This window comes from Prenolepis imparis, unplaced genomic scaffold (assembly GCF_030444845.1).
Source record: "Prenolepis imparis isolate NDT839.2.m4 unplaced genomic scaffold, iyPreImpa1.0 SCAF_3, whole genome shotgun sequence".
NCBI lineage: Eukaryota > Metazoa > Arthropoda > Insecta > Hymenoptera > Formicidae > Prenolepis > Prenolepis imparis.
The window spans coordinates 16,373,567-16,517,745 of record NW_028141161.1 but is presented as its reverse complement, the minus strand read 5'-3'; the positions used below and the strand labels follow the sequence as shown (position 1 = coordinate 16,517,745).

The window sequence follows — 144,179 nt, the reverse complement described above, 5'->3', positions numbered from 1 at the left end:
GTCCCGTCATTGTTTATTAGACTTTCTAAATGTCAGTCCCCACCCCTTTCCCTCCTCTCCCTCCCTTCCTTACAATCGATCGTGACGCGTTAGGAAACGAGCTCGGCTCTTCAGTAGGATGACGATAAATTTTTCCGAATAAAAAGGACAGCGAGATCTCCCAGTAGAGAGCCACTATGTAGCATTCGCCTTCCGACTATCGATGGACGTTCGTGGAAGGAAGGACCGTTACTCTCAATGGACCAATGGCCTCTGTGTTTCTCGCCTTCCCATTAAACGCGCGCGGTCGCATCGTTTCCCTATTCATAGAATAAATTCGACGAAACGCGAGACGAGAGAAAATCTATCCGACTTCCTCCGTGAAAATATCCGAGACATCGAAACGTGTCGCTCGCGTTGCGAAAATAGCTGGACCAAAGGAATTCTCTCGCGAATCGCTCGGCTTCATCGAATTTCAGCGCAAATGCGAGTCGATATTTTTAAAGGGGCGAGCGAAACTTCTTCATTTCGACGCTCATGATCGGATTACGACTTCTTTAAGCATGGAAATTAGCTCGAAGTAAAGCGGCGAGAATGAAATCAAAGAGCGCCGTCGTCTTTCCTAAGTAGCCTGGAATTTGAACGGAAAGTTTCTGAATTCTTCTCTTTTTCTCTATTTTTAGATCCCAATTACTGATACATCTCGATGTGATAAACTCGATAAGTTTCTAGTATATTTTTCATTAAGGAATTATAAAAGAATAATGGAGAAAAAAGAAATATCATTTCGAAAATCAAAAAACTCTGTGATTCTCCCTCTCTCTGATATTAAACGTTAAGTTAAGAACTTGAAACGAAATTTTAATCAATTCCAAGTAAGCTACAGGGTCAAAAGGACGCTTAATTAATTCCAGCGACGTTTCCCCACATCTTTCATCGAAAGTCGTCGCGGTCGAGGGCACTAAGATAGAATATATAATACAGCGAGCAGAGAGAGAAAGAGAGAAAAAGAACGCGCATACAGCGTATCTTCGATCCTTTATGCGAGTTTTGACCCTCGCCGCCAGCATCTAGCATCAAAGCATCTTTTCGCTCTCCGGATCCACACTCGCCCTCCCACCGCTGGCTTGTTCAAATACTTCCAGCTAATTCCGTTTGCTTGTATATTAATAACCCGCCCCGCTATCAGCATTAAAGGCCACCGCGTACTTATCGTGGGATATTTATGCCGACCGGGGAATGATTAAAATGACGTAAGAGCATCCACAAAATATGCCACGATTGCGCGTAATTATTTTTTTTTTCTACGTGTAATTAAAATATAGAGGATATATAGCTTTTAACCCCTTCCTCCGTCTCTCCTTCTCTCCCACTGTGCTTAATTAAGAATTACGAAATAATCTGAGAATTTATTGAACGATGCATTTAATTAAGATCGAGTGCGTTTAATTCGAAATATTTTCACCATCTTCTCTTCGCTCGCAAAAATATCACCTCTCTGTTTATTAATATAGTGGATTTCGGATAAATGATGTTCGGCTAATTAGACCTGCGTCTTCCCCCAGATAAATTATTCACTCTCGATGATAAATTTCCCGTCACGTATGATCGAAGCTAATGGCGTGCACGAGAAGGCGCGCTAATCCCTGTCCGAGAAAACTGATTAGGTCGTGTTGCGAGAGCGAGCCGTGAAAATACTCTCGTTTTTATCGATCTTGCTTTCGGGCAGCTCGGCTTCCTTCTACAAGGGTCGGCCTGGGAAAACGGATCAACCTGAACTAGCCTAATTAAGAGGATTCTCCACAACTTTAGCTCAGGTGTACTTTAACGCAATCTTCATAAGACGCTTGAATTTCTCAATCCGAATCTGTTCGACGTCAGGCAATGAAACAATTTTTGTTGAGGTTCGATCGAAACGCGCGAAAGATGGAAAATTGCAAACGAATATTTTTGCCAAGATTAAATATACGAAATTTATGTTGTCGGTAAAAACAATGGGGAAAAATATGATATTCGGTTTGAAACATCATATCTCGTATATTCTGACGCATCAACATCCAACGCTAAATGTGACGGTTGTCTGCGCTTGAGTTTTATTTGTCCAATATGAGGAAGACGTTCACAGTGTCAATAGGCGATCACACAGAATTGTACGGACAGTAACACTTAAGGTTAAAAGTACGGCGGGAATACGGACCTTTGGCTTTCGGGAGGAACTTTAAAGGCTCGTAGGTGTAACTAATATCGCGGCCGTTTTTACGAGGAGCACGTGCGCTCGAGTCTACGAAAGAGGGATAGAGACAAGGAAAAAAAAAAGAGAGGGAGAACGCGTATTTGGACGTAGCACTTTCAACGGACGAGACTGAAACGGGAGGTGCAAAGTGAACTCGAGTGCTTCACGGAGGACAAGGCGTGCAGCGAGAACGCTCTTTTTCGGGCTATTCCAGAAAAAAAAATTAGACTCCCGTGTATGGCTCGTCGGCGCATCCATCCCTCTTCGGTTTGGAGGGAAGCGCGTTGAACGTTTAGCACCCAGAAAAATCAACAGCAGCCTCAAAGAACCTTTTCAAACAGAGCGTTACGCTGGCCGATTAGCGCCGCGACACTAACGATCGACTCTTCGAGAAAAAAGAACACGAAAAAAAAAGGAGGACGAGCAATGTGCGCAATGCGTGTTGTTTCATAATAGAGGTAAAACATTTTTAATAATTTTTAATAAATAAAAAAAAATATTTTATAGTAACTATCATTATAGCTAATATGAAAGATTTTTAAAATCTTGGTAATAATCGAGAATTTCTTACATCTTCTCTTTTCAAAAGAGACTACTTCTTCTGTTATATTTATAATGCGTGTGACTGGATATAAATACTAGTAATGCATTAAATAAAAATAAATGTTAGGAGGAAAAAATATAATAAAAATAACAATGAGTTTCGAGAGATCCGACGAGTTGCCAGAAAAATCGAAGCCGCCAGTTATCGTCACGATCGAGTCGAGGCTTCGAACGCGAGATATGCGACCGACACCCACGTGGGGTCAAGGAGGAGGATATCCCCTTTGCGCGAAACTGCACTCTCGGTGCCTACGATGTTTAAATAAACACCGCATGTCTCTTTTTCTCTCTCTCTCTCCTCCCCCCATTTCTCTCCCTCTTCGACCGGCATCTCTGTCGAGCCGGCGTGGCCGTATCACTAATTTGTCCGTTCAAACAAAAAGCAATTTGTTATCCGGTCGGACTGACTCACGGACCGAACGGTGTATATGCGGTTCGCTCGAGAAGCGCGCAGGAGGAACGGGGGGAGGTGAAAAGGGGGCGGGAGGTGCCGGGAGGAAAGAATCGGCAGAGAGAGGAAAAGAGAAGGAATGTAGAAGATGAAAGAGAGAGAAAGAGAGAAGTGGAGGCTGATTTAAACCTGTCTGGAGGCCCGCTGCGCGCTTAACAACTGAAAAACAAACATGGCGCCGAGAGAACGCATCGAGCAGCGGGGGCCCATGTATGCGCGCACCGAGACTATAAAGTGCTTTTGGTACCCCCGGAACCCGGCCGGTTGAATCCTCAAAGATTTCTTCTCCGCGAGAAAAAAAGGCAACCGAGAGAAGAAAATATCGGGAAGTCCTGGAATTTTTTTCCCCGACTAGGCCGCTCCTTCCCTTTGTTGCGATCGCCGGAGAAAAGAGAGACAGAGCCTCGAGGGCCATTCTTGAATAGCGAACGCAACCACTTTACGCGAGGAAATATTAATTTATGAGACATTTTTAATATTTTTCTTGGGCATCGCGAAAAAGGATGCCGCGCGCGCGAGCGAGCGAGCGAAATTCCTGCGTCGACGGGAATTTTCCCGTCTTGCTGTCGGCATGTCGAATATTTCTGAGAAAATTCGCGATATTTAAGAAATTGTTTCGTCCTTACGTCGAGGAAGGGCGCGAAGCCGGATTTACTTTTGAATTCTTAATATTTTCATCGTTTGAAGGATCGAGGATATCTGAAGGAAATAGTTTCTCCCTTCGTATCGAAAAATTTTTCGCTAACTATAGGAAGAGGTTTGGTCCCTCTTCTATCCATTAATAAGCAATAAAAAATTCAGTGTACTTACGCCAGGAGTGCTAGCTTGAGGCCCGAACGGGTATCTCGTCCAGTCCAGTTTCTCCTCTGTCGTCGTGTCCAAGAGAACAACTGCAATGAAAAATAAAACGCAATTTGATTAAGCGATCATCGCACACAATATCTTGTAATATATCTATCGTAATAATAGTATTTTTTTTTTCTTGGATAAAAATTAATTTATTTAATTTTATAAAAAATAATTTTTTAAAGAGAGTATTCCTTATATTTTTATCTGCATTTATAACACTTGATCCTAACTGCATTGTCATGCAATTGCAACACATCTCTCGCAAATATAATTATACACATCATAATATTATACAACACTATATGACGCAAATTAAAACGTTTAGACTAGTTCAACCTTGTCTGAGCCAATCTTAATAAAAACAAGTGCGGGCGGAAGTCATTGTGAGGAAGTCGATTTGTCAAAGGGGGATGGGAGCGAGCTACCTCTCAAAATGGCGGATCGTCGAGAGCGCATTGCGAGGGGTGAAAAAAATATCGGGAGGCGAATATATGGCGAGAGGGAGACAGAAAGGTAGGCAGAGAGGGCCGGGAAAAAGAAACGAAAAGATCTCGTTGCGTATCGGGTGCATACACGTTAGGGGACCAGGTTGCGCGCCGTGTCCTGCATCGCGTCATGGTAGAGATAGAGGTGGTGACTGTGATGGTGGTAGTAGTCGTATCGATCGGGTCTGGGCTGCTACCAACCCTCGACTCTCCTCTCTCTGCCTCTTCGTTTCGTCGATCCGTTCCTGTTCTTCTCGCCTCTCTTCTACGCGCTCAGCGCATTCCTCTCTTCTTCGTCCTCATTCGTCTTTCTTCTTTTCGCCTCGCGTTCTTTGTATCTCTTGCGCCTCTTCCCTCTTCAGCTTTGGCACTCGTCCGTCCTTTCTTCCTGCATCCTCCTTATCATGCCGTTACAATGCTTCTTTTTTTCCTCTCCCTCTCTCTTTCTCGTTGTTTCGTTACTCTCTTCGTTCTCATCCATTTCGCGATATTCGCCCGAATATCGAGCCGAGCTGGCCGCGCTGCCACCCCCAACAACTAGCGTCCTCATGAACCCTATACCTCTGGTCCTTGAATTCCTAGGCCAAACTGCTGTGACGTGCAACACGCCCACCTATCCATCCGTCTCCGACACACACCGGATGGAATCTTATAGGTGAAAACTGTGCGCTGTAAAATATATCCGATCTTTTTATCCGCTATCCTTCCCCCTTCCCGTGGTTCTATCTCCTCACCACTCATCGATCTCCCGTCCCGCCATCGATCGTTTCGACAGAGGCACTTGCGCGAACTGTGATTATTTCGCTGCATCCAAACCGATGCAGAGTGGGATGTGAGCGACAGGTATAAAAAAAATGTTGTATCAAAAAAACATTGTAGCAATATATTTAAAAATATTGTAATTTCGAGATTTAATGTGAGACAAAGTTCCGAAACATGCAAAATACAGATTTAAATTTTTAGGCAACCTTAATCCAAGTTGCAAAATAGAACATCTCTTTTGTCGGAAGTGTTGTCGCGACAATTTTTATTCTTCATCTAAATGAAGAGAGAGAAGTGTGTTTTCTGAATAAAGAGATAAGTTTGTCTCCAAAATCTCTTCATTAAAAAAAGTCAGTCTGCAAAAAGGCTTTACGGGATATGTACATTTTGGAATGCGAGTATTTGATAAGGACGAGGCATCAGTATCGCGAAGGGATACTCCATTTTAAGCCGTGGGATCAGTTGCCCTCCAAGCCATTTCATTGTGAAGAGTGGATCTCATAGTGGAGTTTGCAAGGCAAGCGTGCCGGTCTAATTCGAGTGCTCTCGTGAAGAACTTCGGATATATAGATACGCGCCTCCGCAACCGAAATTCACGGAGTAAGATCTGCGCGAGAGAGTTCTCTCTCTCTCTCTCTCTTCCTCCTTTCACCATCTCGCTCTTCTATCACTCCTAATAAACTTCGCGGAAAGCCTTAACGGATTGACCTCAGGATTATTCCGCCGACGCCGAGAGATGAGATTTACTCTCTAGCCGAATATCCGACCGGCTCAATCCGCGACTTGATAATCGCGTTTCTTCGAATTTGCATTTTAAACAACGCTATTTATACTTTCGTCGTGAGATATTTATCTCCCGCGGGCCGGATGTACAAAGAGATATAAAGTGAATTATGGGATGACAAACAAACACTTTCCTCCGGGTCGATTTGATATTCCGAAGCGTCGCGAACGAACTTGAGCCACGTAAGAAAGAGTCGTGTCCCTAGAAACTATATGTATCGAGTTTACTCCGAGAGTAGCTATCTATATGTGCACAATACATAGCTATCAGACCCGCTGTACCAGTTGTGTGCAGGGTAATTCCGGGATAATAGATAACTATAGTTTCTCTACTATAGATGACCGCGGAAAGAGACTAAAGCACTAAAGTACTCACTCAGTAATAATTTCGATGAATACGGTTACGGAACCAATTTCAATTCATTGCTACGACGTTTTAGTAACTATTCAACCGTATCGTTAAAACGGCTATTAAAGGAACCGCAAGTGAGCTGACTATTTTCCCTGTAAATGGTTGTAAAAGACTTGTATCTCCTCGCATACTTTTTTTTTATCCACGATCAATTTTAACGGATAATTTGGAGTCAACCTTCTTTTACCAAAAATTTAATAAAAAGACATAAGATGATGACATGTTAAAGGCAAGTATGAACCGTCAAACATATATACATATCATATATGCTTAACAATTCGTACTTGTCTTTAACATGTCATTATCTTATATCTTTTTATTAAATTTTTATATGCATTATATTTATATATATACATATTACATATATACGTGAATATTATATATATTATATATTATATATAATATATATTCGTGTTATAATATATAATACAATACCTCTCGTATATATTATTTGATTGCAGAGATGTCTAGTTTCTAGATCTTTACTAAGCTGCGCGTGTATGTCTCATGGTCAGCCGAAAGTTGATAACTAACTGAATAAACTAACAAAGTCGTCTTACGCATCCGCCGTGCGTACATACATTCTACTCCAGCGGTCGGCGACCTCGTACGATTGAGTCGTCATAAACAAACAATGTTTATGTTTCTTGAGTCTCCGTTAATAGACATGTGCGCGTTCATGTTTTCATCGCGAGAATAAAAATCACTTTATTTACATCATTTTTCAATCATAAGAAAATGCGCGTGGCTCAGCATTTTTGTATCTTGCGTGAATCGGATAATCTTTCTTTTGTTGCCTTTTACAGAAAGTGTGTCTCTATGAGATAATATTACACACATATATAAGACATATTTTTTGCATATTTTACATCTATATCTAATCGATGTATGTCGATTCGTTCTAGTTTTGACAGCATTTAAATTTTTCGAAGGAAAACAAGCAACTTTTTGAAGCTTAAAAAAATCGTGTTCTATCTTCTTGTATCTTAGAAAAACTTTGTTTAAATTTATTAAAGAGCATATAAATATACATATAATAAAATATAAGAAAAATAATATCAAAATATAAGAAGAATAATTTTTAGAGAATTTCTCAATCATGTTTCAGCCATGATAACATCTGTCTTTAATGTGTCATATTTTTCTTTCAATTATGTGACTCACATTTTAATTTGTCTTGATTTATATACTTTAGATCTTATCCTGCGAGGGTTCATTTTAGGACTCGCATAAATTTTTTAAGACTTTCTTCTGTTAATACTGCTACATCGTAAAATGAACGTATCACAAGTCCGTGATATTACGAGGGGAAAAAAATAATCGCGTAACGGTACGGTTGAAGGATTTCCGTGCCGATCGGCCGCATCATCTACGATGCAATCATCGACGGGAAAAGAGAAAGTGCAGTTGGTACAGGAGACGACTGGTGCAGCCGCTACGCATCGTGCGTGCGCGACACGTGCATTATGCGCCTCGGAGTTGGTCGGACACGTGTCACGTGACGCGAACCATTCGCGGCGTGTGTCGTCGTGGAATGTCAGGGGAGAGGCGCGAGAACACGAGAGAAGGGAACGAGAAATAAAAAATTACGTTCGACGAACGGATGCGTTTCTCTCTCGCGGCTCGGATCGACCGTAACCGAGGGAAATGCGATTACGCGTGTTCGGTAAAAGTTTGCGGCTAAACGAACGGGAAGAGAAAATGATGTCGCGCGATGCCGATCTCGTGGCCAATGCCAGCGATATAACTCTTATTTTGCAGGATATTTTGTGGTTACTGTAATGATATCATGTCAATTTAACGTAATGGAATCGTTAAGTATAGTGTACGTGTATCGAATGTGTGCGTTATATTAGAAAAATATAGGCAACACTAGAGAGAGGAGACTGAGAAAGTAATCAATAAATATATGATTAATCGCTCATATCCGTTTCTCGAAGAAATATTGTAATTGTGAATTATTAAAATTCGACTGATTCTACAGGCTTTCTTTAAGGTTGCTTCTTTTTGAGGGGAAAATAAATAATAATCGTGTTTGACAGTAGCTACGACGGTCGAGATTCAAAGTGAAAGAGCACGTACGGATTTTTGGTTGACAAAACAAGTTCCTTCTGAAAGAGCGTCGTCCCTTTTCGTCCAAATTCAACGTAATCGTGTATCGACAGCGACAAGCAGACAAGACAATCATACACGACTCGAGACAACTTTACCAGTCGCGGGAGGAAGGAAGAGGAAGAGAAGGGCAAACGCGGGAGGTGAAAGGACACGGCGCGGAGTCTGTCTCGAATTACTATTCCCGCGTGTGTTCACCGACGAGCGGAAACGACTTAACGGGCAGGTCGGTGAAAACGACGATACATCCTTCCCCTCTCTCTCTCTCTCTTTCTTTCTCTCCATTCCATCTTGCTCTTGCGAATATTCTGATTCGCCCATGTTGCATAGGGTGTCTCAGAAAGCATTTACAAAGATTCTGCATCAATATTGAGATCTTTTTCTTGGGGAAAATCTTATTAGATGCTGTATCTTCTTCACATTTTACATCTTTGATGTGAAATATATTGATATTTTTTATCGAATAAGCATTTGGAACAAAGTAAAGCATAAATTTTTATATATCCACATTTCTCTATATTTTATTTTTATTTATTCCTTATTTTTCAATATTAAATAATATAAAATAATTCTTTAATTAAGCAAAATTTTTAGTAGGCGTTTAAAACTATTTTGGGGCAGCCTGTATGCACGTTGGTGAACCATGCACGGGTTTTTCTCTGCGTATGCGTGCTGCTCTGTGGGTGTGTGTGTTTGTGTGTGCGTAACCGGTGTACAACGTGGTCCCGCGAGAGGTACCGAATTTAAATTTCAAATTTGGAGCGTGTCGCAGGGTGTGACGGTATGCATAGTGTTGCCCGCCGGCTCTAACTCACTCCACCGATGATGCGTCTTCGTCCCGGTTCCCCTTGCCCTTTCCCTGTGCCTATGCGAGGTCCCCTTCCCTTTTTCCCAAGTCCACCCGATACATATCCAACAGTTCCTTTTATTCCTTCCATTTATCTATCTATTTCGATTTTTCATATTATTCAAACAAGAGAGGAATTCGATTTTATCGATCGGCGAAAGACGTTTCCGTTTACGCACGTTCAAATAAAGTACTGCATAGGATGTTCTATTCTATATCGCAATATTTTAATATTCATGTTTCTGAATCGATTTTGTTTCAAGGAAAATTTGCATTTTGTTTTAAGAAAAATTTGTCATCCATGGAACAAGTCGATTTGTCATATTTACTAAAAGTGGATGGAAACAGATGTCACAGATACAAATCTATCGTTGAATAATGTACTTCGATTAGGTATGATTGTGCAGTAATTAGTATCGGTGCCAAAACGTTCGCACATATAATCTATGACAGTAGAATCGACATAATTGAAGTGTAACATAAGGTATAAAAATAATAATTTTTTAAATATTCAAAAAAGTATGTCGAATCACTGAACTTTTTATTCACGATTGCACTTACGAAACTCGTATCAAGATTCAAGATTCGAAAATTATGTATTAGAGAAATATATCGAAATTATATCCGACACGCGGTGTTCTGGATTAGACGATCGCGTCGGCAGTTAACGAGCAAAGAGAATCGAGATCGACCTCCTCTCTTGTTTCCAAAGTCCGAATCTTCAGGGATCTGTCGATCCTGAGTGATTGACTCGGTCACCGATGTCGATTGGTCAGCTTATCTCCCCGTGACTTCCAATCGAGCTTGCGTAAGGCGACACCGTTCTATCTTTCTCTCCTTCTGTCCGTCAACTGTCGATCGATGCACAATGCATACCTTTAATCAGAGGAACGACCCGCGTGCACGTTCTCTCTATGATAGAAGAAATCGAATGCTTTCTCGTGACGATAAATCAATAGCCGAGGTCGCGCAAGAGGAAGTAGATGGATGAGTGACGTAACGAGCCTGTTCTTACCGTACGATCTTCGTATAAGGAAAGGGGGACACATGGGGGGAAGGGAAGAAGAGGAGGTCGAACCTCTCGCGCGCGCTGTATGTCCAAAGAGACGGTATACGATTGAATCGCGAGCGTGAGAGAACCTGTTGTCCGTCACGAGGACGATTAAGATTACGATTTCGTCTTCCGTACGCACGCGTGCACGCACAAGAGATCAACGGGCCCGATCTTACTCGATATAATATCGTTACCGTTCCGCGATTATCATTCACCGAATCCCACCCGCGGTGTCGACTACCGCTAATGCCCGACTCTTACAAGCGGCAACAAAGTTCCACATGCGCAGCTTCCAAGTTAAAAGGATCTTTCTCTCTTTATCTCTCTCTCTCTCTTTCTGAGAGACAAGAGGGACTACCACCGGTTTCATCAAGATCGGACACATAAATGCGAACAAGCGACGTTGCGTTCGCCGTCCTTCGCGTTTCCCATCCCATGTGCTTGCGCATCGAGAAAGTATAGTCCAGATTTTAATACCGTTATCCAGATTTCATCTTTATCCCGGCCGATTTGCATTTCATACGTCGGAGCGTCGAGCGAGCGAGGTCGTTTCATATCTCGCCTGCATCTTCGTTCTAAGATTCTTCGGATTTTAAGAAATATCCCGTTGACCATCTCAGCCCATTCGATTCTATCGTTCGTTCGGCTTCTCATGATTGTAATAATGATTTTAATACTGTCCCCCCCCCCCCAAATGTATTAAATATAATAATACGTAGTAGATAAATAAATCTAAGATGTAAGCTTCTAAATAAAATTAAAATAGAAACTCTCTTTCTCTTTCTATTATAATTAAATAATTAAAATTCCTACTAATCATCCGTATTCGAATCTCTGTATCTTCTGTTAGGATCGCAAGATTAGACAAGTATTACGGGGTGTCGCGTGGACGCTGACGTGTTGAATTGCAAATCGGAATCGCACGCGATCGATCGGCGAACCGGAAATGTCTGGTCTTTGCGACTTTGTTGCGGTCTCGCAATCTTCCACCGTCTCGAGAAGCTCACGTGAGGAATGAAGAGCGCATGTGCGCTCATCTAATCGCCGGCACATGCGCTAGCTCGGTCTCTTCAGAGACGAACGCGAGAATGAAGCGGATGAACGAAGGAACGAACGAGGATGAGGACGATAGTAAAAGAAAGGAAACGAAAGGAGAAGGAAAGAGAGAGAAAGACGCCAAAAAGAGAGACCACCTACGTCTTACGACGCGCGCCCAGCGGATATTCCAAGCGACGTTGTGTGTACGTTAGTTCCTCCACTTTATTTCGGCTTTAAAAATGCCGCTACGAGGCCCGTCGTGACACGAGTGTCGCGAGGCCAGTCTTTTTCCCGCGACTTATTCTCTCTCTTTCTCTTTCTTCCTCTCTCTTTCTCTCTCTTCTCTCCGGTTCCAACGAGCGACGCCTCCGTGCCTTTGCTTTAACAGCCTTCCAATTTGTCAAGATCCCTGTTTGTCCCTCTCTCTCTTTTTTATATATCCTTCTCGTTTATATATCCTTTCTTTGTCTCCCTTTCGCTTCATTCTCGATCGCCGCCCGCTGCCGTCCGTCCGCGTGCATCCCCTCTCCGGCATTGATGTAGCCTATCGCACCTCGAACCATTTGCCAGGGTGTCATTGACCCATACGCGCTCTGGAGTATGCCCCAATGGGGCATCCGGAGGTTTACTGTCGAATTCGCATTGTGTGCGAAAGAGATTGCGATTAGGAATACAATCAACGTTTGTACATATAGCTTGATGTGAATGTTATGAAAGCGAAATAGCAGCTTTCTCTTCGAGTAGATTAAAGTTGATTGATTCTAGAATCTAATTATTTTAAAATTTACTTCGATAGATTTATGTCATCTTTATCTGTCAAATTATTGATAATGGGAGATAATTGACATTTTCTGCAATTTCTTGAAACTTTAGTAATAAATTATATATGCTTTTCTAAAATTAAATCTTATTCACAAATGTGCAGAAGTAAAAAAAAAAATATTTACGTGTTTCGTAAACTGCGTTTTCAAATTGATAAACGATCGAAATGCATCCGCCATCGACGCGACGTGTATCAGACGTTTCGATTTCTATCTGAGAATTTATTTCTCAGTTTCTCCCGTCCGCGTCAAGACTTCGTCACCCTTTCCTAATCTTTCCGATCGTGGAAGTGGATCTCCGAATTCGTAGGCGGAATTATTACCCTCCTCGAATGATAGAAGAGTGAAGGGGAGGGTGATGCGGAGAGAGTAAAAGGAAAGATTCCCCGGGAGGATGAAAAAATATGAGGTGCTCGGTAACTTAACCCCCGGCTTCTCCCGCTGGCTCTGCGGGGTCCCGAAGACCCCGGCTCACAAACGTGGGTCTGACTGGGCGGCATAAGAAAGAGGTGGCGGGAAAGCAAAGGGGAGAGAGTACAAACGCGATGGGATGGGATGGTAGACGCGGTTCTGAACTCACGGCCTACGCCGTGGATGGACCAGCGTCGTCGCATGGGTGGAATTACCATTTACATAACGTTATTATGTTTGCGCATAATGTATGTACACATGTTAAATCAATTATTTAGAGAATATATATCTCTTTCTCTGTCTTTTCTCGATATCGCGGGAAACCAAGCGTTCCTTCAAAGAGGGAGATAGAGGAGGAAAAAAGAGAGAGAGGAAGTCAGCGAGAAAGCAATATAGAGTCCCTCTTTTTCTTTCTCTTCGTTTCTTCCTGTATCTTCCAACTTCCTCTTTCCACTCCTGCCAGCGGCGCCCTTTGCATATGGATCTTGAATTTCAATTGTGCTTTTCAAGTGCGGTCTCCATTCTTTTGTTTCTCGTCGGCTGCCCCGGCACTTCCCAAACTCACCCTCCTCCACGTTCTCTCTTTCCAGTGATTTCTCTCTCTTTCTCTCTTCAAGTTCGTCTTTCTTGTTCACCACTTTTTTTCGGCGCTTCTGGCACGAAAAAGAAAGAGGAAGAAAAGAAGTAAAGAATTTATTAATATACTTTAGGATGAATCATCTAACTAAAACCGTGTGAGTGACGTATGTGGCAGAGAAACAGTTTCTTATCATATTTAAGTAGATAGAGAGAAATGTATATTGTAATGCAAGATACAAAAGATACATATTGTTAATAGAATAAAGAAGTCGATTACAATGCGACAATATTCTCTCTCTCTCAATAAATGACTTTCTAAGCTTTTTGGCAAATTAGCTATGCGTTTATATCAAATAAATATAAAAATGAATGAGACCAACAAATGAGAAAGGAAGAAAGAGACTCAGGAGCCAAGATACATCAATCATTCGTATGTTGGGATAGGGCCAATTCACCGACATATGTATTTATTTGTTTTCAGGCATCGCGATTTGATTGAATCTGAATAAATAAAACCCACCATCCTTTCCTCCCCCATCCGTTCATAAATTTTCCCAGCAGTATTAATGGCGAACGATGCAATATTGCGGTGTGAAACGAGCTTTAATTTATCTTATACACCCTTCGCTCGAGTGTGTATGTCTGTAGAAGAGAGAGAAAGAGGAAAAGAGAACGGTTTCTGTATTAGCATGTAAATCACCGAGTGAGGCTTTTTGGAATAGAAATCTTCCATCCGAGACGCGACAGCGATAATCGAATTCTCTAATCTAAAACAACGAGGAGACGTGTAAGCGGGGATTCGGTAACTACGAGAGACGTAGTCTCTCTCCCTTTGCTCTTCGTTTTGCCTCGATTTGCTCGAGCATTTCTTCGCCTCTCCGCCGAACCTCTTTTTTTTTCATTTTTTCGGTCTTAAGCCACGTATTACTATGTAAATTGCTATCAGACTGCGATAATCAAATTAATCGTCCCAAACGATCGTCGGACAAAGCGAACTGATCGGTGATCGTCGTTCGACCTCTTTGTTTTTCTCTCTTTCGCGCGTTTGCGTCATCACGGGAGAAAAATAAATTCTCTTGACAACGTTGCTCAGATTTTGTCGATCCTGATCGTTTCTCGTCGATTCGGTCTCTTCCGTGTTTGCATCAGTCCGGTTTCTCAAACGATCGAATCTCACATCACTATGTAAATTACCGCGCGATTTCTACAAGGAGGTAAATCCTTATGCTGTGATCGCGATAATTAAATTAATCGGTCCAAAGCGGACCCGCCGAAAAATTGTCCTCTGTTAAAAAAAAAAGAGAGAAGGAGAGAGGGAGAGAAAAAGAGAGGCAGCGGAACTGACTCCGAAAGATTCGAGCGATTATATTTCTCGTTATTCTTTTTAATTGGCCTCGCCGACGCGACCGACAAAAAGAGGATAAATATCTCGTTAGAATCGAGTGGGCTATCGTCCGTCTCTCCTATACGTTTTATTATTTTTTTTCTATCGCGCCGGTCGGCCGTCGATTCGCCGAAGCGATCAGCGAGAATCATCGGAAAATTGCCGCTGCCCGGCGCCGCGTCGCGACGCTCTGCCTTTATTGGAGATTTATGCGGGTCAGTAATCCCGCATATATCGATAATCCCTACATGCAAACGAGACGCGATCGACACATACACATATACACATCCGTATATATATATTATAATATATTTTTTATATATATTCGGCTCTTATATATATATAATCAACAAGGAAAAGCCGAGGAAAAGACGATCCTTGATCTGCGCCTAGATGGAATATATTGTATATGTATATATAAAAGGCAGAAAGGAAAGTATCGTGTGAAAGGCATCGTGCGGGGAACCTGGAGCACAGCCTGTATATTTTCCTCAACGCGATTTGTCAGCCACCTGTCCGATCGGCAGTTTCTACGGCTCGATAATTTCCACATACCGAGAATATTAGACATCGAGGCGTCCTGTGGCTGCTACCACACAGGATGTGTGTATGTGTATGCGAATATATGCGCGCACGAATATATATAGTCGGTGCTTGATCGCGACGTGCCACGATTTTGCACGTGTCTTGCACGCGTGCATAAGAGCGCGCAATCTCTCTCCCTTGCTTGGTATATGTATATACATACAGCAAGCGCGATTTATCTCAAGAAGGAGGAAGACGGAGAAGGAGACTGGTTAATGCGTTCCGAGAATCTATTATCAGACTCCTAATATTATAATTATTTTATTAGCGATTCGCTCATTATGCTCCCTTTTTACGGACGAGCAGCAGTGATTACATTTATTTTTCGTCGCTTTTTTTTCTCCTTTGATCCCTTTTTGTCCTCACCCCCTACATTGCTGCTCTTCCGCGTAATGACTACCATAAAAGTATCTGCTTTGTTGAGAACGTATCCTTGGAATTCGGATGACGAAAGCTCGCCTCTATATATGTTCGATTAATCATATACCTATTCCATAAAAAGGAAAAGTTGTTTTATAAATTATTTTAATAATACGTGTCGTCTCTCATGATATACTGAATATAACTAAAGGCTTGAAAAAATGAGAGACGAAATTATAACTTTTAGATGTAAAATTGCGTGTAAAAGAATCTCGCGCGACAAATAATGCAAAATACCGCAATTTTTGCTAATAATATAGGAATTTTATTAATCGTTAAAAAAAAACAAATTTAAATGGACGAAGATACCGGTAATTCGTAGAAATAATTATATTAAATAGAATCGTGGCCCCAACCATTCACGCAAAAATAATTTCCTAAAAAACGTGATATTGATCAGCGCGCGAAAACCGGCCGGTTTGTTCGAGAAGTCGTTAATCAGCACGATGAGGGCGATGAGAGGGTTCATTAGCAAAGCGTTCGCTCTCGCGGCCAAAGGAGATATTTGCGGTTTCTCTCTTTTTCTCTCTCTTTCTCTGGTTCTTCTCTTTCTCTCGGTCGACCGCCGTTTCCCAGGAATCTTTCAATTCTTGTCTACAGGATGGGGTTGTATCCTTGCGTGCGTTGTTAAGACCGAGATTTTATGACATGATTCAAAATAACGAGGAACCTTAGTCAGTCACGCGCATAAGTTATCTCGTTTCGTTTCTCGCCCGAATCGACCAGTCGAGTTCTGTTTCGATAGTGACCTCGGTGGTCCATGGAGATGGAGATGGCGAACCATCATGTCAGAATGCGCCTAAACCTCGGGTCATTCGAAATGTCCTGATTCCCGATAACGTCGTTGGCTCGACTGTTAAAGAGAGTCCTTGCAATACCGTGGTCGAAAATAAATAAACGGGTTGATAAACGTCGCGTTCCGGAATTCTGTAGTGTAATACAGATTTAAGATCTCGCGGAAAATATCGATTTAATATAACGACATGTTTTTATGCGACATGATATAAGCTGAGAAAGCCATTTTGAGCTCAAGTTTGAACGCTTAGATTAGACTTATGGTCGGATTAGCGAATTTAAAATATGACCGCGCGTTAAAATTTCGAAACCTCGGCGTTTCGCAGACTTGCGAGTATTTACGCACGTGCGGACGCATTAAATTCATCGCTAACGTGTACTACCATTAAACGCGACATTAAATGCTTCGTTCGCGTTAGAGGCCGAGCCCCGTGTGAATGCAACAACGGCTCGCCTCCTAACTGCTGTCTTAGAAATGCACTTACGCGCACACCTGATCGTGTTCCGCATGAATACACGACGTCAAACTCGTTCCGATATACACGTGAGACCTTCGTGCGTACCTGATCCGTGCGGCCGTTCCACTTATTCGCCGAATCCGAACCTTATCTAGTTATATATCGCGTTAACGTAACCGTCGCACCTGATGGCGCAAATTAAAATTTATCGCGAGAGAACTCGAGAATTGCCTTACTTTCTCGAAACGGAAAATTGAAGCATCTATACGCTCTAGTTCGCGACGTAAGTTGAGACTTATCCCGTTGGGAAAGCATCTCGAATTATTTAAGATTGTGCTAACTGACTGAAGTCACAAGTCTTCCCTACACGTGTCGTACATGTTCATTCTCGAGTACCGCTGCCTTTGAAACGAAAAATGTCGGCCTTACATCACGAAATATCTTATTTACGGTGTCGTTATAACGGCGTTGGTCGCACACGAGAGGAGCAAAAGATAGCGGAGAGATAGACGCGGTCGCGAGAGGAAATAGAAGAGAGATCCAGGCGGCAGCGGTGAGAAATCTCTCGTTTCTTTTTCCGACTCTTCCTTTTTTCGCAGGTGCTGCTGCTGCTGCTGCTGCCGCCGCTGCCGCTGCTGGATGACGGAGGGAAGTCACAAATTTTTTCATTAATATGCAGCGAGACACTCCTAACTCCCTGCTGCTCGGAAAAGGTAATGTAGTAGCGGGGGCAAAAAGGGAGAAAATGCGGAGCCCGCCCGGTGTGCACGTGCAACACTCGTCGACTCGTGTGTGTCTGGGCGCGTGTTAGCCGCACGCGCGCGTGGGTGTAAGAGAGAAATAATGGTCTGCTAGGAAATGTAACCGGCCGACGGCTCACGCCCTCGTCGCGACGCCTCGAGAGACTTTATGGAGGGATAAAGGGAGGAGGGGAAGGTTCTCCGGACGGCGGAGAGAAGAAACACGAAAGAGCTAGACGGCGGGCGCGCATGGGGGTGTAAAAACCGAGGGAGAGAAAACGTATATAAAGTGCCGGGAGAGAGTACACGTCGATATACGCCACTTTCGAGAAGCAATTCGCCTCGTTTCATCCCCACATATTGTTTCCCTGCCCAAGAAATTGCTATCTGCCCTTCGTTTCGTAATAAAATTATTCAAAATATCGTTCTCCCATGGGATTACTTTGCTCCTGCGGAAGTAACTTTGTTGCCATACGAGGAGAAATTTCGCGTATACATACATGAAATGTACGACGTATTTTTTAATTAAAAAAGAGTTTTTTAATATAATATTCGTCTGCAATATATTTCATTCGTCTACAAATTTATAACAAAGTATTGTCGGAAACGACAGATCGGACAGATTGGCAATGCATTTAGCAAACAATTATAAACAAATTGAATGTTTATGACAGTTTACGCAAGAGAACCGAGAGTTTGACACTCGTGGCCTACAGCATCGCGCGGCTCCAACTCACGGAAATTATACCGGTTTGAATACCTGGCTGAAATGGGGGAAACACGTAACACCGGGGCTAACACGAGTCGTTCCTCGTTGGCGTACTTCGGGCCCCCGCTATTCGAGGCGTTTTACTCTGGGCGGCATGCCTAACTTCTCTATATATCTCTATGCTTGTCTCCTCCTCTCTTCTTGACCGACGTCCTTCTTCTCCCTTCCTACCTCTCACTCTCCGCCGCCGTCTCACTCGAGAGATTTTTCTCGGCGATTAAAATTTATGCCCACTCGCGTACCCGGTGCGTGCATATCGCGTTTCGTCTCGCGCAATGCTCGTTTTGCGCTAGGTTACGCACACGTTCAAAGCGCGCGTTTATAGACACATACACATAGACACGTGTACCGAGATATGATCCCCGTCTTTCTCTGGCGTTTTTCCCACCTCGCCCTGAGTTTGACAAGTTTATTTGTCTCTGCGGGCCGCGATCGAGTCGGAAAATCTACCAAGAGGAAACGCGCGCGCGCGACAAAAGGACCACCGATGACCGGTTTCCTTTCAGCGGAAGTGAAATTGCACTGGTCCCGCTGCGGAAAGCTTGGCCTGCTATTTATAAAAATAAGAACGGCATTAAAAAAAGAAAAAACAAGAGAGGAATGAACGGCGGAGAGGCGCGGTTTCGTCCAATCATCTGACGAAACAAAAAGCTTCGGGATAAAAAATACTGATTTTTATTCTGGCAGGTTATACCGAGGCGACCCTTTGTGACTCGTGTGCCACAGCTTGGGCAGATATTGCACGTCGCCGATGATATTGAATATTTAAATCGCATTGATATTCCGCGAGGGCGCGGGAGGGTGCGCGACAACGTCGAGTTAAAAATATAAAGTTTTTTTTCGGGCGCGCCAGAACCCGATTTGAAAGATCGACCGACGCGGCGATGTGATAACCGGAATCAGTATCCCCCGTCCATCGGTATCAATAGAGTCAACATCTTTCCAAGATATAAGTTAAACGCGGTATCGGAGACGTTGATAGGTTCCCGATAACGACGCCCGATAGCTCGAATATATTAACTCGTCGAACGTCATTCTCATTCTCAATTGATGCCGAAATCGAACAGGTGATTTGCAGTAAAATTCGTTATCGCGCATCTCCCAGTCCTTTCGAACACCTTATACGAGATCCTTTAATATTTTTATTTACGGCGAGAACGTTCCTCGATATCTTTAGTGATACTAAATACAAGATAACGCGTATCTCCCCCCCCCCAATGTTGCATAATGGAAGAGAAGAAGAGTGCATAATACTCGTAAGACGATCATTTTTGTGCATCTTCGCCGCGATGTGCATCAATGCATCAAGAGAATTCCTCCACCGTGAATTCCTCTTCCTCTCGCCCTCTTGTTTTTCTCTTTCTCATTTCAATCGCAATGCCATAACGTTCTATCGGATTCGGTCAATGAAAGTAGTCTACATTCGTCGTGTGATCTTTTCCTCGCGTATGGGGAAGCGTACATAGGCCACATAAGCCCTATCTTCGCGTACACTCATACACATAAGGAGAGCCAGGCCGCGTAGTCTTTCTCTCTCCCTCAGCTTCCCCCTTCATTTCTCAGACGATAGAGGACAAGTCCTACTCCGTCCTTGTCGGACCGATAGGATGCTGCCAGGCTTCCTTCGCGTACAGTCGGGGCCCGGGATCAGAGTAGTAGGTTGTACAGGTATGCACTTGGTGGAAGGGGGGAGGGTTGGCCGGGGGCATTCCTGCGGCGTTGCCGCGTCTCTTACTCACCGTGCCCTGAGAGAGAAAGGAAGAGAGAAGAGAGAGGAAGGCAGCAGCCGAAGAGAGAAAGGAAGAGACAAGGAGCCGAAGGAGGAAGGAATAAAAGCGACGAGCTGGGCTCTCGCACGACCACGAGCACAGCTCGAACGAGTCTTTCTGCCTTTTCGCGGAGGCAATCGAGTTTGCTCGGCAAGAGAGCACTGCTTCTCGCGAGACCCGTTCCCGGTTACCTCGCTCCCGATATCCTGATGTCGCTCCCGCGTCGAGCAATCGCTAACTTCTTCCTCACTGCTCTGGTCCAAGACGGCCAAGGGAACTCGCTCCCGTCAACAGACGCTAGAGACATTCGAGAGAGTTTCGGAAATTCTCTCTTCCTTTCTATCATTCTCTCTCTCGCGCGCGTGACGCGATGAGGGACAGGACGAAGGATCGCTCGTAGAGAACGGGATTAGCTAAAATTTAATCAACGTCTCAGGCCACTCGAAGACAGCTGTACATCGAGTGGGCGGTATCGATTAATGCGTTTACGGTAAACGGATCAACGGGGAAGTTAGCGAGGGACGCAATTATAGGAGCGACTGGACTTCTTCGCCTGCGCGCTATCGCAATTTCGATTCGTTCGTCCATTTCTGATTTCGCGTTCCCGGCTCCCGACTAATGTCTGCTAACGTACAACGGAATCGAATGAAAGGAAGTTTCGAGCCTTGGGTGGGGTTTCACCGGGGCTCTCTCTCTCTCTCTCTCTCTCTCTGGGCGATCTCGCATCGTCGGAGAGCAGAACGAACGATGGACTTCGCTTCTGGACGGTAAATGAGTTCGGAGCGCGAGTGGACGGTGGTAGCGAACGCGCTTCATGGGCCTTACTTCGAGAAAGTAATTGAATCTCGACCGCCACGTTACACAGGATTCGGTTCGTTTAAAACTCTCGAAAGAGTTCTCGTTTCGCGATCGGAAGGACGAAAAGTCGAGGCTAAACCATGTATAATAGATCAATTTCTTTTCTGTTATGCTATTGAATTCAAGAAATGCCAATGTAAAGAAAGTATTTCCATCGTTTCGATTATTTGAATGTAAACACGTTGAAATCATATTCAGAATATTGAGAAAATAAATATACTATCTATTTCTCTTTGTGTCAAAAAAGATAAAGAGACGCTGACCTAGAGCGAGGATTCATATCGCGGGGGAGAGATCGGAGGATGCGCGCATCCACGATTCCGGTAGTTTAGGAATTCAATTTCGCGAGACGTCACGCGCCGATGAAGAATTTTAAGTCTAGGTATTTCGCGAGCCAAACTCTCTCTCTTTCTCGAAGCGACCGATGCTCTCAAAGCACCGGAGCGGTGCTCGTACCTGTAAATTTGAAAGTTCGGGAACTAAAGTAATGGACGCGCATCTTAGGGATCACGAGCGCGATCGAAGGATAAAGTTCGCAAATGTTAGCGACGACGGCAACGACGACGGAAAGGAGAGAAGGGACGGGGAAGGGGAGGAAAAGAAGCGAGCTTCGCACAGATATCGCGGGGGCAAGGATAACGAGGAGCTCGCGTTTCGTGCGAGTCGAGGGAAACAAAGTTAGCCGCCTCCATCGGCAGACACGGTCCACTGGGAACGGATCCTTGGCAAGTTCCATTAAACGCGTTACGTATCGGTGAGGGGGGGGGGGGAGAAGAACTCTCGAGGGGCCACCGGAGAAACTTGCCGCGGGTACTCCACAGTGGCCGCGATCGCAGGATGTAACCCGGAAATCTCGAAACCGAGTCAGCCCCAAAATTCGCCAGAAGCAAGGAGAGCACGTGGATTAGCCACGATTTCATTATTATCTAATCGATTATGTAAAGCGCGCAGTGCAGATACCTCTGCATGCTAGAGAAGATACATATATCTTGTGGAAAATATATAATAATTTATAAAAATATATGCTTTATACATTATAAATTATGTTTCTTTTTTTCCACAAGACTAAAGTATATAATAAATATTTAGTAAAGAAAAATTAATGTAGAAATTAAAATCTCATTACTGCGTACACATGCATATTGATAGTTTCTCGTCCGAAATATATAAGAATTTGTGCATTTTATTTTTCATAAAATCGCTCAAAAATCGCATCGTATAAAATAAGGCGGGATACACCGCGAGTTTGCTGGCCGAATTCGTGGAGGCGTCTCTACGTCTTGGGCAGCCGGCGCGCCGACCGTCCCCAAAAAGCGCGACGAAACGATCCCCTTTTAATCCCCGAACGCTAACTACCAGCACCTCGGACGATCTCGCAATTCCGAAGATTGGTCCGCATTACGAAATTATCGTTATTCCCCTCTACGAAAGGGGGGAATAAGAGAGGGCGCGCCATCGAAGGTGCCCGGAGGCGCCAGGCTTTTTTTCGGTTAAAATATGGAAAACGGTCCAAGTAGCCCGCGTGGATGATCTTCAGAAACGCATAATGGGACTGGAAGGCCAATCTTGGCTCCGTTAAATCACGTTCGCAACGATCGGGACGAGGGCAGTGCGCACAGAAGAATTCTTTATCCGAGCAAACAACATCCATCGCCTCGAGACACTGACTCGACGCTCGCAAAAAAAAAAAAAAAAAAAAAAAACAAGGGGAGAAGAAAAAAGAAAATTAAAAGTTCACTGTCGTGAATCTCGATGCGACGAGAAATTATATCGCGATTAAGAGTGGACATGAGACAAAGCGTGCACTTAATGTAAATGGGTCTGAAATTTTTCTTCTCGTAAATATATATACATATATATTTGACCTTTCGACTATACTTATTAAAGTAAAATGTGTTCGAGGTAGTTTAGATTGAGAAAAAAACTACCGAGTAAAATATTTTGCTAATTTATAATGATAGCTCTTTCATAATCCGTATTAAAGCTACAATGTATAAAGAGTCGCGGCTGTATATTTATCCAGATACGATATTAGAAGGAATGCTGAATAAGAGTTTTGAGGACTTTTGTTTCGTGAGAAAAAGAGAGGAACGGATTATATATAAAATAATAGCCTAATGTGAGTTAAAGTAGACGAGAGAGAGAGAGAGAAACTCGTAGTCGCCACGTGATCGGCCGCCAGGATATTCGTGTGAGTAAGTATAGCGGTGCGTACGTAATTAGTGTCGTGGCAATTTGGTTATTTTCTCTCTCTCTTTCCTTCGTATTCAGCATCTCCGCGCAATAAATCACGCGGCCGCCGCGCCGCAAAATTACGACCGGAGCGTCAGGAAACGTCGACTTGATGCGAACTAACGTGTCCCTTACGTTCGCTTCTCCGTTAGTCGAAAGAAGAACCGTACCAATGTCTCGGATAGGGATAAAAGAGATATTGCGCGTATTAGTGTATCGCAAATTACTATTCGTATCAATATTTGTCTTCGCGATAATATATATGTCACGTTATTTTCCATTATATCGTATTCCGAAAAAAATGTTTTTATTTTCTTTCGCGTAATTGGAAATACCTTGTGTTACATTATTCTTCTTAATAAATTGCGACAATTAACGCGAGCCAAAAATATTTTAATTTTTAAAACGAAAGCAATCGCGTCGGACAATGCGGAGCTAATTAAGTCATCAAGTCCACGATTCCGATTGACGATAAAACGGTTATCGTAAAAGACTCGGTTTTCTTCGTTGAGACAATCGACAGATCGGTCGATCACGCGGCGGCGGTAAGCACCTTCGATTCTAGCTAACCCGATACATCTGGCTAAGTATATATCCGAGAGTGGCAATTGGCGCGATATATCGCGACCCGAGGTGTCGCCGTGGACTATCATCTCGGCTTGATTAGCCCTACGTAAGTACGTAGACAGAAGAAGGTAAAAGAAGGTAAGGTAAAAGAAGGTAGAGAACTGAACGGACGAGAGCGCTTACCTTGATCCGCCTGGGTCCCTCGCGGGCAGATTAGCAGCAGCAGCAACGGTAGAAGGTGGGCAGCGGAAGCAGCAACGGCGGCGCAGGTGGCTAGAAGGCCTGCTACGCCCGCCATATTGAAGGGGGCCATTCTTATCGTCGTGTGGGCCCCACACTGCCGCAGTGGACAGCCGCCGGTCCTCTCACGATCAGCGCGAGGATGCAGCGTCGTCACTCTCGCCTCCTCATGCCTCTTCTTCTACGCTTGGCTTCGCGCCTCGCGTCGTCGTCTTGCGCGTCACGACCACCACCTCCGGTCGCCACCGTCGAATTCCTCCACCCTCTTTGTCACCCACCACCTCCGCCTTCTTCACCGGCCACAGCTTTCCTCGCCCGCTTATGCTCCAGTTTATCGTTATTTCCGCGGCTGCCGCTTTTCTCTATTTTCAGAATTCCTCTTCCGGCGCACTCGCGATCACACGTTCGTTAATATACGTTCTTGACTCCGTAATGACTTTGAAGCAATGTTATGAATTCGACGATGCACGTAATAACTAGTATCGAGCCGAACACGCATCTACTCGTCGCTTCGCTTCATCCATAACACGTGTTTTTCTTTTTAATATGGCCAGCGGAAATTAATTCTTTCCGTTTACTTTACATGGTGATACAGTTGTATGATAGACTTTTCAATCTCACACTTTGCCAAGTTTGATTCTTCGATGTGGATTGAAGTCTCTAATCGCTGACAAACGAAGAGAGGTGGCTGTTGAATCTGAAAAAAATAAAAATGAATCGTATTAATTAAAATCTGGAACCAATTGTGTTCTGCTTTGTTGTGCTATCACATTTTCCTTTATCAAAATTTCTATATATATATATAAATATATACAACAACATAGTTTTTATCGCTCGCATGAATGAAAAGGCAGAATTATATTTATTTGTTTTTTTTACCTCTTCTGATAACTTGTCGCAAAAACACGATATCATTTTCATAATTCTCATTAAAATATAAGTTTTAATTATACAGAGTTCGTTGATTTATGCGGAAATATTTTTGTCTTTTTAATAAATTAACATTATTTATATAATAAATAATCATCACATTTCCTGATTGCTAATAAGAATATAAAAAAGTAAGAAGAAAACATCGTAAGACATTCTTTCTTTCTACATGTGTTGTTCCTTTAAAAATGTTTAGTATCTGATTCAGGTTTGGCAATGGTCAGAAAAATATGCCACATATGAAAGAAAGAAAGTAAAGGCCGCAAACGACATATAGCTCGAGTTCAAGGTCAACTTGCATTGTATTGGCGAAGGGTTCCGGCAATACCGGAATTCGTTACTGTCCAATGGTCAATTACCATGTGTGAAAAAGAAAACAGTAGTAACAACGACAGGATGCGAGAATGGCGAGAATAAAAAAAAATAGGAAAAGGGGCGAAAACTCCAAACACAAAACTTTAGGGTTCATCACGATAGTGGAAGGGTGTCGGGATAAGGTGGAACGGGAGGGAGGGTAAGAGGTTTCAGGATCAATACCATGCGTTTATCCGTCTCCTTCTCGCCTCCACCATCTTCGACTTCTGTTCTTCTCGTGCTCGTAGAGAACGCGACATGGCAGGGAGAGAGAAAGAGATAAAGAGAGAAACAGAAAACGAGAGAAAGAGAGAGTAAAGTATCGACCGTCCCTTTTCGGCACACTGTCTTTCGTTTTCTCTGGTAGGCTCTAAGGTCTGACTCGCTATTCTTCGATGAAACGAGAGGAACAAGACAGAAGAGAGGAAAGACAGAGGGTGCCGCGTGTGCGAGAAAGCGCGGGCGCGAGAATCGAAGTAGGAACGAAATTCTAAAGTGCCGAAATGCAAAGAGGCGGAAAAGAGCAAGAGTGTCGGAGAGAACGAGAGAGCGAAAGAAAGCGATGAAAGGAGAGAGAGAAAAAGGGAAAGAAAAAATCAGAACGAGCGAGAGAGGCGGTAGGCACTCTTTAGAAGTTCTTCTAAAGCGGGCAAAGACCTTCTCTCGCTTCTTCCCCTTCTCTCCGATTCTAGCCAGGTCAGCCAAGATGCATCCGCGAAATTGCAGACTTCAGTAAAACGCCGCCGCTGCCGCTCAGTTGCGACTGAGTTCAGCGCGCCAGGTAGCGCCTCCTAGCTCGGCTACCAACCGCTTGTGGTATCATTCGTTCTGTACTGTTGCTCGACGAGTGGTCTCGTCAAAAATCTAAGATGTCCTCCTTTTCCTCCGACGCACTTCTCTTCGGGCCTCCTCCATCGTCCTTTCCGTTTCATCCCTTCCCACTTCAAAACGACTTCCTCTTCGGAACGGGCTAGAAATCCGTGGTACTTTCTTTCATCCGATCTGCTTTTTTACTTTTTTGATAAGACCCGCTAAAGAAATTGCCGAAAACAGCTTTGCTCGTCTCAAGTGAGAGCATGAGAAAGAGAGAGAGAGATAAAAAGATTGAAGTAGTGATGGAGGACGAGAAAGAGGATGGCTGCTCGGTAGGCGGGTATCTAGAGTACCTTTGAGAAGAGCCACTATTTTCCATTTTTTTCCCTTGTCCAATCCCCGCGTCTCCATGCCGGTTACTTTTTACTTCCTCCGAAAAGCAGACGTAAACACGACGAGGATCGTTTCTCCCGCTAGCAGGTCCACTCGGTAGGTGGTTGGCCACCTTCTTCAACGAGCAAAGGCCTCTAGCGTCTCTTTCTCTCTCTTTCTCTTTCTCTTCCGGGCCAGACCTCTTTCCGCGTATAATATCCGCCACCCAGGTAGGTAGGTACGCCAAATTGCAGATTTCGGGAGGCGGAGGAGGCCGCCCGACTCTCGAGTGGCTCGTGAAAATTTTAAGCCCTGCCTCTGTGCGATGCCGCGTCTCTTCCAACGAGTTTCGCGTCAAGCCGCGAAACTCGCCCGTCACAGGGTGGTGCAACCGAAAGATTGAGAGAGAGAGAGAGAGAGAGTCTCTGATACATACATATACTGTGTACAATGCCTCTCTTCGGCTTTCGGGGATATCTTCGAGTGCACTTGCCTCCTTTCAAGGTGAAAAGCTTTCCTCCCTTTCTCCTTCGCGCTTCCATCCATCCGCCGCAAACCCTCCGACTACTCTTCCCGCACAACTCTGCGAAAAACTTTCGCCGCAGCCAGGTTTCTATCCAGATTAAGACGTTCCCTGGCACTCTTTTACGGAACTTATCCCGAAGAAGTTTGTTATCCGAAAGGAAGTCTCTATCTCCGAAACATGATGGATGACAGTTTGATTGTCACGCTGTACTCGAAGATAAAAATATCCAATCACGCACGTAACGGAAGCTCGTCGTTCAATTTATAGTGATTGATCTTAAAACGTGTTCTACGCATTCGATAGTGGTTCTTTTAATCCGTTTATTTTAATGTAGTAAGACATTACATTCTTTTACGGTAGGAAATTTTTTTACTTTTATCAGTAATCTTTTCGCGTACATATTAAGTATGATAAAATTGATATGCCGGAACAATCTTAATTTCAATTAACGGAATAAGTTAAAGTTTGCTCTCATTTTTTACGAAACGAATTTTTTATAATTTTTTATCTTTTATGCAACATCTTTTCGCCGTCTACAGAAAGCATCGGAATAATTTCGCCGAGCCACGTGCAGAGTTCTCGCTCATCTCCTTTTCTTGTTCTTCTTCGTCGCTACTCAGGCGGGCTCTCGCTTTCGTTCGATTCTTCTTGTTTCCAGCGTTTCGTCAGACTTTCCTCGTGCCGACTCCCGTGACCGCCCCGGGACAAATTCTATTTCCGGTTGAATTTAAGACCCTCCGGAATACACGGATTTATTTCACCGAGGCATGCCGCGTGCGGACGGGAAGAGATAGAGAAGAAGGAGAAACACGGGCGGAAGGAGCGGCGCACGGTTTCACTCCGGATCCGAGGAGACTCGTAAACGTAACAAAGAAAAAGACTCGGGAGAAGCAGCGCAGAGACATGAACGAAGAGCAGGACGACGAGCGGAGGAAACGTGTGCGAAGGGGGCGTAGGAGAGAAAAGAGAGGGGGTTCCTCGAAATTATTATACCTTGAACGATTGCCACTCTCCGGAGGCGATCCGGGCGCTATTATTTTTCCAAAACTACGTCTTTCTACCCGATCTTACTTTTTTTTACGCTCTTTTTCCGTCTCACCTTTTACGATAGTAACGATCGTCCGGTTAACGAGTGACGGATAGACGCAAGAAGCGAGACAACTTCCATTCTTGATAAATGAGAGAACATCGTCGTTAAGGCGGCCATCGCGTGATCAGGTCCACTTTTTTAAATCTTCGTCCACGATCTTTTTATTCGAGATTTTATTGCGCGATATGTTTGTAGCGATAAGAATTTTAAAACAACGCTTTGAAACCTTATTACGCCATCTCCTTTTCTTTTCTATCTTTCTTTGAGTTTCTCGTTTGCTTAGTTTGATTAACTCCGCTATTTATTTTCGTTTCTCTAACTCGAGCCGTCTATCTTCTCGATTTCAGGATCGTGCGTTTACGCTGATGAGAATAAGGAGAGAGAGAAAAAAAAAAGATTTTTCTTTCAACACACATCACCGTCGACACTCAACTATCACGTCGCGCATTAAATATGCAATTAAAAACACAAAGTACTGATAAGATTTAATTGCCATGTTTGCTACAATTTTGTCAATTGTATATTATTCGTCAATTTATAAAATTAGTGATTATATCGTACGAATTAAGTACTGCGTAAATCGCGGCGAGTATCGATTTGCAAACGCGAACGTATCTCAAGATTGTCGATACATAAAACCGCGAGAATTTCGCAATTGGCTCGGTCGTTTCTGCTAGGTGAAAGTGAACCATGCGAGCTCCCGTAATGCTGCATCGAGCAAGTCTGAGATCCGATCGAGAGACGCAACGCGTATCGATTTTCTCGTCCATGTTTAATTAAGATTTCGTGCAACCTGAGCGCATCGCGTTGTATCGCCGTGTTGCTGTAATCGAGGTCCTATTGTATTCGAACCGATCCTCGTTGGAAGATCCAATCGGACACCGGATATATTATGGGAAAAATGTTTGATCCCTCGCGCGCGCGCGATAATGCATTCGTTTAAGAGACAAAACATCCGGTTCCGTCCGTTATGAATGCGCACGTGAAAGCTGTCCGCGTTGAAGAGATTTAAATACAAAGATGGTACGCGCACTTGCGCGTGTGTGTGCGCTGAACATTCGCATGATCCATAAATAGCCTTCGTGATCGAGGCTCGGAGAGATTATCTAAACGAACCATCCGCGTAAAGGAAACTGACATTTACACGAGCGCCTGAAATATAAGAAATAAGACTCGCCCCATTCATTAGCATTCCGCTATAATCAACATCGGCATTTCTGATTACATACGTTTTTATGCTTTCTCGTTACTTAGCTTAGACCGCTTCCTTGCAACACACATGGATATCTTTCAAAGATAAATTTATGAGAAATCGTAATGCGTATAGAATAATAAAAAGAATATATGTATGTATATATATATATATATAAAATAAATAATGAAAATAAACTTTTCTTGTAAAAGCTTCAATATCCTCAAGATTAAGGAAAGGCTCAATTGAAGCTTATTTGATAAATGTGATACGTGCGAGCGTAATACGAAACCAAAGAACGCTATTCTCGAGCGATATATAGTGAAACTTAGAGAGACAAATATGAGTCGTTCGGGCGGAACTAAAAGTAACGAGAAAAAAGCAGTAGGTTTTTCTTATCGTGCGTCGTCCAGCATGCAACTGGACAGCCGATGATAAAGCTAATGGCCTCCGCGGAGTTCATCAGTGATCAGTCACGCGATCCTCACCTCCATTCCTTTTCCGCTCACGGCAAAAGAATCTGCTTCAACGGAGTCGAGCGAATCTTTATCGCGTTTTCACCAGAGGGGATAATCGAGGAATAAAGGAAAACGGAGGAAAAGAGAGAGAGAAGAAGAAGAAGAAGAAACGGAAAGGAGGACAGAATCTCTCTGGGACTGCCGCCAGGTGATAGCTTAATCCACGTTTCCCCCCGTTTATCCGTGACGTGTCGTGACAAACGTTCTGTACGCTGTTCGCATACGTCAAAATAGTTCAACCATTAGCGGTCTCTTCGGCTTTTCTCGAGCCCTTCGCACGGCGGAATAGAATCCCTTTCTCCCACCCTTTATCTACGTCAGAAAGAAGAAAGAAGAAGAAAGAAGAAGAACATACGCACCCGGATAACGACAGAGTGTGCTTACGCGCGTCGTAATTTATACGTCTCTAATCTGGACGATAAGCTCATCGTCGCGGCTTCGCGTCTCCGGATTGCGTTAAGTATCGTGAAATGATACACGCACGGAAACGAGATCCTTCGAGACGCGCACACGCGTATCTTTCCGTATCGACGCGCGAGTGCGTGTGCGCGATGATATACTCGCGGTCTTTTCGGGCAATGGGCTCTCTCATGAGACCGCTAGCTCTCTCGCGTGCCTCATAATTTTACTCAAGGGGCTCCAACAGTTCTATATTTCACGAGGGCTCGAACGAAACTCCGAGAGTCGTTGTTCGTCGCTGGCGTTTCTTCTTCCGTTGCTACTTTCGTGGGCACGCACTATGTCTAGGGCCATATGGCTTTCGTTTCTTCTCCCTCTCTCTCTATCTCGCTCCCTTTAATTCTCGCACTGTCCTTTTGTCGGGGTATCTCTCCGCCCCCGTTTCCCTTCTCTCTTCCTACGCCCTTCACTGTTGGATTGTCTCTTTCCGCTATATTTAGTTTTATGCTAGCTCGGCGCGCGAGGTATAGTTCATCATTCCCCAGAGACATTACACAGACGTGTTTCTTTTTTATTTTATGAAAGAGATTTTCTGGATACATTATCAACTAGGCGGATAACTACAATGATATATACTTGACAGAAATAGGCAGATAAATACGACGTGGATCGGGCAAAGGGAAATTTGTTTCCTTCATTTTTTTTCTTTCCGCACGCATAAAATTTTAACAAATTCTCAGCGTGTTTGAACGGCTCTTTCCGAGAAATCGATACACGGTCTCTCATCGCGTTCGCTACTTTTTAATAATTAGGGGCATTAATACCCCAAGTTAAATTATAACTGACTACAAGCGGCAGAGAGAGGTCGGAGGAGGAAAACTTGTATCTTCGGCCGTCGTCGTTGTCGGCGAAACGACGCGTACTTACTTTATCCAATAAATAACAGGCGCGGAAGGCGAAGTTCTCGACTGGAAAGTTTGAAGCTTCTCATGGGCTAAAACGCTTTTGTCAGTCGCCGTCGCGACGCTAAAAGAGAGAGGGAGAGAGAGAGAAAGAGATTCAAGTTCTCTCTCCCCCGGAATAAAATTATTCCTCAAAGGACTACATCTCTGTTTTGTACCCTAGGGGCATTATTAGGCCTTCCTCCCCTTCTTTCCGTCTGGCAGAGACTAGAACGCGAGAGTTATACGCGAATCCTAGAAATTATCGCTTCCTTCTCGAAGACGACACAATTTGCCGTTCCGCTTCCTCCTCCGCGTTTTCCTTTATCCGGATGATTTACTGAGCGACGAAAGAAAAAAAGGAAGGAGAAAAGGATGTTTGCCACGGAAAAAAAGACCATGTATATTCTCTAGCGCGTAATTCGTAGCGTACACTTCCGGCTTATCCGAAGTTTTTTCTCTCCTTTTCTCTCCCTCCGCGTTCGCCTCCCTCTCATCTTCCGCCCGAATCTCTCCCGCACTCGTACAATTCTCCCCGCATTTTTGCGCAGATCGGACCATGTCCCGACATCAGGATAGCATCGTCCTGTGACATATGGAGGGTCCCTGAACGCCCTGTTTTCCCCGCGCGATCCCTCGAGGCTTCTCTCGGGATGTTTCTCCTAACTGACCGAGCAGATACTTCACCCTCCTGTCTCTATTGCGTATACGACCTCGCGCTCCTGCGAGAAATATTTTCATTCACATCTCGTCTCCGTTTACTTTCCCCCTCCCTAAGACGCGCACCGTCGGTCACGACTGTGGTTTCGCTCGTATTCTGACCCAGGATTTATATACGCCCTTCGATTCTATAGGGACGATCTATCCGACGAAATTCCAGTTTACTTCTTTAGTATCATGACAAATAAAGCAGATATCTCTCGTGTTTAATAAAACAAGTTTTTGTTTATTCCGCAAAAACAGAAACTGAAATATTGTATTACGTTATCTTTTTTTTCTTTTTTGCAAATAACACATTTCGATGATAAAAATGCAGATGTTTGTAGAAGATTATTTTACAAAAAAAGAAATTCCGGATTTATAGAAATTTTAAATCTAAATGGCATTCCCAGACATAAAAATAAAAATTGCGCTGAAACGCATATTCATCATAGGTGTCACTAACTTTGTTTTATTATGCATATAATAAGAGTAAATGTAATAATTAAAATAATATCAAATACACATATCATGAAATTGCTTGTCGAGATAAATTCTATTTTCTACACTGTAAAAGAATATGTAAAATTACATAAACAATAAATGTAAAATATATAACTATAATAAATAATAGAAATATTATACATTTTTATTATTTATTATATACGTAATTGTATACTTATTTTTCATGTAATTCTGTAATTTTTTTTACAGAAGTATAAACTTCTTATTATATATACTTGCAAAAACGAATAAACTTTAAACGTTAGCATTTATATACTCGTACATAGTTCTATTTTCCCAAATGTATGTCGCAACTAAAAAATATAAAGAAAAGTCAAATCGTTATGTCATAACTGATATTCGTGTAGTTGTTTTCACCGATGTCATCGAGTCGAAACGTTACTTCGAATCCGTAAACAACCAGTCGCGAGCGAAAAACAACCGCAGTGTTGGTTTATTTTTTCTAATTAAGCGGCGAAACACCAACGGGATCACGTCGGGAATAACATTCGTGCAATGCGATCGAGAAAGAGAGAGAGATTTGGGAATACAAGGAGGGGTTCCAGACGCCCAGGCTGGCGTGGAGCTCGTCCCAGAGGAAACGAAGGCAGCATGGGGTTTCCGTCCGCAACCCCACACGCGGTGCCACGGATGATCCTCAATGGGGGAATAGTTCCATTAACGAGTAACCGTTCGTTAGACATGCACTCGATCGTAATGACCCCGGCGAGGTTCGCCCGCAATTTTAGGCTATAGTGCGACAGTGTCCTCTTAGTACCAGTTTATGTGGGAACACTTTAAAATATAGAGACATATATATAATCCCGAAAGAGATCCCCATATATCGATGAAATAAAGTTAATAAAAGAAAGAAATCTTATTTTTCGCAAATTATTATAGAGCTAATAAATGTAGAAATGTAAATACAAATTTAATGAATTAATAAATGCTCGTAAGAGATATTTTAATGGCGTTATTTAATGATAAAGATGTAATCTTTATTGGAATGATCAAAGCAGTTATATCGATCGCTATAGGTACTTTTTAATTAACCGTAAAATCTGTACATTTCAGCACTTTTAATTAATATCGACAGATTATATAGGAAATTGTGAGAGGAGGAAGAGATAAAGTTTTTCATTCATTCGGAGTCAATTTCTCGCTCTCTTTGATACGTAAGATAGGAAACTATAAGCGACTCGCGGTTAAGCATTAGAGATTCGTATCTCTGTTAAGAAACGGAAATGGAAACGGTCAACGAGAGGTCCCGGAGGAAATTGGTCGCGAGTAAATTTTCCTTCGTCTTTCCTCAATTTCGTTTCTCTTTCGTGCCGATCCGATGCCTGGGCACTCGCGACATTCCCCGACATTCACTCGTTCCGTTCTGTAAATGCTCCCCGTGTCTATTTTTCTCGTTAACCGCGACCTCGGCGGTACCGAGGCGCTTCCGGCGTCGCCGCGCGACAAATAACAGTGATTAACGACCTCGATTACTGGTACAATCAGAACGCCGCGGAGAGTGCAGGGCCAACGATGACGAAGAAAGGGGACCCGGTGCAAAAAGGAATCGGTGAAAAATGCCGAAGGAATGTTATCCAGCTCCGGTGTCCGACAGGCTGTCCTCGTGAGAGACACACACGCACGCACATACATACATACATACATACATACACATAGCATGCATGTCGAAATCGCGAGACGGCAGATATCTGGCCGGTCGAGGAGATTGTGAGAATATCGCCTGGACTTAATCGCCCAAGGACAAAGGCACGACGCGCGTGAATAGATGATTAATTTTCCGTGAATGAGAAAGGAACATGTATATATATTTATCCGAGTATATCGCGTCTGTAAAACGAATCTCTCGGCGGTCTTCCGGACAGTTTTCAATTAAATCCACCGTGCGGTGTCCCTATAGGAAAACTTTCACCCGACGATAGATAAAACTCTATTCCGAGTAGGATCGCTCGTCGATCAAGAGACGGAAATAAACTTTCACTCGTCGGCTTCTGCGAGAGATGTCACGAGCACGGTATACATTCCAAGTGATGCATTTCGTATCACGCGATATTTATGTAATCGAAATTCTCGTCCGAATGTTATGACGTCAAGCATTATTTTCTGTATGACCCAGATTCTCTGTTACCCGCGCGAATCTATTGTTTCCACCAGACAACTTTACATGTCCGAAGAATTGCGGCTCATTGTATGTATATCTAATTGTAAGCGATAGAACTGTGTAATCGGATAATTAACTGCGTACGATATTGATTGGTATCTATTGAGAAAATATATTATCTGGTTAACTAAACGAATTATCGCCTGTTAGAAACGCCATCATGATAATTATATCCTAAAAGTGTCAGTGTTATAGATCAATCCAGAAAAAGAAAAAGAGAGAAACTAGATATACGCCTAATATTACAATCCTTCCATCAACTCGAGGGGGCTGTCCCTGAAGAAAGAATAAGCACATTTCCTATCCTCGTCCAGTCAAAGTGCTCTTCCTCGCTCCGTACCTTTTTGTACGAGCGTCGCTTAAGACGCCACCTGCTACGTTCGCGGCCGCTTAGTTTATATTTAGTTTCCCGAGTTTGGAAAACTCTTAATGGATTCTTAATGACCCTGAAGGGCCGCGGCATGCGCGCGGCGAAACGAGCGAGGTAAGTCAGCCGGGCAGAAGTCAGAGGAGAGGAGAAGCAACAGCTGATACCCGCGCGCTACACTTCTCTCCTCCGACGACTGATGACGGCCGCGATTACTGGGTCGTGACGGGCAGAGACTTTATCCAAGTCTCTCACGCGCGCGATACCGAGACGACGCGACGCGAGTTTGTGATGTCGTACTCGTGTCACGATTAATCCCTCCATCGAAAATCTTTGGCGGAGGATCTTGAGAGGGGTTGAGAAACTAGTCCCTCGGGCGACAAATTTTTTTTTCCTTCCACATGTATCGACTTATTACTTACAAGTTCGTTTTTTGTACAGGATCTCGGTTTAACTCGGCGTTAAAGAACAAAATTATTTTTAGAATTCTTATATATGTATGTAAAACTTAACAATTTTGAAACATGCCTTTTGTTTCATTTAAATAGAGATAACAATAATGTGTGTATGGTATACAATGGGGCTTTAATAGATTAAACAAATAAATCGTATTAGTATGTGTAACCAAAATAATAGTTATTTCCGGTTGAGTTATTATTGTATTGTTATGATGACCCTTCCCTCCCTCCACCTTCTGCCACGCAACCTCATTTTTTTACATTTACCTATATGCGGCGAGGTCCCCTTTTCTCTCGGGTTCTCCCGTTGAATCGATCGTATGCAATATACTCGTATGATCCAACTATCGGTTACCCGCTGTGTGTCGGTGAGCGATAAAAGAGAAGAAAAGGGAAGGCAAAAGAAAAGGGGATAAAGCGGAGGGTAAACGCGCGCGGTTATTCACGCGATACAGACGGTTAAATAATACCGGGCGATTGACGAGACGCGCAATTCGCGTCGGACGCGGTATCGAGTACGATATTTTTCCTCGCTGAAAAAGCCGAAAAACCAGCTAGATGTCAAAAGGGAGCGGGTGAGGGAGAGGATAGCACTGTCACTGGATCGATCGAGCAATTATCGGAAATCGAGCTATCGTTTTGGCATCGCTTAAGCCACATCCTTCCCTCTCCCGATGGCTCATGGCCGTGGACATATCGACGAAGTTTCTCGGAATAAATTACGGGGAGACTATACAGATGACTTCGCGATTTAATCCGGCCCAAAAGAAAAAAAAAAAAAAAGTAGAGAACCACCGTGCGCGCACGGATCACGCGACAGCGTATATTCGTGCATTCAAGGAGCCCGAGACACGAGGGATGGGAAATAATGCAAAGCCCGTAAGTTATAATTTGCAGTTGGAAACGAGGTCACGACAGTCTCGGTCGGGTCTCCTGGTCGAGCGAGCGCGGTTTCGCGGCAATCTGCACGGCTCGATAATTAATGGTTTCCTTCGAAAGTCAGGTCCGCCGTTCATTAATAATAAATCATCGAGTTTTGCCGCGCGCGAAAAATTCGATCGCGCACAGCCAAACGGGAAAACTTAATGCCGATTCGTCGGTGCGTCTCCTTTTCCGCGATTATGCGCGCGCGTTCCCGGAGAAAATTGCATACGAAATTTTTATGTCGCGTATCTTGGCTCTATGAATACCGCTCGTTTGTGGAATTAACATAAACGTGAATAGGGCCCGGACGGGTCGTCGCGGGAAACCGCGATACACAAAGCCGTGGTTGTGTACTGGAAAGTATGCAGAAACTCTTCCCTAGAAAGAAAGAGAAAGAGAAAGAGAAAGAGAGGGAGAGAGGGTTAAAATTCATCTCCAACATTCTTCATTACAAATTCCGCTATGTATTTCTAACTGAATTACATGAGCGTTTGTAGCGTGAATTTCGTTCAAACCCTCGGCGAATTTGCTTTTCTCTCCTCGTTTTGTCAAAATATTTCCATAAATAAAGAATCACCGCCGAACGCGACAAATACGCGAAAAATAATTTTATGTAAAACGGAGCGGGACAACTCGAAGAATCTTCTTACTATATCCGTCATCGGGAATATATGTATATACGCGACACTATATATACGCTAACCTTGGCATCGCGTCGGGTCCTCGAGGACGGAGGACGACGTAGAGGGTATCGCCCGTACGCTCCGCTTCTCCCGCGGAGTCTCATAGAACGAAGGAATGGGAGAGCGTGTCACGCCAATTACGAGAGGCATCGCTAGCGAAAAGAGGAAAGCGGCGAGGAAGAGGACGAGAGACAGATAATGGAACGTAAAGGTGCGTCCGCACTTATCGCGAATGAATTTCTCTGGCAACGGTCCAGGCCTTATTTGACATGCATTGTGATGCTAAGAATCTTATTTCTCAATTACCGTGCATTGTAACTTGTGGGATTTAAAATTGTATTATAATAAAATTCATAAAGCAGAGAATCTCTCTCTTTCTCTCTCATATACAAATTCCGTTTCATATTCCTCAATTAAATCGAGAATATTATCGTTCATCTACACACAATATCAGTTAAAATATAGGAATTTATTAATTTATTATTGGATTTGGTAGGATGTGATATGCAGCGATAATTAACAGCGATATTAATATATAAAGTTTATTCGTTTTTGAATGTACAGAGTTTCAAAATAACTTTAATACGGATATTCGTTAATAATTTATTGATTTATCGTCCTTTTACAAGGGAGCACATTCGTTCAGCTTTAATCACATCTCTATTCACACGCTCATATGGTATAAACGGACCTTTAGATAGAAGTAAAGGGTAGCGAAGCCGCGGGAGAGACTTGGGCGACTCAGGTAGAACTAAGTCGGTTAGGGCGAAAAGGACGGAAAGAGGTGGAAAGAGGGCGAAGGACGGAGAGAAAAGGTAAAGAAGGGAGCCGGCTGAAACGAGAGGAGAAGGATGGGAAGTGAGAGAGGAGAGTTCGCCGGTCAGAGAGAAGAGACGCTGGAACGCGGCGAAGAGAGGAAGAGAGGACAGAAGAAGGCAGAGGAACGACGAGGAGAGGACGAGCTAGGCGGAGAACGGAGAACGCGACTCGGCGAGGAAACAAAAAAAGAAAGGATCGAGCTGCTCCCGACTCAGCGGCTCTCATATTTAATGATATACTCGGCCGTGCCGGAGTCCCGCTAATGCACGGACACTACAATATGCTTCTCTTTCTTATCCCTCTCGCCCCTCTCTATCTTTCTCTCTCATTTTCTGTCCGCTATAAGGAACGCGTGCATGCGTGTACACCGTGCGCGATTCTCCCTTTGCTGCTTTTTCCACATCGGCTGGTCTTCTCTCTCCTGCGTTTTACGCATCGAGACGAGCTAACGAGCCATCGAAAGTCGCGCGCGTCTCGTGAAAGTACGAGATGCATTATATATTAATTTATGATCCGCGCACAATACTCGAGAGATATCGATATCGCGCGCGCGAGTGGCGAATGGCTAAATCAGACGTAGAAAAAAAAAAAAGAACGCGCCTCTCTCGAGAGATAACGCGATTACGATCGCGCACGCTGTTGAAAGATCTCTTCGCGCCGTTCTCTCATGTGCACGTGGTAAGGGAAGTATGTAACGAGCGGAATTATTCTTATCTCGATAATTATTAATTATTATACTTGGCGATATGTGCTCGCGCCCGTACCGAATTAACGGTACACGCGAGCGAGAGACGGACACCTCGTGCACCTTGAACGAGATTCGACGATAACCTTTGGTAACCGAGGCACCATCCCGAGTCATTTTCTTTCCAAACAATTTCGCGCAATTTCTACAGAGTAAAGTGAACTTTTCGAGAGAATCGTTCTTTCTTTTTCTTCGCGCCTTGCCTCTTCCGCGGGTCTTTGCTCTTTTACGCTGTAATGGCCCCCGCGAATGAATAATCCTGACAATGAAACGCACTCCGGGCGATAATTAATCGAGACCTGAGAATAGTAGCCCGGGTCGGAGCATGCGAGGTGTACGAATTTTTTAATTACCGGCAGAATAAACCATCTTCTCTTCCCAGGCCGTCTTTTTTTTCAGCGTCATATAATCTCCCCAATTAAGAGGGATCGACGACCGGGCTTGCGCTCGGAGAAACTATGACAAATCGGACCTTTCAAAATTCCTTCGGTATTAAAATGCCTGGGAATATCATATGCCGAATTCGCATTTCGTTCTAGCGTATCAAGCGTAAAAAGAAATAAATCGCTTCACTGCGACGTTACAGTCGGAGAACGGAAGGTTTGGCATTTAATTAATCAGGGAAACGGAACGAGAGTTATACGGTTGCGTGGCAATTCGATGGAAAATCAGGAAAAACGAGATGGCGAGGCAGTGCGCATTTTTTGCAACATTTGCATTCTAAATCTGCTAAAAAGATTAAGTTGGAATAATATGTGATTTTAAATTAATTTTGAGAAAAAATTAGCCGATTATATATCATTTAAAAATATCACGATATAACGTTACACGCATAAATGATTGCTCGAGAATCAAATAAATTGGCCAATATATCTTTCTCTTCATAATCAAGATAAACAAGATACACGTACATCTGCTAAGTAGCAGAATAAATTTTCGTAAGACTATATGACGTCAGATTTCTCTCCTCAATTAACGTTTGCGTCGATGTTTGCGTCGATGTTCGCGTGCGCGTTTAAGGAAGAAACGCTAGAACGAGAAGGAAAAGTAATCGTAACGGGGCGATGCACTACACGGGAGTGCACTTTGGCGCTGGCCGAGGGACGGAATTTCGAAAATAGACCGAGTCACCGGGGAGTGATCACGTATACGTGGTTCGAATTGTTTCTGATCACACAAACGTATATACGCGTACACACTGTCACATCGCATCGTCCCAAGAGCACTATAAAAGATACTTTTAACGTATATTTTACGGAAGCTGATGCATCCGTAATGTCAAAGTTGTAAAAGTCACAGAAAAAAATCAATGCGCTGTGCAAGACGACACGACGTCGAATCGCGGCGAAAAATAAATCTAAAAATATGCAGTGCATAATTTATTACAATTTAATATTACAATATTATCTAAAAATGTCATTTTATTTTCCCGATTTTGCTATATAAAATAATTTGTTGTATCGTTACGTAAAATAAATTTCAAATCTTTGTAATATATTCAAATGTAATTATGATGATACAAGATTAAATTTTTTCCGGATGAGCGTAGCGAGAATTCGACATTATCAACATTGCGCTGATTAAATTGTGTGTTTTTTTTATTATGGACATGATTCCGCGAATTCCTTTCTCTCTTTCATTAAGGTACAAACGAAAGTAAAGACGTCGAAGCCGTAACTCGCGAACTCGTCGTCGTGACGCGTTACAGCTTTAGCGCCGACCGGCTATAGTTTTTACGACTTTTACCGAGACTTTTACGAGTCGTATCGTGCCTCCACAATTTTTCTCGCCACCACCCATTGCTTGTTTTCGTTTCGTTGCACGCGCGTCCCGTACCCGCGGCAATTATTCCAATCAAATTTTCTACGTATATACAAGCTCCAGATATAGATACTTTTATAGATACAGAGCATCTCCTATCAAGTTTCAAAATCACAGTCTTAAAACGTGAAAAGTAATAAATAATAGGGAAGAGGGATATTTTGCGTCAATAAGATTCATTTTACGATTGAGAATCTCTTTTAGTCTCTAAAATTTCTTTTCTTTTCTTTTTTCGGTAGATAAATTCCTATATCGTTCACCGGTTAAATTGACACGAATCTTTAGAATAGCCGGCTGAGCTTCGTACGAGGGAGATCTTGGCGCAGAGAAATGAAAAACCGCTCCCGGATCGTTGATCAAGAGCGGTGCGCATCGTCGCGTCTGGACGCCGTTAGAATCACACGGTTGCCCTAAGGCAGGAAGAGGGCTTGTAGACTCTCGTAACTACGGGGACACCGTGTACAATGGCGGGCTGCTTTACATACAAGATTACAGTCCGACGCATGACACGTATATCTCGCTTCACTTGGTGCGCGACATCGCCATTACGTTTTATTAGCCTCTACTCGTTACAGAGAGACAAATTATTAGTTCGCGCGTCTCAAGGTCCAGGGAGAGCGGGCACAATGTGCGTGTATGCGTGTGTGTCTATCCTCTTTCAGACAGATTGTAAGAAAAGAAAATGAGCGCGATCGTCTACCGAAAAGTCGCGTCTCACGCGAATGACAAGAAAAGTGCGCGAGCCGGATTCGAGAAGAACGATAGAGATTACACTAACTCTCTCGAAGGAGTGGCTGCGAGAGGCATCTTTCTCGCGCCATCCGTTCATTTTTCATTCGAGCTCAATAATTGGTACATTCACGCGCGGCCGACTCTCTCGGCGCGCGTATTATCGAGGTACTATAACGTCGAGAGATGAGCAATACTAATGACTCGCGCGCGCGAGAGGCCGATCTCGGGCCGGGCCGAAAATAAAAAAGTCACGTATTCGCTAGAATTATAACGAGTTACGCGCGTAATCACCATTATTCCCACCAGAAAGCGATAATTAGTGATTTCGCGCGCGAGTGAGTCCTCTGATGATTCGTGAGGTTTCAAGGAAAATTGCCTTCCCCCGATAAAGAGCAAACAATTTTACAAAGGAATTTTTCAGACAGGAAAGATAACGTAATCATTATCAGACACATTTTTTTTACATTCCTCATTTTTTAAATATTTTACTTATTCGTATGACAATGAATGTACATCCCTGCAATATTTATATTTTTCATCTTAAATATAAAATATTTAATATATATTTCTCATTATTACTCGAAATTAAATATTGATTAATATATTAATTAAATATTGATATTGATTAACTCATACAGCCTCTCTTTCGAATTTCCACTTTGTATGCAAAAATTAAAATAATTATTATATTGTAATTCCGCGGGCGAATGGAATCTATATCGATGAGACACTGATCGCGTTCAAGTAACGCATGCTGTCCGAAAAGAAGCAGTTTTCGGAGCTGGTAGTCAGTACTCGGGCTCGTGTGACGACGAGACCTCGCACGTACCGATATATATACCGAGACAGCTGGAGATCCGCCGGCATTGGTGGGCCTGGATATACTCAGGAGCACTTAACGCTATCTACAAAGGCTAATGTAGCCGCCCGATAGGGAAGGAAAGGTGGACGCGTTCTCCGTATATAACCTAGCCCGGACGGACGGCAAAAAGAGAGGAAGACTGTGACAAGAAGGGAGAGAGAAAGTGGAGAAGAAACATGCAGACGGCATGCGCACGTTCTTCTCTCGTGTATGCACGCTCCTGATTTCTCAATTTTCGAGAGGATCCACTCGGATGCCGATTAAGCGATTTCACTTCGTCGACACATACAAAGGATCGAGGCTAATCGAGAGGTAAAACCACTAATTAACAATTTATACATTGATTTCCGTAAATCATTACGCATACTAATCTTTCGCTCTTGTAATACAATATTTGAAGAATACACATTAATAATATGGGGCAATTTTAAGCGAATTTCATAATACATTCATGCCCCGATCCAACTAAATTTTTCATAAAAGTGATTTGAAAAATTCAATAATCACGCAAAAATAGTTATTAGTCGACATACACAGAGAGAATTTTCTCTTAGAATTTACCCTGAAAATCATGATAATCGTGGGACAATATGGTATGGAAAGAATTTTATGAGAATTTCTCTGATTAATATTTATCACAATTCTAAGAGGAAATTCTCTCAGTATATACTAGTAAATATTAAATAAATCGATATTTGTTTTCATTAAAAAAAAAAAAAAAAAAAAAAAAAAACCCAGCTCCCGTACAGGAATGATTTCGGAAAATACAATCTCCGATGGATTTAATCTCCTGAATTATTGTTACAAACCGCGATCGCGAATAACCGATTCGTTATATATAAATACACCGCGAGTCGAATTATTTATGACAATAAATCATTACGGCTACGGATAATTCTTTTTTATGGAAAAATGTGTGTGTCGCGCATTATAACGCGCGCAATCGGCGATGCGAGCGCGCTTTTACGCCTACGCGTGAATCGTGCGGCACGATGATAATGTAACGGCATTCATAAATCATATTTAACGAAGCGTCGGGATTTCTCTCCGATGCGAAACTCTTCGATCGCGGGATAATTATTAAACAAATAAAGGGAGAGACGCGGGTACCGTTAGAATCCATAAGACGACGAGAGACGCGCGTGCATACTTAAATAGCGACGAGAGAGATGCGTATGTGCTCTCTCGCGCGTATAAATACGCGAGCTATATATTTTTCTTTCATCTTTCTTTGAGCGACCGACGAGGCTTGAAATCGTTAACCGTTTGAGAGTGTCCGTGCTTGTCGATGAGTGGCCACTATCGCAATCATCGGAGATCTCTTAAGTTTCGGACTTATCAGACATCGCAAAAAAAAAAAAAAAAAAAAAAAAAAAAAAAAAAAAAAAAACAAACAAAGAGGAAAAAAAAGGAAAGAATAAAGAGCGCACAGATCAATTGGAGGAAATTCAGTAAATACGCCTTTTTAAATCACTTCCCTTCTCGGACATTGACTTAACCCACTTTTGCAACGCGCAAGCAGCCAAAGATAAAACAAAAAAAAACTAGAGAGCGGTGGATCTAACGAATCCTATTTCTTCTCACGAAATACTTCTATCTCTCTCTTTCTTTCTTGGTTTCTATCTTTCGCAACGTTAATGATAATAAACACGATAAGAGAACCTGATTACTCTGTAATTCTCATCGATTCTCGGAATTAATAATATCGTGCCGCGATGCGCGATACGTTATTAAAGTTGAGTCACCGTTCCTAAGAAAACTTGTGGCGATGAGATATTAATCTATATCCAATACGAGTTCGATCTGCATCGAGAGAATCATTCTTAAATCACTATTGTTCGATAAAGATAACGATAAAACTATCATATCTCTTGATAAATTCCAATTAAGAAAATTCTTTTGTAATTTTTATGCGCGTTCGCATTCTTACTTTCTTTATCTGACACAATGATGTACCTATTGTAATCTTTTTAATAGATATCGTCTCATAACTAGTAAAAAAAATTAATAAAATTAAGCGAACATATTCTCAAATAACCCATCCTTTTATTCATTTAAAATTAATTTTATATATTTGTCTAGAGAAATTGCTATTGAAATATTTAAAAAATAAATAAAGCTCGCAGAAAAAAAGAATGAAAGAGCAAATTTAGAAGAGCGAAAGAACAACGCGCACTTTTTATTGAGAATGGGCCAGCTCCGAAATGCGCGCGACACAGATAATCGGAATGAATCACGTGTTAACTGATACTCCTCGATATACAACGGCGTTATATTGTTATAGCGTTTGTTCTCAGCGGGGGAACATTACACGGCACAGAGTGCGATGCATAACACCCCACGAGCTCTCTCCAAATCATCCGGAGACAAATTGACCCGCCTTCTCTTTACTTTCGATCGATTGGCTTTTACATGACGCGGATGGACAACGGCTTTCAATACGAAGAGATGTCGAATCAGCAATGTCGTTTTCGAAAGATAGAGACAGAGAGAGGAGAGAGAGAGAGGACCCCAGGTGTCCCACGTCGAGGCATAAAGGTCCTCGGATACGATATATACTCCTAAGCTGGCATCTTGCTAAACGCGACGTCGGTATTTCCGGATTGCGCGCGCGCGCAACCTATTGACAAAGGAAAACGATCTGCTTTGCCGAGTTTGTGCGTTAAACGATGCTTTTTCACACACACATACACACTGCTACCATCGAGCAGGTGACGAACGATCGCGATTGGTTAAACAGCGTGAAATTTCGGCCAAATCGCTCGATTCTTCTCAAAAGAATATCTTTCTTCCCAAGTGTGCGCCGACCATGTAGACCGTTTATTCCGACTCGATGCTTTTTCATCGGCTGTACGTGACCGTAGTGGTCATTGATTTCTATATACTAAATCGCGCGAATCTCTTTTAAATCGATAACTTATTCTTTCGGCAGAAAATTGCGAAATTACTCGACCCTATCGTATGCAAAAAGTCAGACGAATAAAAAAAACAAAACCTTTTGAAAATGTTAGAACAAAATATATATATATATGTACTTAAATTTTTGTAAACTTATTTTTAGCAAAAAATATTAACTTTTATAGCACGATGTATAATAATAAAATTTAAGGTTGAACAAATATAAGCAACGACGCTATTATATTGTTGGCGGTGAGTTGAAAAAAGTTCGATTCATTGCGTTCATAAAAAGAGAAGTTTCCGTCCTCTGATTACCAGGTGGAATTTCATAATGAACGGTGTCTTTGCCGATCCCCGGTCGTTTGTTCGGCGTTTCGGAATCCTGTCGCAGCTGCGCGCGCTCGCACGTCAAATATTTAGCCAAGGATTCTCCCGAGGCAGTAGAAACTCGGGAAGGTCCAGCCAGAGGGACAGAGAGAAGGAGAGATAGGAGAGAGAAGCTGACACATGTTACGCATCAAACGTGCGCGATCATAAAAAGGAGAAGCGCAAAGATGGGGCACCGAAAGCCTTTGGATCCTTCTATCGGGCTCCTTTCATCGCGCTAGACGGTACAAACTATACGAGCCGGCAGCGAATAAGGATCCCGAACAAACATACGCGCGACAAACTCGGGTCTTCGATGTCGCGAGGATCGATTAACGTGCCGTTTGATCCGTAAATTTACACATTCGGCGAAGCTCGCAAAGTAAAGAGAGCGGCGGACGGATCGCGGAAGAGGAAACGACGAGCGATTCTCCCGAACAACGATAAGCACACTCCTATTCATCGCGATCGCGAAAATAATCTTCCACATATGTGAAATAAAAATGCCCCAACGCGTTGCAAAAATCCCGCTCGAGCGGGATATTCTTATGGTAAATATTTACGCGCCAAATTACAGGGTATTAAGATGCGCGAGAGTCGAGGTAAATTGGAGCCTCGTCCTCGAATATCGTAAACGCGATCCTCGTCCTTTTTCTCGAAAATTGCGTGTCCAAAAAGGGAGAGGGAAAAAGAGAGAGAGAGAGAGAGAGAGAGAGTAAGAGAGAAGGAAAGAGAAAAAGACGTACGAGGAAAAGGATATCGAGGAACTGGAGGAAAAGGTACGAAATTAATCGCAGGTGCCTGTCGGACGACGAGGTAGAGATTAACCTCGACCCGAATCTTTTGATCCTCTCGACGAGATAACCGTTCGCGCGCGTGAACGGGAGGCCGGGAAGAGAGGAGGAGGAGGAGAAAAGCACTAGTTGTAACGGTTCCTACATCTCGTGTGGCCACGTCCTTCTTGCACAGAATCCTTCATCAAAATGCGCTGTCGTCATTCTTCAATATCTATTTGCCACTGAACAGTTAGACCGGCTTATCGGTTGGCTATTGGCGGCGCGCTACTATTAACCATAGGCAGCATAAATAGGTAGTAGCCGTTTAAATCTTTCCGGTTCAACGATCGAGTTGTGTTCGAACGTTATATTCTGACACGACCATCTTTTTATTGGGAAATTCAGAAAGAGCGGAGTGCCAACTCGCGCGATGCAAACTTTAAGCTCGAAAGTCTAGATTCTCAAAGACGCCGAGACAGATACATGATTTATAGCGGCTCAGATCTAATGTCACGCGCCTGTGATCGCGATTAACAGGGCGATAAGTTGAGTGACGTCGAGTCTCAGGGAGATTGCTATTCACGCGAGTTTATAGAACGAAGGAATTAATTAATTCCTTATGAAACTTTTTAATGCGTTAGATGGATAAATTTCGTAGATTTGTGCGAGAAACATTTCGGTAAAATTATTTAAATAATTATTTTAAATTTTACTCTCATAGATATTTCTATATACGACACGTGAGTTGATCTTCGCGGGAGCAATCGATAGATTCGATCTTCGCGTTTAATCGTCATATATTTCAACGCGAATATACCTCTACCCCGTATACGACATGTAGGAAATGCCGCGTACCTCGACAGAAGCAGGCATCTATACGTATGCGTGCGTGGCACAGGAACAGGTAGGGATAATCCGGTCCTGCGCCTGCACGCGCTCGCGCGAATGCGGCTCGTATTCTCAGCGAGCGAGCGCAAGAAGCGAGGCAGGACGGAACACAATGGACTGAAAACCGGAAAGAGGTACGCCCACTTCCCAAAAAAAGAAAAAAAAATGGCCCGTCGACGGCAAGAGAACGAAAGAACACAGCCATATGCGCGACGCAAGACGCGCGCAAGAAAGATTCGGAAAGAGAGCCACGACACCATTGGCCAGATTCCCATGAAACTCGAGCAGCGAACGAGAGCGAGGAGGCGAGGACTCGTTCATTCAACGGCGAGCCGTCAACAAGAAAATAAACCTAGATCCATCGCCCCTCGACGAACGAAATCTTGGTAATTATCGCCGGTAATTTGTCGTCTAGTGTACCCTCTCTCTTTTGGCGCCGCTTTTCTCAGAAAATACTATACTGCCGTCTTAATCCTTTCGTCATTAGCAAGTCCTACGTACGTTCCATTATGTAATTTGATACGAGAATTGTGCGGTTTTTTTGATGGCAATATAATTTTTTACTCTGCCTTATATCTAATAAAATTAATTAGAGTGGCGGTAAAAATGTGCTTCATCAATAATCTTGTTCTCCAATTTTCTCTAATAATATATGTTAAACGAATAATTTTTTAAATAAGGTGAATCTTTATTGAGATTTATGGTTATTCGTGACGATTCACGGCAATTTCCGAAATGAATTCAGGAGATTAAAATGTAAAAAAAAAAGGATCGCACCGCTATATGTATAGGTGTGCGTAGGGCGAAGGACCGCGAATGATATCGATAATCGGAGCCAGACTTCTCCATTCGTCGCGACGGCTGCCACATTTATCTCCTCCAGTGACAGTGCGAAATTTATTCTTCACCTACCAACGAAAGAGCTCTCTCTCTCTCTCCTCTCTCCCTCTGGAACCGCTATCGAATAATAATGCAACGCGAGGCCCTCCGTGAATCGACGATCGGATCTTCGTTTCGGCAAAGGACGAGAGTCGAATATTTTCTCGCCGAATTTATCGCAAGATCGTTATATTTCAGCTCTTTAGGGAAAGAGGACACAAATCTGACACTTCTTAATCTAGGCACCCTATAAATCTACTTCTATTCCCTTCCTAATTGATTTAAACTCTCTGCTTTTTCCCGACCTTTTTCCCGCCGTTCTTGAAAAAGAAATGAAATATAAACTCCGACACGATTTGATTTATTCAATAAGGGAAAATAAGATTTCTAAATAAGATTGAAAAGTATTTCGCTAAAAATCTCGAGCGGTCCTAACAACTGCGCCTATCTCGCTCACGCGTAAATATACAATATCCCCGACAATGCTCCTGATTACAGTAATCATTGTCAAAGGGATGCGCGTGTCGATCGTTAAAGCAAAAGGTTGGCCACGTGGACACAATGAAGCCGCATTTACCCCAGCGAGAAATTCATGAGCGAAAAAGAAGATACCCGTCTCTCCCGTCGATCTTATTCGCGCGTGGGGTGACGAATGACTCTTTCGCAAAGACGATAACGATCGCTTTATCCCCCTCCGGTGCTGGCGATGATCGGCGCGAGAGAAAGTACGTAATGCCCGATGAATAACGGGGAGAGATGGGAGGCGGTCTATCGAAAAGAGGAAAAAAAAATCGAAGATAACGTTTACCGACATTCGTATCCGTCGTCCTCGACGTCGCATCGCGTAATGTATGTAAATGCGAGCCGGCCACGACGAAGAGAGAATCCGCTTATAAAGTGCCCGAACAATTAGGTCGACGAAAGCATTTGTCTCACGGTCGATTTCGTAAATTAATATCGACGGGGACGAATATAATATCGGCCGCCGATCATATAAAAGACGTCCGCCCGAACGTTTTAATTAAATCGCCCACCGATAAACCATCTGCGAATTCCCAATAATTTCGCTGTCGACTTTGCATCCGAGCGAGTGTATATATATATATATATATATATATTATTACGACGTAAGTTTCTTATAGATATCTAAGTGGGGAGACCTTTCACCCCGTGGTGCGCGGTGTCGCGATATTCACGAAGTGGATTTCGTAATCTAGCGCGCGCGCGTTATACTGTCGTAATTACTATTGCTCTATCACACACAGGTGCTCTTTCTCTCTCTCGCTCTCTGTTACGATCGTTGTTGTTGCCCGCGGAATCGATCGCCACGGCACTCAAGGCGACTCGAATGATTTCCACCGTCTGAAAGAACCGCAATCTGACAAACGAACGAGCGGCCGTAACTCACGCCCCGCGAGTATTTCGACATATACACGCGCGCGCTGTATATAAAAGAGGAAAAAATTAGCGTCTCTCTTTCTTTACGCTCGTAACTCCGCGTGAGTAAAAATCGCGAATAAATCAAATTACGTAACGCCCAGTTTTTATTAACTGACTCTTCCCCTTTTCTACAGCCGTCGAATATATCGTTATGCGCGCCGGGTGTTTTGTAAGAGAAATTTGATATCGAAAGCGAACATTAAGAAAAATCATATGCTTAAATATGCCTGTCGGGAGTTATCGAGAGATAATCGCATTAATCTTTGGCGTGATCTCTACAAATATTTTTGTTTTAGGTAAGAACGAAAATCTCCTGCTGGTCTAGACTCTCTCTTTCTCTTTCTCTCTTTTCTTTCTCTCTTAACGGAATTTATTAATTCCAGCGGGATAATTATCAATTCTACCGTCGCGCTTGTGTAAGCGAAACGTGTCGCTCGATACGAGGTAGTAAGTCAATCGATAGCAGATGTCATGGAAATATGTAAATAGCCATAGCGGATCCATTAAAAATTCCAGTAGCTATGCGAGAATCTCGTATCGCGTGTAATTTGTAGACTTGGAAGCGAAGAGACGCGGCCATCTCTCGGAAACACATTGGACGCCTCGTTGACTCTCTCGTAAGCAGATGTGACGTTTCTATTCGTCTCATTTAAACGGCCATGAAGAAATCCCCAATATCAATCATCTAAAAGATCTAACAATCTTTACACTCAGAACAACCGTGAGCGACCGTGAGCGACCGTGACGTACAATTTTAAACGATGAGGATTAGCAACATATCAGGGGTGTAATTAATCGTCCGAGTGGTATCTGATGACTTTAACAAATGTACGAGTGCGCACAGATAGTACTTGCGCATATTAAATTGTAACTATGCTCAATAATCATTTTTTTTCGAATAGTATATGGCACGTCTATATCGCGTCTTTGATAAAGAGAGATTAAAAGAATTAAAAGAAAATACAAACATTAATAATTATGCCAGTATCTCGACGGAAAAAAGTAACGTGTCTAATTAAAAGTCATGCGATTATACTACATTGTAGTTGCGAATTTTTCTCATTAGAAATACGAAATCTCGCTATGCCGAATTCTTCATAAATATAAATAACTGATAAGAGGTCGATTGGCGAACAATTAAATTTTCACAGATACGCTCGTCGAAAACAACGCAAGGCGATGAACTTGGAGATTCTATCTCGTTTCGTTGACATTTTCCGCGTCCGGTCGAAATGGGACCTCGCGAATAACATAGTAATATCCCCCGAGATACACGTAGTTACACAATGCGCTCAAACTATGTGCACTCGTCTGACGCCGACGACGGTCACCACCAGGTAACCCTAGATCCCAGATGAGCGAGCGAGATTACGCGCGGTTGCAGGAGGACCTGTCGGCGTGGTCGGAAATGTAAGGCGAGATTATAATCGGCCGACCTGTCCATGACGACGCATTCTGTTTTGTAGAACTTTCTTAATGCCCTGCATAATCCTGCAATTGTTCCGAGATTTCCGAAAATCACCTCTATATTTATGAATATATAGGTATCTCGCCCTTTCAGAAGCTTAAACACGGAAAAGATGAAAATAAAAGAATAAAAGCAACTGTCGTAAAGAACGTCTTATATGTATACGAGACGTTTCTTGCATCAGTTGCTTTATTCTTTTATTTTCATCATACATGTAGCAACAAAATCTATAAATAAATAAAGACGTAATTTTCAGTTTTGTAAAACCGATGAATATAGACAAAGAGATTGTTAAAGACGATCCTTCAAAGCTTGCGGATGCTACTCTATTCACGCGCGTTGACGGAGCTTTTGTCAAAGGCGAGAACCTTCTTTCCTCGGAGCGTTTGAAAAGTTCAATCCTAGCCTGCGTTTATCTCGCGGAGGACTAGATTGTTGCGCGTACACACACGGCGAAGGTGTATACGTGCGAGCTGCAGGTTTGCAAAGGACGAGCCAGGTGGCTGCACTACTTTCACTATACGACGTCTACAAGTCCGCGGTCGATGGAGCGACGACGCGACTCGACTCGGCGCAACGCAATGCGTTTCCACGGAGTCAGCGAGGATCGCTTTGTAACACTTTCACGATGCAATTACACCAGCAGCGGCGACTGTAAGCCCGGTTCAACGAGCGAGCCGAGTCAGCACGTCGCGGACGAACGCACGCACGCACGCACGCACACGCGTCGATAGGCACGCCAATACGCGTCTCTAATAATACCAGCAATCATAATTAATTGCTCCGATCCTCGCCACGCCGATGAGATTGCCTCTCAGGAGCGCGCAGTGAAGTATAGGAACATTACGGAGCCTGGGGATTAATAATTTCTGATACGTAAGCAAATACGTACACACACGATGATGTTAATGATAACGCGCGCGCATGCATGCCCACCCTTTGCATTGATGATTATATTTATGAAGAAAATTATTCTGTTAAATTGTGGATCGCTTCCAATCTTCCTCGCGCTTTCTATTTCTCTAGGACAATTAGATTGAATCTCTACAACTCGTACATAGGCAAAATCGATACGATAATACATAAGTTTAATAACACTCTTTCACCCTAATTTTAGATCATATCATAGCGCGAACACTTTCTATCAAAGTAACATGAAGGGAATAATATTTCGGATAACGTTTCGCCCCGAGTGTTGTAAAGATGCCTATGGGGCACTCTTGACAGCTGAAGCTTAGGTTTCGTTAATTTTCACGCAGATTCGCCCCCGGGAACGTACGCATGTATGTAGGCGAGGCGAGGCGAGATTAAGAGTGAGAAGAGAGAGGGGAGTGAGATAACGCGATATCTCGGCGGAGTCCGCGATCGTTTTCGTCTAACGGTCCATCGACCATTATCGGGCAAGATCTCGACGATAACATCGCGGAGACAAACATCGGGGATCCGTTCTCACGTTGCTAGCGACTACTCTTTCTCTTTTTCTCTCATTATATATCCGGCATGTGAAAGACGGTAGACGCGTCTGGGACAAGAAAGAGGATACGGGACAATTAGCGGCTTTTATACATTATACAGTAAATTGAGGCTAATCGCAAGAGAGACGAGCGAGGGAGAAGGGGGACGCCGAAAATGGAATTACGCCCTAATGACGGAAGCGGGTCGATTCATTTATGAAATTGCGTAAGCTCTCGGAGTCACGTCGGCGTAAATATGAGGGAAAACGAGGGACACGGGTAAGTTACTGCGAATGCTTATATTCTACGTGCACGCGCGATTATAACCCTCTGATGCACCTTGGGGCTTAAGATCGTCCGGATATACACCTTTTGTATATAATTGTACTACCACATGGATACATTTTTAAAGACATTTTAATTTATCAAGTTCCGTTTTACTCTGATTTATCTGACTGCGACTTACTATAGGTAATATAAAGTTTATTTGCATCATAAGCATATATGTATAATATATTGTAATTTTTCTAAAAAAGATGAGGATATTTATAAAAATATCTAAAAATTATGTAACATGATTTGTTACATACATAGGATAATAATTAAAACAGAAGAAATTTAAAATATATATATGTACGCGACGGCATTTAAATCTCGTTTCATTAACCTTGTTTCTTTGTAATTAGAATGTATTCGTGGATCGTGAGGGGCAGTTCAATCGTTACCAAATCGATTACACGATTATATCGCAAAACGAGGCCACCGCCGTTACTTGAACGCGCCTGCGAACGAAGCGGAAACTGTTTTGAAACTGTCGTGTTTTACGAACGCGCGAGAGCGCGATATTGCACGCGAGCCGCTAAATGTTGCGAGTATAATAGTTAATGGAGAGGTTAATGGTTAATAAACTAGGTTGTCGTTATTCTGCGCACCGTGTATACTTTCTCTGTTTAACCTTTTAATTCTCCGATTATTTCACGGAACAAGAAACGTTTTGCAACCACTATGTTAAACAAGTACATCTTTTGTATCGTTATACATGCATTTTTCTCTGTTAGACAAAAATGTCACAAATGCAAGTTTTTTTCACAAGGGGAATGTGAAAAATTATGCATTCATGATTTTTTATTTTCAAACTTTGTTATCGGTGTTAGCTGGTGTTTGTGAACAAAAAGTAGTTTCATCGAGTGTGTATGGTATTTAAGAATAAAAAAAAGAAACAGCTACATCAATAACAAAATTTGAAAATAAAATCATGAATACCTACATAATTTTTCATATTTAAAAACTCATACTTATTTTCTTATGCTTTTCTAGGTTGCAATTTCAGCGTCAAAAAGAAAGAATTATAGTAGTAATCATTTTTGTTCAAGATTCATATAAATAATAAAAATTAGTTGGCTGTATTTCAATTTTGAAAGTCATAATCGTGATATATATCTTAAAGAATAGTAAAAAGTATTTCAAGCAGGGTTGGCAAAATTCCACATTTTTTGGATAAAGTCCATGCCAGTGGTAAAAACCGGTATTTTCCGGAAAAAACCGGCAAAAACTGGTACTTTCTAATAAAAACAATAAAATAAATAAAACAATTTTTTATATCTTTAAAGTTTAAAAAAATGTGTTTTATATATTAATTTGAATTAAAGAAGATTTTATATTTCTCTTATTTTTTTAATCATAGTGATTAATATGGTTTATTAATTAAAGCAAACGCATATTTTTTCATAAAATTATATAAATACATTTTAATGTAATCATTTTTGCCAGTTTATTCCATTGGATAAAAAAGTCCGAGACAGTAAAAATCGGAATTTACCATGGTTTTTTCCACTTACTGGACTTTTCCGGCCAACCCTGATTTCAAGCGTGTGCGTAAATTTTGAACTAAAATATATTTTGCATTCAAAACACTCATTGTCAGACAACTATTGTGCGATAGATCTTTGATGGAAGAAAGTGTTATTATCTCACGATTCATAGTCAAAAATTTGAAAAGGTTTATACAAGCTCGAGGTAAAAATTTTGTGTATAGGATCTGCGTTATACCTGATGAACACAACAGGTAGAAAAGTGGAAAGTTGTGTGGCCTGTTTCTTCTAATAGTCTGCCGAAAGATACCACACTTCTACCTAAACGTCCCACTGTCAACCATGCGATAACAATCAGTTCGTTCAGCATATTTGTGACGCGATCGTGTCACGAAAATTCATTTCCCTCTGTCCGATCTCTCTAACATTTACGATTGTTTCCTGCATCAATTACGTGGATTTGTTGAAATTTAATCTGCCCAATAATTTTTAGTCGATACAAACATAAACCATTTTTTTTGTCATTCAATTTATTGCATATATATATATATATATATATATTTGTTATTAAATTTATTGCATATATCATTTATATGATTCTCTTTAAATATCGAAGAAAATAGCATAACATGTAACAAAAATCTATTTAAATTAAAAGGAATTTATTGAATGAAAATCAAATGAAGCTAATTGGTTAATGTACTTGTTTGGATAAGATTTTAACATAAGCACTCTATTATTATACAGCGCGCAAAATACCACGAAATACATCGTCAGTAAGTATATGAAAATTGTAATAATAATCATAAGACAAGATTGTTGACGACGATTCTAATTTCGAAGAAAGTGCAAAAAGGAAATTTACTATCCCGTATAAAAAATTGAACGGTAACCCCAAACGGCCACTCTGTAAAGTGGCTCTTAGACGGAATCGTATATTTTGACGTTTGACGGATTACGTAACGAAACGAGGAAGAAAATTCCCTCGCCGCGCGACGAGGCAGAGAGAGAGAAAGTAAGAAAAAAAAAGATGGAAAGAGGAAACGATACGATCCGTCGTGGCGAGTGTTTGCCCGCGTAAAATATTTGCGCGTAGAGTCGTGCTCAAACACACACGTCGGCCTGTCATTTTCCGTGTGGTACAACATATCGGTGCGTATTTGTGCGCCGCGCGCTATGCCGAAGGCGCGTTCTTCGGCACGTTTCGGCGCGTGCGAAAGTGCGCGCGTAAGCCTTACACGCCTGTGCACACACGCGCTATTACCTATGTACACGCATATATCGCGTGTCGTTACGCGACCCTCGTTGCCCCAAAATTTCTTTGCATAAATGTGGCATTAACTCCACTTGCCGATCTATACACAGAGAGAATTTTCTCTTAGAATTTACCCGGAAAATCATGGTAATCGTGGGACAATATGGTATAGAAAGAATTTTATGAGAATTTCTCTGATTAATATTTATCAATCTATCGCAATAAAATATAAAACATGTTTGATTAATTTTACTATGCAGTTTAGTAAAATTAATCAAACATGTTTTATATTTTAATGTGATAGATATTATTTTTATTGTGATAAATATTAATAAGAGAAATTCTCATAAAATTCTTTCTATACAATATATTGTCCCACGATTACCATGATTTTCCGGGTAAATAAGAGAAAATTCTCTCAGTATAGTATTTTACAGAAAATTTACCGCAATTTGCTCTCTTTCTTTTCTCTCTCGTCTCATTTAATTATATTTAATCGAATTAATTACATTCTTATCAAAGAATGAAATATACAATATAATGCACTCTCTCTTGTATTTTTAGATTCAAATAATAAATTCGAGAAAATCGAGAAGATAACTTAAAAAATCTTGGAAAGAAATTCCGAGAAATTACACACGTGTTATGACGATTGAAAATATAACGAGTTAAATCGAGAAAAATTTATGTCATACAGATTGGATCGATTTACATGAGATTAAAATATTTCGAGAAACGAATTTAAAAAAGATCTAGAAAGTTTAAATGTACATACTTTATTTGTTCTAGGATTTATTTTTTATATTTGAAATGTTGCATGAAAAATTTCAAGACCTTTTAATTTTACAGAACGTAGAACGTAGTGCAACGAAATGCGCGAGAAAATGCGAGAGAAAGAACGCAGAACGGAATCTACTAGGAGTGTCGAACGAACGAGAGAAGCGAATTAATGCCTTTCACCGTGATACCGATCGTTAATACTTCGCCGTTACGTGAGTCGCCGCGAAGTTGTCTCGCGATTCCTCGCGGTGCATCTACATTCTCGTAATATAACGGATCTCGTACAAAATATATCCGTCTCGGAATTGTTACCTTGCGATATCTAGAGGCCACTTCGAGGGGTAAAAAATCATACATTAACGCTCTTTGTTGCGATATACATATACATATATATATATACACATTGACCTTTAGTTCACATACTATATATATTGAGTATGAGATTATCAGACTATCAGATTATCACAAGAGGCTCATGGTAGCTTCGCTTTCAACGCATTCGCTATCGCGCGTAAGGAACGTAAAATTTCGCAAAATTCCGCGCATGTATGAAAGATGCCCTACGAGATATCAGCAGCGAATTCTTAACGGATTTTATCGCAGGAATAAAACTTGGACTCACCGAGAAGTCACTCCATCGTCGACAGGACACTTGCGTTCCGAAATTGCCGCACACTCGATAGCTCCCGATGTTCCTCTGGCACTTGCACACACATACACACACGGTATACTTGGCGCACGGTATCCCGACGGTGGAGATAAAGAAAGGGGCACGACGATCACGATCAACGACGACGTCGACGATACCCCGGAGGGACGAACGAACGCGACGACGGACCGGGACACGTCGTTGATTCCCTCAGAAGGGCCGCGGCGAGCGATGCCGACGCGATCCCGTCGAATAGTTCGTCACGGTCGATAGAGGTGCACGGACGAAAGCGCCATTTTATCCCGTGCATTCGCGGCAACGCGAAAGGTGGACGGACGGCGGCGGTGCACCGCGCGACGAGGAGAGAGAGAGAGAGTGTATGTGTGTGTGTATGTGTACGAGCACCTCTCTCGCGTGCGCTGTCTCTGGTTCTTCCCCTCTCTCTCACTTCAACGGCTCGCCACTCCACTCGTATCCGACGCGAGTTGCGAATCGTTGCACCGTATAATCACGGAGAAGAATTTATCGAAGATGGGAACGCGACGGATATTAGCCGCGCACTGGATTATCACCACTTTCACACTGTACAGACTCGTTCACTGCGAAGTTGCCGGCGCGACTGAAGACACCTTCGGAGCGATTCGCGTGTTTTTACTCCCGAGCGACGAGTGGGGAAAAAAAATCAACAATCTCTCGTATTACTGTTCCGACGTTTTTTGTTGTCGTTTATCAACCAACTGGAACTCCGCGCGAGACACAAGTCCGTTCGCTCTTTCTCTTTCTTATCACCGCGTTGTCTTCTCGTTCGGCTCACAATCAGTTTCCTCGCGATGCGATGCGCGAGAACGAAGAACGAGGCCGGCACGAATCGCCGCCAACCGTCGTGCACAGCGAGAGGACACGAACTGAAACGCCGAGCGACGACGTCGAACGGTGGAGGTTGCCCGGCTGGTTTCCACCGCGCGTACCGCTATTCGGCCGTCTTACACTAGCGCCGCCACTCCGGACTCCGGGGAGCTGCACCCTCGCCGCGCGCCGGCCATCTTCTCCTCTTCTCTCTCCGGCGTTCTCTCGCGCTCTTCCCCTTCTCCTGTCCTGCGTGTCGTCGATGCTGCCGAGCGAGGACTGCGTGTCGCTCGCGCGCGCGACGTTGTCCTTGGACGAAAGGAGCGTCGCGACGCGATTTCTGCGAATCGCGAAATGCACCGTCTCGCCGTTATCCGTTATTACGACGAATGTATTTCGTCGGAGATCGCGGCAGGCGAGGCCATTGATTTTTTGAGCCCGTCAAGTGTAACCCGGACACATGCGCACTGATACCGGCGACGTGACATCGGCCGGTCGTCCTCTCTTGTACTCTGGAATGTCCTAGGCCGAATATTATCCCGACTTTCGTCCTTGGCACACAGCACTCGCGAACTGTCGCTCGAAATCTGTTTCGAGTTTCCGCTGCAGCGATATTCACGTCATCGTCGTCGACAGGGTTGCCACTCGATGATAGATTAATTTGAAGACGCCACTACCCCATCTAGAATGAATAGTTTCTTTTAGATTTTATTTTTTATTATAGCTTTTCATTTATTTAATAATTATTATGCTTGGTAGATTATTAAAATATTAATCCGTGAAATATTCATGTTTATTATGTTTCAATTTAATATTTTATTTGAAAAATAGCTTAATCGAAAGTAGTAGTAGAGCGAAAAGTACTTTTATTGCAAATGAATGGAAACTGAGATACTAACAATTTTTCTTTAGTTGCGACGACTGGATCGGATTAAATAATATTTATAACGTATCGTTTGAAAGTCAATTTTCAATTTTACAGTCCATAAAATCAAACTGCGAAGATTACGTTCTATATTTAAGTTGAGCGGCAAAAAAGTGCGCAAGCTTCACTCTTTCGAATCAGAAAATTGCAGAAAAGAATAAAACGCGGTTAGGTTAGGTAGAGTTATTAACGCTAGAAAATATCTAATTACCTTGACACAACATTATGCATCTGTATTGCGTGAATTTCAATTAGTTTGATAGAGTCAGAGTACGTATGTACATTAAATATGAAACCGTGATATGTTAATGCATACATATGTACATCGAATATAAACGCGACATTACATACGCACATATAAAAGTTATTAACGCGTTACAATATTCATAAGATAATTGGAATATCACTCTTTGTAATATATATAAATCGTGAATATTCGACACGATAGAAAATTGTTGAACTGACTCTCGTGATAATCTGGATGATACGTGATACGAAAAGCGAGAAACTATGTCGACGAACGCGAGGACGAAGAAGGCAGGAGAAGGAGATTCTTGGAAGCACGCGAGCACGGTTCTGTTTACAATTCACTCGGTAGCGCGAGTACACTTTTTAACTCGCTTAAAGATGTGACGATATAAAATATCACAATTTTTACTCTATATATATATGTATGTAAGATAGAAGTTCAATTCAGTATTTCAGTATTTCAATATTTCAATATTACTTATTGATATAAATGATATAGTTAATATAAAAATCAAAAAGATGTAATAGTTTAAATTGTAAAAACATTCAATTAATAAATTAATCGCAGATGGCAATTTTCGTATCGTTCACGAATAAATGTCGGTTACATTAAAAATATGGGAAAGTGCGTCTATAACATTGAATATTCTGCATTGCAAATTGCGCGCGCGTGTCGGAAGTGCAACGTAATAATGACGTAGTTTCCGGGACGCATCTGGGAACCGTACGTTTCGTTTCGTTTCGAATGTGAAAAGTTTAAAAGAAGTAGATAAAAGTGAATCTCCTGCATGATACTTAGCATCCTCCACTGCATCGGATCGCATCGTTTTATAATCTTCGTTGCATCGATTTGCGTTACATCCCGGGGCATCGTATCGTATTAGGACATCGATATTATAAGTATACATGTAACCTGCATTTCGAAACCGCTCTCGCAACTTTACAAAATAAAATTTTATTAATTCTTTCGAATTTCTGAATTTTTTCAGGGTAAGTTCATTTTGCGAGCATCTAAAATAAAGGAATAATAACGACTGTTTCGGCGACTACATTGAGGCAAGAAAGTAAATTATATATGAACACAAATGTGAGAAGTGTTTGAATTCGCGAAGTATTTCTGATTATAACTGCTTTATTTTTTTATCTGGTCTAAAAATAATTATAACGAGAGATACTTTTTGATTTATCATATTATTGAATGTCATAATTATTTATGACCACACAAAAAGTAAATAATAAATAGCATTTATAAATTCTCATTAGTGCATATCTCGAGGCCAAATAATGTTTTTACAATTTAAACTAGTACATCTTTTTTATTTTTATATTAACTGTATCATTTATATCTCAATATAAAAGTACTGAAATATTGAAACAAAGAAAAATATATTTAAATAATCTTCTATCTTATATATAAAGAAAAAAAATTCTTTATCGAGTCTTTTTATTCTTTCTAGAGTTCTACTATTACGATTTGACACACATAGCTAATGTTCTAATTAATTTATAATGTTATGATTAAACTATATAACGTTATGATTAATTCATAGCTAATGTTAATTAATTTAACATAATTAATTATCATTATTATAACTAAAAGTTGACATTTTCGAATCAGAGGAAATGGTCAGTAGAATACATGGCAATTCTGCAGATATTTGCCAAAATTGCTTATATCTAGATCTTTCATCTTTTAAAAAATTAATAAAGATAAAATTAATCTTTTTTTATATCGAAACGCAGAGTCTAAAAATTGAGAAAGATAAATCTTTTTATCCTAATTTTTTACATTTTATAACCTATAAATATAAAGATTGATACACATTCTATACAAATATAAAATAAATTTTTATTTACCAAAGGCTTTATTCAAAGCGATTATTGTTTGATTTTGTAATAATTTTATAAATTAAGTATTAAATTATTAAATTATCTAAATAGATAATATATATAAGAAATTAAATATTATAATTACAATATATAAGAAATTGAATATTCATTTATTAAAACAATTAACCAAATAACAGTTAAGGCGAAAGGAAAATCATTCTCAATTATGATGTGCGTTTCCACAAACAGAATAAAATATTATGAAATAAGTATCATTATTTTATACATATACTATCGTTTCAAAATGTTTAAATAAATTTACACTTTAATATCCATATTTCTTTATGAATGCGCTGTATGTTATTTACTAGTATATTTATAAATATGGAAATATTTCTAAGAAAATAATTGTATCTGTGAAAGAAACATTATTTTATCTAGAAATTATAATATGCTCCAAATTTCGGACAATATAATTTAAGAAAAGATAACAAATTTTCAATTAATTTTATTTAACTGTAAGAACATTTTGCAATAATTATGATTTCGCACATTCCTGACACCGTTTCGCAAGTAGCCGAGTCTCTTTGTCGAACTGGGGCTCGAACTGGGAAAAACTTCGCATAACACTCTTTGCGGTGCTTTTAACTACATTGAGTATAGAGATGTTATATGAAAGCCTCTTAGGATCTTTTCGCACCTCTATATCATTCGTATTCTGAAAGGACATTCAACCGAGAAGTTCATATATAAAGATACTCAAGTCTTAATAATCCGCAGCCCTTTAAAGTCAAATGTAAAGAGACATTGTTTAAAATTTGAATTATTTTCTCTTATAAATGTTATTGAAATATCTGATAAAAATAAATTACTTAAAATCCGCATACGATATCTCGGTTGCGAAGTCGATATACATTCGTATTCTTTAATTTCCATAATGTTAAATATTCGGGAGTACTTATGAAGGTATTTGTCTTGTGAGCATTTATCATTTTGCTAAAACCAAAATCAGTCTATAACAAAAGTTACATTTTGTTATCAATTAATATAATTAAGATATATAATTACAATATGGAAATTTATCTCACTTGACTTTGACGCAAGATAGAAAATATCTCGATCATTGAATGTTCCTATCGCTCAATTTCTCTTTTTTAACCGCAACTGAATTACAATTTCCGATAACAGAAAGATTAGCGATCTTCGTCGATCCGGCCCGATACCTATATTCGTCGGAGCACGCCGGAAGCATTAAATTAGTTGCCATAATTGCGGCAGATACGGCAGGGAAAATTGTAATCGTCGCGGATGATACGAGTTATGGTTATTAGGGACTCGTAAAAGATGGATAGTGATAGTTCGAGAGCGATCGATATTGTACATAAATGTATAAAGGGACATATATGCGATAGAATCGCGAATGTCAGCGATCAACGAATGTTGCATATATTATATCATACAAAAATTTTCTTTTTTTTTTTTGGTTTTTTTCATAAATTTCAAGATAAATTTAACATAAGAGCCCTTTATGTAATTACTAGAACAACACAAGCGCGCTACGCGTGCGCCATTCCTCTATTTTATATAAAAAAGAATGATATTTTTATATAAAGTTAGTTTTAACTTAATTAATATTTTTTGATAGAAATCAGCTGATTAAAGCGTTAATTTGTTAATTAAAATTTAAAATAAAAATAGTTATAAAAATTAAAATAATGTTATAAATAATATGTTATAATACTTAAAATTTGAAAAATACTTTTTGACAGAAATCAGCTGATAACAGTCAAAAAATATTAATCAAGTTTAAAATACTATAACATTTTATTTAAAACATTATTTTATAATTTTTATTACATACTATTATTTAAAAATTTATATAATTAACAAATTACCGTTTTAACCAGCTGTTTTTGTCAAAAAATATTAATAAAACGTTAATTTGCTAATTCTACTTGACATACGTCGAAAAATTTCTATGCTCCGATAAATAAAAATTTTTTTAAAGTTTTGATAATCAGGCTTTGAGCATTAATAGTTATTGATAGAACTAGAAAAAAAATCAAAACCGCATGGCTCTAGCTGTTATAGTTTCCGAGATATCGATTTTTGCACTTTTTTCCACTTTTATACGTCGGGACATAGAAATTTTTCGTATGTCCAGTATACTTAGTGAATTTGTTAATCTTTTAGCCGCCGAAATCTTCGAGTATCGAGTGGATTATATTTTTACTTTTTATCAAGTCGCAATATAATATAAAATGTGTGTCGAGAGTCTAACATACAAAGGGACGTGCAATTGTAATCGTAATGCTTCGTGTATTATTTTTCGCTTACCTTTAGCTTGATGCCTTCTAAATATGACGTTTCGATATACGGCGGATTTCTTTCTTTTATATATTGAAATATTCTCTTCTCATCCTTCATAAATTCAATTTTGTGCAGCAAGCCGAGACAGTATGGTTGCGGAACAAGAAAGCCTTCATGTGCTCTGCCGGCGTCGTGTCTGGAAATCGTGGAACGTATCACGTTATATTATCATGTAATTCTGACAATTGACGTGAGTAAATGTTGAGTTAAATATTATTACGAGATTGCACTAACAAGGATTATGGAAACGTGACGATTTTTTTGTTTAATTCATGTTTTTATAAATGACAATGCGAAATATCTATCAAAAGAGAGCAAAAGTTTAAATATATTTTTATATTTTTGTACATAATTAAATTTTACAATAGACTCGATAGAGGTTTAGTTATTCGCATATTTTTATTTTATATTATCATTTATTATTTATCATTTGTTTTGACTGTATACTTTATAGATTAAAGAATATTGAAATCTTGCAAATATATTAAGATACGCGTTGAAAAATTATTGTACAATAACAAGATTTTTATGAAATTTTAAAATCGTTATTGGACATATTTTACATATTCTACAAGTTATTTTTGGACTTTGTTTACAACGGAGTTTTTCTTATAGATATAGATCGTATCGACGCGATAGATATGCAAATTATATTATAGTATTTACACCTGTGTATCCCCATCACGTAATAATGTCAGACGATAGGTTAAAAAAAGACATTGTTTTACTATATATAAACAAGAATATGATATAACAAAAAATAAAATATATACATGCACATATAAAATATATATAATACTTAATAAATTGAGAAAAAGTTAAGATTTATTATTAGTTTGATAAATCTATTAAACTTTAAAAAAAAATATTACTGCGTTATGTAATTATCGAAATTTAAAATCTTAATAAAACAAAAATGAGATACGACAGGATATGTCTTTTTTAAAGTAGATAATGAGCCATAAAAATTAGAATATAAGTTCAAAATTAAGTAATATCTTTTGTGAAGAGATCTAAGGAAAAGAATTTGAAATATATTTGGGAAAACTTGTTTTCACTTTGTTTAGAACGATTAGAACTTAAAAGTTTATTTATATTAAAGTTATTTATATTAAAATCGCATTGCAAAAAATAAAATCGAATCGTCCGAATACACGATTGTTTAATTTGTTGGAACTTTTGAACTATTAAAGACAAACTCGACTTTCGTTACAAAAATAGAAATTTCTCAAATATTCATGTTTTATACGATAATATATATAGATATGGATATATTTAACTGCAGATGAATTGAGATGTAAAAGTTGACGCACATCAGTTTCGGTCGTGCAAATTTGGCAAAAACTTTATGCAAAAGTGTTATTAAATCTACATGCCTATTATGATGCGTATTGTTGACGTATGTCAAGTCAAAAAATTTCTATGTTCCGATCAATAAAAATTTTTTAAAGATTCTGATAATCAGGCTTGGAGCACTAATAGTTATTGATAGAACTAGAAAAAACGTGGAAACCGCATGGCTCTATCTATTATAATTTCCGAGATATCGATTTTTTTCACTTTTTCCACTTTTACGTCGGGCCAGAAATATGTTCCGATAAATAAAAATTTTTTTTAAAGTTTCGGTAGTTTTGTTGACAATTTTGGGTAGCACCTCACGAGTTTTACCAATAACTATTAATGTTCGAAACGCTAGGATTGATTAATAAAAAGTTATCGCAAATTTTCGTATGACAGGTCGACTTTAATATTCTGGCCCGACGTAAAAGTGGTAAAAGTGAAAAAAATCGATATCTCGGAAATTATAATAGATAGAGCCATGCGGTTTCCACGTTTTTTCTAGTTCTATCAATTCCTATTAATGCTCCAAGCCTCATTATCAGAACTGTTAAACAATTTTTATTCCGACGTCGAAAAATTTCTAAGTGCCGCTGAATAAAAATTTTTTAACAGTTCTAACAATCAGGCTTGAAGCACTAATAGTTATTGATAGAATTAGAAAAAACGTGGAAACCGCATGGCTCTATCTATTATAGTTTCCGAGATATCGATTTTTTTCACTTTTTCCACTTTTACGTCGGGCCAGAAATATGTTCCGATAAATAAAAATTTTTTTTAAAGTTTCGGTAGTTTTGTTGACAATTTTGGATAGCACCTCACGAGTTTTACCAATAACTATTAATGTTCGAAACGCTAGGATTGATTAATAAAAAGTTATCGCAAATTTTCGTATGACAGGTCGACTTTAATATTCTGGCCCGACGTAAAAGTGGTAAAAGTGAAAAAAATCGATATCTCGGAAATTATAATAGATAGAGCCATGCGGTTTCCACGTTTTTTCTAGTTCTATCAATTCCTATTAATGCTCCAAGCCTCATTATCAGAACTGTTAAACAATTTTTATTCCGACGTCGAAAAATTTCTAAGTCCGCTGAATAAAAATTTTTTAACAGTTCTAACAATCAGGCTTGAAGCACTAATAGTTATTGATAGAATTAGAAAAAACGTGGAAACCGCATGGCTCTATCTATTATAATTTCCGAGATATCGATTTTTTTCACTTTTTCCACTTTTACGTCGGGCCAGAAATATGTTCCGATAAATAAAATTTTTTTTAAAGTTTCGATAGTTTTGTTGACAATTTTGGGTAGCACCTCACGAGTTTTACCAATAACTATTAATGCTCGAAACGCTAGGATTGATTAATAAAAAGTTATCGCAAATTTTCGTATGACAGGTCGACTTTAATATTCTGGCCCGACGTAAAAGTGGTAAAAGTGATAAAAATCGATATCTCGGAAACTATAATAGATAGAGCCATGCGGTTTCCACGTTTTTTCTAGTTCTATCAATTCCTATTAATGCTCCAAGCCTCATTATCAGAACTGTTAAACAATTTTTATTCCGACGTCGAAAAATTTCTAAGTCCCGCTGAATAAAAATTTTATATAGTATATTATTATAGTTTCCGAGATATCGATTTTTTTCACTTTTTCCCACTTTTACGTCGGGCCAGAAATTTTTCGTGGTCCAGTCGAAGTCCCGACGTATAAAAGTGGAAAAAAGTGAAAAAATCGATATCTCGGAAACTATGATAGATAGAGCCATGCGATTTCCACGTTTTTTCTTGTCTTATCGAGTACGATTGTGAAAATATATTGTCTAAGGAAAATAAGTATATATTAGGCGTATATTTTTCTATAATCAATAAATAATGATATGAATAATTCGACTCACATTTCACCGGCACCATTTTTCCTGTAGGAAAATCTCTGCGTCGAAAAATGTCCTCGTAGAAGCACAGCTTCGAAACACTTTAAACTCGCGTTACTTTATTTCGTTCGCGACGAGCGGCGACGCCCGGGTTTTAACTATCACAATCTTCGACGCGTTTCGGTAAAACGCGAGAAACGCGAGAGCTTATTCGCGCACGACCGATGCTCCATTTTCGCGTCGCCGCTTTTTTCAAGGCCAAATTATCGCAGGGCCTTATCGAACGACGATGGCGACTTCCCCGCGACGCACTCAGAAGTCGCCGATCTTCCCGAATTGGCTATATTTTATATATACTTCCGAACACAATCTAGAATGCTGTCTTCTAGTGCACTTTTGAATTGTTCACGATCAACGGTCGCGCACTTGTCACCGGGCCATGGAAGTACGAGTATTAATTAGTGTCTTTACGCCGTTAATTATCGTATAACTCCGATCGCGTCGCGCGTACCGACATCGCGATCACGATCGCACGCGCGAAATTGATCTCGTCGGCCGGGAATCTCGCGTAAAGGTTCGTTTATTACTGGCACTGAGACTGCCAGTTCCGGGACGCGCAACACGTCTCGACAAGATGGCCGAGTGGAATGGAAGGGGGAGGGGGTCGCCCGGGCCGAGCTGGCACGTACGCCGCTACCCCCCCCCCCTCTCTTCCCCCACCGCCAACCTCTTCGACCGCGACGTATTGCGTCTCGAAATTGCCACTAGAAAACAAACACATTACGCGAGATTTCCGGTCGACGAAATCAATTTTGCACGTGCGACCGCGATCACGATATCAGTACACGCGACGTGATCGGATTTATACGATAATTAACGGCGTAAAGACACTAATTAATATTCGAACAATTCAAAAGTGCAGTAGGAGGCAGCATTCTAGATTGTGTTCGGAAATATGTTCACCTAGAGTGAAGAGCTCGATTGATCAATCAGGACAAAGAGATCCTCGGTCTCTGATTGGTCGGTTAAATGCTGCATTTTGGTCAATATATTTCCGAACGCAATCTAGAATGCTGCCACCCTCTAATGCATTTCCGCATTGTTCGTGATCAACGGTCGCACGGTCATCACCGGTCCACGAAAGTACGCGTATTAATTAGTGTGTTTACGTCGTTAATTATCGTATAAATCTCGCGTACGTTTATTTGTGCCAGTCTGTGGCAGTTACGAAACGCGCAACACGTCGCGACAAGATCGCCAAGTTGGAGTGGTGGGGGTCGCCGAGCTCGCACGTACTCGGCCGCCCCCCCCTTCCATTCCAACTTGGCCATTTTGTCGCGACGCGTTGCACGTTCCGTAACTGGCACTGACCAGCAGTAATAAACGAACCGTTACGCGATATTCTCGGCCGACGAGATCAATTTCGCGTGTGCAATCGAGATCGTGATGTCGGTACGCGCGACGCGATCGGATTTATACGATAATTAACGGCGTAAAGACACTAATTAATACTCGTACTTTCGTGGCCCGGCGATGAGGGCGCGACCGTTGATAACGAACAATTCAAAAGTGCAGTAGAAGGCAGCATTCTAGATTGCGTTCGCAAGTATTGTATATAGAAAATATAGCGCAAATTCGGGAATATCGGCGACTCTTGAGTGCGTCGCGGGGAAGTCGCCATCGTCGTTCGATAAGGCCCTGCGATAATTTGGCCTTGACAAAAGCGGCGACGCGAAAATGGAGCATCGGTCGTGCGCGAATAAGCTCTCGCGTTTCTCGCGTTTTACCGAAACGCGTCGAAGATTGTGATAGTTAAAACCCAGGCGTCGCCGCTCGTCGCGAACGAAATAAAGTAACGCGAGTGTAGTGTTTCGAAGCTTCTACGAGGAGGAGGCCCAGGGTGGCATCGGGTAACGGCAGAGCAACCTTGCGGTAAGCAAATTATAATTAAAAGAAATTTATATAATATATAAATATATAATTTATATAAATTTATTGTTTAAATTTTTATTTTGCATATACATATAATTTGTGTTTTTTATATGTTATAGATCAACGCTTTGTACTATAGAGCTCCAGAGTTCCGCACCGTATCGGTGAGTGTTGCATGTATACATATATGTATAACATTATCTGTATATGCAGATTAATCGCCAGATTAAGAAATTAATTAGAGCGCAATTCCGAAAAAGGAGTTAAGAAGTTATATATGTTAACTTTATATAAAAAAGGATTTAAGAAGATATGTTAACTTTTTCATTAAAACAATAAAATACATAATTTTCTTTAAAAAAAAAAAAATTAAAAATTATATGACAAGCAAATAAAAGTGTTAAATATTTTCGTTTTTTTTTTGTTCATGTACATTTACATATTCATGAACACGATTAAAACTTTCTGGCGATTATTTCTGTGTTATATATTAAAATATACAAATATTGTGCTATTATGAAATGGGTCATTCTCAAAAACAAAAATATAATTTCACAAATGTTTGGCTTCGAAAAATTCGCGAAAACGTAATACAATATTTAAATATATACTGAAAAATTAAAAATAAAACAAAATAGTTTTGTATAAAAGAGTTATGTATAGAAGATTAAATCTCTAAGAACTTTCTAAGAAAGTTTCAAACCTCAATCAAATGTGAGAGAGAGCAATATTTTTATTTAATAATTAGTTTTTTAAGTAATTTTTAGGTAATTAATAATTAATTAAAAATATAAATTTGTTTTTTAAATATTTTTAATGATTTGAAGTATTTTACAATCAAATTTGATTTTTATTTTTAATATAATCTTGAAATTTATCTATTGCGAAACACAAACATTTGGTCTTTTATTTATGACAAAATTTCTGTAGATTTTTTTATCTTGATATATATATTCCGAAATTATATATTCCAAAAAGAAAAACAAATATACTATTAACAGTAATAGAAGCGAAGGAATTTATTATAATGCAGTAGACTTACTGCGCCGTATACATTGATATTTTGTGGAAAATTTTACTCTTTTTTTTTTACATAACTAGAACAATACAAAAGCGCACGCTACACGCGCGCCATTCTTCGATTTGATATAAAAAAGAATATTTTTATATAAAGTTTGTTTGATTAATATTTTTTTACAGAAATCAGTTGATTAAAGCGCTTTGCTAATTAAATTTCAAAATAAAAATATGTTGAAAGAATTAAAATAATTATGTTATAAATAATATGTTATAATACTTTAAACTCGAATCATATTTTTTAACAGAAATCAGCTGATAACTGTCAAGAAATATTAATCGAGTTACAGTACTATAACAATTTATTTAAAACATTATTATTTTATAATTTTTATTACATATTATTATTTTAAAATTTAATTAACAAATTAACATTTTAGTCAGCTGATTTCTGTCAAAAAATATTAATAAAGCGTTAATTTGCTAAATAAATTTTAAAATAATAATAGGTTATAAAATCTAAAATAGTAATATGTTGTAAATAATGTTATAATGCCCTATCTGCGATTAATATTTTTTGACAGAAATCATCTGATAACGATAACTGTCCAAAATGTTAATCGAGTTTAAAGAAATATAACATATTATTTAAAACATATTATTATTTTAATTTTTGCAACATATTATTATAATAAAATTTAATTATCAAATTGACTTTTTAATCAGCTGATATCTGTAAAAAAATATTAATAACTTGATAATTTGTTAATTAAATTTTAAAATAAAAATATGTTATAAAAATTGAAATAATATATGTTTTAAATAATATGTTATAATTTCTTAAACTTGATTAATATTTTTGACAGTTATCAGCTGATTTCTGTCTAAAAATATTAATTGCAGATAAGGCATTATAATATATTATTTACAACATATATATATATATATTATTTTGAATTTTATAACCTATTATTATTTTAAAATTTAATTAGCAAATTAACGTTTTATTAATATTTTTTGACAGAAATCAGCTGATTAAAGCGTTAATTACGAGAACAACACAAGCGTGTGCTACGCGCATTGCATTCTGCGATTTTATATCAAAAAGAATGATACAGAAATCAGCTGGTAACTGTTAAAAAATATTAATCGACTTTAAAGTATTATAACATTTTAGTTAAAACATATTATTATTTTAATTTTTATAACATAATATTGTTTTAAAATTTAATTAGCAAATTAACGCCTAATCAGCTGATGTATTAATAAAACAATAATTTACTAATTACATTTTAAAATATTAATATGTTAAAAATATTAAAATAGTAATATGTTGTAAATAATATGTTATAATGTCTTATCTGCGATTAATATTTTTTGACAGAAATCAGCTGATAATGTCAAAAATATTAATTGAATTTAAAGAATTATAACATATTATTTAAAACATATTATTATTTTAATTTTTATAACATTTTCTTATTTTAAAATTTGATTAGCAAATTAACGCCTAATCAGCTGATGTATGTAAAAAATATTAATAAAGCGATAATTTACTAATTAAATTTTAAAATAATATGTTAAAAATATTAAAATCCTAATATGTTGTAAATAATATGTTATAATGCTTTATTTGCGATTAATATTTTTTGACAGAAATCAGCTAACAACTGTCAAGAATATTAATCGAGTTTAAGAAATTATAACATATTATTTGAAACATATTATTTTAATTTTTTTAACATATTCTCATCTTAAAAATTAATTAGCAAATTAACGCTTTAATCAGCTGATTTCTGTCAAAAAATATTAATAAAGCGTTAATTTGCTAATTAAATTTTAATATAATAATATGTTATAAAATGTAAGTAATAACACGTTGTAAATAATATGTTATAATGCCTAATCTGCGATTAATATTTTTGGACAGATATCAGCTGATAACAGTCAAAAATATTATTTCGTATATTATATAGTATCATTCTTTATAAAATCGAAGAATGCAACGCGCGTAGCACACGCTTGTGTTGTTCTCATCTTTTTCTAAAAAGGAATGTTAAGTCGATTTTCGCAATTGTTGTTGCCTCATTTTCGCGATACTGATTAATTGTCTCGATACGCGTTATGCGTTATATTCATAGCATCGAGAGGCTGTCATCGCGAAAGTTCACCGTTTAGTTCCAAAATAAAATTAAATAAAATAATAATTTGTTTTAAATAATATGTTATAATACTTTAAACTTGATTAATATTTTTGACAGTTAACAGCTGATAACTATCAAAAATATTAATCAAGTTTAAAGTATTATAACATATTATTTAAAACAAATTATTATTTTATTTAATTTTATTTTGGACTAACTGCCAAACGGTTAACTTTCGCGATGACAACCTCTCGATGCTATGAGAATATAACGCACTACCGCACAACGCATATCGAGACAGTTAATTAGCATCGCGGAAATGAGGCAACAATACTTCGAGACTTTCGAGAATTGATTTAACGTGCCTTTTTTTAAAAAAAGGGCTTTTTATCATCTTTTCCCATTTATCGAACTTTAATAATTTATTGCACATTTAACGTTTTGTTTCTTGTGGACTTGTCATCTAAGATAATAATTAATTATACGCGCAGTTGAGAATATTCTAGAATCTTTTGAAAGATTAATTGCAGATATTGCAGAATCGCTTTATCTCATTTTCTTGATTTATTAAAGTATATTTATCGAATTAGAAGATTATCTTCTTGAATTTTAATTCGATAAATATACTTTAATAAATCAAGAGAATGAGAGAGATAAAACGATTTAATCTTATTTCTTTATCAATTACAATTATATAATTGGAATGTAAAAAATTGGAAAAGAACATAATAATATATTATAATAAATTAATCTGTGCATAAAGGTATTTATTCGATCAGAATGAAAGTTTATTGGTGCCTTATTAATGTCGACGAAAACGCGATGATTATTGTCAGATACATTTTTCCGCGACTTAATTTCGAACTTTGGATCCATCGAGATTATACCGGTCCTGACTCCGTGTCTCGAGCTATCGGCTCCGCTTTCGTAGTTGAGGCGAGGGGGTAATCGTTCGTGATCAATCGAGATCGTTCCTCTATCTTGTGTGGTTGCGGCCACGACGACGACGACGTGGTGCGGTAGCGTATTGGCGAGAGTAGACGGACGGCTATTTCCGCATGACATCACACCGCCCGCATTTAGGGAGCACCACGATTTTCTATTTTCTCGGCGGCTCTTTCGACATTGGTGGCCTGCAAGGTCGGTCCTATCGAGACACGTTTCGATCAGTTTTTATTGCCTCCTTCCTCTTCTTTTTGCCCTTACGACTTGCTCTCAGCGCTCTTCATTCAGGACGATGTTCCTCTTCTTTTTTTCTCTATTTCTCTTCCTCTCTGTCCCTCTCGAAAGTCTATAATCGTTTATTGCAGTTAGAAAATTCTTGATTTAATGTTGTATGAGATTGCGGGTTTTTAGTCGTATAACGATAATGTTAGGTCCAGACTGGTTTAATTTATGACCGTAATTCATTTTCATTATCCCGCCTATGCCACCCTGTCATCGTCTCGTGTCTTTTTCAAAAATAAGTACTTTATATTTCCTATTGAAATTTATTTATTAAAAAGTTACATATATATACGATTTACCGCCGTGAATATTTTATTATCTTCTGTAAAATATGTACTGTGTTATATTTAAGGAAGATCGTATATTCCTAGAGTACATAACAAATTATGATATTTTTTTCTCTGCAGTTTTTTCTTCTATTTCACGATGTATTAAATAAAAAGGATTCATTTTGCACTTAGACAGGTATTGTGAAATGGCACACAGTCAGCGAACGTATGTAAAACTCGACTGATGCTTGCACGCCCGTCCCATTAACACACCGGCGATATAATCTCGCGCATCATTCCCCGGCTCTCCTTCCTAATCGAGAAATAATTGTACGAATTTGTCGGGACGACCGCTGCGTTGCCGTCATCTCGTCGAAGAAATTCGTCCGCGCCCGTCGTCGTGTTGTTTCTTTAAGTTTTTTCTACGCATCGGCCCGGAACAATGGAATCGACGTCGAGACAAAGGAGCTGCTCTACACTCTCTCGTCCGGTTTCCTCCGGTTTATGCACGATACCGTTCGACCGGCGCTAACTCGGTTAGCTATTCGTTAGCGATATTAGAAAAGATCGCGAAAAATGGCACGCTTTAAATGTCGCCGCGGCCGCGCTTGATTCGCCGTGGCAAAGCTCACAATTAGAACGTTAGAAAACTCGCGGATGGATATATAAATGGAAGCAACCTGCGTAGTGAACTCTCTCGCGTCGAAAACAGACGTAGGCAGATATAGACCGCATTTCCGTTTTACAGTATAATTCAATGCGTTGACGATTCCGTCTAAAAATTGGCGATTCGCGTAGGAGAAAACACGCATATGATTACAGATTTTATCTAGATAAAAATTAAGATTGAGAGTTCTGGAGCATCTTTTATGCTCCGGAATGTTGAGTCGAGATTACGATGGCCTCGGACGAGAAAAATCTCGCGATTGCGATGTAATTTACAACGGCGAATCGAAGAGCAAAGTTACTCGCGCGTGCGGTTTCTTTGTTATTAATTTTTGTCGTTTACACCTGATAATGTATTCAGATTCAATAGAACTGACTGCTGACAAACTGTCGTCCATATCCGGGTCATCATCCATCCGAGACGATCTATCGATCGGTATAATACTCCCTCTTGATAGAGGAGATCCAACGCGGACCGCGGAAGAGGATTTCTGCGCGAACGATTCCGTAACGACCGATTACGCCCCGTTCGGCATCCGTTGGTTTCCTCACGTGTTTTAATCCCATTCATCCCGTTTGTTACGAAATCAGAAGCAAACCGGGCTACGTTTAGATAGAGTGGAGTTGTGCTAAGAATAAGTAGGTATCGTCGGGAAATCGCTGAACTTTGCGAAATCCGCAGATGTAGGTCTTGATTTCGCGCAAAAGATGAAATATATAATTACCAGTCTGGTTAACATAATCATGAATACGTAATTGGAAATTATATAATTGTCACTTTTACTTTTCTTTTTTCCATTTTATATCGTAAGAAAAAATTATTATATTTTTCAAATTATGTTTTCTATTATATTTTGTATTTTTGGCAAATAGGTATATATTATTATTTATTATATTTTATATTTTTTCTTATCTTATATACTAAGTAGTATGTACTAAATTTTTATTATACATATAATATTTTTTAATTATATTTTAAAATATCTTTGCAAGAATTTTTTTAAGATTATAAAAATTTTTTCTCAGAATGTCCGAATCATTATTTATGCACTGTTTATGAGGCGAATTCCTCGATTACAAAAATCTCTCCGTGTTTCCATGGAACGATCGCAATCACCAAGGTTTTCTTTTCGCTCTTGTTCTCTGGTTATTCATGCGTTCCTAATAGCACGTAGCGTTGCGTAGCGGCTGAGATTTTCTTCATGGCAGATAGATGATTTTTGCGCGTCTCGATCCAGGAGATCGGAACCGAGAGAGGACAAGCAGCCGATCGCGGAGCCTTGAACGGGAAAGGAGGAAGGGAAAGGGAGAGGACCACGAAGAGGAGCGATCGGTTGGTCGGTCGATCGATTGATTTTTTCACGGCGTATGGTTGCACCGCTACTGCCCGTTGCAGGTGGAAGCGACTCTTTACTCTGACCCGAAGCTTCTCAGAAATTCTCTCCAGTCATCGAGACGAATTCCATCGGAATTCAGAGCGGACGATTAATGGCTTTATACGTTCCTTAAAGTCTCCGCCGCGTCACAGATTAATTTGCTTTTTCTCTTCGCTTCAGCGGAGACTGGAAATCGGACCGTGTTTCATCATTTGACGAAAAGTTTGCGCGCTCTCCTCTTTCATCATAAATTCCATTTCGTGTACGACAAAGTACGGTACAAAAGTTGACTTCGTTCGTAGCTCTCGGGCTGTAAAACCCAAGATGAAAACAACGCGTTCATTCGTGGGAGACGAAAAGATGAAAAAGGGACATCGGGACCGATCGAGAGAACGTTGTAGAAAATAAAACGAGACGAATACACGTTACACGTGAAACGAGGGAGAGGTCATAAAAATCCGAAGCGCAGGTAATATATATAAACCAACGATCTACAAGTCCACTCGCGAGAGCGATCCTAATCTCGCGCGTCGCGCTGGTGAGGGGGAGGAAGAAGGTTTCTACGAAAACCAAAAAGATACCGTCGAAAAGGGCGAATAGCACGGCCGCTAAATTGCCGAGGTTCATTAGAAAATCACCGGTATGCGATGCGCCGGGCACCCGGGAGGGAAATATTACAGCCCCGAAGAATTTCGAGTACACACCTTCGACGCTCAGATTTTTCAACCTTTTCTTCGTGTGTACTCGTTCCTCTTTTTTTTCCCTCAGTTCTCACTCGCCCTAAAAACTTGTATTTCGAAATTACGCGACTTCGCCAATGCTATCGTCGCGCGATGATCGAGAATTCTCCTAAACTCACACCGGGAGACGATTCATCCGTTCTCCTTGCCGGACGATTCGATTTGAAGGTCGCTCGTTTCCTCTACTGCCATTTTTGGATACCTATCATAAACGCTGCTGCCTCCACAGGTACTTTATTGTTTGATTCATGCTTACCCGACATTTTTATTTCCGCTACCGTTCTACGGGAGATATATATTCGTCGCGGATAAATGATAGTAAAAAGAAGCGGGAAACGCTGATCCGTCATATGTATCTTACGAAGATTCGGCTCGTTTGTTTGCCCATAAAATGCGGTGGAAGGTCGCGAATAGAACCGAACGACGCATAAATTATACATAGTGGTGCAGTATAACACACATACTCTTGCAAGGATTTCGCGAATCTCGCGACAGTTCTATCGCGCGGTTCGAGTTAATCTCGGTAATTGAATAAATGTAGAAGACGATTATGCGACGCTATATAGCAACGCTCGAGACGCGCTTTAACGAGCCGCCGTCTAAATCATTGCGCTCGATTTACTGCAAATTTAATCTAGAGTTAATCGATATTTAATTTAAATATACTCATTTCCCCGTGTAACTAACATACTTACATTTCCCATCAGTCGCGCCGACGCTCGATCTATCCTCGCATTAATTTGCAATATTCGACACCTCTTCCGTCTGCGGTTTAATAAAATTTGGCGACGTATTTTAATGGGGTGCGCTCGAAGAGATATAGCTACGATTTTGAAACCATTCCAATGTTTAACAGTTTATCACAGTTTATTGCATTTTTTTTTTTTTTTTTTGCAAAACGAGGATCTCGCTATACAATGTCCGTAAAATAAAAATACACGCGGAAACAAAAGCGTATAGATAAGGTTTTGATTAAAGAAATGAATAAGTAAAACAGATGTGGAACTATGCTATATCATTGCATTAAAAAGTAATATTATTATCGCAGTTTTATTTTTTCTTGAATCTGGCTTTTTTTGCTGCTACCACGGGTAATTTTGGATTAGACTGATTTTTATGTTTCTTGCTTTCTACGTGCTGAGCAAACGTAGTCTCAGAATTCAATGATAGATTGCACGGTGCGCAATAATATTGGCCTGCAAAACAAAAATATTACAATTAAAACAATTTCACTGTTGCATTAGTATCCCATTAATCGTGCAATTCTATTTTCTTTTCCCCAATTTTTTCTATACATCATATATATATTTCCTTACCTGATGGGGTCCGATAAATAGAGTAGTCTATAAGTTCCGAGACGTTGGTCACGTTTTCGTTTTCAACTGAAAATGGAATAGGAAGAACGAATAAGTTATCGGACAACACATTATATATATGTATTTGTCTCCTTCACGGATATTACCGCGTTCAGGCACACCGAGTCCATTAAGCTTTAGCATCCTCAAATGTCGAGCTCCGCGCTTATGCGTCTCCAGTTGATCCTGACGATTGGCCGAAACTCCGCACAAGTCGCAACGCAACGGCGTGAGATACGATGATGCTGCGTAGATGGATGATACCGCGGCTGGATTCGGCACCGCGGCGGGTCCGTCGGGCACCACCGGAGTCCCGGTCGGCGCGGATTGCGCGTCCGTTTGGAAAGCCATTCCAATTCCGAAGCGACCCGTCGAATCCACCTGATTGTACTGATTTTGATTCTGCGATTTCTTCGATGGCCTGCGAAATGCAGCGCTCTCATTATCGTTATTATGACAAATATGATTAAATTCTCAATCTATATTATTAATGCGCGCGCTACACATTGTATGTGTGTAAATATTACTAAATTAAATCAATTATTAGGTCACTGGATTATTAATGCAATTATTATTATAAAAACATGACGTATATGCAGGTACGTACCTTGCACGAGGCCCGCCGTTCGCTGCCCTAATGTGCTTTTTGCCCGCGTAGTGTTGCGTGGCGTCTGTTTGCGATGTGAACCACGTTTTGCATATCTAGCAATGCAGATCGTATGCGAGGTACATGTTAATCTACGTATGTATAAATACATAATTGTAGGCAAAACACATTTTGGAGGCCTCTTACATCACAGTAGTTTTGCCAGTCGTTATTGGTCGTACTGCTCACTTGGCCATCTTCCGTTTTCTGTTTTTTAACGCTCTGATTGAGAAACATCGATACTTTTTTCTGATGTGGCTTGCCGTCATAGTGCAATTTCGCTTGTAACGTGGAGTTCATCTGCAAAGTACGATTCGCTTCGTCGATATACGATGATCATAGCTTTTCGACGTAAGAGATCTATACATCGCAGATATTTATTCTTTGGAATTTAAACTAGATTTAAACTGGAGAGAGAAGATTCTTTAATTATCCGATTATGATTATAGCCGAGCCTTACGACTGCATTGCACAGATCACATTTGAGCGGTTTCATCAGCGTCGACAGTTCCCTCTGCGCACTCGCCACTTTCTCTGAGAAATCAATGCAAAAGAGTTTCGCTGAAAATATTTATACAGTACAAGATATATGTATAACAATTCGTTTTAATTATTTCTTTCATTTTAAATCATATATCATATATCATATACAGACAGATTTTTAAGTAAGATGTACATCTTCGCTACTCTCTTTAATTACCTGCATCCTGTGCGGGATCGATAAACTCGTTCTTGCGTTTATAAAAATTCTTGCTCTTGTTTTTCCCAATGGCTGATGTCGCCGTGGGAGAGACTGCCGCGGTTACCGCACCTTTATAGGTCGTATCGTACCACTGGGCGTAAATGTCCGAGGTATCGCTGTCGGTGGGTATCCACCACGGGGTTGACGATTGTGCGGAAGTTTGCGGTTGCATCGTCGGATGCAGCACGTACGAACTCGGTGGCACAGGGAGTACATTCGGGAATGCACCAAGTGTCGGAGGAACCCCGTCGCTGGCGGTCGCTACCGATGCTGTTGCGACGGTCATCACGTTCTCGCTCGTCGTTCGTTGCTCTTGCGTCGTTGTCGATTGTCCATTGTTGCTGTCCGAGGGTTTATTCGAACAAGAAGAAGGCGGTGGTGGTGGTGGAGGAGGAGGCGGTGGCGGTGGCGGCGGCGGCGGCGGTGGTGGCGGTGGCAGGAAACATTCAAATCCTATTGCGAGAAAAATTCGAGTTAAATGAAAGGTTCCTTTCGAGAGAATATCATCTGTGCTCGAGTCTCGAGGCGAGAAGAATGGGTTCTCGGACCCGGAAACAGTAGTCTGACCATATTTTTCTCGCTTAAAAAAAAAAAAGGAAAAAATCTAGCTGTTCCTCAAAAACGTCAAAAAATTGTAAATCATATCCCGCTGTTTTACTGCGGCACTTTTTTAAGGTTTTGTTACAAAAATGTTTTCAAGTTCACGGCATGATAAAATAATTTAGCGATATATGTGGCCCACGTTTTGTATTATTTGTGCTCTCTTATTCAAATTTATTTCATCGTTATTTATCCTCTAACAGTAAAATGAAAGACAACAAAGTAACGAAGGGAGTTCTGTATATTATATTAAATGGACAGCGAGGTTTATTAGTGCATCCGGTAGAGATCCATCAAAATTTCGCGCCATTTACTATCGCGTTAATTACCATGGGTGGGCGAATCGTTTTCGTCTTTGCGCAAAATATAAAAGCGAGGACGTCGCGTGACTATTAAGACGAGATGCTTATCGCGCGCTTTAAGAAGGAATTGCATTTAATTGCCCGCAATACATATGTGTATATAGTGCTAATTCACGCAATAGGCTGTGAGTATAAAAACAACGTAATATTATGTTTTTTTCACACCTGATAATACAGCTCGAGCGTTCAGACAGTGATAAATATTTAGCTTATCACATGTCTATGCCACAGTGATGACATAATTTATTTGAATAACTGTTTTATAACTTGCATATCATTTGCAAATCATTATACGAAACAGTTAGATATTTTACAATATAATTTCTATACAAATATGAATTGTTTGGAATTATTCTAAGCAAATTAATTTGTATTATCATTTATATTTAGAATTATGATATTTTACATGATTATGAAGCATATAATTTTTTGCTGAATGTTGTTTAAACATTATTATATATTTGATTTTAATTTCAAATATATGTATGTATATATTTCGTTATTTAAATATTATCAATATTTATAAGCTTGATAATAGACATATAGATCAATTTATCTCTACCTTGGATATATTTCTAATTTTTAAACATGCCCTCAATTAATCAATTAATGAACTTGTCCTTCTATGAATCGATCTTAACGATAGCAAATATTGTGACTACGCTTTTAATATTACCTTGACCGAAACCACCCGGAAATGAAATTAGAGGTCAGATCTACATGCTATATATACGTATAACGTTATGCGTTCGCATATCGCTTGATCTATGTATACACTCCTCCGGAGTACGATATTCGCAATTTACTCGTCAATGCATACACACTAATCATCTCGTCCGACGGATCATGATGGAAGTTTCATAGCGCGAGCATAACCACGACCTAATCCCGGATTAAATCCGCATCGCTGATTGATCTCTCTCGACTCTCTTGCACATCTGGCGAACCGACAAATTATTCCACCATTCTCGATAACGCGCCTCGTCACGGCTGCGAGTATCTTTGTTTTTTTTTTGCTCTCATTGCCCTGTTTCGTGCTGTTGTCGCACACAAGCGCACGCTATTGCGAGATGACGGAACAAGTCGGGGGAGTGGAGGGGGATCCGGTCCTGAATTGACGGATGACTCACCCGGCACTTCTGGATTCTCTATGATCTTGACGCTCGACATTTCCTCCGTCCCGGGAAGAAAATTTTATTCGAGCGACAATTATCTCCGTCGGGCGAAGCTTGATGGCAGGCTCGCACCGCGGCTTCTTGCTCGAGTGCTGACGCCTCGCGACGTCGTCGTCTTCGTTCTCTTGCACTTGACAGCGTTTCGCCTCACCGTTTCGTAACGACGCGTAACGTCGCACCGCGACTCGCACCTCGGCATCGACTGTCACTTATCCGAGCGAAAAGTTTTGTTGAGGTTAATTCAGCCGCGGGTTTGACACACAAGCCGACGACATTACACGGCCACGGCGCGTGATATTGACCCGCGGCGTAAGATGGCTGCACACGCTGCGCTTGTTGACGTTCACGTTCGTGCACACCGCACGGAATTATCACGTGCGACGATAGAAAAGATTCGATCGCGCTTCTACGATCGCTGATGGAGAATTCGCGACGACGATGGAAGACAAGGACGAGTTGTTTCGGTGCCTCGAGCAGAAAATCGCCAGTGCTCGAAGTATGATCGAGCGACTGAAACTCATCGACAAGATCGACGGGATTGAGAAATTTATACGAAAGATTCAACAAGAGATGAAGTTTCTGGAAAAAGTAAGCATTTTTGATTGATCTGTCAAATTGAGTAGTGGCTAATTACATTGTTTACATTGCAATCAATAATTTGTCCTCTTGTTTTTTTTTTATTAAACCTACATAATGTACATATATTTAGCTTGTTGTAAAAACAGACAGTGAAAAAAATACAGTTAAGATAATAATAAAATCTGTAGATGTAAACAAAAATCTGAAGCTACACTGACAGTTAATCAATTATGATAGAATAGATCTGCACAAATTTTACTAGCAGATAAATAATTTTCTTTTTTTTACACAGGTGCATTGCTCTGGAAATTTGAAGAAGAAACATTTACAGAGCACAAATCTGATTCACCTTAATGCTATAGTGGCTAGATTGTCCTGCGCCAAGAATCTTGTCAGTGTCATGAAACCTTTTAAACATCAGAAATCACGTTTGGAAGTTGATATAGTGTCTAACAATGGTGCTTCATGGGTGAAGGTTATAGCCAGGAATGCTAGAGCATTAACTTTGATATCTCTTGGTAATGGAGAATATGGACAGAAATCTGCTTTGGATCAAGCTAATTCGTATCTTATGTGCAGCAAATGCCATTTATATCATTATAAACCGCCAGAAGTGATATTTCACTTTGCTTATGGAGTAGAGATTCCTCTAGCCTTGCGTTTAGAGCAAATGGGCATTATAGTTGAAGGAGATAGAATAGATATGGAGCATGAGAATTTAAACAGTCAGTATAAATATCTAGAAAAAATCATTATATGTATATAATAAGTGCGTAAAAATAATTTAGTTAATATATATTTATTGTATATTTATCTTTTGGAGGTAGAACACGATGAACTGGATTTGCTGAAAGAATCTACAGATGATTCTGAACAGGACTTGGATTTGCATTCATTAAATACATCTATACTTTCAACTGAGATTAAACTCCTGAATCTGGATGTGTCAACGCTATTGGCTTATGTTACGAATATGTCTAATGGATATAATAATTATATCTATCGCGAACCGCTGCTTACACAGCAAAGAGAGATGGAAAGGAAACATCCCATAAAACCAATCCTGGAAAATTTGTTTCGTGAGAAAGAACTTATAGTTTGCCAGACAGCATATAACAATTTTATGAATATCATTGATGTCATTGGTGGTCCAAAAGAGACGCTACGTGCTCACGAATTGTTAAAAAATGTTCCAATTGTTGATGATATAACCACTGGTCGAGTAATGGAACTGCGTTTAGGTGGCAAAATTAAAGATCGATCGCGAATAGTTTTCGCAACGGGCGAAAATATGAAAAGTATCACTGTTTCTGCTAATGAAGGATTTGTAAGAGCGGCACGTATGCAGGTAAACATTATACAGCATGCATTATACAGAATTATTATCTTTCTTTATTCTTGAGATAATATTTTACAGATATTATATTTTTCCAGGGCATTGAGTGTACAGTTTTTTTACATGAGCCAAGATCTCTATCAGAAATGAAAGAAGGTAATGCAACGAAAATAGAATCATTTTGATATTACTTATTATTTAGGCAATTACAAACAAAATATATACTGACACATCAAATATACTTTTATTACTAATTTATTATATTATTTTATACTACATTGAAACAATATTTGAAATTATCTCTTTAAAAAAAGTTACTATATTTCATTGTCATTAATTACCTGAATATTGAACTTGTTAAATTCTGTTTCTAAATTTTCTTCAAATTCTGTAAAATATGAAATAGTTATATGAAGTAATACAAAATTAAATTGTTTAAAAATATTCAACAATACCATTAATAAATTTGTTGAAATAAGGATTCCTTTCTTTGGCTACTTGTATATATTCTTTACTCTTCTCCCTGTTCCCAAGATTCATATAACATTTGGCGCTATTTAAAAGAGCTTTTAAATTTGAATTATTCAGTTTTAACACCCATTCGCAATCGTGTAAGGCTTTTTCGAATAATCCGAGATGCATATACGATAACGCACGGTTATTCCATAATACAGACGAATCTTTACGCTGTTCTAATGCTTTACTAAAATAAGTCACGGCTTTTTCGTAATCTCCTTCTTTGAATGCACCATTTGCAATTCTTTTTAACGTTTCTGCTCGTTCATTTCTAATCTTACGATCTTCGGTTCGTTTCTTAGCATCATCTTCCATACTCTTCGTAAACATCTCTATATAAATTTATAATTTATTGCATATGTTAAGTAGCAGTATTGTAATCTCCAAACAAATAACTTACCTCGTGACATCTTGTTTGGCTCATTGGAGGAATTATCCTCAGAAGAATATTTATTAATTATCGATCGATTAGTTTTAATTTTAACTTCTCCATCTTCATAAATTTCCCTTTGAACATTTCCTTCTAAAATTTCATCGGCTAACTTTTGTCCACATTCTTGCTCCTTTGGATCAGAAGACGCTAACTTCTTGACAATTTTTTCTTGAATAAGGAATGTTATTGAAAAATATAAATTTGTGGTACGCAACTACATGAATACCTTACCTACTTTGGTAACACGATGCATGAAATTTTGAAATTCTTCCTCGGTTACATTTTTATCAGGGTTAAATTCATTAATAATGTGACTTGCTTTTTCTATTTTATCACAACTTACTTTATTCTTCACATCCATTTTTTAAATATAAAACTGTAGAAACAATTGGAAAAATCGGCAGACGCACTACAGAGAAAGAAATATCAAGTAATTTGTTTCCATAGAAACATAACAATGTTGGTTGCTATAGATAATAGTTTGTGTAGTGCTATACGTGTATTATATATTTATAAGTAACCAATATATTAATATAAATTAATTTATGTCAATATTTCAATATACCTATGTATATTAATCAAATCATTGTGTGTATAAAAGTATTTACAAAATATTATTCAAACAGGATTTAGATTGTAAAACAAGTTTCGCTTTACATTGCTTCATAATGAAAGTATTAATACAATTATGTAAATTGTAAATATTGAACAAAACAAAAACATTGAAGATGACAGCAGTTAGTAATTGCTTCAGACTTTTAACGGTATTATATGAATATTATGTATGTCGTATAAATATTAAAGTATATTGCATGAAAAAATGAGACTTGTGCGTAATTCTTTTTCAGTTTATGAAATTTTACATTAACTGTTTGAACCTTTTCTAGCAGAAAATTCTGTGTGAGGACGAGCATTTTTGCTTAATGAACGGAGCACCATCTGTTGATAGAAATGTTGCGTGGATGTTTTACTGCTTTCTGAATTCTCATTATCATTGTCGTCAACCTCAAGAGGATCCATGTCAACATCTTCTTCCAAGTCTGAAGATATATCAATTTCGTCCTTTATGTAAATTGTGTTTATATTGTGATCTTCATTGGAATTCTTCTTAACTTTCCTCCTGTCTAATGGCTCATTTTGTTTATTGTCTAGTACAGAAGTAGAAGGGTCTCCTGTTGTAATCTCTATTTCGTCCATGATGCAACGAATTTTTTTTAACGGTAGCTTTTCTGTCGATATTGTGGATAATACACGTGGCCAACTGATTACAGGATCCGAGAATTCTTTTCTCTTCTGTGGTGTAGGTATATTCGGCAATCCTTTGCTCGTACTTGGCATATCGTTAATGTCTACAATACTGATACCGGAATTGCTGTTCTCCAATCGTTGACATAGCTCGTTTATATTGATCTCTTCCTTTTTTTTCGTCGTCTCCAGAGGAATTTTAATCGGTGGCTTGTGAGGATTTATCTTCAGTGGAATAAGCTTTGGCTGCACGGGTACTTTGTTCTGCGTTTTTGTATTTGTTTCGGGTTCAGAACTGGTACTTTTGCTGGACAAGCTTCTGGCTTCTTCTACTTTTAATCGCGATACCGTGGTGGTCTTTTTCGATACATCGCAGTGCTCCTTCGTGGTGTTGTTGGCTCCTTCTCCGGGCAATACCGTCAACGGAATATGTCGCAATCCGGTGACTTCCAGGGTCTCGGCGAGTTTTAGCAGTCTTCTAACCTCGCTCTGAACTACCTGTATCTCGCCGCAGTACATGAAGTTGACGAGAGTCTTGAGGTCGTCGGCCTCGACGTCGTGCAGGACGATCATCGGGTGCGGATGATCGTTGGCCATGATTAAACGGCGAAAAAACGAGCTCGAATTGGCAAGTACCATCTTGTGACATTTGAGGATTGTATTGTCTTTACACACAAGCGAGAGATCGACAAACTGTTGTTTCTCGTAACAGGTGTCGAGGGAGACCACCATGTGTGACGGAAAGCTCTGCCACTTGAAACTTAACACGGAATCTTCCTTCATAGTGGCGTTTTTAAGTCAGTTACGTCAATTTTACGACCAAGCGACACGAGACGCTCAATTTGCGGCGTTTCTAACAACACCATTCGCCATGACACATACGACACGTGCCGCTGTTATCGTTCTACAAGCTGTCCTCTGGCGAGCGAGATGCATATACGCGCATCCAGTGTATTATAATATTTCTATAAATCGTGTATATTCTCTGAACCGTGCGATCTGTCAAAACAAAAAAATCTTTTTAGTCGCGACTAATGTGTGTGTTGCTTTTAGAATTCACACGAGGCTATAAATCTATTATATATTTTCAAAGATTATTTAGCATTGCGTCTCTTGGATATTGAAAAGTGTATAACATAGTGTCGAATTGGAAAATTGAGAACCAGATTTGTAAATATTAATCTGCATAGAAACAAAGGAGTGTTTTCGATTTCAAAATTGCCGCGCTGCGCTGCTGCGACGTGACGTGACGCGTTTCGAGATCTCGAAGCGCTGTAGTCGCGAGGCCTGCGACCGGCAACGGCGGCGACTCCTCGGACCAATTGGCTCTGACAATTGCAAATGGTCGTTTAATAACAGATGATTGAACGCGTACCGCGGCGCGCGGCGTAGCATTTATCTGTCAAAAGCGGTGGCGGCCGGCCCGACGAACGGTGATGCGCCGCCGGCTGACACGCGTCCGTTGAACGTTGTACCGGCGAGGTGTTGGACTCGAGAACGCCATTCTTCCTTTTCATTTCCGACGCAACGACAACAACAACAACGACGACAACGACGAGGACGACGAGGACGACGACGCGGCGCCAAGTGCGAGAGAGCGACAGAGAAAGCGTGACGCGAGTGAGCGTAGCGGGCGACCTTTGAATAATCGCGTTCGTTTATTATTATTATGTGATCGGTGAGTCGCGAGACAACGACGGGCAAGGAAAATAGGAAGGAAGTCGAGAGAAAATGCAGACCGCACAGACCAACGTTTTCTGCTATCTCATCGTAGCGATTCTCGCTCTCCTGTCGACGCTCGGCCGTTCAGGTAGATACGTACACACATACGTAGCATTCATTTTCGCTAAATATTCTCGCGTTGAAATGTAAGAGAGAAACTCGGTGCCCTCTCTCCGTTTGTCTGGCTGATGAATTAAAGCGCGAGCGGTCATGAAATTGGTTCGTCCGAGCAATCCACAGCAGTCACCCCAGCTTAGTCATAATAATCCTCTTCCGCTCTTTCTTTCTCTTTCTCTCTGCTTCTCTCCTCTCTCCTCTCTCTCTCTCTCTCTCCTCTCTCTCATCTCTCTCATCTCTTTTATTCTTTCTGTTTCTGCCGTTCATCTCCATCTTTCTCGAAATCTTCAATTTGAGAAATGAGAGAGAGAGAGAGAGAGAAAGAGAGAATCCTTCGTACTACTACATGGAATTGAGATCAACACGTGACGCGTTTCCGGTTTACAATTTCACATATAGTGTCGAAAATGCATTTTTTGTTGTGCAGGAAATTTCCACTGAAATACACTTTCGGTAATTCTTGCTCAAGTTATTTCAAGTACATTTTATTTACGTATATATTTATAGTTTTTTTTTCCGCGAAATGTATTTTTAATGACTTTCGGGAAATTGCAGGAAATACATAGTGATAATTTAGCGATATCGTGTTTTACAATAATTATGTATGATGTGATAAAAGCGCAAATTGGCCAAGATTGTTGACAAAGTCAAACTAAAAATAGTTATTTCGAAAAAATTTGATATAATCGACGGAAATTTTTCGCTCGCATGGTCGTTATTGACGTAATCTTGAGTTGAATATTTGATGATAAAATATTGAAATATACATGTGTGTAACATATATAAATGAAGAAATTTGCATATGTTATTATATGGTTTTTGTAATCAAATGCTGATTAAATTTGCCTTTTGATTTTTTTATAACGCATTGCACCATGCTTACTTAGAACTGATTCTTATGCGCATCTAATTAAGAGTTTCTTGCGTTTTTATTCGACGCATTACGAAAGCTAATTTGAAACGGTTCGTTGCAAAAGTTCCGTACTTTCCCGGATAATTACGACGTCGAAACGTGCACAAATGCAAATATATTTACAATGATGTCTTTAAGGAGATGGATTGAGTTTTTTTATCTCGTGTTGCGTTGTCAATCCTTACGATTTATATCGATTCGATACACCTTTTTCTTGCATGACATAATCGTTAGTATAGCTTCGGGGTAGAAATCGACATCGTGATGCATAAGTTCATTATGAGATATCGAATCATGCTTTTTTCTTCTACTTATATTTACGAGTTGAATATTTTTATCATACATATGAGAGTGCATATTATTGCATTCATTCTTTTTTATATTTTGTCAGTTTATATATGAGATAAATGAATCGTTTTGAACTCCACTTCCGACGTTTTATAGCAAAGAAAATATTCCTTATGAAGATAAGATTACATTTTCAACTACTCAATATATACTTATTTTTCACTATCAATATTATGATATATCGAAGATAGTTTGTTTTTATCCTTCTTGGAAGATATGTTTTTTTATATATAGAATTTTTTCCCAAGAATCAATGACACATCAATCATGTGGATCTATCGCAATCGATTTTGTGGTATCGACGTGGTCCTGTTTTATTCGCATTTATTAATATCACATATTTGTGTCGGTTCGATCATCGGAAACAACGCTCTTAAACGCGTTTCACGTAGCAATAAAATTTCTCGTATTAATTTAAATAACCAGAAGATTATACAAGTGTGCTCGCAAAAAATTAATCGAAAAAAAAACTTGACAGAACGGTATTCGCATGTGCACACACCAAACATATTACTTCGTATATATTTCGCAGTATATTTTAAGCACCTTCAGTAGGCGAAGAAATGCACGACTTCCCCCGCCCACCTTGCACTCTTGTACGTTTGTTTATTTAAATTGCGCATATACCGCATGTGGCCGTCTACTTATACATTTGCACGCAATAATGAAAACATACACAGAGTATTAATAACGCGAAACTGCCTACTATATATAATATAGGTTAAAAATAAATTTACTTGGCAGTATCGGTCTTGATACAGAGCGCGTCTTTCACATTTTCTCTTGCATCTCCTTTCTCATTAATTTCTTAAAAAAATATGCACATCAAATAAATAATATTTGCAATAAAATATGCCCTCTGATAAATTTCAAAAGACAGGATTTTGCTGTTTTACGCGAGTATACATATAATTCATATGCAATAAAAAATATACAGCGGGATATTGTATTATGCGTGCACATGAAATCCTTGGGTGAATTCGCGTTTACGTGGCGAAATTCGGTCCGACGAAATTGGATAGTTGATGTGGAATTGAGAGAAAACACGCGAAGAATATTTCTTTTCGGGTAAGAGTTTGAAAGTCTTACGATATTATCGCCATAACGTGAATTTGTACTTTAACAATGTGCGCGTCAAGACTTGCTCTTTACTTTTATTCTTTTTTAAAATTATTATTTATTATATCAAGCGATTAATTATTTATCTAGATTTTTTATTACTGGTTATTGTATCAATGATGACGGATTATTTATCTGTCATGATAATAATAGCAGTAAATTGATAGGATTTTATATCTTCCATTTTATTCGAAACACATTGACTTATATTGATTTGGTATATTTGGTCGTTATCAGTACATTGTTCAATAATTAAAAATACGATAACTGCCGTTTAAATTGCATCAAAATATCGATATTAAATGTCAATCATAATTTTTACTCTTTAATTTAATGATATTATTTTTACGTATTATTTGCAATTTTTTTTGTAAACTCCGATGAAAGATCTTAATACATCAAGATTTTACAAATAAACATCGCTATTTTTCACTCGAATAATTCCGAGCCGCTTCAATTTCAAGCGGTTGTTTGATTACGCTTATTCTTGTTTCGCTTCGAATCTGATTTGGGGGGGGGGGGAAATGATGAATAATAGTATATATTATAATCTCTCTTAACTCGCAATAAGAATAATGTCTCTTCTTCGTAATTCTCCGATTCTGATGCGGCTTAACGAAGGTTCGCCAGCTGTGATACTTCCTGAGATGAACAGACTCATTGTGTTCACCCAAACGGTCCGATTTTACGACGTTATCGTGGAAAAACGTTCTCTCCCTCGTATTGTGTGATGACGCGATTCTACGAGAATGCAATAAACGAATCGAAACCGAATACGGTATACTTCGAATCTTCGAAATTGTCGAAACTTGACACCGGCGACGGTAAATCTGTCGATGCATCTGACGTTTGCAATTATATCTAATGCATTTTACGATTGATATAAAATCTGGCAGCTTCGTGAAATCGTATTTACAATCATAAATGTAATATTAATTTTATTCGCGATGATAAGAATGTTGACGTAATAATAAAACTTTTTTTTTCAACGTAATATTTCTTTTACAACGGATGCATTTATATACGGACGAGTAGTAACAAGATGTTCATTTCTGCATATTTCTATTACGTTGATATTTCAACGAGACAAATCACGTCGGATGATATTATAAAATTAATGCGACACCAGTCACTTAAATCAAAAACAGGTCCCATAATACCCTTGATCCTCAGCCTCAGTTAACCCCCGTGTATACTGTTAATAAAACGAATTCGTCTCAATTAACTGATTCAGCCAATCATGCGTCACGCAGGCTCGATAGAGTTACGAAAATGTCATTCATTCTCGTGCCCCTTTGTGTCATCTGTTCTGGACGAGATAACGAAACAGTTTGTCGATGATAACGAGAGGGATAAGGAACGTGGCGCGTTCGATTAAGTCTCATCGTATAATGATAAATTATACGAAAAAATAATCGATATATGCATTCGATGTATATGTTGTATCGCTCATTCAGTAATCGTCTCTTCTTTTTATCTTTGCTTTATCTTCTCGCCAGTATATTTCGACAATCTTGAACAAAGTTTTCGAATAACGCACATGTCACGAAATCTATATTTACTAAATGCAGGATATTTTTATGATATTTATATTGAAACGATGAATGTGTGTGTATTTAATGTGGTTTTGGAATGATTAATCTCTTACAAGAATATTTTAAAGCATGATCTGCAATAATCAGAGCATGATTCACGCACAAACCTTCTCTTCACTTTTCTTTTCTTGTATGTGTTTACAAAAATTATCGCTTTTATGTGAATAACAATATCTTATAGAAAAATTGCAACTACAATTTTTTGAAAATGTCTTGTGCTTATTACAGTTATCTGAATATGATTTGACAATTATGAATTAATGTAGCAGCATTATTCTGGTTAAGTAAACAAAATGTATTTTTTTATTCCGCAGCAAATAATTATAAGTATTTTTAATTGAATATAATTTAACGTGTTGAAGCTTTGCTGTTTTTGAATTGTGAATTATAAATAACTTGAACGTGACGATTCGTCTTATTGATTATCACTGTACTTTGTTGATCTCGCAGCATGCTTATTTCCTGAGCTGTTTTGGAACGTGCTGCTGAGATATCTTGTGTTTTCCCACTTATCACTTTGATATAAATATGTTATGTTTAATCAAGAATTGCATTACTAATACATATTCATTGTAAGTATAATTATTTTTTGAGATTCTGCAATTTTTTCATAAATCGTTGTCAAATTAATTAATATTGAATGAAGAAGTGTTCTGCTTTTATTAATTCGTTTGAAATATACAGCTGCATGAATAAAAGGTCCAGAACTAACTGTGAGCTTGCATGCAAGGAATGCTGGCGCCGCGCTTGGATCACACAACCCGTCCTCGGCGATTCATTCATCTTTTATGTATTGATGGCGATTCTTTTCAGAGAGCCGCGATGGAACGCATTTGAAGGAGTGCGATATATCGGCGCTCGGGAGCGAGCAGTGCGGTAAGAACCAGAGATGCCGTGTAAGCATCAACGGCGAGAAGCCGCGGTGCGAGTGCCAGCGAGATTTTCATTTAGTTAATGGCGAATGTATTAGAATTACATCCGCGGCGGCGAGTGTCGACGCTACCACCCTTAAACCAGATCTTAATTCCGAGTCAGGAGGTACGTGCACACTGTGGAAAAAAAAAAAAAACATTGCAGCAAATTAATGCGTCGTTGAATCTTGCTTTGCCCTTAAATATAAACCTTGTTGAAAGATTTAATTGAGTCTTCTATTGCTAGCATGGAAATATTCTGGAGTTCTTTTTTTGACAAAATTTATCATTTTTTCGAGAATATACTTTGGAAGACAGACAACGTAGTTGATTCGATTGTGGGCATCTTAGCTCGCGATTAGAGATAACATTGTTTAGCTTCGTGATTATTCATTCACTGATATGATAATAAAGATGGAAAGAAAGTCGATGTATACGTGGATTCGAGCGTCGAAACTAATAACCAGCAGCAATAATCGCTGGCGACTAAAATCCTAATCAATTTGATTCAGGTAGCTCCGTAGCCGCCGGTCTGCTAATACCAACCTTCCTCGTAGTAGTCGGTGTACTACTGTATTTCGGCGCGAGACGATACAAATGGCTGCAACGATTTCGACAGTACCGTCACAATCGTTACGGCAATGTCCTAGTCACGAGAGACGACGACGACGACGACGACGACGATCCGCCGATAGCGTAAATAATATAAAAGAAAAAGAGAAAAATTTTATAATAACGCGAACTGATGCACACACCGCGTGTACAAAAGACGCACTTGACCAAAACTTTAAACGCGAGGTTAAACGAGTGCAATGTACGCTTTTCTTGATAGTACATACGTAGTTACGGGTGGTGAGTTCTGGTAGACTTTGATACACGTACATATATTCGATCGGCGACGCTTGTATGTTTTACCTTTAGGAAAACATTACCATGTAATTTCATGCAAGTATCAGCGGAGAATATTCAACTACGAAGTGTATGAGAGATGGGGAGCGAGATGAATTTACGAGGCCAAATGCAAAGACGCACTCGCGCGAGTAATTGCGCTTTTATGGACAGGAACAGATTATTATATTTGTCGATTGATATAAAATATATGAATTATATAATTCATGTAATTCATATAATTAATTATATAAAAAAATATATTAATAAAAATATATTTATAATTCTAAGATAAAGGAATATTTTTTGACAAAACTTTGACGTTTATTTCATTCGTCGAAGAGATATGTATATAAAAGCGTTTCTACTCGCACTAGTTGTCGAATTTTTATATGTGATGGTTGTAAAGGATATGGCATAATGGACTACGTTTATGATAATTTTAAGCATTCACTAAGCATAATTTTTTATATTGATATTAATAAGCTGGTCAGTAAACTTTGCGTAATATTAATATAGGTATATAATAATGCAGTGATTATTTCTTTCGTCACCATCTTCATTATATGCAAAATTAAGGATAATTCTGCATATATTAAATATTGCATCATTATTACCCCCTATTATTGTCTATAGAAAATTACATTTATTTTTCTTTACAGTATATTTAAACGGAGTAAAGTGATTAATACGCATGGGTGAATTTATCAGTGAATTTTTCTCTTTTAAAATTCTTTTAATTTTCTTAAATTATAATTAAGTTTCTTGGTTATAATTAAATTTCTTAGCTATAAAGTATTTTTAATACGATAAGTATATTGAACAAATTTTGTATAGAAATCTTTTGCGATTTCCAGGAATCATTATTTTTTCGATTAATTTATCATACATTAATCACAATTAAATTAATTTCTTGTTTTGAATATCTTGTTTCTTTGTAATTCTTTCTCTCATTTATAATATTTACGGAATAAACCAAATTATTTATGAATCCAAATTTACGAATTCAAATTAGTACTTACTTTCTGCTATATATAATAATATAATGTGAAATATTTTATTAAACTATAATGAACGTGTGAATTTGACAGAGTTACCTTTTAAACCGCAAGAAATTTTTGGAAGCGATTGCGTTTATACCAAAAGTACCACGCTCTTTTTAACTTCTTCGATGTAATAAAGTTTGTAAATATTCCACTCGCTACTCGCGAATGCGTACTCTTGCCAACAACTATTTCCTGTAATTTAATCTAATCGTGATATATAGGAAGATTTATTATCTGTATATCGTTTATGAGGTACGAGCACCCACCCCGGAACCTCGCGAAATATTAATACACAAAGTAAACTTTCGAGAGTTATATATATATATATATATATATATATATATATATATATATATTGGATGATTGCAAAAGTTCGTGCCCGATTTGCATAGATGGTGGTAATAACTTCAAATCGGGCACGAACTTTTGCAATCATCCAATATATTGTATACGCATCCTATTCTTGTACTCTCTATCTCATTTTTGTACAGAATTTATGCACTAGAACCTAAATCATAGTAATTATTCGGTGTATAGTGAGTCTGGTCGTCGTCAATCAGACCATCTCGATCGAGATTTGATATTTTTATAGTTCGCGAGTACAAATCTAAGAATGGCGAGTAGTACTGGCGAATTACTATTGCATTAATTTTAGTACGGCGACAATTAACTTTTATCATATGATCCAAAGTATGGCTAATACTGTCTGCTTATTTGTTATCAGGTCAATACATTTCAATGATTTGACTGAATACCGTAACTGTTATTATATATATTGCAGCCACGTTTATACAAAAAGTCATAGTAGATATTTATTGAATATTCTGGTTCCTCGCCAGACATGTGTGTTCAGATGATGTTTTCTTTTTTCGTCGGAAAACCAGATATTAACAACGATTACAATTTGTGTACGCGTGGCTCCGTTAAGTTTTAAATCATGATTCTGTGATGTAATTTATATTATTATTGACTGAATTTTTATCGTTGATCACGAACCACTGCATTTTTTTTGGCATAATAAACGATCTAATATTAAAGTATTTTTTGTGTAAATATTACATACTGTTGCTGATACCAATGTTTGATATATATTTCTATTTTTGCTCCATATATATTTCTCGCACATTAATAGGCAGCACTATTTAAGGCTATTCGAAAAAAAAGATTGTCGCTTGAAACTTTAGTATGAAATCATTTGGTTGTTTCTACGGTTGCAGGATTTCTCGACTCGAACTTGTAATGTTTATGAATGTTTCTTATACTATCAGATATTCTGTTGTATAATTTATGTCATTTGTACTATAATAATAAAGATCTTTAAAAGTTTTCTGCAACTGAATATTTCAGATATTATTTTTTATATTCACACATTACAATTAGTGTCTAGGTCTCCATAAAGAAGGGCAGTGTGACACAATGAATAACACAATGGTAGGTATATTTCCTCACTCTTTTTTATATCATAAGTAAATATCGACATAGCTTTAAGACAAGATACACGCTCAGGAAGACTTATTCGCTAGTAATATCTATCAAGAATTGACACACGATAAGATTTAATGTATACAGTTTTTATAGGAAAACATTTATCGCATTTTGAATTGCAGTATAACTTGCAGTATAATGAATGTACATAGGATAGTCATACAATTATTTACAAGTTTATTTGAAATTAAGAATAGAATTAAGATAAATGTTTTCAGCATTTCCAACATTCCAATAAAGACTTCGATTTCGATTAAGTATCATGAATAACATTATTAATATCATCGCAAATTAACTTATTATTAAATTGTATCATGTTTTAAGTTTAATTTTTGTATTACGTTACTAATCCAGAGGAAATATCGAGATTATACTATATGACATTATTCTGCAGCATTTACATCATTAGATCATTACAACTGGATCTTAATCATATAATATAGAATTTCTCTAGCGAAACATTTCTCAGAACAGATTATCTATGACCGATGTTATTATTGAATATTAATCCTGCTTTCGTTTTTTTATTGCGATGTGCGTGAATAATAATGAGTATCGATAAGTATCAGGATGACTAATATCTCATTGTTTTCCATGTTCTTATTTGAATTATGTTTTCCTTTCTAAATAGCGTGGCATTTCGCAATTTACATATATGTATAATAATCTGTCTCTCATTTCTATGTTTTTTAAATCTTTAATGTGAATAATTTATTATAATTTTAAAACCTCGTGAACTATCAATGCAGCTAACTGAATTGTTTATTATTACAAAGATTATTTCGTACCCTCAGAGCGGCGCGACGCGTCGAGACGAGCATGTCGCGCGTTCTTTGGTAATACGAAAGACACTGATCATCTTTGATTTCAGTGTCGAACGCGCGATATCTGTCCGCGGAAAGCTAGTTTCATAAAAGAAATAAGCGAGTGCCGTTTCTTCCACGAAAGTGTCTTTCCTAGCTAAGTCCGATAAATCGGTGGCAGTATAAATTAGTCGCTTTGACGCTCGTAAAGCAAGATAAAATTTTAAATCTCTCCCTCGTAACGATACATAATACGATGTTATATTCATTCCGTCAGTATACGGTGTAGTCTTGCCATTGTCTCTGCTGTCTGTATTGCGCCCCGCTGATCTGTATAGCCTCCGGTGTTCTGTAATACATCGTTCGAGCTCGATCGTTATTGTTAATGCTCGATAGGAATGGAGGACTCGGAACGAACGATTTTTGCTGATGCGGATGCTGTTGCTGCTGTTGCTGCTGCTGATGATTAATCGGTCTGGAAAGTTTGTAGTTGTTTTCGGAAGGTTGTAGCACGGCGTCTCTACCCAGATGCTGTCTGTGAATAGGTAGGACGAATCCGCTCGGCAAATTAGTTTCCTGAACCAAGGTCGGCGTCAAGGCGTCGTTCAGAGTGACGTCGTATTCGCTCTCGGGGATATCCTGAAGTCGATGCGTTACTTCGTTGATTCTCTGTTTGGCTCTGTAGCTATTGCCAGGTCCCGAAGGCAGGTGGTCCGGGATATCCTCGTTCTTATACGTCGAGCTGTAGACGTTCGGCGTGGTCTCGACACCGGCTCTGACTTTGCTACGGATCGGAGAACCGGTCTGCACGTTGCCGGCATTCGCGTACTTGTCGCTCGAATAATCCTCCGTCCACTTAGACGTTAGACTTTCATCTTGATGATTGCGTAAATCGTACGATTGATTCTGAGTAGAATATCCTTTGGAAGAGTTCGACAGATCTTCCGGACTTCTCGAGACCTCTTCTTCCTCCACTTTTTCGTTGTGCTTTTCAATCGGTCTTCGTAGTACAGGTCTAAATAATGCGCTGTCGTATTCATCTTGTTGTTGTGTCTTCTGAAGATCGCTCTGTATGGCTTTGTAAACATCATACTGTCTGTTGTCCGATTTCAGTGATTCTTGATGATTGATGTTTTTGTTATCTTCTTGCTCCTCTTGTACATAATAACTCTTGTGTTCGTTTTCGCCTAAAGCGCTTCGGTGATCAGTGGTTGTTTCTTCCTCTTTTCTAAGCAAATGCGGCGCTTTGGAACCGACTGGTAATAATCCTCTTGGATTAGAATTACCTCCTCGAGATGGCAAGAAAGGTCTCTTCACGATTCGAATAGCGGTTCGAGTTGGAGGAGGAGACGGGGACGGATCTTCCAGCGGCTCGTCGTAATACTCTGACGAGTATTCGTCCGTATACGCGACCTGATGATGACTCTGTTCGTTTTTACTCTCCAGGTCTCTGTCTTGATAATCTGCTTGCTGAGACGTTCTCTGAGATTGTCCAGACAAATTTCTGTAATTCTGATAATCTTGAATATCGCTCGCTACGCGATCGCTTTGTGTCTGAATAGGTCTGGATGGCCGTTCTGAATATGGCTTTTCTGATCGATCAGTCACCGCATCCTTGACATCTATTTCAGACTTATGAATAAGCTGTTCCGGTAAGCAGGTCGTTGTAGTTGTTGTTGTAGTACTTGTTGCGGTAGTAGTGGTTTTCTCGGTTGTGCGATCGTATGAATTCGGTCTTCTGGATACTTCAGTGCCGTCTGATAGATCCTTCGTTCTTGAAGACGATCGGAGTCGATCGGCATCTCTTTCGCGATCGAGCAGCCGAGGCGAGTACGGTCGCTCTTGTCTGTCAGAATCTTGTGATCTACCGCGCGAATCGCGATCCGAAGATCTCTCTGGATCCTGCGATCTTCCTCGATCACGATCCGAGGGTCTTTCGGAATCTTGTGATTTTCCTCGATCACGATCCGAGGATCTCTCGGGAGCGCGATCTTTTCCTCGATCCCTACCTCGATCCCTGTCTCGATCATAGTAGCGATCCCTTGAGCGATCCTGATGCGTTCTAAGTCGTACTTCTTCCGGCGATGAATGATAACGAGTTCTAGAAAAATTATTAATTATTATCATAATTGTTATTAATTAATAAACGATTAACGTGAAGATTAATAGTCGCGTTAAACTTTTATAAATTGATTTGTGCAACAAATTTGTTTTGTGTTTATTAAAAAGCAATTTTAAAATTTTATATCAGAACTTAATGAAAAATATTATTAACGACTAAATGTTAAAAATGTGTATGTCTATCTTGATATTATTATATATAAAAAAAAAGAGATTTTTCATACAATTATATTCATTGTTGATAATATTATATTATTACAATTCAATATATCCAAAATAACAGATTAATTTTTTTGTTTTCAATTTAGTACTTTGTATTTATATGAATATGATTTGTGTTTAGTAGAGTTTTAGTTTATTGAATATAATTGTATCGGTGTTGTGTACGTTACCTTACCTGAGGGGACGGTCTCTATCTCGAGTTTCATAAAAATCTCTGTCTCTGTCTCTATCCCTGTATGAAGGTCTTCTTCTGAGCGGTCTTCTGATCGGTCTAATATCCTCTAATTCGTCCTCGTAATAATCATCCTTTGCCAAATCTACCGGTCGTCGTCGTGGTTCCTCTTTAATTATAATTTTTATTATTTTTTTAAACAGCGATTTAATAACTTTTATTCTGAGGAGAGATTAATTTTACCTGTTGGTTGCGCGGGAGTTGTTTTGTACGCATATCTATCTTGTTCCGAGAGTGGTACCGGTCGCCTAATCTTGGGCGGCGTTCTCGGTCTTGCATAAACCGAACTGCTGGGCGCAGCTGGTTTCACCAGACCTTCCGCGTTGGATGACGTTGCACTCGCCGAAGGCACTGCAGGTTCCTTATCATCGTAATCATCTCTATACCTAGCGTGAACGTAAACGTAAATCTTATAAAATATTTTACTCTACGAAACTATACAAGATATAAAAAACATAAGTAAATACTATTATATCTAAAATATATAACAGAGATTTTTCAACAAGTTCTCTCTCACCTCTTATCAGAGTATCTTGGATCATCGGTATCTCTGTTTCTCGACTCCGTTTGTCTATCGTACACATCTAAATCATCTACCTCCCTCGACGTTGATCTGATACCCTGATCTGGATTTCTTCCCCGTGGTCTCGAGTCATCTTCCAACGGATCTCTCGACCTCGGTGGGTCTCTTCTGTTGCCTCTACCCGAGTATCTGTCCCTAACGGCGTCTCGATCCCTATCGTCTCTGCCGCGTGGTAGCGGATCCCTCTCTCGGAAGTCGCGATCCCGTTCCCGGTCTCTGAATTCGCGATCCCTGTCACGTCTGTACTTTCGATCGTCGTAATCGTACTCGTCTCGATCGGCGAAGTCTCGCGATGGACGACCGTACTCGTCGTCGTAATAGTCTTCCTCATAGTAATCATAGGGTCTTCTTCTCGCCGGTGGTCTCCTCCTAGGTGGAATTCGGTCACGTACGACCGGTCGACTGGTCGACGCGGTAATTGGCGTCACGGTAGTCGTAGTAGTAGTCGTAGTCGTAGCAGCTTGATAAAGAGCATCGTTTCTGTGCCAATACTTCTTGGAGTTGGCGCAATCGACCTCGGACACAAAGTGGCAAATGAAGGTCTTCTGATCGAACGCCGTGAAGTTGGCGCACAGGAAGTCGTAGCGAGTGCCGAAGAGACAGTGATGATAGACCTTGAAAAAGACATTCAAGCGAGATATAAGACTGATTGCGCGACACACTAGTAGTTATCAATGAATTTTTAAAATTAGCGTCATATTAATTATTATAACGACGATCGGCAAAATATATTTTAACGAATGGACGAACGTTTGAAATCGAATGGATCGATGAGTGAAAGCGGGCGACGAATCGGCTGTCAGGTTTTCGAGATTTTTGAAGATGTTTTTGTCGTTTTTTAAAATTTTCATTTGCGAATCTAACTCTCGATTTGTTACGTCTTCTTCAGATAACGAAACGTCGACATGACGATTTAGCACACTTTTCACCGCGAACGAACGCGAGCACGATCTTACCGCACGCCACGATGTAGCTTTCACACGGCTGGTGCATGTGTGCGACGGCAAATAATTGCATCGAGTCGCATAAATGTGCATCTTGCGGTAGAGAGAGAGAGAGAGAGAGAGAGAGAGAGAAAGACAGAGAAAAAGAAGAGTCATTAGTGTTTGCGAGGGCTCGCTGTATTATCTGGAACGCACAAGCACCAGTGAATTATCTGGGGAATTATCTAGAATCATTTAGAGCACATCCTTTCGGTAAGCGTTCGACACCGTTTCACTGAAATTCTGATAAAAAGAAGGGGCTGGCTGATCTCCTCCAATAATAGATCATGAATCTTACTCAACCCGCCATGTAAATGTCAGACGATCATTGAATGCCTAATCGCGCGTTTAATGAGCCTCGCGCGATGAGAATAATTTCAGTATAGTTAGAATCGTTATATAAAACTTTTGCTAGAAATATATCCTTGTCCCGATTTATCTTCTAGTCTGTTGAATTATATGAAAAATGCATTTTGTTAAATATTTGACAACAAATTTTTTGGCACAAAATTTATTTTATAAAACACCGATTCTCTCTGGAAATTCTGGTCCTCTGTAATTTCAAATCTGTGAAGAATTTACGGTGGAAAGTTGGTAAAACGTTTGTCAGAATTTCCTTTATGCCGAATGCAGAAAACAAATCGCGGTTATTTGCATTAGAAATGGCGTTAGAATTATTCAGAACGCGTCTTTCTTTATTCGACGAGTATTTTCCGCATACAATCTTTCGCATCTTTAGTTTCGTCAGTGAGTTACAAACTCCACGTTCTCGTAGACGTTACAACGCTCTATATCGATCATGCAGCTCGGGAGCATTAATCACCAGGGCCATTACAATTGTAAATTCGCTCGGGGCTACGGGAAAGATCAGAAAATAATCCAAGCGATCGCGAGTGATTTCCTGGCAGGAAGCCGGCACGGCGAATTAATTGCTCATTTCCCAATTTCTCTTCCGTGACAAATCCTTTGCAAGCTGAGCACAGTGATGTAAATCGTCTTTTCGATGTTTTTTTTTTCTTTTTACACGGCGTCGCACATGTGGAGCCATAGCGATCTCGGCCGACGAATCTCGCGAATCTCTACGTTATTTGCATGACAATAGTACATTCGCTCTACAGCCCCGTGAAAATGATCGATAAGAGATGATCGAGTCGAGTACATCGGAAAGAGGCTGCTTTGCAATCCTTCGCTTTCACAATCGTACAGGATTTTCGCGCGCACGTGAATCGCGGAACGGTCAGGGACGGGCAGCGTAGCGAACCACGAAAGTCCTCTTCCTCGGCTTCTTTCCACGACGACCTTGTTATTGCGGCCGGCAAAACATTTTTCACTTTCGATATCGATTTCTACTCGCACTTGCCTTGTTGCTTTTACAATCGACGTGATAATGGTATATACACCGATTATTTGAATTTTCGAAAATGACGATCTTCTATCACGGTACAAATTGGCAGGGAGTGTACAACAAATAATATGTATTATTATACTTGTTAGAAATTCTCGTTCATTATTATGGAAATAGCCTGCATTAATTGTCTATGGGCGGGTGTATATCGTTATAGAAATTGATATCATTTAAATTACGGTGAACGCGAAGTTAATCTTCTTAATTTTGTATAATAAATATTACGTCAGATCTTTCGCTTACGCTTGTTCCCACTATATAGTTGCGTATATTAGTGTATGTGTACGTGTATATGGTAATTATATCAGAAGAATAATTTGATTCCATTCAGAGGAGGCAAATAAATTTGCGTCGTTGCAACGATGATTTCTCAATCGGTCGTTTTTCAAGCTGATCCCGTCATGCCAGAGGATTCACGGTGAAACGATCGCTCTCAGCGATGATTGGTAAAAGTGTGCTCAATCGATACGCATTTTTTGCATTCGCATCTCGTTCGAGAACTCGCTTTCGTTCATGGCTGCTCGCATCGCGGTGTCGATGCTTATCAATCAAGTTCTTTATAGATGCTACCGTTGCTAGTACGAATCGGATCGTGATTACTGTCTTTCGCCAGCATTAGAAACGTCAATAAACCCGAGGTAACGCGCACCGATCATTGACACCTGTTTATTACGGGACGGAGACATCGCCAGAAGAGATCTTTCTTTTGAGAAATTTATTCAGGCGACGCCGACTTTTCTATCACCGCGGTCAGCGTCGACGGCATCAGCTTTTTTGCCAAAAAAATAATTCTAGCTTATCGTCTGTCACTAATTATATTTCTAATTACAAAGTAGAAGCGATGAAGCTTTAAAACATTTCGATCACAGTCTTGTCGTGTTTGGTGTAATAAACATCTTTCGACGTAGATTACACGCGCTACGATTGTAATCTTTCTTTTTTTGTTTCCAAAGATACAATATCGCGCTGATATCGCCCCGATTAGATATTATTTTTGCAACATAAGTATCATTAAATTAATTACCTGGCACTTGTGCGGCACGCTGGCGTAGAATCCGTCGTGCAAGCCGTCGCATTTGAAGTCAATATCCTCGGGTATACTATTATAGAATGGATAATCACTGAGATTATATCCATTTAACTCACGCGGCAGATTCGGATCCCATATGTAATCGATTTGCGGAATTCCTGTTAAGGTGTGCCCGGTCGTTCCGTTTGTTTCGATCGCGACTGTTGTCGTCTGGAAGAAAAAAATGTTACAATTTCTTTTTTGAGACCTCGAACTTTTCATAATTTTTGCAAAAATTAACAGATTCGAGAGAGTACTCAAAAGTTAGAAAACTTTAACATAAACTTATATACGTTTATGTCACATTTTATGAAAATAGCTTTCATTTTCTGCGGGAAATACGAGCATCGATTTTGTCGTAATAACAATTTCCGTAGACGGAAAAGCACATTCGCGTCCGACAGACTATAGTATCTGATAGAAAAGTTATTTTACGCTTCAAGAAGCCGCTGTGCAATAATGCTTAGTGATGAGCGCTCGAGTTCGATTTGATGATGAACCTGCGTCGCGCGCGCGTTGAGTTTAATTTAACGTTAATTGATTTGACGCCAGGGCATAAATTAATCGAAGTGCTTCGGCGCCTCCGCAGATACAGATACTGATGAGTCGATCAAATTGAATTTACGTAGCATACAATAAGTTTCATAAGGCAATGATGTCTTTTTTAAAAATTATTTAGAACATGATGCACGATATTTATCATATTATCACGCTTGTCACAAAGCTGCTACCTTGATTGTAAGATGTTTTATTAGCGATTAATTTACATCTGTTGCATTTGTTTCATATATATGTATGTATGTATCTCTTGCGAGATTCCCTTTTTATTCATGAAGAAGTGTTGTTTCGCGAAATCAGAATTTATTTGGTACACACGTAATGCTCAGAGCGACTGTGTGGAATTGGTTTTGCAACATTTCGACAATTGTATTTCTCATGCGTAACGTGAATAACATGATTGCTACATCTAGCATCAGAATTAGACGTGATTTTAATTTAATTGTTTTTTTAAATAGAAATGTACAATTTATAGTACTAGAACAATACAAGCGCGCGCTATGCGCGCGCCATTCTTCGGTTTTATGTTAAAGAAAAAAGATATTTTTTCAAAAATACTATAAAGTTTGTTTAAACTCAATTAATATTTTTCACAGAAATTAGCTGATTAAAGCGTTAATTTTAAAATAATATGTTCAAAAATTAAAATAGTAATATGTTGTAAATAATATGTTATAATATCTTATTCTCGATTAATATTTTTTGACAAAAATCAGCTGATAACTGTCAAAAATATTAACCAAGTTTAAAGTATTATAACATATTATTTAAAACATATTATTATTTTAAAAATTAATTAGTAAATTAACGCTTTAATCAGCTGATTTCTGTCAAAAAATATTAATAAAACGAAAATTTGCTACTTAAATATTTTAGCTTACATATTTATATTTGTATTGTGTATGTTATAATGCAAAATAATAAGATTATTCTAATATATGCATGTATTTTATTTGTTACAGGTAGCAGTGCGATTCACGCGTCGTGTCGGGAGTGCCGTGTAAAGTGTCGGACAATCGTAATTATTCGTGTTTTCGCGAGTGTCGTGAGTGCTACCATGGACCAAGAGAGGAGGAGGAGGCCCAGGGAGGCATCGGGCGACAACGAGGCAACTGTGAGGTATGCAAAAACATTTTTGCTAAACTGCATCGTTTATGAAATATTCGACACACACATATGTGTATACATAATTTGAATATTTTGTTTTCAGATCAACGTGCTGTGTACTACAACTCCGCTTTGGCAGTATCGGTGAGTGAGAAATTATTTATTTTATAACATTTCTATAGCGGTAATGCGGGTGTATATAATATGTTGAAAATATTAAAATATTAAAATAGTAACATTTTAAATAATATGTTATATAATATCTTATTCGCGATTAATATTTTTTGACAAAAATCAGCTAGTTATTGTCAAAAATATTAATCGAATTAAAAATATTATAACATCTCTTTCTAAAAAAGACATGTTAAGGCGATTCTCGCAAGTATTGTTGCATCTTTTCTGCGATGCTGATTGTTTTGATTATAATATAACGCACAACGCGAATCTTGACAGCCAATGAGCATCGCGGAAAAGCGACAACAATAAACTTCGATATGCGAGTGTCGACTTTACATATCTTTTTTAGAAAAGAAAAAAGGATCACTTATAAAACATAATATTATTTAAACATCAAACATATTTTATAATATCAAAAATTGAATTCATTGAATTTATTTCGCGATTTTAATCGCTGATTTATAATCGTATGTTGCAATTTCGATTATGTAAAGTCGATCGATCGTAAATCTTAAAACCCGAATTTATTGGCTAATTGTTAAATTAAAGACTGCTAGATAATACTTGAGAATTAACCATCTTGCTTTGTGAGCAATTATGATAATTCTTTGTAAATACATACTTCCGAATTTGCGTTTTCATTTTCCTCTACGTGAGGCTCCTCGGTTGTGGTGGTGGTCGTGGAGGTTGTCGCAATTTTGAATTTCGGCCTGGCCTTGAGTGCTGCGGAGACCACATGGGCCAAGAATATTCCTACAAATATAAAAAAACCAACCTCAGTATAGGGAACGTTGATTTAAGAATTATTGGAGCAATTGCGAGAGTAATCATAGAAATGAGTTCGAGGTAAATATAGTTCGCTTAGATTGCCTTAGAAGTATCGATGGACACGAGCCGATGAGCCGTCCGATACATTAAGGAAAAAGGCCACTACGTATCCGTGGATTACGTAAATCGCGGAGAAGCGTCGGCGTTGCAAAACTTGGACGTGAAGTATTGTGAGAATCTAACATAAGTGTTGTAATTTTCTCTTGCTGAGAGCGAGTGCATTTGGTTGGGTAATTGTTCTTAAACGGATCAAGGCTGTCTATTGATCGTTTCCTTTCCACGTTTTGTTGATTTGCAATCGAACCATATACGTGATAACGTAACAGACTTATAATATATTGTGTATCGATCTGCAATCAATTTATCATGAATTTTTAGTCTTTATTTTTCAATTGTTTCTTATTTATTTCTTTTATTGTTTAATTTATATTATTTCTTCCTCTCTTTCTTTAATTCAATTTCTATAAGTTATTTTTCTTTATGATTTCTCTTACTGTTATTCTTTATATTATATTATATTATATTGCGTTAATATTTAATTATCTAAAATGAGTAAAAACCGGAATTTCCAGCGGCCATTTCCAACTATTAGACTTCGTAGACCTTGCTACTGAATCATTTGTATTGTTTTGAAGTAGTTCAAGGCTGTTTTGAGAGCTAGCAGCTGAGGAAATTAAGACGTAAAGAGTGAATAATTTGCAAAGTGTGAATTAAGGTAAAGATTGTTTCTAGCTTTTTTATATTTTTATCTCCCGAGGACGTGCATCTTTATATAGGCGTGAACGTAATCAGTAATTCATGCTCTAAGAATATATTTGATTTGATACGCTAGGTATGATTTTTCGAGGAAAGAGAAGCGAGAATTAATAAGTGCTATATATTTTATCTGATTAATTAATAATTAATACTTATAATGAAGAAATAATTGCAAGTAACCGAGTAAGCATTTTTATAATGCTTGTAATCATTGTTTTTACGATCGTTTTATGTTTCTCGCTCCCGTTATTTTCGACACTCTAGACTCTCGAATGTATGGTGCGGAAAAACGTGTTCGCGCGCCTTGATTAGGACTGCGGCTACGTGAACACGGCTTTATGGACCGGAAAGTGGACGTCCTCGAAGGTGATGTTGAAAATGTGGGCTCGACGACCGATCGTGTAACAGAATCATACTTTTCCAGGATTTGCAATCGATAACAAACCGCGCTACACAGGTCGACATTGTATAAAAATGAATTATGAGAACGCGCTCGCATTCTGTTTGTGGGAAATGTTAACGTAGGCGTGCTCCCCTTTCATAGAGATACAATTACGGTAGATCTGACGAAATCACCATTGTTATACTATTACTGTGTCGGCATATAAATGTTTACTTCATCCAATTGTCTATTCCGCGACGCGGATTTTCGATCGAATGGGAATGATCTGACATTTTCCTCCCTCGAAGACGCCCTTCATGCCGATCACGTTTTCTTTTACCTTACTTACGATTTTTCTCATTGAGAAATTACTCGTGTTACGAGATACATTTACGTGTACGTCTGCGTCTAATACATAATTAATGTTTAAACGTTAGTTATCTTTATCGCCGTAAAGTTTATATAGCATCATATATGATTATCGTAAAACTTTTACGATGCTAAGAATAGCAGCCCCTCAATTATTCCGTGATTTTAAAGCGAGATTTTAAAGATCTCGAATAGAACGTTCCCCGAATAGCAGAAAATGTCAGAAAGTATTTTAAATGCTAACAACGATCGATTTAAATCGTGATCGTTCTAATGAATATTACGAATGGAGAATAGATGTGATTTGAATTCGCAGTACGCATTTATATATTGTCGTAAACAGCCGCAAAGTAATTTTTTCCGGCACTTTTCGCACTAGCTTTCATGGAATTCTCTATTTTATTAGATTTGGATTTTTTATTATATCGCAATAAAACGATTGATGTTAATGTTCGTTTTACCGAGCATTTTATCTGGATTCTTAAGATTTTTCGGACTTAAAATTATTCGTCACATGTCTCACATGGCGAGACAAAGAAAATGATCCTCTTAACATTCACGACAGGTCCCCCTTTCTTCGTGGGACCTCTCTGTGAAATGCTTTTGCGAATAACACGCAGTCACGATCGCAAGGCGAATACCAAATGTACATTTGACGTAAGATGAAAGAGATTAATAAGAATCTTGCCACTTAACATTCGAGACTCTCAGTACTCTTTGCATACGGCACTTTTGATTAACCATACATAAAAATCGTCTTTCAAAACTTTTTTAGCTTTTTATTAACGATTGTGTGAGCAAAATATGAAAGTTTTTGTCTTACAATTTTTAAATTAATTCTATATACTTTTATATGGTAATATATGTTTTCAAATAATCAATTCTCTTCAGTTTTAATATTAACAGATTTAATTTCTTTGAATATATCAATTTAATTTGCTCAAGTTGTTTTGTATTGCACGAGGAGTCGCGGTGAGAATCGATCTACGTGCGCGACTTAAAATTCCCGGGTGTAGAAGGTCGTCCACTGCCTCTTCGGCATTCCACTGCGGCCGTGAAAAGTCCAAAAATACTAAAGACACAACGTTAGAGGGAAGGGACTCGCGAGATGGACAAGGGGAGATTCTTTCTTCTGCGGAGCGGCACAAACAGGATTTCAAGAAATAGTAGAAATCGAGTAAAAGTTTCGCTGACAAGCTCCGCTTAGTATTGGGGAAACACGATCGTTGAGAAACGAAGAATCATCCTCCAGAAACTGTGCTTACCGTACAGAGCGAGCAGCAGCAGCCATCGTTTCTCCCGCATGTTGGCACTGAAACAAACAGATTAATCGTATTAGCTAATGGAATAGTCTGTATACTACTTTAATCAAAAGATATTGAAATTAAATCCTTAATTGAATTAAATGAAAGAGTAAAGGTTTCATATAAATCATTAAAATTTCATCTAACATCTCTCTCTCTCTCTCTCTCTCTCTCTCTGTGTTAATATTTCTCTATCGTTATTTTTTTACACAAAAGGTCCTAGAGGGCGAAGAAATTTCTATTTTCGAAATGTCAGTTAAATTCCTCAGGGTGTCGAGAAGCAATCACACAGCACTGCAAATCGGTGAATATAATCAAAGCAGAGAACCTTAGCACTGTAGTCGTAGACTGTAGAGGTGCTCGAGCATATGGGAATGGATAGGAACTTTCTCTGTGCTGTCACCACCGCTAACCATATAATGCAAGGATAATGCGGGTGTTATATAAATGCGCGATCACGTAATATCGGGTGTGACTTTGTAGTAGCGGTTGCGAATGTTTAATTACTAGAGGGTAGGATGCTTCTGCAGCGCACGCATCTGCTTAGCAAAATCTTTCGGAAGAGATTCTCGATGCGATAATCGATAATGTCTATTGACTCAATAACTCGTTATGCTATAATTACGTGAACATATCGTGATAGATTTTGCATTCTTGATAAGAATATCCTTCCTCTGAATCTTGAATTTACATCAGAAATAAATTTTGTACAAGGTATTTGTATATCATGTACATAGATATCGCGCAATTTACTTGTGAAATTTATTAAGAAGTTAAAAAGAAAGGTTTTCTTTCCTATCTTAAATTATTTCTTCATAGATGACCTTTATTTTTCGGACCGTGCCGATCACCGTCGATAATTCGCACTCCATACTAGCATCACGCCTTTAAGATTTTATTTTTTTTCATCTTGTCTGGTGAAAGTAAACCTTGCAATCTTTCAGCATCAAATTAGATCTTGTAAACATAATATATTATATACTACGAGTATACATACATGTATATATATATATATATATATATATATATATATATATATATATTGTATACTTGTTAAAATTTATACAATTTGTGTACGATCGACTATTAATGAGATTTGAATTACAGTGAATCTGATAAAAATTCATTACTCTCACTAATAAATATTAGATCGCTCTATATACGCACAATGTAACTTGATTATATAAATGAATCTCTCTCTCCCGACGCGCGAGATGATTTGAACAAAATACACACCATAGAATTCAATTCCGGTCTATCGCCTTTAATTAAGCAGAAAGGTGGCACGTAATTTTCCAGCGTAAATACATGCGATTCCGCGCACGTTCTTCTCAGTTTCCGCACAGAAATGTGGAACGCTCGAGCCAATCGTACGCAGTGCACCGCGTACATGCTCGCATTAATTAAGCGCTATCGCGCTCCAGTTCTCAGATAGATTTTTATCGTTTCTATAAAAGTAGGGAAGAAAGAGAGAGGATGCCCCCCGCTTGCTAAAGCTGCACAAGATTGTATTATTCGGTTACACAAGTTTTCGTAATTGTTCCTTGTGTTCGTGTCACAACGTGAACGAGTTCTCAAGCGGCATGGGAAACATCCCTTCCCAGATTAAAGATTAATTTTATCCGGAAACTGCGCAAATGAGACCCAAATCTTAACGAGATCTATGAATATTCAAACAACTCTTTCACTCGTTGTCAGTAAAATATAATATTTTTCTACATTTCTACGTTAATAAGTAATATGTACAATTTATTACTGTTTGTTTGACTTTTCGTCAGTATTTACAATCTTTTCTATTTATGGCATCGTGTAGTTTTACGATTATTGCAGATGCATATGTATTCCAAGGAAAAAAAATATAGACTTTTAGAAAAATTATCATACTGTTTAAAGATTCTATTTTATGCATTATACGAAGAATAAGAGAGAGAGAGATAATACAATCTAAACACATTACATTGCGACTTTTATCACCTATTAATGTGTTTCTTGTCGGAAATGTCTTCTTTGTCGAGTTGTTTGTGGAATGTGTTACTCGCATAACGTTACCTTACGGTAAATTACGTTGTATTACGACATACAAGTAACGGTCAACCATGCTTATTAAAGGTCACCGGAAGTGATGGCTCGTACGACGAGTCACTTTATTCATTAGACTTTTTAAATTAATCTTCGCGAGTGTGTAGCGAAAAATGTTTTAAAGATTTTTAATCCTTTTCTTGAATAAACTAAGAAAAAATTATTAAAAAGAGACGCGAACAATTTTCTATTTTTTTCCAAATAAATAATAGCATTCTAGAGAATATTTGCAACTTTGAGTCAGTTATTTTATTTCTTTTGTAATAATTTATATGGAACTTCTATGCGTTTTTCCAACTGTGACAAACAAAATTTTTTGAACGAACGTTGCGTTAAGGTGTGGTTACAAAACTCGCCTTCAAAAACACAGTATGCCAAAATAACAGGCTTTCATTTCCTCGTGCGTGCTATTCGAATGCTTGCTTTGAGGCGTATTATTGAATTAATCACCGATAGAAAAACTATGCGACTAATGTCGAATGCAATGCGATACGATGATAAGAAACATTAATTAAAAGATGCGATTACATGCTATGAATTGCGAAAGCTCGATACGGAAATTTTCTTCGCCTTTTGAGATTATTCTTTTTCTCGTTAACGAAAATTACTGTGATTTACACACAGAAATAAGATAAAATTATATATCACATGTATTGTAAATGTCAAAAATACAAACTGTAATTTAGAGGGATTCTATAAGCATTCTATAATTAAAAGTGACTTAGTGATTTATCGTGTTACCGCTTGTGTGAAGCCATAATTTACATAAACAGCTGGTGATTGGTGATTGACATTTAGAATCTAAATATCAGGATGAGGAACCAAAATATAAATGTGTATTTTATGGGTACAATTTTTTATTTTTTTGCCAAAGTTTCTAATAAAAGGATAAACAACTGATATTTTACGCAATAATGAAGTACAAGAAAACAACGAAAGTTTTTGAAAGATTATTGATCTTATTGCAGCGAGTCTTTGCCATTTTCCCATAAAGTAGTGAACAAAGCCAGATTAAGTCAGACACGACGCGCGTCAATGCGATATTTATTTAAAGTAGGTCTGTTTAAATAGACTTATTGTAATCTGTCAAATGGATCGATCGTGAACATAACGTCATCTCGTCATTCTAATTTTCATATCACACTATCCGCACATAGAGTGGAGTATCCGTTACACTAGTTACAAGAATATTGCTTGCCTTGTAGGTAGAAAGTGTGCAATTGTGTAAGGCAAACATATGCAGAGCAAACGTTAATAATCGCAACGGGAGCTGTTGATCGTGCGTTCGCGTAAGAAGTATCCTTCGTAAATTATGTAGATTACTATGTAGTTGTGTGTAGAGTATGATAAAACGTTGAATTTGTTTGGACGCTCGCCAGGGCTGCGTCGAAGATTTCCGAGATATGCGAATAAAACAAGATTCTGCGCAGTTGTGTCCAGAGTGAAGTAAACAGGTGTCGCAAAAATCGATTTTGATTTTTTTTTATATTGAATATATTTGAGAATGACTTATGGGGCTTCATATTTAAATATATAGGAATAAGCTTAAGTGTGCGCTTTATGTCTAAATATAGGAATACCTGTATAGAAATGATCTCTACATTCCAGAGCATTAAAACGTTAAGTAGAGTGGAAAATAAAATTTGTGACGCTACAATAAAAAATAAATTAGAAATTATTTCTTAACGCCAAATAAAAGCAAATTAAATTTGAAAAGTTGAATTTGTAAAATTATTTTGATAAAATGTATTTTTATATTTCCTTCTATATTTGATATAAAAGGATCTATTTGATATAAGGAAGAAATTCTATTAGGAAACATTATTCATCTTGAATGGAAAACTTTCTAATTTTACCATGTTTTCATGAACTACTGGATTTTCTTGAAGTGTTATAATTTTCGTTCTATTTCGTCAATATATCGTGTTTCCGTTCTAACGCTAGAACGATTTCTCCCATTAAAATTTAGAAATTTTTCAATAATTTTATAAGTTTTCTGTGAGGCTATATATTTTGTTAATTTTATGTTATTTATAAATATAACATATTACTAATTTACGGGTGAAGGAAATATATAGAACTTTTTTTTCACGGATAAAACAAGTTTAACGAATAAATATACGTGCGCAGCTTTTAATTGTATAGTGGTATATTCGTAAATTAGTTTCTAGCACCTACATTCACGAAGTTTATCGTACGCTCCAATGACCAGGAATTAAAATAATCAGGTTCATTTATCACAAACTAACTTTTGCAACAAAGTGATATCGTTTGATATTCTTATCAAATTAATTGTTATTTTTATTAATATTATTGATTGTAATTTTAATTTCTACATTTAAAATGTTATTTTCAAATTTGTTGACGCACACACACTAAGTCAAACATATTTTAATTTTTATCGAAAAAATTGTTGGGCAATGATTCGGAATTCATTCGATCGAATCAATCGAAAAGTATTCTTGTCGATCCAGACGAGAGACCGGCTCTGAAACAAATAATTTCGCTCTCGGCTGAGAATAAAACTCATTCGACCGTAAAGCATCGTTCGCGTCGTTTTGTTGACTTATTATACAAGATTTATACAACAAATATAAAAATTTGTACATGCGTAGATAATAGATAATTATAAAAAAAGAGAATTTTGCGGTTTTCCTAAATCTGTGTGTTAAAAGCTGGACATTCTTAACGTATATCAATTTCAATTTCAAGGAGCAAACATTAATATAATATCAACATGATTAATAATTCTGAACGCTTCATTACGAGGCTTTTACGTAAGCGCGAGGTGCTAATAACGCACGATAGATATCGTTTTGATATATTCGGCGAAACTATTCGAAAGTTATTATTTAAGAGCAAGCGGAGAGAAAAATCGGACGAATCCACCGTGTTTTGCCTCCTACGAATTTCTCCCCTAAGAAGAGAGGTCTGTGCTTCGTGTATAATTAGCGCGATTAATGTGTCGTGAAGCCGGTACTTCACCGCCATCTTCTTCCCGCTCTTCCTATTCCGTGCGAACGATTGTTCGTTAGAGAAGAGAGCACAATGAGATCGATGGGGGTCCATATAAGAGATATTTTACGGCATGGCGCTTCCTACCGCGTTGTAAATTTCTTTATGTAAATTATACAGTAGTTTATTGTAGTTTTTTACGTACATTAAACTTTTACGAAAGCAGTAGATATGATTGAATGTCGCAATAATTCTAGGTATATATATATATATATATATATATATATATAATAATTATAATTTATTTTATTACTTTTGCCAGTGACGCATACACGAAAATTCGATTGCAAAATAATAAAATTTATATCGAAAGTAAACTCTCGCATCATCGTCACATATCGCGCAAAAAAGGTGTGACATACTTTTTGCTGGTTGACGCATTCGATCACTGGTCTGGTTTTCTTACTATGAAAGTGCTGATGGCTCAAATTTCGTTTTGTCCCCGGGCTATACGTCACGGGCTTTCAAAAGGCTGATTTCTATCAAACAATTAAGATTCACATGTTGCACCAACAATTCATTTCTCAAATTTCTATAAAACGTGACGACATTATCCGCTCGAAGAAATCGAAACAGCAAAAAATGATGTCTATTAACAGAAACAATAATCAATCTCAATTCAGCATTCATTAAATTCGTGAACTTTAGCTTCGCCTCGAATCAATATAGTGACTTTTTACAACGAGTCTTTTACTTGATAATGATAAGTAGTGACTTCAGATGCATACTGCTATTTTTATTTGCACTCTACTCAGAGATACGCATATATACATTCTCCGAACTCATACACCTTTGTCCGGGTTATCCTCTCAATCATTTATTCATCCTCTTCTCCGCGAATGCGATTATATCTTCCAATTCCAAGAGATTATTTACAGTGAAATGTGTGCGCGCTAGAGGATAGAAGGTAATAATTACCGAGATTATTAAGCCATCCAATGTCATCATTAGCGATCAAAATTTTATTTATTCCCGTTCGTAACCATATCTCCCGTGCAATTATTCGAAAGGCATGTTAAATGGAAGATATATTTTACCGTTATATTTTTCCTTCGACACATTATTTTACCATTCAAGCAACAAGAATTTGCTCCGATGATCGTCGTACTTTTTTTAGCGGGAATCCGTCCGGCGCTAATGATCGATCGCTAAAATAGAATTTGGTTCGTGGTCGCAAATCGTGCGGATCGCAAAACTACCCGGGCGTTCGATTATGGCGAAGTCGCTCGTTTATTTTTCCGTCGGCGTATCGGGAGAAAGCCGACCGTCGCTTGCTCGCGACATGGATTATGTCGTAACGCTGTCGTGGCACTGTGCAATATTGTTTATGAAAAAGATTGTCCCGCAAACGGCACATCGGGGGGAGCACGTGTTTGCCGCCGATGTTGCTGCACCCTCCGTCGTCGATCCATCGGCATGCTAAGACGAACGAGCCGACCGCGCGGTTATGAAACTTTTTTAATTACATAACGACGACGTTCTCGCGCGCGGCGAAAATTCTCGCGCGTATTGCGGTCTTGTCCCTTTTGTGGGCCCAAAGTATTTGTCCGAAGTTGCAGACGGATACTTTAAGATCCTTACAACGAAACGAGAAGAATCTACGCAAGTTGAACAAACTTTGGGATATTGACTAAGATATAAATTCTGGCGATGAGATTTTTTTTACTTTTAATCATTGAAATTGAGTGATTCGAGAGACTTGTGATGAAAATATGTCGCGATGGTTTAAGCGCAAGAATTGAGTCGCAAGAAGTGGAAAAGAAACAAAAGAGACGGGTCTCGTTAGAGGAAGAGCTGGCAAGGCGTGTCGCGTCTAACGCGTTCCTCTCGCAAATTAAATTCACTTTCGAACGTGTATACAATCGCCTCGCGGAATCCACCGATTGAAAGTGAACGTGGTGGACGCGTTAGAACTCATTGGACGAAGCGAGACGATGAATTACACAAGTAAAAGAGAGGCAAAGAAAGAGAGAACGGTGATTTGAGGTATATCGTCGAGGTTACGGGAAACTTATTCCGTCTAATCGATAAAGTGATCGATTGTGGCAACTTGCGTATACGAGTGAGATGAATTCTCGATTTAGATAAATCCACGATAAGGGAACGTAGCGAGATATGTTGCTACCGTGAGCTCGATTGAAAGTTAAGTCTCGCTCGTGAAATGTCTCGCCTGAGATAAATCGAGGCCTTTATATTCATCAACTCAATCGTATTTTCTCAGATTTAAATTGTTTTAAACGTTTAAAAGAATCTTTACTCGAATGTCCGTATTCGCGCTAATTAATTATGCGACCGCTTAAATTAGCTAATTATTTCACTCGTCCATTTATCTTTAGGATCTTTCGCAAACGAAAACTTTTCTCGCAATTTCATGGCGTATGATTTATTTCCTGTGCCATGATAAATACGAATAAATTACCATAAGACCGACGAAAGTTTCCATCGAGAATAAGATTCGTGGAGCGAGTGCACCGTGCGTGCCCGATGCGTGCGTGCCGTTGCGAATGTGAAGGTGTATATGTGCGTGTGAACGTTCGTCGCACGTGTACGTCTCTCTTTAAGCCGAACGCGAACTCTCTTCTCGTTATACTCGCGATTCTCCTACGAGCAGATTAGAAATTCGTGACTTTGCCGGAGAACGCAATCGCTCGACTACTCGCGATGGAAAATATATCGCGCAAAAGGAGATCGAGAGTATCGCGCTAATTATTTTTATATTTTTTTTTAAGGCGACGCTTCGCGCGCGATCCTTTCGATTTCGCGCTCATCGATCGAGTGGAAAGTCGGATGTGACAAATTCGATATGATAAAACCAGTTTGCTCTCGTTCGTCGTCTCTGAATCGCGTAAAAATCGGTAATGCAAGAACGATCGAGCAGGAAGACGAGCGAAGGATGCGACCAGCAGCGAAAGTCCTGTCTTTATTGCGATCTCCGAAGCGGCTCGGTTTAATGCTCGCGTTTTTGTAGATCCTTTCCTCGATTCACTCGGATGATTCGTGCTCATCATCGTCGTTGTATTTTTTTAACAGACAGAGATAAGCATACTATTATATTTATAATAACATAATAGTATAATGGTATAATAATGTATATATAATTAAATAACTGACGTTAGTGAAAATACATTAGAGACAAATGGTATTTTAAAATCTTTATTCTTCGGATTTCTCGAGAGTTTTCCCTTAAGGCTATTCCCCTCGGGGCCAACTTACATGAACTGTCGCAAGAGAACAATGATATCCTGACCGCGGGCAGGAGCTGAGAACTCTTTCTAAATAAACACTATGATTAAGGTTGGTGAGGTAATACAAATTTCATTAAGTTCGTCGAAATATCGCGGCGCTTCGCTTTCTTTTTAATAGCGTATATAGATATGAAACAAACTGTAATATCGCGCGCTTGAAATTAATAAAACATATATACGCATCGTGCGTTTCACCGGGAGATCGAAACGGTTTCTCGAACGAGCGATTTAACATTATGCAGATTTCGCAAGATCGTGAGAGTCGCGAAAGCCTTACTTCGAAATGGCGTATGATCGAAGTTGGTTTTTTTTTTTAAATCGCTCGATCTCCTCGATTACGCAGCCCCTGCGAGAGAATGTAATATTATAGCGCATTGCGCGAAAGATGAAAAAAGGACCAAACCTGTCTCTCTCGGCTCCGCTGGTTCTTCGCTAATCCCTCATGAAACCACCGTCCTCACATCGACTGGCACTTGAAATGCAAATTCACAGGTATATACTCTATGCGTATTACGAGAACAGGAGCTAACAGATATGAGCACTTTTCGTTTTCGAGTAAAACTGACGTACGTCCCGGGAAAATGCTCGTCGTTTGGTATTTTTCTCTTCGATGGAACCGCGAAAATTAAACGAGACAAGACAAGACGATAACACGACAAGACGAGAGGATTTTTCGTGCGGGTGCGGGGCGAGATCGCGGCGTCCGGTCCGGCCAGAAGACTGCGCGATGGAAGTGGAAAAGCCACCAGCAGGAGCGTTGTGCTCCGACCACCATCGTCTGGTTGAGAGCTTTCTACGGCCGACGACAAGGCGGAGGAGGGAGTCGAACGGCGCATTGGCGTCTTTGGGGCCCGATCCTAGCATTGGCGTAATCTTTTCGGGGACTTAAGGCCCCCGGGTCGAGAGAGAAAGGCACGCGCACGCGGCGAATAGGCAGAGCACGTAGAAAGACAGACACCTGCGTCGCCACCTGACAGAACGAGAAAGACACACAGACGTAACACCCGCACGCACACATTCACACCCGGAAAGCGGGCTCGATATCGAATTGTTAAGGTCATTGCTGCGTGCGACGGTGATATTTGCTCTCGCATTGCGACAGGATTAATCTCCTCCGACTCCGCATTACAACGAGCCGTTTTGACGTATAATTACGACGGGCATGACATATATGTGCATGATTATAGCCGCGATCGTTTGATTTCTATTGTTGATCCATTACGGTCGACGAGTTAAGTATCGCCGTTATATTCGAGCTTTGTGAGAGATCTAGGTTTAATTGAATGACAGATGGGAGTGGATGGAATCGGTCGATTTGTACACAGTTAAATTTTTTATGACATTTGTAATGTGAGCGGTTCGACACCTATTGTCATGTTAAGTATATGCGTGTATATAAATGGAGTAGTGGGAGGTTTTTATCGAGGCTTTTATCAAAGGTCTTACATTGCTCTCAGAGGTTTCTAAGCCTGCCGCGATCCCTTCGTCATCTGTCACCGAGCAAACTCAGCCTGCACACTTGCAAGGATATACGTACGAAAGATCAATCAAAGATGCGTCGAGTGAAAGTGGAACGTCGAGCATTAATATCTCGACAATGAAGGCTAGAAATAGTCGCAGATGACGTCTCAATTGACGTTTCAATTGATAAGGATATCGCGTGAATTCTAACGAGATGTAGGAAGCTCCTTCCAATTAGTTTTCCTCCGCGACGCATCTTTCGTAATACTTGTAGAGATATCACGCATACGATTCCCATCTCCTTGGATTTTTAATAAATTATCTTCACGGTCGCGCGAATCAAATGGATGTTGTCGTCGATACCAAAGAGAGTAACCGGATCTTCTCCATTATACTTCTCTGTAGGATTAAAACGCTAACACGAGACATTAAGCACGCAGAATTTATATGCTACTTATCAACAACTTCTAATGACATTTGAAGAAAATAACGATGTGCCAATCACGTTATATGTAGGAAGATTTCCCCATTTGCGTTACATGTGGGAAGCGTAATAATCATTTGGAACTGGTTGTCAGAAATATTATACTCCCGTCGTTACATCATGCGAAAAATTCATTGCATTGGTTACGTAATAATGAGCGAAAAATTATACTAATTTATTCAGACGCATTTATATATTTACGAAAAAGTTATTTATTTCTCGGATTAAATTGAAAAATTCTGGCGGTTTAATTTACATTTACAACTTTATTTATTCGTTATAAATTCGCGAATAAATTTCATTCTTGATTTAAAAGGAGATATAATCTTTGTGTCTTTGTGTTGTTAATTAGATATTTAATTTGAAATTGGATGCAATATAAATGTTAAAATAAACTTTCTTTGTACCTAAAAGGGGGATTAAAAGTCTCATCAATAATCGACTAATTGTAAGTGAAGTGAATCCTGCTTACTACAAAAAGGAGCGTCTGGCCTCGTGTCACAGGTTTTGTTCATTATACGGGATCCACGGCGCTTTCTTAGTCTCTTGAGAAGTCGACGAGTCCTTTCTTCCTCTATCATCGACGACCAAGGACGACATTCTTCATTTTTTCCATTTTCCTCTTTTTCCTCTTTTTGAACTTGTGCTCGCTCGCGATTGTGGTCTTTCTTTGCGCGGAAGGTCGAATATATGGAATCAGGTTTAGCCTGATTTTTTTGCATTGGTTGAAAAATTGCCGTCCTTAATGATTTTTATGATTGCAGCTTTATTCGATGCGAGAGCGCTATATTATATATTTTTGATATACAAAATATAAGAAGTCCGTCCGCGGTCTAATGTTTTTATTTATATCTCGATAAATAAATCTTGCATCCTCTTATATTTTAATATACATATTCCAGTTTTCTCTGCGATTTTCTTATCTCTTCGGACCAACAATTATAAGTGCATAAAAAAGAATAAGAGCCGATTAGTTTTTCCGATTAGTTATTTTTACTATCATCACGTTATAAGACCATTCTCTCTCAATTAAGAGAGTGTTTATCATGTTGTCCTTGGAATTCTATAAATATGTGTGTTTTATGTGAAAAACTTTATAATCGAATCCGATGAATGTTCACTAATGACGATAAAAGTGTCGATCTTTCTATAACATGATGCACGAACGTGATAAGCTGTAAAGTTGAGTGCATTCTTGGATCGATGAGACAAAATTGCGAAACAGGATGAAAAGCTGTTTCGCATAACGAGACACGCATGCAAAACGCAAATGGAAAAGTGTAGCAGTTAAATGTCGAAGTTAGTATCCGAGGGAGAAAGATAGAGAAGAGGGTGGGGTTCGCCTGGTCAGTCACGAGCTCTCACTTTCTATTGTCCAATCATGCCAAGAAATTGTCCGACGTGAATTCTATTTAATGCTCCAAATAGCGCTTTGTTAATTGCAATTAATTTATCGTTCCTTTTTTAAACAGAAGTTGTATTATTTAATTTACGATCTTTCTATAATATATCTTTTTAGTATATCTATATATGAAATTAACATTTTTCGCGAAAGTTTTATGTAGCATATAGCTAGAAAGCAGGAACATATGTTACTAAAAATGAAACGATGTTTCGTGAAAACATTAGTATTCGATTTATATAACTGTAGAAAATTTCTAATCCTTTTCGGGCAAATTCTATTTTATTTAACAGCGATAAATAAAGCAGACATCCTTATTACTTTCCTGTATCGGCAAGCTAGGAATTCAGTACGTATAGTAGTACTTCACATACTTCGTAGAATACAAATAATACTTCGGATAGCGTTGCGCTCGCGAAAAATTATGTATAAAAAAGTTTATTAATATACACAATTAACTATTAATTAAAATATAGGAGTTGTTAAATCTTGTTCCCATTTACATCTCTGTAGAGCTCGTCGTTGTTGCCGTAAAGTCTCGGTGAATCAGCGCAGTCGACCTGTAGTGTCAAAAATATAATTTAAATTACACAATTAAAAATATGATCACCTCTCTATAAGAGTGATATCTATGTCAAATATTTTAGATACACGTATACCTTGAACCACCAGTCACAAACGCGAGTCGATTGACTAAAGACTGTACCATTTGGGCAGAGGAAACTAAACTGACGTCCATTTGGCAAGCACCAATGCCACACCTTGAACCAAATACCAATATTTAACTTTTTTTATCCAATTATCAGATGACAACAAATTTTGCAATTTGTTCCAAATGAATCTTTTCATATTTTAAACTTGCGAGCAAAAGAAAATTACATAGATATATATTTTTTAAAATATTTTATAATTAATATTTTATAATTAAGTTTTCAGAGAAAATAGTTTGGAAATTATTTGTTTAAGAATGATCTGTTATATGAGCTGGCTCGTTTTTTCTAATATTTATTAATGAGATCAGTAGGTAGTATTATGATACGCATGGTGCGCAGATACATTTAAATAATCTCGAATATTGAAATGAGACCATGCTCGGTGACCATATGGACGCACCTGACATCTGGCTTCAGGATCAGCATAATATCCAGGTAGCTTTCCTCCACAGGTAAACGTGAGTCCGAAAGGCACCGAGTTGTAAATTGGATAGTCCACGCCAGGTGTGTAACCGTCCACTTGCTGTAATGCACCAACGATTATGCGTGTCATAGATAATCATGATTTTTTTTAAGTAGTGATTAATTCGCTTAAAAATAATTTTTTTTAAGAATTAAAACATTTTTATTGTTATGATTTTATTTATGGTTTTATTATGATTTCACTCTGTCGCGCAACGATTACATCAGTATCGTAGATTGTACTTGCAGTACGCATTAATTTCCATTGCAAATCTTGATGGTTGCATCGAAACAATTAGTGAAAATAGTGAAACTTGGAGAAGCATAATCACGTTGCCGCCGTTATTGTTCCGTTGGAACAAATAACAATACATTTCAACACGTATCATCTCGACAATGGAATGTGGCACGAATGAGGATACACGCCATAAATTGCATTTCCTCTCTCTTTAACGCGAGCACGCACGTTGAGCCATTAAAATTGATGTATATGTCGATAAATTTCATAAAATTTATTTCACGTAAAACCAGTTACTTTTTACTATTAATAGCTTGCAGTTATGCGTATAAAAATATATGTATATTCTTTGATTATTGCCGGGCTTTTTGGAGTAAATATTATGATATAATTAGAAATCTGAATTTTGTCTGCAATCAATATCTATAATTAATGAGCATTATCAAATGACTTTTTAATTAAGGAGCAATTTTTGTGTTTTTTACTTCGAGCCTGGAAAAAGAGCGCGATATAGGATCTTTTTCGCAATTGGCCATCAGTCAAAACGAAAAGGAATAAAAAGGCGGTTGCAACACACGACGCGCCGGCTCGAGACCCTTCAGTGCGTGCACGTGCCAATGTCTGACCGGAAGTCGGGTTACATTGTTCCTCCCAAGCGGATGCGCATCTCCATAGCTTTGTATACGATCTCTTGTTTACGATTTCACGTGTACGTATGCAAATGTATGATCGGCATCCCCTCTTTCTATCCGCGCCGAATCTAACAGGTGATTCTAACGCTTGGATAGAAGACGGCATTAAAAAGATACATTCTCGTTATATTGCGCTTTTACTTTTAAATGGCATGCACATAAATTAAAGCACGACAGGAAAGCTCGATGAGAAAAGTATAAGGATAAATATAGCAAAGGATTTAAAATTGTATGCGTTTTGATCAAAGATATTAAGATAATATAAAATATGCCTTAAATATTATATGCTAAATTTTGTTCGTACAAATAAATAATTGAAGTATTTTATCGCGCTGCAAAATGATGTGGTGAAAGATGCATTAATCGTGTGGAAGCAGGATACTGCGAGCTAAAATTAATTAAGTATCTTATCTTTCCGTTTGTTAGCCTCGCGGCATTGAAGCTGAGTTTACTTCTCGGCTTATTATTTTCTATCCCGATTTTCATCGGTTCCACGGTTGTCGTTTCCGGTGAAATATGTCTTCTAATTGCAAGATCGAATACGGTAAATCCGGATTTATACGTACGCGTTATTCTTTATTTAAATTTATTAATATAGGTATAATATATTTTATAAAAAATATGTATGAATTCTTTTCGATTATTCCTGAAGTTAAGATAAGAAAAAGTATTTACGCGATAAATTTTTTTATTATTATCGAAAGATATCGGTTTATTTAGAATCGATTTATTTATAATCTTGAAATGATGAAAGTATTCATGAATTAGAGTGCTTTTGGACGACCTCGTCTAACCAGGCATTTCGTATACAAGCGAGAAAGCACGTCCGCGTAACACAGGTTAATTAATGAATTACTTAATGTTACCACCTGGAAAAAGATGATGCGTGCAGATATGGTTCACTCGATGTTATTGTTACGCGATACATCGTGGGAAGCTGCGATGAAAATAATAATTTGGTGCTTTAATCCACCGTGCTAGTTTTGTAAAAGTGGGGTATTTACGAAATATCTTCCACCACAATGTCATACATATTGTGCAATCATTGTTTGAAGATATAATCTTTCGTGGATTCGCAAAAATAATTTTTTTGACAGCTGCGGTATTATTTCTGACTTTTTAGGAGGATGATTTGTGTGTTGCGAGAAAAAATTACCAAAAAATTTTTTTAACTTACCGCCAATGTTTGATAGATTAAAACCGCGCCAAAAAGCAAAAGAGCGCAGACTACTTGATATCTCGAAATCATCTAAAAAATTTAAAACTTGATTATTTAATAATTAAGAAATTATCTAAAAAATTCAAGACTTGATTATTTAATAATTAAGAGAAACAGTAAAGATATTTTTTTTTATATATGTGCGAGAAATTTAAACACTCAGAATACATTTACTTTGTCAATTTCTCGGCTACTTAATTTTAAAGTGCTGCAGCAGATAATTTTTTGGAAACAAAAAGTAAAAAAAAAAGTTAACGGGAGAGATGAGATAAAAAATCACATGTGCCTACCTTTTCGAAAAAGCTCGTCCCCTTAGTCCGCAGTATCGTTCTGCGTGGTGATCATTTATCTTTTCGTGTTCCCTGCCTTTCCAGTTTTCTGTGCACTGCACTTACGAATGGTGATGATTTATCCGAAGTACTTTAGGTTCACAAGGCGATGCTACTTCCAAAGTATCTTTCTCAAAGGATTGTTCTATGAGGTGGTGGTATATATATGGCTTTAGACATCGGTTGAGAAAAAGGGGGGATTCTTGAGAGTCTCTCTTTCTTGGGGCTCCCACATCGGACGAACGGAGAAAGAGAAGATCCCAGAGCGATGGAAGGAGGGATGTTCCCCTGTGATGCAGCAGAGATTCTGCTCTTATGCAATCGTCATCTTGTGGTCTAACACCCGTGAAAATATTCGTAACCATTGTACTTGATGGTAATGCATTTGCTTTTCTTGTTATCTTTCTTATAAAGAAAGTCTGAGCAATTATGATTGATCTTATTTTTTTCATGCATTTGAAATTTTTGCATAAAACTTTATTAAAATTTTATCCATACTCAGAAAATGAGAAAAAAGAGAAAGAGAGAGAGAGAGAGAAGAAAGAGAAAGAGGGAGAGAGAAAAGAAATCTAGATTTTATATAACGATGCATAAATAGTATTGAAATTTAATTTCCTCAAGTAAATATTAATTCTTATAATTAATCAATGAATTTAAAAGTAGATTCGGTGTGCTTCATTTGATATTTATTCAATCAAGATTTGTTCAATAAATTAGCTACTTTTTGTTGAGAGTTATGTGTCTAATTATTCCGGCTGCTGTTTAGAATTGCAAAATAAAAAAATGTTGTACGGTTATAAATACAGTTCACGTCAGAGATAAAATCGCGGATTTAAATTGTGACGTGACAAAAATTTTGCAATTATATTCACGAACTGATGAGAAAGCAACGACATATTTATAGTGAAATTGTAAGTATAGATTCTAAATTGATACATAAACAAATAGAGAAAACTTTCGTATTAGATACAAATTTTCGTCCTTGTACTATAACATTAGAATTCAACGCTTTTCCACTTCGCTGAAGCATGATTGATGTGTATAGTTTATTATATAAGCGATCGAATATTCTTAGGTTGTGCGATCGTATCGTTAATTGCTGTTTTGCGCATCTGCGCTGGAGGGGTTGAGATCAGAGCGCGTCGGTTTCTTCGATCAGATACGATCTCTTTTTTTTCTTTTTTCGATTTTAGATTTTTCCATGAAACGGAAATGCTCGTCAACAGAGCGGACTCCGAAATAATTCGTTTTTTTATCGTGCAATAGATCCAAGGTTGCACTGTCGCTCAACACTCATGGCTATCCATTATATCGCGCTTCAACGAATCTGAATCTACGCCGTTCTGCCTTTTATCGCCCTTTGAAATTCTCGCGATCGCACAATGGCGTGATGTGACATATGGTTCTTGTTTTGGCAACTAACGCTTTCACCCTGAATCACAATGACGCGATTATTACGCTTCTTATTGTGCGCTCCCGCTGACCTGGTCCTTTAATGATCCTTTAATAACCACAGATGGACGTCGGTGTGCGCAAATTTACGTGATCTGTCGCCATACCACGTAATTGCGTCATACAAAGAAGACTCAACAAAATTTCTAAAGTTATAACTTCTAAAGTTCTCCTTCGAGGGGATGAATGCTGCCTCTCTTTTTTTTTATCTGTGAGACAACGATGACATTTACTATGATGTTCGACGTCTGAATTTCACACGAAAATGTCTTCATGAGCGCACGAAAGATGCGACCTTGAGATATATCGCGGATATAAAAAACCGCGAATTGCATTTCGCGCGAGGCCGAGTCGTTCATTTGCATTCTGCTGCGCGCGAGCGCACCTCGGCATCTTCCGTTCCGAAACCCTTAATTTTCGAAACACGTTTCATGCCAATTAGCGATGTTAGCGATGTATAATTGGCGGCTGCAAGCTTTTCCAGATTGACAAGCAAACTCGAGGTAACAAGACACCCAGTCAACAATGATTCACATAATACGGCAGACTGGATTATACAATTTTGTTCCCTCGGAGCAAACAAATTTAAATTGCAAATTTAAATTAATTTTTTATAATTGTATTATTTTAGATTTATTAATTATATATTATAAAAAATATTATATATGTAAAACTATAAAATTAATTTAACTCGGGATGAACTTTTCTCTTTTCGCAAAATAAATAGATTATAGATAACAGATCTTCTCAATAATGCATTTTTTACGCCGTATGGATAAACTTCTTAATTGCGTGCGTTATGCTTTGTTTTTTATATTACTAGAACAACACTACGCGCGTGCCATTCTTCGGTTTTATGTAAAAAAAATGATATTTAAAAAATATAATATAAAGTTTATTTAAACTCGATTAATATTTTTTCACAGAAATTAGCTGATTAAAGCGTTAATTTGCTAATTAAATTTTAAAATAATAATATGTTAAAAAATTGAAATAGTAATATGTTGTAAATAATATGTTATAATAATTTATTTTGATTAATATTTTTTGACAGAAATCAGCTGATAACTGTCAAAAATATTAATCGAGTTTAAAGTATTATAACATATTATTATTTTAAAAATTATATATATAATTAGCAAATTAACGCTTTAATCAGCTAATTTCTGTCAAAAAATATTATTATAATAAAGCGAAAATTTGCTAATTAAATATTCTAGCTTACATATTTATATTTGTATTGTGTATGTTATAATGCGAAATAATAAGATTATTCTAATATTCTAATATATGTATGTATTTTATCTGTTACAGATAGCATTGCGATTCACGCGTCGTGTCGGGAGTGCCGTGTAAAGTGTCGGACAATCGCAATTATTCGTGTTTTCGCGAGTGTCGTGAGTGCTACGAAGGAGGAATGATGGTCAACCAAGAGAGGAGGAGGAGGCCCAGGGAGGCATCGGGCGACAGCGGAGCAACTGTGAGGTATGCAATATAAAAACATTTTTTCTAACATTAAAAATTTACATCAAACATTTTTTCTAAACTACATCGTTTATGAGATATTCGACACACAACATTTTTTCTAAACTACATTGTTTATGAGATATTCGACACACATATGTATATACATAATTTGAATATTTTGTTTTCAGATCATCAATGTATGCTGTGTACTACAAAACTCCGCTTTGGCAGTATCGGTGAGTGAGAAATTGATTTTATAACATTTCTATAGCGGTAATGCGGGTGTAAATAATATGTTGAAGATATTAAAATAATAATGTTTTAAATAATATGTTATAATATCTTATCCGCGATTAATATTTTTTGACAAAAATCAGCTGATAATTGTCAAAAATATTAATCGAATTTAAAATATTATAACATTCTCTCTTTCTAGAAAAGGCATGTTAAGTTGAGTCTCGCAAATATTGTTGCATCTTTTCCGCGATGCTGATTGACTGTTTCGATTCGCATTGTGCGTTATATTCGTAGCCTCGAGAGGCTGCCATCGCGAGAGTTAGTAGTTTAACAGTTTGTTCAAAATAAAATTAAATGAAATAATATGTTTTAAATAATATGTTATAACACTTTATCCGCGATTAATATTTTTTGACAGAAATCAGCTGATAACTGTCAAAAATATTAATCGAGTTTGAAGTATTATAACATATTATTTAAAACTAATATTATTATTTTATTTAATTTTACTTTGAACAAATTGTTAAATTGCTAACCCTCGCGATGACAGCTTCTCGATGCTACGAATATAACGCACAACGCGAATCTTGACAGCCAATGAGCGGAAGGCGATAAACTTCGATATATGCGAGTATCGACTTTACATATCTCTTTTTAGAAAAGGATTATAAAACATTGCGTCAACGCGATACATTTCAAGAACAACAGGAAACAAGCGCTTGTAGGAGAGCGCATTCCTCTCTCCTTACGGCCGATTTCGCACGGATCGTATTGCGGCGCGCGTTGCGTGCGGATGCAGAATGTTGTTCTTAATTTAATTATCTGTCTACTTGTGTTAATTACACATATCGGAGCGATTGCAAAATATACGCGGCAGCCGTGGGAAGGTCTGTTTATTACTTTTGCGATTTACCGCGCGCAAACGAAACATATTGTTGAAAGAATACCGACATCTCGCCGTTGGCGAGAGAGAATGTCTCTTCCATTCTCATTGAATAACTCGTCATTAGCGCGTCGTTTACATCGGAAAATGTTCCGGATCTGAATTTGCACTGAGAACTCGATGACCTATTTGTAAGAATTTAGTGCAAGCGAAAAAAAAAAATACTCAAATGAAATATAAAATCCAACATACACTTAGAGACAAAATTTTACTTATTTGGTTTCCATTGAAACACGTAATCATATTACTAAAATTTTGTTAGCGGTCTCTTAAAATTTTCAAATTAGGTTCAATTAGCTTATAAATAATTCATATTTGTTTGTAATAATGTTTGAAGCATTATGCTGCATTTTGTGTTTGATAATGAGAGATAAGATGTTTTTAAAAAAACGTTTCTTTCGCGACATTCTTGAAGCGGCCCAGCATCTTCGCACGATGCTCGCTGTTCGTTCGATATAATCCCTCGCAATTTCATAACGACTTGACTTCCAAGCATCTTCATTCCCTGTGTATAGTCGAACGCCAACAAAGAAACACGAAAGCTATTCTCACGTTTTTACCGTTCGCCGAGCGTCAAATAATTCATGACGGATCGGGATGATAGCTTCGAGAAAAAAATAGAGATTCCTTAAAGATTTGTCGATCCGATGATAAATTGAGTGATATAAAATAAAGAATAAAGTGAGAATACCGTGTAAATGAATATATATATACCGTTATTATATAATTTATCTAATAAGTTCTCTCAAGAGGAGAAACGAACTCACACGTGAGACACATTGTTCGGACTGACAAAATTAATGTGGATGCACCGATCTACATTAATTGCACATGCAAATGTTTATTTAATCACAAGCTTCTTGCGTGTATTTTATTACGTCATGTTACACAATGTGTTGATATCCGGAACAACGGATGGAGAGAGAGGAAGAGTGTTGAGAGAGAAATGCATAGATTTGTCAGGAGATAGCAATATTTTTTTGGACACGGCTAAGTTTTATTTCTCGCGACTAAAGTTTCCGACGTTTTATTGCACAAGATTACTTTTCTGTCGCATATGAATTTGATTGTGTTTTAACTTATGTAAGTAATACAAGTAAAGATCATAATGAGAGTGAACGTCGGAAGCGCTTGCCGCGCTTTGCTCAGCAACAGACTTGATGACTCTCATTTTTTATCATTAAGTTTACACCGAAGATATAACTTCGAGTATCGTAATTGTTGTATAATTTATAAAATCGGCCATCATTTCTACGCTACGATTAATTTAAATATCTTACGCGCGATTCCGCATTCTATGATAATTATTTAAAATAAGAGATCCTTCAATTTCGAAGCATTTGAAGAGAGTCTCTTTTTTACGTCGGAAATTGAGATTGCAATTAATCTCTAGCGGCGTCGCTCGTGCGCCTTATCGCTCATGTCAACCTCAGGTTTATTACAGGTATGCCAGTACATAAACTGACGCATACTCGTGCATGTGTATGCGTGTGTACGTACGTGTGTATACAGTTCTATCGAGGCTCGTTCCGTTTTATCAGTAGCGCGACTCCCGACGAACGAACGGCGCAGCGAACGCGCTGTTGTCCCACATTTTCAGTCGCACGTACGCGACAGTGCATACCGCAGGTGTCTGTCAATCGTTTCTCTGCTAGATATACACATATATTCCGGATTCGCGGAGAGAAATCGCTCCGCGATCGGGCAGAGCCGCTGCGAGCCTCGTCGCACGCGGATGCACCGCGACGATGTTTCCGGAAGCGAGGGCTTTTTCAGCCTCCAGCACCGCCGTCGTCCCTTGTCGCCGCAGGTGCATCGAACGGTAAGAGATCGTGATCGAACGATCGCACCTGGGCGGAGTGCACGTTATAGAACCCACCTCGATTTAGAACTTACACCTGTGCGCGCGCGTGTGTGTATGCGTTTCGCCGTTTCACGTCAACCGGCGCAGAAAAGTGAAGGTAAATAGCCGAAGGTACAATTCGCCGCCTGCGAATATATTTATATCGAATCCGGCGCTCGTGAATCATGATCGATCGCGGACCGATTCATCGCGATCGCTATAAATCGATCCGTCTCGAGCGGTCTCGTGATTCTCTCCGATAAAGTATCCGCGTTGTTGTGTGTTTCGTTGCGATTTGCTGTAGCTGATTTCCATCGCGCCGCGAGTCCGCCGGCGATCGTCGTAATTAGCATGCGGCTATTGTTTAAATTAACGATCGATGGTTGTGGTTGTTGTAAATTCCTCGTCCGATAGTTTCGCCTGCTGATAGTCTCCCGTTGTGCTTGTGCAATCGCACGCATCCCTGCTTCGCCGAACGATAAGTCGCTTCGCGACAAGTAATTGCGTATGTTTTTTTTCTCGTCGCATATTCAACAATGATATTTGATTGTAAATGTCTGTGACACCTGACGTGTCGTCTTTATATCGGAGATTGACTAGGCAATATGATAAGCATCCAGATATCATGGTGACCTATTATTATTTAAAGAAAAAATAATAACACAAAATAATGTGAAGTAATGTGAAATAAATTAAAAAATAATTTTTTGTCAAAATTTTTATTACATAGTTTATATTTATAAGTTTATAGCTCGTTAATAATATTTTGTTTTTAAAGTTTTGTTTTTAAAATACTACATTTCACTATTCTCTATTTTACGGATCAAAAGAATTTTAATTGCAAGAAGCTCGTGAAGAGAAAGACAAGTGAATATCGATGACTCTTTTAAACGAATGTCTCATTTTACCTGACTTGTTTATTGATCGTTGAGTTTCATGCAAGTATATCAATAGAATGAAATACCAGCATATTCGAGTACGCAAATAGAAAGACATCATATAATTTTTATCAAACATCATTTTTTTCTGTAAGTTTTGTTTTATCAAAGATCTTGATACGTAATCTTGATGGTAAAAGATATATGGGAACACATATGTGATTTTTGAAAGGTATTTATGTTGAAACGAGTAGCGATTTAATCGCAATTTAAACCCGACTGTTAGATTTTCCCCCAATGAATTTATAATACAATCCTCTGAAATTCCGTTTGAATTCCGTAAGGACGGATGCGTGGCACGCATCGTTGGAGCTCCTTCGTGACACGACCATAATAACTTCCGGTCAGACATCCAGCGACGCTCGCTTCCGGTTTCCACCCTTCCACGAGCTGCGAATGAAAAGAGGGAATTAGCTGATTTCGCGTTGTCAGATATAATCGCGGGCCGCGAATAAAGTCCGTAAAATTTCTTCGGCGTTGGCGATTTTTTTTTAACGATCACGAAAAGCATCGTGCTGATGCTGACGAGGAATGCGCTTCGCCGACGTGCAACGTGCGCTTATTATGTAGATAGAGCGATTGCTCGACGCATTAAAATCCTTTTTTTTTATGTCTTATTGCAATTCTCTTTTATTACATAAAAGGCCGGGATTCTGCGAGATATAAAACGTCGGGGTATAACGGAAATCTAGGAGAAACCGTAATAACGAGCAGCGATTCTATTTCATCTGCTAACGCTACCGTTATGGGGCACATCCCGAACCTTCTCTTATGCCTTTCACATTATGCACATGCACCGGGCGATGACGTGCTGATTGATTATCGACATGTCTTCTAATTTCTGAATGCTATGCACGATCGTAACGTGCAAGGGTATGTTCACGCACTCCCTTGCAAATATTTGTATAAAACGAAGTTATTTTAGGGAAATCTTTTTTCAGTTTTTAGCAGACACCCGTTGAGTGGTAGCTCGTATTAACAGTTCTGCTATTGTACGCGGGTGTAATTCGACGACAGGTGTACAGACGCAGCTACGTACAGGGTGTTCTATTTCGCTTTCGCACACCTTTTCTTTTCCGAGTTAAATCTATTCCTTCTTTCTAATTCAAGATGCACAGACAATCCGTAAAATTCGAGGTACATCTGCATAACAATTCTTATGCAGTAAAGTTATTTTTTTCAGCATATACATTTATATTTTTTGCCAGCTATAAAATTATATTTTGCAAAGAAGCATTACAAAAAAGTAAGATTTTATTTATTAAATTTATAATATAATACTTTTTATATTTTAATAATGACCTTCGTGCGTTTACGCCGGGCTTAATATCATTGTTTGTGCTATTTTTCGGTTTCGAGTCTCCGTTTTTGCGCGTATACATCAAGGCTTTTATTGTGTACTCCCAAAATAACGTTCGTATACGTGGATGCTTCGTAAACACGAAGCCGAACAACCGAAACGCACCACACCTGCAACGAACGCAATACATTAATGAATCCTTCCTCACCTGACTATCGGTCACCTGAGTCATTTCCTGCCGGTTCTGAAAAGCCCCCCCCCCCCCTAAAGGTAAGGTTTAACATTGCCGATACAATTGCGTCTCACGCATCCGCTGTCGAGATGTAATCACAGAATGTGAACAAAAACCTGTCATTGTCGCTGCGCGTTTACAGAGATCAGCGAAAGTGAACATAGTGAACGTCTGTCTGTTGGTATTCTTTCATACTTATTTTTACTTATTTATAATTTAATAAATATAGAGTTCACGATCGTATAAATTAATATATCAATTTTATTATATAAAAATATGTGACTGTGTCAAAAAATACATGATTAAAAATTGGAAGAAGAAAAAGAGAGAGAGAGAGAGAGAAGTATAAATAATTATTATTGAAAGTTGTAACACAAAGTACTATAATTTAAAAAAATGATCGTAAGTACAAGTATAATTCTTACTAATTTTCTATCGAGTCAATAATAAAGTAAATAAAAATTTTCTGTTCGAACGATTGCATTATAAATAGCACAAATATACGGTTCGCTGAAGTGGAAAAAAGGAAGAAAAAAAGCTTGGTGGAAGCAGGCCGATGCAAGGTGCAACACGTGCTGCTCGACAGCTGTTTTCCGGTTGAAATTCAGACGTTAAGTCCATTTTTAATTTTGCGCCCGGGCGCATCTTCAAATAATAATAATTACAATGCGACGGGGGGTGAATCTCCCACGTTTGTCATAAACTCGCAGAGTCATTCATCGAAACTCGCGGTTAATTCGCGTATGGAGGTCGCATTGTCGAGAAACACGCAGGAGGAAGTAGATGATCATAAGAATTATAGATGTCTTGTTTTTGTATTGTACTGTTCAACGATCGCAGGAACTTTAGACAGCGTGAGGGAATAATGCATTCAGGATCGGTAAACATTATTTGCAGATTCTATTTCTGTCCAATGTAAGAAACGGGAAATAAAAAGACAAGGAAAAACGGAGGAAGCGATAAATTCCATGTTAACCACGAAGCCGATTTAACCGATCGTCATGGAGAACGAGGACTTTGGTTTCGCGAGACGGACCGACAACGTTCTGCGAAAGATTCGCACTGTTAGCAATGAACAAACGGACGACAAGAATATAATTCGTAATGATGAACAACGAATCTGTTCTTCATTTAAGGTTGGTTTCTAGTTTGCATAAAGAATCGTTGTCTTTGCACATTCAATTTCGTACGAATTGCTTATGATCACGACTTTCAAAGATTCACGACAATCAAAATACAAAATAAGTACAATTAATAATTCTAATATTAACAAAGAATAAGAAGAACTAAAGTCTTCTTCTAAATCTAATTACATCTTTGAAATATTCAAAAATTGCTAAGATACATTTGAATACGAAAACGCAAATGAAGGTAACATTGTTCCACGATCTCGTAAAATGATGAATATATAGTGCATAAAACTCGGACTTCAAGATGCACGTTGTGAAGATACGAGAATAGATTGACGTCTCTACAGCTTGATAAAATGCCATTAGACGTCGGAAGCCGGTGGTGGTGGATCAACGACATCAGCGCCTCCGACCAGGGCCGGAAGCGAGGGCCGTGAACGCGCATCAACCGCCGCCGGCTCAGTCGTGCCCAACACGCCGGACATACCGAACGTGGTGGAGTATCATCTTAAAGTCAAGCCCAGGTCAACAACGAAACACTGCCGGCACGATAACATTCCTGTGAGTAGTGCTTAAGGTTCTCCTGCGGAGAGCGCAGGTAAAAAGGACGTGCTTTGAAGTCACAATAAGCTGCGAGAAGATCGATCTACCATTCCTTCTTAGTGTTGATAATTAGAATGTCTGCCAAGAATGTCAAGAATTATCGTCCTAAATTATTTCATAATCTTATCAATCGATGTTTTATTTGTCCATCATTTAAATACGACGTTTAAAATTTTTTCTTATCAATTATTATTTAATGATTGGTCCTAAGTTAGTTCTGGATCGCACGCTAGGAAATATTTCTCTCTTGTGAATTACTTAATAATTGATCCTAAATTAGTTCTGAATTAATTATTAAATAATGCACAAGAGAGAGAGAGAGAAAGAGAATGATTGTTTATGATCTATTTAATTAATAATCTAATATAATAATAATAATATTAATATATTTAACTTCAGCTTTCTTGCCAAGAAGTGGACTTGGTTTACAAAATTTCTTTGAACATTCATATCTTCCATATAATTAATAATTAATAAAAAATTTTTAAGAATAAGATAAAAGATTCTTGTAGACGTCATATTTAAATAGTGAACAAATAAAACATCGATTGATAAGATTACTAGATAATTTGCGAATTTGCAACAGAGGGACCAATCTCTGGAAGATATGAAGAAGGAGAAGAGTCCGGTACCATCCTTTGATGATAAGAAGAAAGATCTCGTGACAAAGCTGTCGCATTTGTCCATCGACAATAATGTCTTCGAAGGATCCACCGATCTGCCCCAAGTGTTTCAGGTATAGTTTTCAAGCAGGGAACCTTGAACATTTCAAAAGTATGCGCTAATATTTGCTCTATACCTTCTTCAGTAAAATACGAATAGTCGATTTAATCGTAATGTATAAATTGAACGATATAAATATTTTCGTAAAATATATAGGGTATAATAATATATTTTTGTTTAAGTAAAAATAATGTAAAAAAATCATGAAAAAAGAAAGATTTTCTTATGCAAAAATTTTACGAAACAATTTCATTAATAATTAATTGTTTATAAGATTTGCAATCGCGAAATGTCTTTGCAATTAGTCTTTTAATCACTGCGAAGGCTAAAATTGTGTTAAAAGAAGATATTGAAAGGGCGCGTTGTAAAGGACTAGTCCTTAAAAAGTCCGTTGAGTGTCCGAGAATTTAGGTGGGCCGTTTTCAGGTGAAATATTTGGGGTCCCACGATGCAAGAGGCCTCTGGGGCATCAAGCACACGAGAAGGCCCGTCGATAATATGGTCTCTGCTGCAAAGGCCTTGCCAACCAACACAATGCTTCCTCTTATCAAGCTGGTGGTCTCTCAGGAGGGTGTTGCCTTGCTGCCACTAGATAAGAGGAAGCAGGATGCCAATTCCAGAATGCATCCTATTGAGACGATCTCCTATGGGGTGCAAGATCTCATTTACACTAGGGTCTTCTCTATGATAGTTGTTCGCGAAACAGAGAACTTTAGAAGGATCTCGCCGTTCGAGTGTCACGGTTTCGTTTGCGAGTCCAAGTATTATGCAAGACAATTAACGTATGCTCTTGCAGCAGCCTTCGAAATCTATTCCAAAACCGTGAAGGCTCAGGAAAAACTAGCCGGGAATAACACCGCCAGAAAGAGATTCGCGATCGATCTGAGAAGTCCCGAAGAGATCGAAGCGGATCTCACGATGGATTCCGAGGCGTAGCTTGAAAAGTCTGTCGTACTTAGTAGACTAAAATATATAAATAGGTATGAATTGTTAATCTATAAAATTTTGCAGAATCTTCGATCTACTTAAGAGTAAAAAAAGAGTTTAATTCAAATTTGATCGAAAATCTACTTCGAAAAAAATTTAATTCTAACGCGATATAGAATAGATAATTATTTTATAATCCGAAAAATATATTTTTTAAAAAGGACAATATACAGGGTAGAAAATATAATATTAGATTTTCAAACAAGTAGCTATATTTCCTTTTGTCGCATCGTAGGAATGTATTTACATTAAATTACTTATTATTTTTTTCCTAGATGCTCTGTATACTTTTCATAAATGCATATATAGTGTTATTTAAAAAATTTATTTAGAACAATATATTTTTACAGAAGAAAGAGTTAATTCGATACACACATACATAAGAAAAAGATTTAATATATATTTTTCATTGCATAGAAATAGGTTTATTGAAAAAATATATATTTAGTAATTATGTATATTTTTAATATGAATATAGAAAAGTTAATAGAACGAGTAATAAGAGTAAATAGAATAAGTTTGTAAATATTCGTAGATACAATCGAAATTATTATATTGAGTAAATAATCATATATATTAAGTGTAACTAATATCGCGAGGGTAGCACACGTTCTATTTAATATATTTGATTGAAGAGAGATGATTCACTACATTAAAATCGCTATATAAAAATCATGTTTTAATGACATATAATTCTTTTTTAATACGGGTTAATATCGCAGACGTTTCGGATATATATATATATATATATATATATATATATATATAGTTATTTATTTAATTTTATAAATTTTATCTACATACAAACAAATTGATATTCCCAGAACAAAGATTTATCGCCAGAGTTATTATGTGAATATGAGTGTTCTTGTACAATTGTTGCTTGTTTTATTATTTTATCGGCAATGCGAAAAACTAGATAGGTTTCACCTATCTAAGATGATAGCTAGATATCCAAAGATATCGAATAGAAAATTATGGAACGCGCGGGAGTTGTAGATGATGTTTCAAACATCGCGACTTGTGCGATTTCACGAAAATTTTATGACGATGATCGGCGAATCGGACGATGATTTTGGATTTATTTCTTAGCCGCTTTACGTGTGCATGTGTGTTTTTAATTTAAGTTGAATATTCCGAAACTACATTCTAATATTAGCGTAAAAGTTATATATAATAACAACAGAGAACTTTCTGTTATTATTTTATGCGTTTTTATATTCTTTAGTTGTTTTATATTAAGTTCACAAAGGACCAATATCGACACATATCAATTACTGCAAATAGTGTTGTCTAGTATAGTGTTGTCTGTAACACTTTCTTATCGCCATGTATATATTGCTTCGTTTCAATTAATAGATTTTTTCTGATTATTTTTTTGTATTACGTTTGCGAGGCTATCGCGTCACGATCTTGTGCACTTTAGGCTTGGGACATTCGTGTAACGCTTTTTCTTGTATAATCAAGGCCTTGCATTCTAGATATCAGTATTAGATGATTATATTTGTTGGCCTGTACTTATATACTACAAGCAATAAAAAATATCTTTTTATATCACTGAAAAAATCTTTCCTTGACAATATTAATTATCACATAAATGCCTCGCCATTATTTTTGTTTTTGTAAATGCAAAGATAAAAAAGCTATTATATTTTTTCTGCATCTTTCATTTTATTCAATTAATAATTATAGATATAAGCGCTTATAATATTTTTGCACATAATTACATAATATACGACTTATTCTAATTCGTATTCGACTGGCACTGTACAGAATTTTATATTACACACGTCGCGTAATTATGCGTTACATTTTACACTGATAATAATTTAAATATTAGCTTTACGTATTTGCTATTATTTAGAGCGCTCTTGCAAAGACGATAAGCGATCTACAAGCGATTGTCTTAAGGATTTAAATAAGCGTTTAGTCAATCTCGATCAGGGCAAGTTAAAATTTGTTTTATTCTTAAGCCGAAATATTATGGCTAGCTATAATCATGATACTTTACAAAGCCCTTTTAAATGAGCGAAGAAAAGATATTTTTTTTTATTGACGCCGGAACATTCTTTCTCGATCTTCTAATCTAGAATTTTTCGAAAATGATTTCTTCAATACCGTTTCAGAAATTTTTGTGGTATTTTCTTTTCCTCGTTCCTGATCTGCCTCTTCTTCCTCTTCCACTTCTTTTCCAATCTCCTCGTTCAAAACGTAATATTTCTCCGATTCCTCGCATGGTATCGAGCTTTCTGTCAGTGTGCATACAAATGTCGCCTGTAAATCGAAAATTAAGAGATATTTTACAATATTATTGATACCTTCGATCTTGAACAAAATAGATCAGCAAATAATTAGCCATTGTTTAACATTAGCATTTCCTGATTTTCTTCTTGTTACATAAGATAACTATTGTAAAAAGCAAAGCAGTTACTTGATTGAAAACTGTCTCAGCTGGGCAAATGAAACTCCATCTAATTGAGCCCCTAGTTTGCGGAAGGCACACGTGAAACACTTGACATTCGTTCTCCATGTCGGCGTAATATCCGTAAGTTCTATTCTGGCAGGAAAACGTGTCGACGATATTGTCGCGAATGAGCGTCGCGTTATCGGGAAGCAGCAAGCCACCAGTTTTAGATTGCTAAAAAATTTGATTGAAAAATTTTTTTATGAACTGCAATCTCGAAGAATTGTGATATATAACGCAGAAATCGATATCTAAAAACCTTGAACACTGGAATGGGTCTCTTCGATTTTGATTGCTGAGGCAAACTCAGAACTATCGCAATAAAACCGAGAAACAGCACGGCGAGGAGCTTCTCTCGCATCATAATTTTAACGAGGTGTAAAATACGTGTCTTTGTATGCTATTTCTTCGAGTGACGATAGTACCTTGGTCACTGCGGTTAGTTCTTCGGTGAATGTAACGTTTTATTGAAGCTCTGTTTGAGGATCTTAAGAAGACTGATGATGTGATCTGTAGAAAGGTGTTATATAGCGAACTGTGCGTAAGGATCTTGAATATTGTATGAATGGCAGATTCTTGGTAAATTGAAATCAGTAAGTTTATCACGTTTTGTCTGCCAATGACCATCGTCAGATGTCCACATCAATCTCGAAGGCCCGATGCAAATGCTTGCGACTTGCTTGATGTGCTTATTTGGCAATTTTTATTTATTATATTCTTGAATATATGCAGGAATACTTTTTTGCAATACTTTTCGCTGAAAATTCTTTTTGCGTAAATACAACAATAATATTATTTTAAATTATAGTAGTGAAAGAATAGCATTTTTTAAATTTATTGATTTAAAATTGCTTACTATAATCTGTTATCAAATTAATGAAACAACTATGCATGGAAATTAAAAAAATTAAATTGCATGGAAATATTTTATTTGTATTATTTATCATGCATAATCTTGTTGCATTTTTGTGTTTATGAAAACTATCTTAAACAAAGGAAATAATTTCTATTCATGAAACGACATTATTTGCAATACATCACATAACGACAATTGATAATGTAAAATATTAAGCAGTCAGACGAGTCCTACTAAAAAAGGATTTTGATTTTGAAAAGAATCAAGTACGTTGAATCATCCCATAAGAACCCAAAACGACGCATGATTCGAAGGCTGGATATAAATTACATGAGTTGAAAATAAATATGTCAAAAGATCACCGAACGCCTCGAATTTTCTCTCGTAACTCTTTGATCTCGTACGTTTTATGAATTTGTTCTTTATACCGTAGTTATATATTTTATCCGAAACACGCGACACATTTATCTCATTCCGCTATTGGCTTTGTTCCAATCGAATCTTCGAAGACGGGGTGTCACGCAAATTCGGCCGTCGAAATTCGAGGGCAGTCCCGGCCGGGCCTTATCTTTCTTAAGGTCGCGTCGCGAGTGGCATTTCTTCGGGATGTGAATACTTAATGGTTTCTACGGTGATGCGTATTCAACGATTATGAAATCACATCTGCTTTTGGCCATTAATAATGGAAACAACGGATAATATTACGTTTGACACATATTTCTAAGATTCGATAGCTTTTCGTAGTTAAAAGATTTTTAAGGATATAGAAGAAACGTGCTCACACATGTATTAATCCACAGTAAAGAACATAAAAGAAATTCATACAGAAAAGATGTACAGTATCTTGGATTTCAAAGTTTAAACGTTGTCAATAGTTTTAACATATTATAAATAAAATGGCCAGTAAATCATCTACTTATATATGTAATTTCTTCTCTTCTTTTCTGTAACTTTTTTTTAACAATTAAATTTACGTGGGCATTTTTTATTTTTAATTTTATATATCTTGTATATAATATTTTTGCCTATTTAATATATAATTATAATATATAATTTAAACACACGTTCCTCTCAAAAGATTTTATTTTCCGGGGTGAGTGGTGCATTAATGCAATCGTCGCAAAATCTCGACTGCCTATCGTTGAATCGATCAATAGCAAGGTGAACACCCTGAAAGTATCACCGCTCCTTAAATATTCCAGCCGCATTGTTCGCCATGCTATGATGAGGAATACAAAGATTTCAGGATGGTCCACCTAAATGATGCGTCTGAAGAAGGTCATGCGATTCGTGCATCAGAACCGCCAAAAGTTTCTCTTCTTTTAGAGTGATGTGACAATATTTCATTTTCCTTCGTTGATATAAATGCAGCATCTGTAATCGTACTTAAAAAAAACACAGGAAAGAAATCGTACACTCGTATAATTTATTATCAAAAATTTTAGTACATACACACGCGCTGTAGAAATTATTTGGTTGCTACTATAAATTATTATTATCTTATGTATAAAGAAAAATTCTTTTCTGAGAGGCTGCGTAATTTTATAATATTATTCTCTTATAGTAAAAACATTCACACACAGAAGGATGTTAAACTTAGATTTAATGTGTTTGCTAAGTCATGATACGAGTAATAACATGTTCTTTTAATTACAATAGCTGATCCTAAAAAAATCTCTGCGTGGCGAGATAGGACAGGTACTCGTAAGCAACTTTGGTATGACCTAAGGCGATTAAGAAAGGAAATATTCTTTTTATATATGCGATAATTACAATTCTCAGATAAATAATCTGCGATCCTTCGTCATTAAGTGAACTCAAAAATCACGATCGCATAGCATTCGTTTCGATACAATAAATTAAATAAATAAATATATAGAATACAAAAAATAAATATTGCGCATATTTCTGTCTCAAATATTTTCTAACTGAGAATTTGCTAGCTCTAAAATAAAGACTGTGACTGTAATTGTTTTACAACGAAATTTGCATTAATTTTTGATTCTTTGATTTTTCTAGCGCAAAAATCTTTTCGATCAGATTCGTGCGATTCTGATGTCATTCCGTGGGCACGTAAGCAGGATAAGCGAGTTCTTGAGGTGTCTCATTCGACGATCTTCCCCAATAACCATGATCATGCTCGTCATGATCGTAGTGATGCTGATGTTGTGCGTGTTCGTAGTAGATAACTTTGGAGGGGTGATTCTTCTTGATCTCTATCCAGAACCTAGCGGCGTTCAGTATCAATGAGATGATAGCGATGACAAAGAACTTGAGCTGGAAGTGCGTGCTGATGAGCTGTAGCAGTAAACCGATCTTCGCTTTTATCAACATCACCAGTGCCAGAAGTTTTTGCAGATGCTTCTTCTTCTTCTTGCCCAATTTCTTTTTGCGTCCCTCTTCTAAAAAATCATACACGCTCTGTTATAGCATACAAATTTTTTGCAACGCAAGTTTACACGTGAGAAAGGGGTAGTTAAACACGAGACCAGATTGAAACTGAATTGAAAGCGAATATAAAGAGTAACATTTCTTTTAAAAGATGCTATCTTTGTATTTTACAATAATTGCTTTATTTTTGAATTTATAATATGGACTTAATCTCTTAACGTAAGCTCGGCGAAGAGCAATCTGGCAAGGATATGAATATGGGGACGGTTGACCCACAAAGCACAACCTGTAGTAGATTTCGTCTGACTTTCGGGCCACGCAATCATCCGCAACCGGTATGACTTTCTTGAAAAGAGAGACACGCGAATTGCTTTCGTGGCCGAATTTTTTCACACTATATCTTCCTGTTTTTTTCTATGTACAACAATATTAAAGAATAAGCCGCGAAATGTCATAATTGATACTCTGTTCCATTTTCGCTTGTCGACAAAATATTAAATCGATATGAATCGCAGCGAATTAGCGTAATGTTCCCCGTCGAATTATTCAATTTGTCGTCGACAATTTGCTCGGAAGTACCGTACAATTTTTTGTACGCTCCAAAAGATAACGAAGATAATGTTTGCGGTACCGTTATTGTCCACTTGACTAATCGAGATTTTTTTTGATAGACAAATGATTAATATCTCATTAGAAAAGAGAGAGAGAGAGATCGAGGAAAAAAAAGAGGAAGAGATTTCTCAATACAATCGCGTGACGTTATGTCTGTTCGATGAATAAAAATTTATGTCGTTACGTCCCACGAATAAAATTCGTTCGTTTTTTCCTCTCGTAAGATTTGCGTCTGTTGACTTTTGCTGGAAAAAATAGCTAAGACAGTAGTGAACGAATGCAATCGGTACCGTTATCGGCGATTTGCCTAAGTGTCATACAGCATTAAATTGGAATAAACTGCGTTACAACATCAACGACACGCGCGCACGAGCACAATCGCGTGTAAAACATTTAAACATGTCACTGTTGACCCAGACACAGGGAACTTTGTGGGACCGATCGCGCGTTACGTGGTGAACTTGCGGTTCACCTTGTCTCCTCGGAGCATTAGGACTAATTTTTGCGTTTATGCATGCGATCACGCCCAGCCGACGTTAACGTATTATGCAAAACACACGGGACGTTCACCTTTACCGTCGCGAATTATCACGTCTCTCGGATCCGCGAAATTCACTCCCCTTGTCAATGCAATTTGCTTTATTGCGTAATTTAAAATATGATACCAGTTGAACGTCGTTTATTCATGTAGATCCTATTTACGATCCGATAGCACTTCCCCTCTTCGGAATAGTCGCGATAGCATCGCAAGGTATTTCCCTTCTGTCCACGGCGTTATTTATTACTTGAATTATGATACTTTTAATTAGCAGCGTTATTATTGTACTATAGTTTGTATAGCACAGAGTTAGTATATGACATTTTTATATGGTGCATCAATTAATCGTAATAGTAAACTTTACTGTAAATGGCAATAACAAAAAAAGCTAATTATCATATAGATAAAGCTTACATCAAAATTACTTCAATTCTCACAACTGCTTTCTCTCGTTTTACTTAAAGTCGCAAGTCGATTACAATGCCATCATTTAGGGAAAACTAGGAAAACAAGATTACATTAACAAATATGAAAATCGGCACAGTAATTTTTAGTGCTCCCAGATGTGAACTGACTTCCCGTCGTTAATCTTTAATAAAGAAGGCGACTACGAGAGACGAATAAGAGCTAACCAGCCTTGTTCAACGGTGCTTCTCTGAAAGTATGAAAGAAGACGAGTACAAGGATGACGCGCGTTCCGCGTTTCCGTTTGCTCATCAATTAGAAATTTGAATGGAAAAGTCGCCGATTTCGATTTATGATAACTTAATTATTCAACAAATCATCGACTAATGGTTTTATATAAAACTGCATTCATATAAAAATTTTATAAGAACTTATATAATTTCAAAATAATAAGTAGTATTATACATATGTTATATGAAATGGGGTATATTATATATTAGTGGTAAATATATTATTGATCAATGAAAAAAATAAGAAAGTTTGAGATGATTCTAGATTAGACGCTTGCATAATCGATAGATTGATAAAAAACAATAATGAAATTAATATGATGAAAATAAAATTATTTCATCCCTCATAGATGTAATAATTTTGCGATTTCTGATTCTTACCGACATTATCGTCCTGAGCATCATCTTCTTCGATAATTCCTTCGGCGCCAGTCTCCTGCAGATCATCAACGACCTCCGCGATGATATTGCCAGCCTGTGCGACTACCGTGCTCATCGGTGGTTCGCTCTTTTTCCCGGTAACTTCCAACTCGATTCGGTCCAGGTCATGATCCAGTCTCGACCTCAGGCAACTTCCGGCGTTATTCGCAAACATACAATCGAGAATGCCATCCTCTTCGTGGTTGCTCTCCTCCGTCGTCTGGCAGTGAACATACAGAGCAAGTCCGAGGATCAAAACGATCGACGCGATTATTTTCATGATTTTTCTTTTTCACCGAAATTGTTCGATTTTCACCAAGATCGAGGCGCACCGTTATCACTAAATTTCTGATGACTAACTGTCACCCTCTCGTGTTCCGGTTTTTTTTTTTCGATCTTGACCGCCGATCGTGGCCTTGGACCGCGTATTACAGTCTCGAAGTGGTTATGGAGCGTGCGTGGTCGAACATATATGAGACTGGTGTCCCTTCCATCCTAACTTCCGCCAATAGTGGGTTTGGTTTCGCGCAAGTCTAGCGGACAACCCCTCCACCGTGGTGAACTTTTGTGGACGTCATGACGATACGTAAATCGTCATCCCGGAGGAACTCTGGGCCTCATCGTGGGCCCGTCTTGTGAATGGAAAGGAGTTCGATATCGCCGCTAATACGGCACAACTTCGCAAATGATTTATGCGGCGGCAATGAAATCACGGCAACTTTCATTCTCAATATTTCTTTAGATATAATTATTTCGCGAGACTTGCACACATTTCTCTCCAATTTTTCTTCTTCTTTAGTTTGCATCTTTGAATTTTCGTTCTATTTTGTCGATCTTTAATTTGAAGACGGAAATAATTTTTTAAAGAAATTAATGTACAAATTTAAAATAAATTTTTGAATAATCGGTTGCAAAACTCTAATTGTGACAATGATTTTAAAGTAGTCTACGAGTGACTTGGCACATATGCTCGACACACTGTACGTGGACCGAAGACAGAAATTCCACTTGAACAACGGCGCATGCTAATACAACCCAATTCCGACCGCTTTTATCGCCGTTTTAAGAACGAATAAATATCAAATCGCAGTGAAATCGTCAACTTTCGAAAAAAGAATCGCAGATTGCATGTATTCGATATATCAGTTTTGTGAATATTCACTATATTTCTACCACATTTTTATCGGGTTTATCCTGTTTGATTTATCACATTCGATTATTTCGAATATGAGAGATGTATGTTTTTTCTACTTATTTCGACCTTTCATCAAAGATTGAAATATCACTCGTCGTTGATTCGTTTATCATAAGAATGGCGTACTGCTTTTTGAAAGTTTAGAACTTC

At 38.5% G+C, this 144,179-nt stretch overlaps 11 protein-coding genes across 36 annotated transcripts in view; 3 read left to right on the top strand and 8 right to left on the bottom strand.

Moving 5' to 3' along the window:
* Positions 1–58,341, bottom strand: part of Eph (Eph receptor tyrosine kinase) — a 92,605-nt gene extending 34,264 nt beyond the window's left edge. For 6 of the 21 annotated variants that reach the window (XM_083035163.1, XM_083035165.1, XM_083035168.1 and 3 more), the window contains exons 1-3: positions 56,802–58,340; positions 24,180–24,933; positions 4,077–4,156 (exon numbers count right to left, since the gene is read on the bottom strand). In XM_083035163.1, coding sequence (XP_082891289.1) covers positions 4,077–4,156; positions 24,180–24,309 — 210 coding nt within the window. In that variant the 5' untranslated portion in view covers positions 24,310–24,933; positions 56,802–58,340. Of the gene's footprint in view, positions 1–4,076; positions 4,157–24,179; positions 24,934–56,801 lie in introns of all 21 variants that reach the window. The other 15 variants (XM_083035164.1, XM_083035166.1, XM_083035171.1 and 12 more) reach the window with 5 other exon arrangements.
* Positions 58,342–76,506: 18,165 nt separating this feature from the next.
* On the bottom strand, positions 76,507–80,607 carry LOC145934066 (zinc finger protein 346). 3 transcript variants are annotated; one of them, XM_083034285.1, is made up of 8 exons: positions 80,468–80,607; positions 78,334–78,828; positions 78,094–78,194; positions 77,781–77,933; positions 77,595–77,689; positions 77,095–77,408; positions 76,949–77,014; positions 76,507–76,828 (listed from the first exon to the last, which is right to left on the bottom strand). In XM_083034285.1, exons 1-8 carry the CDS (start codon positions 80,505–80,507, stop codon positions 76,683–76,685), a joined length of 1,410 nt encoding a protein of 469 aa, XP_082890411.1. In that variant the 5' UTR covers positions 80,508–80,607; the 3' UTR covers positions 76,507–76,682. The 3 variants fall into 3 exon arrangements, with proteins under 3 accessions (XP_082890411.1, XP_082890413.1, XP_082890412.1); XM_083034287.1 differs by lacking the exon at positions 80,468–80,607 and adding an exon at positions 80,158–80,403; XM_083034286.1 differs by having other exon boundaries at positions 76,509–76,828; positions 78,094–78,167.
* Positions 80,608–80,950: 343 nt separating this feature from the next.
* On the top strand, positions 80,951–82,824 carry LOC145934069 (UPF0415 protein C7orf25 homolog). The gene is made up of 4 exons (XM_083034290.1): positions 80,951–81,100; positions 81,384–81,816; positions 81,919–82,439; positions 82,526–82,824. Exons 1-4 carry the CDS (start codon positions 80,951–80,953, stop codon positions 82,610–82,612), a joined length of 1,191 nt encoding a protein of 396 aa, XP_082890416.1. The 3' UTR covers positions 82,613–82,824.
* Positions 82,745–83,586, bottom strand: LOC145934344 (tetratricopeptide repeat protein 12). The gene is made up of 3 exons (XM_083034703.1): positions 83,344–83,586; positions 82,883–83,275; positions 82,745–82,815 (listed from the first exon to the last, which is right to left on the bottom strand). Exons 1-3 carry the CDS (start codon positions 83,351–83,353, stop codon positions 82,745–82,747), a joined length of 474 nt encoding a protein of 157 aa, XP_082890829.1. The 5' UTR covers positions 83,354–83,586.
* A 25-nt stretch (positions 83,587–83,611) lies between these two features.
* Positions 83,612–85,627, bottom strand: LOC145934068 (uncharacterized). Its single transcript, XM_083034288.1, has 2 exons — positions 84,255–85,627; positions 83,612–83,785 (listed from the first exon to the last, which is right to left on the bottom strand). Exons 1-2 carry the CDS (start codon positions 85,402–85,404, stop codon positions 83,721–83,723), a joined length of 1,215 nt encoding a protein of 404 aa, XP_082890414.1. The 5' UTR covers positions 85,405–85,627; the 3' UTR covers positions 83,612–83,720.
* Positions 85,628–85,933: 306 nt separating this feature from the next.
* On the top strand, positions 85,934–94,619 carry LOC145934072 (uncharacterized). The gene is made up of 3 exons (XM_083034296.1): positions 85,934–86,431; positions 91,249–91,473; positions 91,859–94,619. The coding sequence occupies exons 1-3, from the start codon at positions 86,353–86,355 to the stop codon at positions 92,044–92,046; spliced, it is 492 nt and encodes a 163-aa protein (XP_082890422.1). The 5' UTR covers positions 85,934–86,352; the 3' UTR covers positions 92,047–94,619.
* A 109-nt stretch (positions 94,620–94,728) lies between these two features.
* LOC145934065 (uncharacterized) lies at positions 94,729–116,742 on the bottom strand. Its single transcript, XM_083034284.1, has 8 exons — positions 116,407–116,742; positions 107,626–107,672; positions 104,648–104,778; positions 102,139–102,354; positions 98,661–99,340; positions 98,327–98,529; positions 98,087–98,252; positions 94,729–97,669 (listed from the first exon to the last, which is right to left on the bottom strand). The coding sequence occupies exons 2-8, from the start codon at positions 107,663–107,665 to the stop codon at positions 95,842–95,844; spliced, it is 3,264 nt and encodes a 1,087-aa protein (XP_082890410.1). The 5' UTR covers positions 107,666–107,672; positions 116,407–116,742; the 3' UTR covers positions 94,729–95,841.
* A 2,882-nt stretch (positions 116,743–119,624) lies between these two features.
* Positions 119,625–123,123, bottom strand: LOC145933682 (U-scoloptoxin(01)-Cw1a). Its single transcript, XM_083033650.1, has 5 exons — positions 122,965–123,123; positions 122,633–122,704; positions 120,464–120,586; positions 120,010–120,111; positions 119,625–119,910 (listed from the first exon to the last, which is right to left on the bottom strand). The coding sequence occupies exons 2-5, from the start codon at positions 122,702–122,704 to the stop codon at positions 119,833–119,835; spliced, it is 375 nt and encodes a 124-aa protein (XP_082889776.1). The 5' UTR covers positions 122,965–123,123; the 3' UTR covers positions 119,625–119,832.
* Positions 123,124–125,897: 2,774 nt separating this feature from the next.
* On the top strand, positions 125,898–136,428 carry LOC145934070 (uncharacterized). Of its 4 annotated transcripts, XM_083034294.1 has the most exons (6): positions 125,898–125,940; positions 126,111–126,158; positions 132,313–132,551; positions 132,912–133,106; positions 133,735–133,884; positions 134,298–136,428. In XM_083034294.1, the coding sequence occupies exons 3-6, from the start codon at positions 132,417–132,419 to the stop codon at positions 134,805–134,807; spliced, it is 990 nt and encodes a 329-aa protein (XP_082890420.1). In that variant the 5' UTR covers positions 125,898–125,940; positions 126,111–126,158; positions 132,313–132,416; the 3' UTR covers positions 134,808–136,428. The 4 variants fall into 4 exon arrangements, with proteins under 4 accessions (XP_082890420.1, XP_082890419.1, XP_082890417.1 ...); XM_083034293.1 differs by lacking the exons at positions 125,898–125,940; positions 126,111–126,158 and adding an exon at positions 126,750–128,924; XM_083034291.1 differs by lacking the exons at positions 125,898–125,940; positions 126,111–126,158 and adding an exon at positions 126,750–129,063.
* A 71-nt stretch (positions 136,429–136,499) lies between these two features.
* Positions 136,500–137,792, bottom strand: LOC145934071 (uncharacterized). The gene is made up of 3 exons (XM_083034295.1): positions 137,582–137,792; positions 137,290–137,496; positions 136,500–137,132 (listed from the first exon to the last, which is right to left on the bottom strand). The coding sequence occupies exons 1-3, from the start codon at positions 137,684–137,686 to the stop codon at positions 136,908–136,910; spliced, it is 537 nt and encodes a 178-aa protein (XP_082890421.1). The 5' UTR covers positions 137,687–137,792; the 3' UTR covers positions 136,500–136,907.
* A 2,119-nt stretch (positions 137,793–139,911) lies between these two features.
* LOC145933855 (uncharacterized) lies at positions 139,912–143,298 on the bottom strand. The gene is made up of 2 exons (XM_083033870.1): positions 142,796–143,298; positions 139,912–140,580 (listed from the first exon to the last, which is right to left on the bottom strand). Exons 1-2 carry the CDS (start codon positions 143,112–143,114, stop codon positions 140,237–140,239), a joined length of 663 nt encoding a protein of 220 aa, XP_082889996.1. The 5' UTR covers positions 143,115–143,298; the 3' UTR covers positions 139,912–140,236.
* Between the last annotated feature and the right edge of the window lie 881 nt (positions 143,299–144,179).

What these genes read in the sequence shown, in the direction of transcription:
- LOC145934066 (XM_083034285.1), bottom strand. Translation starts at nt 80,507, where the DNA reads ATGTCGAGCGTCAAGATCATAGAGAATCCAGAAGTGCCGG. An exon ending in GTGATCTGTGCAATGCAGTC is followed by an intron (nt 77,934 to 78,093) that starts GTAAGGCTCGGC and finishes CGTACTTTGCAG; the next exon opens with ATGAACTCCACGTTACAAGC. An exon ending in AACGGCGGGCCTCGTGCAAG is followed by an intron (nt 77,409 to 77,594) that starts GTACGTACCTGC and finishes TGCATTTCGCAG; the next exon opens with GCCATCGAAGAAATCGCAGA.
- LOC145934069 (XM_083034290.1), top strand. Translation starts at nt 80,951, where the DNA reads ATGGAAGACAAGGACGAGTTGTTTCGGTGCCTCGAGCAGAAAATCGCC. An exon ending in AGATGAAGTTTCTGGAAAAA is followed by an intron (nt 81,101 to 81,383) that starts GTAAGCATTTTT and finishes TTTTTTACACAG; the next exon opens with GTGCATTGCTCTGGAAATTT. An exon ending in TAAGAGCGGCACGTATGCAG is followed by an intron (nt 82,440 to 82,525) that starts GTAAACATTATA and finishes ATATTTTTCCAG; the next exon opens with GGCATTGAGTGTACAGTTTT.
- LOC145934344 (XM_083034703.1), bottom strand. An exon ending in TTTCAACAAATTTATTAATG is followed by an intron (nt 82,816 to 82,882) that starts GTATTGTTGAAT and finishes CATATTTTACAG; the next exon opens with AATTTGAAGAAAATTTAGAA.
- LOC145934068 (XM_083034288.1), bottom strand. Translation starts at nt 85,404, where the DNA reads ATGAAGGAAGATTCCGTGTTAAGTTTCAAGTGGCAGAGCTTTCCGTCA. An exon ending in AGAATTTTCTGCTAGAAAAG is followed by an intron (nt 83,786 to 84,254) that starts GTTCAAACAGTT and finishes CTTTCTCTGTAG; the next exon opens with TGCGTCTGCCGATTTTTCCA.
- LOC145934072 (XM_083034296.1), top strand. Translation starts at nt 86,353, where the DNA reads ATGCAGACCGCACAGACCAACGTTTTCTGCTATCTCATCGTAGCGATT. An exon ending in GTCGACGCTCGGCCGTTCAG is followed by an intron (nt 86,432 to 91,248) that starts GTAGATACGTAC and finishes GATTCTTTTCAG; the next exon opens with AGAGCCGCGATGGAACGCAT. An exon ending in TCTTAATTCCGAGTCAGGAG is followed by an intron (nt 91,474 to 91,858) that starts GTACGTGCACAC and finishes AATTTGATTCAG; the next exon opens with GTAGCTCCGTAGCCGCCGGT.
- LOC145934065 (XM_083034284.1), bottom strand. Translation starts at nt 107,665, where the DNA reads ATGCGGGAGAAACGATGGCTGCTGCTGCTCGCTCTGTACG. An exon ending in GCTGCTGCTCGCTCTGTACG is followed by an intron (nt 104,779 to 107,625) that starts GTAAGCACAGTT and finishes TTATATTTGTAG; the next exon opens with GAATATTCTTGGCCCATGTG. An exon ending in AACTCCCGCGCAACCAACAG is followed by an intron (nt 98,253 to 98,326) that starts GTAAAATTAATC and finishes TTATAATTAAAG; the next exon opens with AGGAACCACGACGACGACCG.
- LOC145933682 (XM_083033650.1), bottom strand. Translation starts at nt 122,704, where the DNA reads ATGATTTCGAGATATCAAGTAGTCTGCGCTCTTTTGCTTTTTGGCGCG. An exon ending in TAATCTATCAAACATTGGCG is followed by an intron (nt 120,587 to 122,632) that starts GTAAGTTAAAAA and finishes GGTGCATTACAG; the next exon opens with CAAGTGGACGGTTACACACC. An exon ending in TTTGTGACTGGTGGTTCAAG is followed by an intron (nt 119,911 to 120,009) that starts GTATACGTGTAT and finishes TTGACACTACAG; the next exon opens with GTCGACTGCGCTGATTCACC.
- LOC145934070 (XM_083034294.1), top strand. Translation starts at nt 132,417, where the DNA reads ATGGAGAACGAGGACTTTGGTTTCGCGAGACGGACCGACAACGTTCTG. An exon ending in GCCGGCACGATAACATTCCT is followed by an intron (nt 133,107 to 133,734) that starts GTGAGTAGTGCT and finishes AATTTGCAACAG; the next exon opens with AGGGACCAATCTCTGGAAGA. An exon ending in ATCTGCCCCAAGTGTTTCAG is followed by an intron (nt 133,885 to 134,297) that starts GTATAGTTTTCA and finishes GGCCGTTTTCAG; the next exon opens with GTGAAATATTTGGGGTCCCA.
- LOC145934071 (XM_083034295.1), bottom strand. Translation starts at nt 137,686, where the DNA reads ATGATGCGAGAGAAGCTCCTCGCCGTGCTGTTTCTCGGTTTTATTGCG. An exon ending in GACCCATTCCAGTGTTCAAG is followed by an intron (nt 137,497 to 137,581) that starts GTTTTTAGATAT and finishes CAAATTTTTTAG; the next exon opens with CAATCTAAAACTGGTGGCTT. An exon ending in CTGAGACAGTTTTCAATCAA is followed by an intron (nt 137,133 to 137,289) that starts GTAACTGCTTTG and finishes TTCGATTTACAG; the next exon opens with GCGACATTTGTATGCACACT.
- LOC145933855 (XM_083033870.1), bottom strand. Translation starts at nt 143,114, where the DNA reads ATGAAAATAATCGCGTCGATCGTTTTGATCCTCGGACTTGCTCTGTAT. An exon ending in TGCTCAGGACGATAATGTCG is followed by an intron (nt 140,581 to 142,795) that starts GTAAGAATCAGA and finishes ATGATTTTTTAG; the next exon opens with AAGAGGGACGCAAAAAGAAA.